At 35.0% G+C, this 133,915-nt stretch overlaps 1 protein-coding gene across 5 annotated transcripts; it reads left to right on the top strand.

The window, feature by feature from the left end:
* Window positions 1-12,739: 12,739 nt before the first annotated feature.
* Window positions 12,740-108,905, top strand: Schip1 (Schwannomin interacting protein 1). Of its 5 annotated transcripts, none has more exons than XM_089103901.1 (7): window positions 12,740-12,917; window positions 30,271-30,385; window positions 50,362-50,467; window positions 89,113-89,231; window positions 90,728-90,967; window positions 96,751-96,962; window positions 108,625-108,905. In XM_089103901.1, exons 1-7 carry the CDS (start codon window positions 12,886-12,888, stop codon window positions 108,749-108,751), a joined length of 951 nt encoding a protein of 316 aa, XP_088960027.1. In that variant the 5' UTR covers window positions 12,740-12,885; the 3' UTR covers window positions 108,752-108,905. The 5 variants fall into 5 exon arrangements, with proteins under 5 accessions (XP_088960027.1, XP_088960026.1, XP_088960028.1 ...); XM_089103900.1 differs by having other exon boundaries at window positions 108,622-108,905; XM_089103902.1 differs by having other exon boundaries at window positions 12,754-12,968; window positions 108,622-108,904.
* Window positions 108,906-133,915: the final 25,010 nt, after the last annotated feature.

The following is a 133,915-nucleotide window of genomic DNA, read 5'->3' as shown; positions in this document are numbered from 1 at the left end:
GAAAGACTAAGAAATCCGGTTATGAATAGCCTTAAATATCAAATTACACATCACAAACTATTGGTTTCATAAAACATTCACCTACTAAATACTAGAAAAACTTAGCTCAGAAAAGCCTGAAATAGAAAACTACACATCCCAAATCATAATGTTCTGACAACACATACCTATGAAAGGCTAAGAAACCTAGCTCAGAAAAGTCGAAAATAGCAAACTACACATCCCAAATCATAGGTTTCAGACACTACACACCTATGAAAGACTAAGAAATCCAACTCAGAAAAGCCTGATCATTAATAACATTTGGTTAATTCAACTGAAAGTTCCAACTTAAGATATGACATAGAAGGTGACAATTTGATCGTTTATTTTCAGTGTTAAAAATTTTTTTTTTTCGGCGCTCCCCCCAGTGCCCCCCCTAACCTTGCCCCACAGCGCTTCCCGGCCCACCCGGGGCGCTTTTCGGCGCCCTGGCGCAGCCCTGTGGAGCTTCTCGGGCCCCGCCTCGCTTCCCGCGATGGTTCTCGGGCCCGTGGTGCATCCCTGTGGCACTTCCCTGACCCGTGCCGCATCCCCTGGCACTTCCCTAACCTTGCCCCCACAGCACTCCCCGGACCCATCGGCGTATTCTGGGCTCCACGACTCCCAGGCGTTTACCTAATGCCCCAAAAAACCGTAGTGTTAGGCGGTATAAGTCGTTTCGCCTACTCCCCGTATAGGTTGTCTATGACTCCAAATGAGCCTAGATTATTTTTAATCGCGTGTCTGTTCTGTTTCCAAGCGTATTCTTTGGGAAACAGTACAATTAAATTCGAGAACCGTTAACTCAGTATATCGTCAACAATGTTTCCACATCACTAAAATATTGGCATGGCTTTGTAAGATTGAAAGTTATTTTAAAATATCCTTGCGCAAATTACGGGGTCCATATGTGACAAATAGATAAATGTGAATAATCTCACTCAGTTCCTTCTCTTGAAACTTTGTGGTAATCAATTGTGAAAAATAGGGGATTTGAGTTTCAAATGGTGAGCATTAATTGAAATTACCCTTGAAAAATATTCGCTTATGAGATAACAGCGAAGAGATAGGGGGGAATGCATAGAAAATAGCAAAGATTAGAAAAAATAGCATTTTGAGTTTAAAAGGCAGTGATTATTAAGAGAAATTACCTAAAAATATTCGCTTATGAGATAACGAAGCGATAGCAAAGATTAGAAAAGAGCGGTTTCTTTGCAAAAAATTACATTTAGATATCTCCGAGGGAGGGGGGAGCAGAGAAAAGAGGGGTTTCATTGCAAAAAATTACATTTGGGTATCACCGAGGGAGGGGGGGCAGAGAAAAGAGTGGTTTCATTGTAAAAAATTACATTTAGGTATCTCCAAGGGAGGGGGGAGCAGAGAAATGAGTGGTTTCATTGTAAAAAATTACATTTGGATATCTCCGAGGGAGATAAATTTAGAACAATGGTTGGGGGGGGGGGTTGTGAGGGGTTAATATCTCACAGAGATAAGTTTATATTGGGATTGAAATGGACTGAAAAATGAATAAATAGAAAGGTAGGAAAAAAACGCTTACATTTGCATATCCCGGCTACACTTGGTGTGTGTGTGTTATCCCAGCGGCGCGTCTCTGGTCCGGGGGACCTTTGGGGGCCAGGGGAGGGCCTTTGGGGCACAGGGAGGGCCTTTGGGCCCAGGGTGGGCCTTTGGGGGCCTGGGGGACTTTTGGGGACCGGTGGCGGGCCTTGGGGCCCCCTTGGGGCGTTGGGGAGCGCGACGGGCCTTGGGGGGGGCCCGGGGAGGGCCATTGGGGGTCTGGGTGGGCCTTTGGGGCATAGGGAGGGCCTTTGGGTGCCTGGGGGGCATTTGGGGACCGGTGGAGGGCCTTTGGGACCCCGTTGGGCCTTTGGGAGCCCGGGGGACCTTTGAGGACCAGGGGAGGGCCTTTGGGGGTCCGGCGGGGCTGTTGGGGGCCGGTGGAGGGCCTTTGGGACCCCGTTGGTCCTTTGGGGGCTCGATGGGCCTTTGGGGGGCCCGGGGATGGCCTTTGGGGGTCTGGGTGGGCCTTTGGGGGCGCTGGTGGCCGTTTGGGAGCTGGGGGGGGGGTGCCTTTGAGGGTCCGGGGGGCAGTTGGTGGCCTGGGGGACATTTGGGGACCGGTGGAGGGTCTTTGGGAGCTTGGGGGGCTTTTGAGGACCGGGGGCTTCCTTCGGGGTTGGGGTAGGAGGATTGGAACCCTTTGGGGTTGGGTTAGAGGACCTCACAACACTGTTCAAATGAAACTTGTGTATTATAACGACCACACTCAAAACCTCCTCCAAAATCTCTTCAAAATCTTCTTTTAAAATGTCTCTATCTGTTTCGCCGAAATAGTTCCATAACCTGTCTAAAACGGTTTCGCCCAAATAATCCCTAAACGTAAATTCAGCGTGTTCCTTTGTTATTGGCATCTCTGCGCTAACGCATTTCAAATTAATATGAAACCTTTTCGCGCGCTAAAACAATTCATAGCTAAGATGTTTCTTGCCTAATTGTTTCCATGGCCTTTGGTTATTAATATCCTTTGGAGTTCGACCAGTAGAACTGTTCCCGAGGCAAAGACATTAATGATATGGATCTATTCCTGGAGAAATGTTTCTAGGCGGAAATTTTGAAAGTCTGACAGATGATGTCATTGATTGATTGATCTGTCAAGAAAGGAGAAATTAATTTGTTGTTTCTAAGGGGAATTATTGATTCACGATAGGTGGATTGAGGTCGACAGCACAGGTGTTCTGACTCGTGACAGCACCACGTGGTTTATTGTTTTGTAAGTGAGAAAGTTCCTGTTTTTCATATTCTCACTGACAAAATCCATAAAAACATACAAAAATTTGACACAGTTCCTGTTTTTTCAAATTCTCATTAACAAAATCCATAAAAACAGACAAAAATATGAGAAAATTTCTGTTTTTTCAAATTCCCACTGACAAAATCCATGAAAAATCCATAATTTGATGTTGACATCCGAGAAAAACATCAAATAAATCGAACAACACACATAACCATCCATTAAAACAACCATAAATGTGACAAAATTCATGGTTTTTGAGAGTGAGAAAATTCCTGTTTTTTCATTCTCACTGAGAAAACCATAAACCACGTGGTACTCGTCGCGCTGGTACCCCCTCCTCTACTTTTATGCTCACCAACTTGAAGCTCCTGACATGAAATTTTTTTAGTAGCACGTTTTGAATGACCAAAAATCATAAATTCTGTCTTCTTAAAATTCGGTACTAAATAATTAGAAACAAACCATCGATTAACTGAACTAACAGTGTTAAACAAATTTTGAATCAATGTAGATGAATCCTTCGCTTTAACAGAAACAGCTGTGTCATCTGAAAATAAAATTGCAAGACCATTATTTCCCTGCAAACATCGTGGAAGATCATTAATATACATCAAAATAAAAGCGGACCTAATACCGATCCTTGTGGGACACCAATATCTTCAAGATCATTTAAACTAGACAAATGTCCATCAACATCTACCACGATTTTACGTATTTACTTCCACGAATTTACTTCGGGCATTTCCAGCCCGTGACGAACTACCTCTGTGAATAGAACTTGAGCGTGGTTATGATCCCTACAAGCTGCGTTCCATATGATGACATTATTTTCTAGCTTTGCAGCTTCCATTCTCACAATCCGAAACATATAATCTTCATTTTTCCTTCTTAATTCCATTATTTCATCCGTGCAAGTTTTTATTTGCATTTTGAGGCTAGAGGTTTCATTCTCAATCTTTCCAATTTTCGATTCAGTATTGTTTATCTTATTCGTTTGTAGCGATTGTTCTTTTTCCAATTTATCCACCCTTGCGGTAAGAGTTCCTAATTGATTGTTGATATTGTCCAACTTATTTCCATTTTCTTTCACAACATCAAGAATTTGCTTAAAATCCGCAGCTAGTATCGATATTTCCGGTTTTGAGCTAGAACTGAGTCCTGAGGTGTCAAATGAACTGTCCATGCCTTCTTGCTTAGCATTTTTCCTTTTACGTCCAATCTAATCACAAATATATCAATAATCCTTGATATAATATTGTCACATAAATTCACGCCACACAGAGGTCTTAACTACATCTTATTCTGACGAGAGCATTGAATGATGATATTCCATTTTCTAATCCTCTTAAAGTTAACTCAGGTCAACAACTCACTTGGAAAAAATTATGACCTCACCAAAATAAATCCAGACAGGAATAATATCCAATTCAATTTTGGTGTTACCTCACTGAACTCTAAAACGAACTGTTCGTTTTAAGTTTTAATGTCGCTCCTTACTTTCAGTTTAAAAAACTTGTTTTTTTTATTTAATTTCTGATCGTTTTCAGTTAATGCAGCTTTTATTTGCACAAAAATTTTACTTTTCTTTTGCTAAATGGATGTCTTTACAAATTAACTTACGTAACTAACTTCTATATTCGTATATTTTTCTTCTGGCAAAAAATACAAAGTTGCAGATTTTTGAAGATATGAAGTTGAAACCTATGTAATAGGGTTTTATGATACGCTGAATCTGACGGTGTGATTTTCATTAAAATTCTTTCACTTGTAGGGGATGTTTCCCCCTCTTTAAAAAATCAAGTAAATTTTCTCAGGCTCGTAGCCTTTGATGAGTAATACTAAACTTAATAAAATTTATATATTTAGGTTAAGAATTATGAGTCAATTATTTCGATATATGTATTGACATCAAAACTTCGTCATTAAAAGTTTCGATTGCTATTGATCCGTATCGCTTGTTTTTTTTATTGTTTTTTTTTTATTACGTATACGTTATTAAGCGTATGAGGGGGTTTTCCCCTTAGTCAATACCACGCTCTTTACGTTAAAAGTTAAAAATATTTTTTATTCACAAACCCCTGAATCACAAAGGCCGTTTAATTAGAATAGATAGCTCTTTTGAAAGCACTGAAAAAACTGTAGCGTAAAGAGCGAGGTTATGACTTGGGGGAGAACCCCCTCACATACGTTATAATTTCTGTTCGTTTTAAGTTCTAATATTCCTTCTTACATTTCAGTTGAAAAAACTTTTTTTTTTATTTAATTTCTGATCGTTTTTTAAATAATGCTTGGAAATCCGGTGCCCCCTTCATAGAACTTTCCCTTACCCCAAAGAAACATCCTCCACGGAAATATTCTCCAGAGTAACCCCCTCCTCTAGCCCCCCCCTCCAGAAAAAATCCTTCCTGAAAATGGTTGTATACTTCCCAATAACCAATAAATAATGCTGGCAAGTCCGGCACCCCCTTCATGGCAATTTCCCTGCCCCCATGAACCCTTCCGTCCTGACCAGATCCTCCAACATAACCCCCGACCCACCCATCCCACCCCCAACCCGAAAAAAAACCTCATGAAAACTTCTGTATACTTCCCAATAACCAATAATATATGTTAACATTGGGTAAAGTTCATAACTTTTAGCCCTCCCACGGGGAACTTCGGGGAATTAATTCATCCTAAAAGACATATTTATCATATTTTCGACCATGCTGAACAAAATGGCTATCTCAAAATTTTGATCGGGTGACTTTGGGAAAAAAATAAGCGTGGGAGGGGGCCTAGTTGCCCTCCATTTTTTTTGGTCACTTAAAAAGGGCAATAGAAATTTTGACTTCGGTTCCATTTAGCCCACCCAAGATGTTCTAGGACCCCTGGGTCGATGCGATAACCCCTGGGAAAAAAAAACAAACAAATAAACACGCATCCGTGATCTTTCTTCTGACAAAAAATGCAAAATTCCACATTTTTATAGATAAGAGCTTGAAACCTCTACAGTAGGGTTCTTTGATACTCTGAACATGATGGTGTGATTTTCATTAAGGTTCTATAACATTTAGGGGGTCTTTCCCCCTTTTTTTGAAAATCAGCCAAATTTTCTCAGGCGCGTAACTTTTGATGAGTAGCACTAAACTTGATGAAAGTTATATATTTGAAATTAGCATTGAAATCTGATTCTTTTGATACATCTATTGGTATCAAAAACCCGTTTTCTAGAGTTTCAGTTACCATTGAGCCGGGTCACTCCTTACTTACAGTTCGTTACCACGAACTGTTTGATCACTTAATAGTTTCGTTCCTCGCAGCAGCATTTCGCTGCTGTGAGGAAATAGAGAAAAAACTTAAAAAACATGTTTTTCCTGAGCCCAGTTATTTATGTCTATGTTCAGGACAATTGTCTGAAATTATCATACTTAGTTACAAATGGACCTTCAATTCAAAAGTCTGCAAAACAAAGGCAGAAAAGGACATGGCTTGCTCTGAAATTATACAAGAAAACAAGTTTTCAATTGAAAGTAAGGAGCAATGAAACTTAAAAGGACCAGCAATTAGTCCGCATGTAGTGGGGCTCCCCCTTCCTCAACCGTCATTCTTTACGTTTAAATCTTAAGGTTTTTAGAACAATACTTCTTATTAAAATTCAACGGCCCTTGTGTTGTAGCAGTCTTTCATAAAGAATTGTGATAAACAGTCAAACTTGATCGTAAAGAGCGAAGGTTCGTATTTAGTTTAAGAAGGTCTGTTCATTTTAAGTTTAATATTCCGCCTTACATTCAATTGAAAAATTTGTTCTCTCATATAATTTCTGACCGTTTTAAAATCATACCACGACCCCCTCCCCTGTAAAATTCCCCCCACCCAGAAAATTCCCCCGTACACTTTTCCTTCCACGGAAAATCATCCCCGTGGACCCCCCCCCCCCGCCAAAAAAATCCATCTATTTCAACAAAATGGCATCTCAAAATTTTGATTGGATGTGTTTGAGAGAAGGATGGGCGTCAGAGCAGGGTTAGTTACCCTTCAATCACTTTCGACTACTAAAAAGGGCACTAGCACTCTCAATTTCTAATTGAATGAGCCCCTTTTGAAATTTCTACGACAATGCTATCTATACAAACCTTAGATGTCCCAAGGGTATAACTTACAACCTTTGCCCTGGGGGATCTGGGGGGTTTGTCATCCTCAAATACATAATTTACAGAACTTTCAACTACGTTGAACAAAATGGCTATCTCAAAGCTTTGATTGGATGTGTTTGGTGAAATTCTAGGTATGAGAGGGGAATTAGCTTCCCTTCAATCACTTTCGAGTACTAAAAAGGGCACTAGCCTTCTCCATTTCCTATCAAATGAGCCCTTTCTGAAGTTTCTGCAACATCGCTTTCTATAAAAATATTATATCTCCCAGGGCATAACTTATAACCCTTGCCCTAAGGGCTGTGGGGGGGGGGGGGTGAGAGGGAGGTTGTCATCCTCAAAGCCACAATTTCTAGAACTATCAACTTCGTTTAAATAAATGGCTATCTCAAAATTTTGATAGTGTGTATTTGGGGAAATGGTGAGCGTGAGAGGGGGTTAGTTGCCCTCCTATTATTTTCAACTTATAAAAGGGATATTTCACTAGACATTTCAATTTCCAATCGAATGAGCCCTTTTTGAAGTTTCTACGAGAACACTTTCTATGAAACCTTATATGCCCCAAGTGCATAACTTACAACCCTTGCCCGGAGGGCTGTGGGGGGGGGGTTGTCATCCTTACATATATAATTTCCAGATCTTTTACATGCTTTGAACAAGATGGATAACTCAAAATTTTTATAGTATACATTTGGGGAGAATGAAAATATGAGAGGGGCGTTATTTATCCTTACGTTATGTTCGAATGTTCATAACAATTCTATCACTTCCAATTTTCAGTTGAATGAGCCCTTTTTAAAGTTGCTACGAGAAAGCTTTCTATAACAACCTAATATGCCCCCAGAGCATAACTTACAACGCTTGCCTTGAAGACTGTGGGGGGATTGTCCCGCTCAAAGACCTAATTTGCAGGACTTTCAACAACGTTGAACAAAATTGCTATCTCAAAATTTTGATTGGATGTGTTTGGGGAAAAGGTGGGCGTGAGAGGGGGTTAGTGTCCCGCTAATCACTTTTGACTATTAAAAAGGGAGCTAGACCTTTCAATTTTCAATTGAATGAGCCCCTTTTGAAGTTACTACGACTTAGCCTTCTATAAAAACACTATATACCCCAAGGCCATAACTTACAACCTTAGCCCTGAAGACTCTGGGGGTAGTGTCATCGTCAAAGACCAAATTTCCAAAACTTTCAACTACGTTGAACAAAATGGCTATCTAAAAATTTTGATTGGATGTGTTTGAGGAAATGGTGGGCGTGAGAGATGGGTTAGTTACCCTCCAATCACTTTCGACTATTAAAAAGAGCGCTAGCCCTCCCAAAGTCCAATGAAATAGGCCACCTTTCAAGTTTATACGTCAACGCTTTCTATACAAACCTTATTTGCCCCCAGGGAATAACTTACAACCTTTGCCCTGGGGGCTCTGGGGGGTTTTTCATCCTCAAATACATATTTTTGAGAACTTTCAACTACGTTGAACAAAATGGCTATCTCGAATCTTTTATTGAAAGTGTTTGGGGAAATGGTGGGCGTGAGAAGGGGGATAGTTGCTCCCCATTCACTTTCGACTATTAAAGAGGGCGCTAGCCCTTTCAATTTCCAATCAAATGAGCCCTTTTTGAAGTTTCTACGACAAAACGTTCTATAAGAACCTTATATGCCAAACGAGCATGAAATACAACCCTTGCCCTGAGGGCTGTAAGGGGGTTATCATCTTCAGTGACCTAATTTCCAGAATTTTCAACTACGTTGAAAAAAATGGATATCTCAAAATTTTTGATTGGATATGTTTGGGGAAATGGTGGGTGTGAGAGGAGGGTCAGTTGCCCTTCAATCACTTTCGACTATTAAAAAAGGCACTAGCCCTTTCGATTTCCAATAGAATGAGCCCTTTTTGAAGTTTCTACAACATCATTTTCTATAAAAACTTTATGTACCCCCAGGGCGTAACTGATGACCCTTGCCCTGAGGGATGTGGGGCGTTGTAATCCTCAAAGATATAATTTCCAGAACTTTCAACTACGTTAAAAAAATGGCTATCTCATAATTTTGATCGTTTGTGTTGGGGGAAATGGTTGGTGTGAGAGGGAGTTAGTTGCCCTCCAATCATTTTCAATTATTAAAAAGGGCACTAGCCATTTCAATTTCCAATCAAGTTAGCCCTTTTTGCAGTTTATACGACAACGCTTTCAATACGAACATTATATGCCCCCAGGGCATAACTTACACCGCTTGCCCTGAGGGCTAGGGGGGGGGGGCTCATCCTCAAATACCTAATTTCAAAAACTTTCAATACGTTGAACAAAATGGCTATCTAAAATTTTTGTTTGGATATGTTTGGGGAAAAGGGCGGCGTGAGAGGGGGGTTAGTTGCCCTCTAATCACTTTCGATTATTGAAGACGGCACTAGCCCTTTGAATTTCCAATCGAAAGAGCCCTTTTTCAAGTTTCTACGACAAAGTTTTCAATAAAAACCTTATATGCCCCCAAGGCATAGTCTATAGCCCTTGTCCTGAAGACTGTAGGGGAGTGTCATGCTCAAAGTTATAATTTCCAGAACTTTCAACTGCGTTGAACAAAATGGCTATCTCAAAATTTTTATTGGATGTGTTTGTGGAAATGGCGGGCGTGGAAGGTGTGTTAGTTGCCTTCCAATCACTTTCGACTATTAAAACCTTATTCTAGACTATTCTAGAAAAACCTTATATACCCCCAGGGCATAAGTTACAACCCTTGGCCTGAGGGCTGTGGGGGGTTGTCATCCTCACAGACCTAATTTCCAGAACTTTCAACTATGCTGAACAAAATGGCAATCTCACAATTTTGATTGGATATGCTTGGGGAAAAGGTGGGCGTGAGAGGGGGGTTAGACTTTCGACTATTAAAAAGCGCACTAGCTCTTTGAATTTCCAATCGAATGAGCCTTTTTTGAAGTTTTTACGACGACACCTTCTGCTTGGGGAAAAGGTGGGCTTGATAGGGGAGTTAGACTTTCGACTATTAAAAAGGGCATTAGCCCTTTGAATTTCCTTTTGAATGAGCCCTTTTCGAAGTTTCTACGACAAAGCTTTTTTAAAAAAACCTTATATGCCTCCAGGGCAAAACTTACAACCTTTGCCCTGAGGGCTTTGGGGGGAGAGTCCTCCTCAAAAACATAATTCCTATATGAAAATTAACTATGTTGAACAAAATGGCTATCTCAAAATTTTCATTGGATATGTTTGGGGAAATGGTGGGCGTGGGAGGGGTGTCAGTTGCCTTCCAATGACTTTCGACTATTAAAAATGGCACTAGCCATTCCAGTTTCAAATCGAATGAGTCCTTTACGAAGTTTCTGCGACAACTCCTTCGATACGAAGTGCCCTGGCCAAAACCCAAAAAAAAACAAAAAACATTGTGCCAACACCGTTATTTACTTAGGCAGCGCTATTGCGCTGCCTATGATTCAGCATCTCAGTGTAGGCCAACTTTTGCCTGGCGATTATCAGGCAAACATAATAAATAATTTATAATAATAATCTATTTTTAATCCATTTTTAGGCAAAACAAGAGGAATAACTTACACAAAAAAGAAAAAAAAACGCAAAAACACATACACAGCTAAACCTTTATCTCAGACAAAAACACACGGATACTACTATGGTTTTGACCTAAGGACTCAAAAAATGGCCTAGTGTGTCTCACCACTACCGGGGTGCACCGAAGCGTTTGTGGCGGCAGGTCTATTTACTTATACTAGTTTCTATTTACTTATATATTTTTTTTGCTGAGGGATATTACAATCATCTTTTTTCTTTGTGAGTCGTTTTTGATCGACTTGTTTCTCTCCTTTACAGACCAAGCTACCTTTGTGGGGATTAGCGCCATATATTTATTAGATTCTGAGTAAATCTTATCTTAATAAATATTTTATTTACAGTCACTTACAGTTTTAATTTAAGATAACGTAGTTTTGGTAATACAATGTTTTTTTAGATTGATTAAATTATTGTCTCCTTCTCCCTCCTTTAAAGATTCTTTAAATGATTTTCTTAAAGCTTTCCCATTTTAATAAATTTCTTTTTACTTCAATAAAATCTATCATCGACGAAAAATTTACATGCCCCTTACATTTGTTAGTGTCTTTTCCGCCCCTTGCATTATTTAGGTTAAGAGCTTTGCTCAGAATATTCTATGCTGGTATTTTCTCTTTTTATTCATAGCAAGCCATATCCCATGCATAAAGTGCTTACCATCAGAATTAAGTTATGTATTCCCAATCTTCCTAGTTTCTCTATCAGACTTTCCGGGAATATTTTACTTTTCATTTCCTGAATTTCTCACTTCATACGAAAATCTTTCTATTAAGTTTCCATGTAAATTCAACATCTGCCATGGACACAAACCGATCTCCAATAAGAGCTAATTTACCGTTTTAAGTGCTTGTTTAATATTACACAAACCGAAAGGTTGACAACAATGACACCATTCTCGGTTGTGCGAAAGTAAAAAAAGTAAAGAAAATTGCTACTGAAGAAGTGATAGATTATAAAGAAAAATAACGATTTATTCACGAAAATATTTTGGAGTGAGCTTAAGCTCATAGCTTGGCATTTAATGTGGTTCCAATACACATAAAATATATATTAGTAATTCCTGTAAAGCCCCTTTAACTTGCTTTTTTCGGGGGGGGGGGACAAAGACCTCCAAAATAGAATTTATTGGTAGAATACTTCAAAGCCGTACCCAGGATTTTTTTTCGGAGTGGGTTTTCACAAAAAAGCCTCAAAAAACGCATAAAAAATTTGTCAATGTCCTTTTTTGTTACGTTTTTACGAACCAGACAAACATTTCAGGGGGTCAAACCCCCTAACCCCACCCCTGGATTTGGTCTTGGAATACTTAGATCCTTAAGTTTATGTCTTAAGTCATTGAAGTGACTTTCGGGATTGAGTTAAAACTTTCATAGAGTTTTGGCTAGGGGAGGTGGAGGACATCTCAAATTTTGACATGGGGAAGAAGGAGAGGAAGATCGAAAAATACTATGTTTATTCAGGTCTTCTAAAGAGATATGAAATATCTTGAGAACGGCATCTGAGATGAAGTTGTAACTTTCAGGTATTATGAGGGAAAGGAAAGGGGGAATAGGACAAGAGAACTTCAATGTTTGCATTGGGGGAGGAGAAGGAGCTAACAGTTTGGTCTCTGGTTCACCAAAACGTATTTGCACCATGGGACTCATATTCACAATCTACGCACAGTAAAGTAGCAAGGTAAATAAAAAAACTCTGTGTGTTGCTAGGCTATTGAAATGGAGCATCTGAAATGGCTTGGAGTATTATGCTAAAGCTTTCCAGGAGTGTTTGGGAGGGGAAGCGGACAAAGAACTGCAATATGAGGGGAAGGGGCAGAACTAAATCAAAAGACTTTATGAAGATCCAGGTTATCAAAATACCGTCTCTGCTATTATAAATGGTTATGGAGAGCTATCATTTTGTGTATGTACTCATGTAGATTCTGTTGAACCAGTTTCTGTCATCTAAGTTTGTAATCCTCGCCTTTCATGTGTGGCGTACATTACCCTTGCTTTCTTTTAAATCAAGTTTCTGTTCTACTTTTGGTGCGAATAATGAAACAGTAGTGAGCGCATGTTTCATTATGTTGTTTCTCCATGACTGGTCAATAAGAAAATTACGCCAAGGCCAATGTTCTAACCAGCAAAGCGGAAACTGTTCAGCCGCAAAGTTACGGACTCCAAATAGTCTTTAACTACTATTAGCCATATTAATAGTTACTATACCCTACTAAAGTTGATATTTTTCTGTGTAAAATAGTCAAATTGAGATTTTGTGCATTAGTAAATTTTATGGAAACGTTAGTGCTATTCATTTGAGTTCTCTAACATTGGATATATTGGATTGGAATTTCGAAATAGGATGGCAAAGAGTGCAGTTGGAAATTCGGGAAGGTTTTCAATCGCCCAGAAGAAATTTTAAATGCTGCTGTGGAGTGATTCTTAGTATAAAAAAGACCATTATTTCCAGTCAAGATTGCCTAATACTTTTTCCAAGCATAATAGTAATGCGGTTCAAAATATTATAACGGACTTTGTACTGAATTACAAGATACTAAAAAAAAGAGCGGAAAAATACTAAGAAAAAAAAAGAACAAAAGAAGATAATTTTACGCCAGTGAATAAAACACTAAATAAACAGAAAATAAAACAGAAAATGTTACTTAATAGAAGATAATTTTAAGCCAGTCAATAAAACAGAAAATAAACAGAAAATAAAACAGAAAATGTGACTTAAAAGAAGATAATTTTGAGCCAGTGAATAAAAAAAACATACCTTTTAAGTAACAGAAGCAAAAAAGTAGTTGAAGAGAAGAAACACAAATGAAAGACAATTTAACTATTCGATTGGGAATGATAATTTTTCCTGGCGATTGATTTAGTATTTTCATTTATTCGATTTGTATTAAGAAAAATAATTGACCTTTTTTTTAAAATAAGAAACAATGCGTGCTGATAGGGCTTAGAGAAAAGTTAGAGAAATAGGAAATTTGTTTTAGTGTACTAAGTCACCTCGGTTTTACAGTTATACATAAATCAGAATTTTAGCCCCAAAAGTGCTCTACAAATTCTGCATAAGCATAAAATTTTGAGACCTTTGTAAGACGTCAAAAAAAGCTTTTGAGTAATATTATAATAATATATAATAATATTATAAATATTATAATAATAATGGATTATTATTCAAATCAAGACGTCTTCTCAAAAAATAGTGTCATTGTTACTTATAAATGCATCAAAAAACTTGTTTAGATCTTTAAACAAAAATGAAAAATTATGTACCCGTATAGTATCGTAGTCAAGGGCCTATCCAGGAACTTGTTTGGGAGGGAGTATTTTTTGGGGGGGATTTATAAAGAAAACACGCTTCAAAATTTTGTTTATAAGCATTTTCGTTACGTTTTTACGATTCTGACAGAAGTTTTGGGGGGGGGGGTTGAGGGGGTCAATACCGATAACTCACCCCTCTGGATATGGGCTTGATAATAGTATGCGATAAATATAATAAACAGTATGTAAAAATATGTAATAAACAATCGGTAGGCTATAATAATTACTATGTATCGAAATTGCCGTTAAGAAAAAACAACACTAAAAAAAACTCTCTGGTACCGATTTTTGCTTTTTGGTACTCGTTGAATGACAGTAGTAATGGTCACACGCAAAATGAAGCTTGTGGAATACGTTGATCATTGAAACTCTAAATTTAGCGTATGTACATTCAAAACTGTGCAGTTATACATGGCGTATCCACGAACTTATTCGGGGAGGGAGTATTTTTTCGGGGGAGGGGGGGGGTATAAAGAAAAAACGCTTCAAAATTTTTTTATAAGCATTTTCGTTACGTTTTTACGATTCTGACAGACGTTTCGGGGGGGGGGAGGGATTGAGGGGGTCAATACCGATAACTCACCCTTCTGGATATGGGCTTGATAATAGTATGCGATAAATATAATAAACGGTATGGAAAAATATGTAATTAACAATCGGTGGCTATAATAGTTGTAACTATGTATCGAAATTGCCGTTAAGAAAAACACAACATTAAAAAAAAAAACTCTCTGGTACCAATTTTTGCATTTTGGTGCGCGTTGAATTGCGGCAGCAATGGTCACACGCAAAGTGAAGCTTGTGGAATACGTTGATCATTGAAACTCTGAATTTAGCGTATGTACATTCAGAACTGTGCAATGTTGAATTGAAGATCCTTATCAAGTTCCATAGCTTATATATCTCAAATTTTACCTTAATGCTCCGTTATTTAATTTTGCATGCTATATATTTAGAGAATTAAACTAATAATTATCAAACAATTTGCTTTATAAAATAGTTCGTGGGAACGAACTGTAAGCAAGGATCGACGCGGCTAAATAGTAACCGAAACTCTAAAAAATTGCGTTTTCATGCCAATAAATGTATCAAAAGAATCAGCTTATTACGCTGATTCCAAATATATAAGATTCATTGTGTTTAATGTTACCCATCAAACGTTACGAGCCTGATTTTGAAAGAGTGGGAAACACCCCCTAAAAATTGAAGTATCTTAATGAAAACCACACCATCAGATTCAGCGTTTTCAAGAACCCTACTGCAGAGGTTTCAAACTCCTATCTGTGAAAATGTGGAATTTTGTATTTTTTTTTGCCAGAAAACAGATCACGGATGCGTTTTTGTTTTTTGTTGTTTTTTTTTCTCAGGGGTAACCATATCGATCCAATGGTCCTATAATATTGTAATAGGGCTCATTTAAATAGAAATTAAGAGTTCTAGTGTCATTTTTATCTGAAGCAAAAATTTGGAGGGCAACTAGGCCCCCTTTCACGCCCCTGTTTTCCCAAAATTGCCCCATAAAAATTTTGAGATATCCATTTCGTTCAGCATAGTTGAAAGGCCCAATAAATATGCTTTTGGAGAGAACATGACCCCTGCAGCCTCTGGGGAAAGGTCTTTAAGTTATAAAATTTGCCCATTGCTTACATATCTTATTTGTTATTGGGAAGTATGCATACATTTTTAGGGTGGAGGGATTTTTCGCCGGGGGAATTTCCCACCAAGAGAATTTTCCATGGGAGGGAAGTTCCCGGGGGAGGGGTGAACTTTTCAGGGGAATTTTATGCTGGTGGAATTTATATAGTTACAACACTCTATAGTTACAACACTCACTCTTATTATTTTCCATATAGGCATACAGGGGTTTAATGAGGGTTTAATAAGGAATTTCATGCTGGTGGAATTTGACAGAATTTCTGTACGATTTTTTTTTTATTTGTCTTACTTTCTTTTTACCGACTCGTTTTTTGCGCGTGGAGATGTTAAGGGTAATTGTCCGGTGTGAATTTTCACCAGGATTGAATTGTCTAGAGATTGTTTTTGGGGGGAGGGGGATTTTTACGTGGAGGTGAGGCCAGATTTCCTGGCATCATTGGAAAAATGATCAGAAACTAAATAAAAAAAGTATTTCCGACTGAAAGTAAGGAGCAACATTAAAACTTAAAACGAACAGAAATTATTACGTGCGTGAGGGGTATTACCCCCTCTTCAACACCTCACTCTTTGCTCCAAAGTTTAAATTTGTTCCAATTCTTTAAAAACGACTCCTGAAACGCAAGGGTCGTTTAATTAGAACAATAAGAAGCTTTTTTAAAAGTACTGAAAAGCTTTAGCTCGAAAAGCGAGGTGTTGAGAAGGAGGCAACCCCAGACCTCCCACTGGGTTCATAATTATGAAAAAAGTTCATATTGTTAATCTAGATTCATAAATGATTCATGATTTAGAAAAAAGGTTCATATAGTTCATATTTTTCTTGCCATCAGCTGGAAAGCACTTGCGGTTACCGTCTTTTTCCTTATAAAAGACAAGCGAAGCAAATGTGCAAGAATTTTATTTAAAACGATTCAAACTGTAGCACTGCATGTTTTGTGAAGATGTGGAGCTTCCTCCACGTCGTTTTCTGATTCATGTGCCAAGTCGATGGCTTATCCTCGTTGTTTCAGCTGAGAGACTTGATGAACAATGTTATGCTCTCGATGAGTATCTCCTGAGATTCATCCCTAAGAAAAGACCAGAATTGATGAAGTCCAACGGATACAGAGAGATATCAGTCTCGAGTGTACCACAACCAAAATATTAGTCCTCTTTGTCACATCTTTCGGAAAGCTATTTGCTCAGTTCACAGAGTTGTTTCAACGTAAAGAACCACCTATCCACATTCTGTATGACGAAACGCGTCGACATGTAATGATGACTACCAGCCGTTTTGTAAAGCAAAGTGCTTTGACTGATATTCAGAAGGAAAAAAAAAAAAAACACTTTTCTGAGCTCTCCCATTCAAGCGGGGATTTTCTTCCATCCGATAAAATAGCATGCGGTGACGTCGTGGAAAAATACCTGCTGAAGGTACAAAAAGTTGATGCTCTGAACTTCAGGAGTAGTGCCAGAACTGCTTACCTGGCCGCTTGCCGCCATATTGAAGAGAAATCACTAGGTCAAAGTGCCCTTCAGCATTTCCGGCGCCTGCGGCTGGATGATTCAAATCCGGAGACAAGAAAAAGCAACTTTGTGAAAATCGTTGGATTTTTGCCTTTCCGTGTGAATACTGAAGCTGTCAGTGACGAATGGAACTTTCTCCAGCTGGAACCGAGTTTGCCTAAAAACATGACTTCATCGACGATTGATATTTTATGGAACTTGGTTTCTAGTCTGAAAAACTATCAAGGACATACAAAATATCCCCTTGTTTCAAAGATAATAAAATCAGCTCTCTGCATGTCGCGTGGGAACGCTGACGTCGAACGTGATTTTTCCCGGTCAGGACAGATCTTGACCGAGGAAAAATCATGGATGAAAGTGAAAATGCTCAATGCTAGACTAATAGTCTCTGACGCTCTAAAGAAGTTTGAGAACAGGTCCGGGTTAGTCCCTATTACCAGAGAGCTGTTGAATTTGAGGCGAAATGCGTGCCAGAGCTATAAACTGTACCTGGAAACTGAGCGATCTAAACAGGCTAAGGAGGAGTCCAAAAGGAAAGAAGAAGAAGAGAAGAAGGCAAGAGAAGAAGAGGAACAAAAGAGGATGTTATCTGGGAAGAAGATTATTGAACACCTGGAAAAAGATTTGACTGAGAAGAAGTCAGTTGAAAAGGAGAAGAGACAAGTAGTAGAAAGGCTTCTTCAAGAAGCTAATGTGAAGCTGGAAAAAGCCATAGATACCAAACAAATTGTAGAAATAAGCCTTGCACAAAGTATGATCGGAATGAAAACTCATGATAAAACGAAACCAAAAAACAAAAAGAATATCTGCACTAGTTATGAAAACACCAAGTGCCGTTTTTTTGTATCCACGGACAGCATCTGAGGTGGACATATCATAAATTTAGGTTCATAATTGGTTCATAAAAAAGCGCAATCAAAACTTCATAAAGTTCATATTTTTGTGGTCAAAAGTTCATAAAGTTCATATTCTTCACTAAAAATCTAGTGGGAGGCCTGCCAACCCCCCTCATATACGCAATCATTCCTATTCGCTTTAAGTTTTAATCTTGCTTCTTACTTTCAGTTGAAAAAACTTATTTTTTTATTTAACAATTTGAAAGAACAATGTGTTTTTAAGAAATGGAGCAAATATAATATGCTCTTCAATTACGGGCGAACGTCTTCTGATGATTTTTCTGATCTTTGGCTTGTTTGAAGTACTCCATTTTTTGCTTGCCCCCATGGGTGATTAAAAATATTCTGGATATTTTCCAGAATATTTAATCTCAGTATGTAAAATGTATGTAACATCAGAAAAATTCTTTCTGGACTGAAAATTTGATGCGACCAGTTCTTGAACGGATATACAATATTGTTACTTAAAATCAGGGCCATATCTAATATTTTTAAGAGAGTGGGAAGTCCAAAAGATATTTGAGGGGGGGGGGGGGTAAGGGTGTTTGAAGTTGCATCTTTAAGACCAATTTACGAGTCAGATAATTTTTTTAGGGATGGGGATCCAGTACCTACCTTAATATGCCCTTGCTACAATATTCAGGTACGGCTCAGCCAAATTTGCTTAAATAATGTTTAAAAATGGGAAATCGCGTTTCTTCCTTAATTCCCGAAAATAATGGACGAAAAAATTTGTATAAAGCGCGATGTCTATAAATTGGTTTATTTTAAAATCATAATTTTCTCTTTATTTTGATTCAGACCCTTGTTAGAATTCAGAACACACTCAGAATCTCTCTTGAGATATTTGTTTGAGCCTAAAAGAAAGTTAAAAATAAAATTTCGAGAAGAAGTAAAAGATCAATACTAAGCATAAAACTGCTTAACGACTATTTGAAACTGCACACTCTTCTCATTAAGGAGAGCCATTATAACTTTGTTTTTAATTTTTGTCATCCTATCTCTAGTTTTCAAATAAGTTTTCATAGAATATTTTCAAAGAAATTTATACAAGTGGAGAAAATCTTCACTGAAAAAAATCTCTCCTTTTCATGCTCTTGGCAGTGAAGACTCGTTTAGAATCTAAAACTAGCTGGGGAGAATTATTCTGTGAAAAACATTGTATGTTCACGTTGGTAGCAAATATATGGTAGAGTTTTACTTAATGGTACACACCGCTATAGACTCTATAGCAATTTAGTATGGAGACCCGTAAAGCGGGTAATTGCTATCTAAATTGATCGCAAAGCGTGGTTTCTCATTGAATTTACGATATTTAAACTGTTGTTTTTTTGGGGTTTAGGGGGAGGTACCTAGGTTAGGTTATGTATTTAATATATGCTATGCTTTACCCCTCACCCCTTCCCCCCTAATTTGCAAATATATAGCCCAAATTTGTTTCACAAACCATTATAACCGGGTATCTGTCTCTCCTGTTTGACTAGTTTCCTTGATAGAGTCTATAGCGGTGTGTACCATTAAGTAAAACAGTACCAAATATATTACTTGAAACATTACGATTTCCAATTACAGATTATTTTCTGAATTTGAGTTTAAGAAATGTGCAAAATACTAGGAATTAAGTAAAAGTGCTCTATTCCTAAATCTTACACAAATGTTATGCATTTACGACCAGAGAAAAAAATGTTCTGAAGCCGAATTTTTCTTTGACTTTTCGTTTATTCTCATTAACTGAAGCTCAATTTAGTCTTTTTCCCTCGAAAGCTTCTTAAATCATAGAATACTACCTCTTCAGTGTGGGGGGGGCTGCAACAGGTACTTTAAATTGTGAAGTCAGTAATATTACCAAGTAGCTGTATATTTATCAACTAGAAAACCAACTTAAATGTTCAATGGCACCAATTCACATGAATTGTTTTTTTTTTTGGGGGGGGGGGGTTTCTTAAAATGAGTATACAAAACGTATTTTTCAAATTTAGACAGGCATGTTTTTAAATATAAATACCTAAAAGTATTTTTTACAAAATCCGGGTGGAAATCCCCCCCCCCCTTATAGGAGCCCATGTAGGAATACCATAATCATAAGAGTACCAATCAGTATTTCAATTTCAAGTATCGCTTCAAGTCCAGGTTGTTTACAAATGCCTCAATTCAAGAAAATGTAGGACCTTTATCTTAAGGCTTCTACAGACTATGTTGCCCCGGAAACACATTTTTGGACCTTTAGAATGTTTTTATTAAAATACTTATCTTGAAATCCCAATCTATTCAAAGCCTCCCTCTTTACTAACTCCCAAGAAGTTTCAGTTCTCTTAGATCTTTCTTTACGACATCCTCCCACCCTACTCGGGGACGACCAGCTTTTCGTTTGGTCCTAGAGGATTGCCGGACAAGGATGAGACTGCACTTTGAAACTGAACTAGAAGTTGTAATTTTCAATCCAATAAACACTCCCTCAGGGTCTGTTTTAGAAAAGAAAAAAAGAAATAAAAACAGATTGTTGTTTACTTAGTGAAAGCTATTACGTTGACTAGGGTTTGGTGTTCTGTGTGTTTCCTGATTTAGTTGGAGGAGCAAGAATTGAAGTCTATGATCTGCCAGCAAGAAAAGCAGATCTTTTCAGTAGCTATTTTATATGTAGGCTACCAGTTAAGACAAATAATTGGCTAGAAAAGTTTTAACTCTTAAAGAAGTGTAAACCCAGAGTTTAGAGCTTTGAATCTCACCCCAAAATAAATCAAGCTAGAAAAATCCCCATGTATTTCCATTATATTTTCGTTCAATATCCTAATAACCAAGGCTGCATTACATAATTGGTATAGGTTGCAGCCTAGGGGCCGCATTACTTGAGAGACCTAATTATTAGTTTTAAACATAGGTTATACACAATATTTCAAAAATCAGAAAAATATAAAAAAAATTATGCACTGCTATTCATTCACTTTGCTTACATTAATTCTTTAATTACGTAGCACAGAATTGAAAAAAAATCCAATAAAAAGAAATGGTTCTGATTTTGGTCCTCTTTGTTGAATTGAGACCCATACTAGAGGGAGCGGGAACGGGAAGGGAACAGGACCCATACTAGAGGGAACGGACATAAATTTGCATTCAATCTTTTAGGTGTAATTATTAGAGTTTTTTTCCATTATAATGCTTGCTTCAATTTCACAAAACCTGCTATTATCTAAGGGGGTTCAATATTTCATTAATCAAGGGTCTTAACCACACCCTGGCAGTATCTAAAAGATTGAAAAGCATTGGTTCATTTAATCGTTGAAAATTGATTCAGACTTGCAGGAGAATATTGGTGGTGCGTTTCATAAAATTCATGCTACGGTTCATAAATGAAGAGATATGTATATGATGTATTTGGATCTTGAAGAACTCTAGAAAATGACCTTTGGATGTTCCTAAAGTTCAGCCAACTTTGCTATTCCCTGTACCTCTGACCATGCCTCCTTTCAGGGGAGTCCATCGGGATGGGAAGAAGATTTGGGAGTGTTTGACACCCTAGAATCCTTAATACAGATTTTAAGGAACACCTTTTTGGGGGATTTTCATTGATAAATGCCCCTTTTTTGGTATTTTCATGGAAAAACTTTAATAACAACAAAATTATCCCTCTCCCCTGATTTTAAAAAGCTCGTTTGCCCCCTCTACTTTTCCTTGAATATATGACACTGCCTCCTTTTTTCGAAGACTGGGTGTAATTTTTGCCTCCTGACTCTACGCACTGATTATTCTTAAAGGACACCTGTGCAAAATGTGAGCGTTAGTAAAGTTTGAAAGAAAATAAATGGTAATAGCAGGATTAGTTAAGAAATTAACTAGAAATCAGTGACAAAAATTACTTGGTTGCAATTGGGCGTCTGCCGCATTTCATTGACTGTTATCAAAAAACTTTGGGCTTCAACATTCAGAGGTTTTGAAAGGTTCGGGCCTTAACAAAGAGACTGGCCTTTGGGCTATCCAGAAAAGTTGGATTACCAAGCTTTTATGAATTGTTTATAGGACAATGATGAAAGTTACCGTGAAATTGCCTGTGAATTAAATGCAATTAGTTACAGCCTCCCGAGAAGACAATGATGAAGCAAACCGAAAAAGAAATTGATGCAGGCAAAGTACTGACGATAATATATACCAAAGCATGGATAAATTTAGTTAAACTACAACAATGGGTTTTTTAGTTGTGTTGAAAGATGGCAGAGTCGATGGGCATGGATTTGTTTAAGTAGATATCCCTGACATTTTCAATACCTGTTGAATACTTGCAAGTTTTAGCTTTGTAAGTGTCTATACATAATTTAAAAATTTAAGTAATGATGCAAATGACAAATTAACCACGGTCTTACCAAGATTAATTTAAAAAATGGCGAATTTTGATATGGCGAGTTTTATCGCAACGTAAGAAGAAGTTGCCATAACACCATATAAGGCCATATTGTTTCTAACAACAATGATAGCACAGTTGAATCCGTCTAAGTGGAAATAAAAATGTTTTTCCCAGGATGAGTAAATATTATTGCTCGGAGAAATCGAGATAGTTATGGACGATTCGAATTTATGTCAAGCAGGACAATAATTTTCCAGTTAAATAAAAAGGAGTGAAAGTGAACCGGTATGCAATTCAAAAATATACCCATCAACCTTTCAGATATCCTAAGCCTAGTAAATCTGCTGGAAATATTACTAAATCTTTCTGTATTGAACACATGCCTATGATAGAAATAACTGCTTGATAGAAATTAGCATGCACCTTTAGAGGATCGAAAAATACCGTCTGAAATTATTTATACTTAATCTATTATTCGAACAAATTTTCAAAAAAAAGTTCAACCTTTACGCATCCTGTGGAAACTAAGTTGTCTTATAAATACTTTATTAAAAAGGGGAATCCCCATTCTGAAGTACTGTTTAAAAGTTTTAAAACGAAACATGTTTCTCACAAGTCTAAGTTTGGTCTTATTACCATCATAAATGAACCATGATAAAAGGAGTTTAAGAAGCAGCCGGGGTTCTAGAAAATTTTGTCCAAATGCATTCCTTTGGAAACAAACCAAGTCTATATACAGAGCCTCTGTATACAGCCTGAATCTAGACAGAGATTCATTGCTTAATTTGACACTCACCAAATATAGAATCTGGAAATGGTTGCCACCTAGTGAAAAATTACTAGATTTTAGTAAATTTTTGGTTGTTCTAGTGATATTCTTCAATATTCTTGTGATTTATGTGCTGATTTAGTAAGTTTTTTTTTTGAAAATATAAAAAAAAATCAACAGAAATAGTTATAAGCCACCGGGGGGGGGGGGTGTGCGGGGGCAACCCTTAATCTTGGTCGAGCTTCTGCTGGCATACTTGCTGCTAATGCTACGTAAGGCTATTTATGCAGCAGAATAGGACTATTATTATAATGCATGGAATCAAAAAATGAGTCGCGACTTGGCCGTGGTTCCATCTATAAAATAGGATAAAGAATTAAAACTTTTTGCCCGAAATCTGTAAAAAAAAAACAGAGCACTTTTTTTTATATTGCCATTTGTTAGGTGCACATAGTTAATTCCCTACTTTGTCACTCAAGAATCATAGTCAACAATTATCTGCAAAAACTGAGTAAATTATGCTGCTGAGTAAAGTGCTACTATGTACAGCTTGGAAAGCATTTCAATAGATTAATGCCTGAATATGAAATAAATGAACACCACTCTACAGATATTTTGGTAATCTGATTCTTGCAAATAAGCTTTCCAATTGAATTTCCTTATAAAAGATAAATACTCCAAATTTCGTTTACAATATGAAGGGATTTTTAAATTTCCTTAGTAGAAACAGGTTTTAAAGTTGAATTGTTTCCTTGGGGAATTACAAATTAAGTGTCAAGTTTGTGGAATAGCTAACAAAAAATCTTGACTAATTTGATATTAGTAGATAAATGTAACTAACTGTAAAACTGAAATTAGGATATTTAATCTAGCGGCATAGCTGAACTTATCAGAGGCAACGCTATAGCGTTGCGGCCGTTGCCTATAGTAAAAGCCATACGGCTCCAGTGTTTTATTATTTATTTTTTTTCCGAGAGGCACATCATATGGAAGGGGTCGTCGTAGAAACTTCAAAGGGGGATCATTCGATTGGAAATCGAGAGTTCTAGTGCCCTTTTTAATAGTCGAAAGGGATTGGAGGGCAACTAGCCCTCCCCCCCCACGCCAACCATTCTCCCAAACACATCCAATCAAAATTTTGAGATAGCCATTTTATTCAGCGTAGTCGATTTCCTGATAGAAAATATGTTTTTGAGGAGGACACTCCCCCACACCCCTCAGGGCAAGGGTTTTAAGTTATGCCCTGGGGGCATATAAGGTTGTTATAGAAGGAGTTGTCGTAGAAACTTCAAAAAGGACTCATTCGGTTGGAAATTCAAAGGGCTACTGCCCTTTTTAATAGCCGAAAGTGACTGGAGGGCAACTAGCCCCCCACGCCCATCATTTCCCCAAACATATCCAATCAAAATTTTTACATAGGCATTTTGTTCAGCGTAGTTGATTTCCAGATAGAATTTATGATTTTGAGGAGGACACCCCCCCACAACCCTCAGGGCTAGGGTTTTAAGTTATGCCCTGGGGGCATATAAGGTTTTTATAGAAGGCGTTGTCGTAGAAACTTCCAAAAAGGCTCATTCGATTGGAAAATCAAAGGGCTAGTCCTCTTTTTAATAGTCAAAAGTGATTTGAGGGCAACCCCCCTGTCACGCCCACCTTTTCCCAAAACACATCCAATCAAAATTTTGAGATAGCCATTTTATTATACGTAGTTTTAAATTCAGGAAATTAGGTCTTTGAGAATTAAAACTCCCCCACAGCCCTCAGGGCAAGGGTTGTAAGATATACCCTGGGGGCATATAGGGTTTTGTATAGCCACCGTTGTTGTAGAAACTTCAGAAGGGGCTCATTCGATTGGAAATTTAAATGGCTAGTTCGCTTTTTAATAGTCGAAAGTGATTTTAAGGCAACTGACACCCCTTCCACGCCCACCATTTCTCCAAACATATCCAATTAAAATTTTGATATAGCCATATTGTTCAACGAAGTTGAAAGTACTGGAAATTATATGTTTGAACAGGACACTCCTCCCACAGTCTTCAGGGGCAAGGGTTATAAGTTATACCCTGGTGGCATATCTTGCTCTTATGGAAGGAATGCTTGTATAAACTTCAGAGACGGCTCATTTGATTAGAAATTGAAAGCTCTAGTTCACTTTTTAAGCGTCAAAAAATATTGGAGGGTAACGAGCTCCCCCTAAACCATTTTTTCCGAGATGCAACCAATAAAAGTTTTGAGATAGCTATTTTGTTAAAAATAGTTCAAAGATCATATTACAAAAATACCAGTGTCGACACAACCCCTCAGGACCCGGGGGCAGGCGTTGTAACTTATGCCCTGGGGGCATATATGGGTCTTATGGAAGGGATGCTCGTATTAGCTTCAAAGAGGGCTCATTTGATTGGAGATTGAAAGTATTAGTTCACTTTTTAAGAGTCAAAAGAGGTTAGAGGGCACCTAGCTCCCCCCCCTCTCAACGGGCTTTTTACCTCAAACCAATCCGATAAGAAATTTTTTTTTCAAAATGGTTCTATAACCATGTCACGGAAACTCTGGGGTATTAACCGCCCCCCAAGATCCGAGGCCGGTGGGGATCAGTCCTGCCCTGGGGGAATATATGGTTATTATGGAAGGGAGTCTCGTAAAAAATTCAGAAATGGCTCAATTAGATTTTAAATCTAAACTTCTAGTTAAGTTTTTTAGAGTCAAAAGAGATTGGAGGACAACTAGCCCCCACGCTCCTTTTTCCTCAAATGCAGCCAATAAAAATTTTGGGATAGCCATTAGTTAAAGATTGCTCAAAAGACAGATAACAAAAACTCAGATGTCGTCAATACCCCCCAGGACCCAGGGGCAGGCGCTGTAAGATATGCCCTGTGGAATATATTGTTCGTATGAAAGGAATGCTCGTATAAACTTCAGAGAGGGCTCATTTGATTAGATATCGAAATTTCGAGCTCACTTTTTAATAGTCAAAAGGGATCCGAGGGCAGCTAGCCCCCCTCCACGCTTTCTTTTTCAAAACCCATCTGATGAAAATTTTGAGATAGAAATTTTGTTAAAAATAGTTCAAAGGTCGGATAAGAAAAAATCTGGTGTCAATAGAACCCCCCAGGGCACAGGGGAAGGCGTTCTAAGCTATGCCCTAAGGACATATATGGTCTTTATGAAAGGGTTTTGCGTATAAACTTCACAGAGGGCTTATTTGATTGGAAATTGAAAGTGCTAGTTCAATTTTTAAGAGTCAAGATAGTTAAACTAGCCCCCTCCCCAGGCTCTTTTCCCCCAAACCCGTCCGCTACAAATTTTGAGATAACGAGTGTTTTGGAAATTGTTCAAAATTAGATAACGAAAACTCACCCCAGAGCCCGGGGGATAGGTGTGGTAAGTGTTTTCCATGGGGCGTAAATGGTTGTTAGGAAAGATATACTCAAAAACACTTCAGAGGGGCTCATTTAATTGCAAAGTTACAGTTCTAGTTCAATTTTTAAAAGTCAAAACATATCCGAGGGAACTAGCCCCCCCCCCCCCACCACACCCTTTTTTCCCCAAGACCATCCGATAAATTTTTTTTTAATAGCCATTTCATTAAAAATAGTTCAAAGGTCAGATAAGAAAAAATTCTATGTTGACGGAACCCGCCAGGGCCCGGAGGCAGGCGTTATGAGTAATGCTCTAGGGGCATATGTAGTTCTTATGGAAGGGATGCTCGTATAAACTTCGGAGAGGGCTCATTTGATTGGAAATTGAAAGTCCTTGTTCACTATTTTAGAGTCAAAAGAGATCGGAGGGCAACTAGCCCCCCTCCTCCGCGCCTTAAATGCATCAGATAAAAATTTTGAGATAGATATTTGGTTAAAATTGTTCAAAGTTCTGATAACAAAACTCCAGTGTCGACACAGCCCCCCAGGCCCCGGGGGTAGGCGTTGTAAGTTATGCCCTGGGGGCATATATGGTTGTTGTGGAAGGAATGCTCGTATAATCTTCTAGAGGGCTCGTTTGATTGGAAATTGAAAGCTGTAATTCACTTTTTAAGAGTCAAAAGTGATTGGAGGGCAGCTAGCCTACCCCCACACTCCATTTATTTTTTCCCAGAGGCACTTCATATAGAACGGATCGTCGTTTAAACTTCAAAGGGGGCTCATTCGATTGAAAATCGGAAGTTCTAGTGCCCTTTTTAAGAGTTAAAAGTTATCAGATGGCCACTGCCTCCCCAAGCCCCTTTTCCCCAAATACATTTGATAAAAAAATTGGGGTAGCCATTTTAAAAAAAATAGTTAATCATATAACAAAAACTCCTTTACCTATGGTCATTTCGTTAAAAATAGTTCTAAGGTCAGATAATAAAAACGTCTCTATCAACACCCCCCCCCAGGGCCAGGGCAGGTGTTGCAAATATATATCTGGGGGCATGTATGGTTCTTATAGAAGGTGTGCTCGTATAAACTTCAGAGAGGGTTCATTTGAATGGAAATTAAAAGTTGTAGTTCATGTTCTCAGAGTGAAAAAAATCGGAAGGCAAGTAGCCCCTCCCGCCCTCCACGCCTTTGGGTGTATCGGGTGGATAAATCCATCCGATAAAAGGTGGCCATCTTGTTAAAAATAGGTGGCCATTTTGTTAAAAATAGTTCAACCATCAGATATTCAACCATCAAATAGTTCAACCATCAGGGCCCAGGGACAGGTGTTGTAAGTTATACTCTGGGGATTTATATGGTTTGCATAGAAGGCATACTCGTATAAACTTCAGAGAGGGCTCATTTGATTGAAAATAGATAGTTCTAGTTCACTTTTAAAGAGTCAAAAGAGACCGAAGCTTAATCTAGTCCCCCCACGCCCTTTTTCCTCAAAATCATCCAATAAAAATTTTGAGATAGCAATTTTGTTAAAAATAGCTCAAACATTAGAGAATAAAAACTACTAGGTTGACACAAACCCATTTTTTCACTTTGATATTGTTACTTTGATATCAGTTTTGATACTTTGATGAACATTTGATTTTTTTTTAAAAGTTTGATTTTGAAATAAGGAATTTTTAAAAACTTAAATTTTTTTGCAATCAAAAACGAACAAAAACCTACTGCGTCATTGGCGCTTTACTGAAAACTATATGCGTCTTGAACAGTCTTGGAAAGTATAAACATCAAATTGAATATTTGATGTATAATGATATTAATTGTTGAAAGATCCGTCAGTTCAAGATTTTATTTCACTGTAATTGTATTTTTATTTTCAATGCTGTAAGAACTGGAAAAGAAAACATTTGTAATATAATCCGTTTTCAGTTAAGCGCCAATGACGCAGTAGGCTTTTGGTTTTTATTTACAGTTAGGAAAGGAAGCAGTATACAAACACTTGTTTGTAGTGAAACTACATTCGTCTTTAACAAGTTTAAAAAGAGCTAATAAATTAAACTGAATATTTGACGTGTAATGATATTAATTGCTGAAATGTCATCAGTTCAAAATGTTACTATAATTTTAATGTTTATATTGAATATTAAGTAAAAAAGAAAATATTTGTCATAAAATTGGTTTTCAGTAAAGCGCCAATGTCGCAGTAGGGTTTAGACTTTTACAGTGAGAGAAGGAGGTCATACCCAAACTCTTGTTTGTGGTGTTTTTTTTTTTTTCGTTTTAAGCTTGATTTGCATATTCAATTTAAGTTTCACTCGTTTTAAGATTTATTTATTAATTTAAATTAATATCTACTGTATGTTTGTTTGCATTGATTGTTTATTTAATTTCTGTTCGTTTCATTTGTACTTCAAAAGGAAAATATTTTTTTCGTCTTAAGTTTGATTTTCATATTCAATCTAAGCATTACTCGCTTTAAGATCTATTTATTTATTTATATTATTACTTGTTGTGTGTTTTTGCTATGATTGCTTATTTAATTTCTGTTCGTTTTGCGTTTCATTTGTTCTTTAATAGTAATTTCTGGTCGTTTTGAGTTTGAATTTTAAAAGGTATTTTTATCTTCTGAGCTTAAGTTTAAAATGGCCTTTAGTTTTCTATGGAAAACTTATTTTTAGGAAAGTTTTTTTTTCCATTAATGATTTGAAAAGATGAAATTATATAGTGGTTAGTAATGAAAGAAAAAAAAAGAAAAAAAAAATAGTAGAGGAATTATGAAATGGTAGTACTATGGATGCAAGGTTAAACAGATCTTACTATGCACATAGATGCACTCATATCCTACGATAAGGCTTGATTAGGAGAGGGACAAAAAATTTTGAAGATAAGGGATTGGGATGCAGGCAGAAATTTTTTTAGGCTCCAATTATTTTAGGCTCAAATTATTTGACCCAGACGGTCGAAATTCTTTTGCCTGAGCTGAAGGTGGTGGTGGGGGCTATCCTCCCATATGCTTTGGTGTATTTGAATAAAGAAAAATAAAAATTTTCGAAGGAATCTCGAAAATCCCTAGAATAGTTGTTCTGAATATTCTAAAAGGAAGAAGAAAAAAGCAGGGCCAACTTGATTAAACTAAAATATATTCCTTGGATGTAAGATTTTATTATATATATATATATATATATATATATATATATATATATATATATATATATATATATATATATATATATATATATATATATATATATATATATATATATATATATATATATATATATATATATATATATATATATATATATATATATATATATAATAAATATATATATAAATATATATATATATATATATATATATATATATATATATATATATATATATATATATATATATATATATATATATATATATATATATATATATATATATATATATATATATATATATATATATATATATATATATATATATATATATATATATATATATATTGTTTTTGCTGTATCTAGCACTCACTCAAAATATTCCTAGTCAATTGTGTCAAAAGACTATTGAAGAGCAAATACTCTTCCTACTCCCCTACGGTTCAACCCTACCAATGGAGCTATATTTTTGGCTAGTGAGTCTATCTTTGTTGTCGCTCTGTTTGTCCCGGCATGAAAATATGACACTTGCAAACTCTGTTTACTCTGCAAACGCTGTCTTTATTTCTTTCTATTTTCCCAACCAGTAAATTCTATTAATCTCAAGATTCAATTGCTACAATATTATCTAAAGGAGAATGATACACATTTTTCCTAGAAAAAAAAAAAGAAAAAAATCAGTCGAGCAACGCATCTTTGTTTCTTCTTTCTTAGTTAGTAGATGACACATTTTAAAACGCTATATCTTTTGTCAAAAGTATGACAAGGCACTCTCGACTGGCAAAGAAGAGACATTATAAGAAAGATACAAGATATCTGAATGACCTGTATACATTGACTTATGATGAGGATGAAACCCTGGAAGACGAAGAGGTTTGTTAAAGCTTTTCTTTGTTTCTCTGAAGAGCTGTGATTAAAAAGTCTTTTCAAATTATGTTTCACAAGTTTTCAAGTCTTAATTTGAAAGCGCTGTTGAAGGAAACTCAAGGAATCGACCTAAAAAATAAGAATATTCAAGAATAGAAGGAGAACGAGACAGAGTAATTCAATTGAAAAAGAAAATCAAAGCAGTATATAAAATACCAAACTAATTTAAAAGACAATCGTTAACTGAAATATCTTCTAAAAAACTCAAGCTTTGCAGTCCAAAGAGCTGTATGTTGCAAGACTGGCCAATGATTGGCCATTAGCTTTTAAGGGAATAGCTAAATAATGAGCATAAAGGTGCTATAATAAAGTATTATCTTGCTTCTCTAACGCTACTCATTTAAAATAACCATAGAATTACGTTTTTGTCTTGGCCACTTAATTCTAATTTTGGAATGTCTAACACCCTCCTAGGCACTCAATATGTTGAAGGCTAGGGCCTAATATTTTTTTCCTACATGAATTCAGACGGTTAAGGTGGATATAAGAGAGCGGAAGCCATAACTTAAAGAAGAATACTTATCCATATCTCCGATATAGAAGCCATGGTATTTTTGCTTAAGAAGAATACCAAACCCAAGGGGCCTATCTCTCTTAGTATAAAACAACCGCAACCTTAGAGTGTATGCTCCCTAGACGCTTGAGAAACAATACTCAGACGCATTAATGGATATAATTGCATTTAACTTGGGACCACGCTGCATAGCAGTAGTGAAAGAACTGACTTAGGAATGAGCTGAATATACATAAGTAAAATAGAGAATTCTGCAAATGCTTTGTACAGCTACCCTATTAGCTACTTTAAGTGTGACTCGTGTAGTGGTGAGATTTGTTGATATAGCTTTGTCAGTGGCGCTTTAACATGTTACAAAATCTGACAAACCCTCAAGTCAGGATTCTGATGAAAATTACCAGTCGGATTTTGGGACAATAAACTTGAACCTTAGTTTAAAAACTAATTACAAGGTACATTGTACAAGGATTATAAATAATTAAAATCAGAAACTTGCTTTATTTTTTTTCAAACAGAATTGGTCCGATGTTAAAAAAAAGTTTCACTTTAGATATTTTAGAAAGATTCATTTTACTGTACTATTTTCTGCTAATGATAGATCAGCTCCTTATTAATGATAGTTCAGCTCCTACATTTCACCCTACGGTAGAGAAATATTCTAAAAAGCACGTGCTTTAAGGTTAAAGTTCTCTGTGGAACTTACAACTTTCCGACAGACACACAGCTACAATTTGTGCTGAAAGGACGATACACTGATAAAGTTGAATTCAAAAGATTTAGATCTGTCCATTCACCAAGCACGAATTATGAGATTACATATTATTTTTGCTGGAGAATGATCTGCACTTGCTTAAACAAGATCTAAACGCGGCTCTTATTTTCCCATTTTTTTTTTAATTATTTTCAAAGTATTATTTTAAACTGAAAAAAATATACAAGACAAATATCAAAATTTGGGTTAGGTAGACGGGTAAGGCGGAATTTTAGCTACTTAACAATATAAAAATTATTGTCTTATGTTGAAACATTAGAACCTTAGGACTGCAGAAAAAGAACTTGCCAAAAACTTGCCCAAGAAAAAAACTCGAGTAAACTTTGCTGTTAGAAACGAGATTTCCCAAGCTACATAGACTCCCTCTCCCCCCCCCCTTCATGGTCAAACTACCTTTTGGAGCTAAACTAATAAGAGAAAGGGAAATTTTGACTGAAAATTGTTAAGCGTCTATTTTCTACTTGAAAATTTGAATATAGCTGGGTACCTTTACTACAGTTTCAAAATTAATGTTTACACCTTCATTGCACTAAATCGAAAGGTTAAAGCGGGTAACCAGAATAAATATCAAAACAAATCTGTCTAGTACCATTTAGTGCATAAGATATGCCGGAAATGTATCAATAGTTAAGGTTGGTAGTAGAAGTGACCCTATTGACCCCATTGCTCACCCCTGCTGCCACCTATAACTTTTTTGCACCCCAAATAAGGGCATAGCCTCCCTAGGGAGAAAGATTGCGTAATCGGTCAATGACCTCTTTTTCCAAGGTCGATTTATTTGTTGTTCCTATGTGTAATAACTCCGAGACGAAGGTTGCACATGCGCATTGAATTCTAACGGGAACAATTTTATTGATCTAGGACTCGAGGGGGAAGTGAATTTCCGAGAACTTGATTGCGTAATCGATCGTGAATGTTATGATCCAGAAATAGTATTTGTTGTTGTAATTGCACGCTCTCAGCGAATGTCAAGGTCGATGTTGTTGTTGTTGTTGTTGTAAGTGCACGCTCTCAGCGGATGTTATGATCCAGAAATAGTATTTGTTGTTGTTGCTCGAGCCAAATGTTATGAGTTTCCCGGAAACAGTTAGATCACGTGTTTCCTTCTCAGCCAATCAGAGGGCTGGTTACGTATGGTTTTCCCCGTTACATAACAATTCGCCCTTAAAAGAACGTATCTTGTGACAGTACACCTAATATGGTCATAGAGTCTATAGGGAGAAAGATTACGTAATCGCTCAATGACCTCTTTTTCCAAGATCGATGTTGTTGCTGTTGTAAATGTAATAACTCCAGAACGAAGGCTGCACATGCACATTGAATTCTAACGGGAACAATTTTATTGATCTAGGACTCAAGGTGGAAGGGAATTTCCGAGAACTTGATTGCGTAATCGATCGAGAATTTTATTGATCCGGTAACGGGAAACACTTAGATCACATGTTTCCTTCTCAGCCAATCAGCGAATCGATTAAATATACTTTATCAGCCAATCAGAGGGCTTGGTTACATATTAGCGGCGGAGGGAATATGAGGAAAGGATTTTTGATACAGTTTTATTAGTCTGTGAATAGAATTCAATGGAGTGAGAAGAAGAACAGTTTGACTTTACTCATTTGGATATATATTAATGTTGATGACGATAAGTGGAATGTTTACCCTATTAGAAGTTGATAGTGGAGTTGATGATAATAATACAAGAGCACCAAACATTGCAGTGGAAATCACGAAAGGATCACGGCTTTGTCTGGAATGGGATGCAGTATATGCAAGATATGTGATATCCATGAGCAAATTTAAAATGGAGTATCAATTATGTGTCGCCGCAAAAGTTGATATAGCACATGTGAATAGACTTCAATGTGCTTTAAGTGCATTAGTGAAACATATCGAAGACAATAAACTCTATCGCTAATTGTATATGCATAGTATTATTGATGTTGTTGTTGTAATTATTCAATAAAATTGTTTCGAAATCGAAAATGTTCCCTTTCTTTTCTGGTCAGGTTAGGTTAACGAATCAGGGCCAGTCTAGAGTGAATCCAAATGATTTACCAACACTAGTGGTTCACGTCAGATGCCTATACACCGAAGAAGAAGAAATCTAAAGTGTAGAATAAAGACACTGTTGTATACATTTTTTTTATTAATAGACAAATTCACATACATTTTTTTAAAGCACTTTACTCATAGGACACTAAAATCATTTTGATTTATTTTCAAAGACAGCACTTATCACAACGGTTCATTATTCATGTCAACTATGATAGGGGTTTTACATCTTCTACACTTAAAACGGAATACATTCGCACATGTGCTTATGGTCAACAATTCGAACATTGTAGACCTGCATTTACGACAAAATGGGCTATTCCAAGCCTGAGGGGTATATTCAATAGGAAATTTCAAAGATTTATCCTGAAAGAAGATAAAACATAATTAAAAACTATAGGTTCACGCAAAGGGTGAAATAGTTTGAGACATTTTAGAGGATGATTTGGGGTGAAACTCTGTGGTCGTTATAATTGATTTTGAAATAAGAAATTTTTAAAAACATGAAATTTTTTGCAATTAAAAACGAACAAAAATTAATTAAAAAACTTTCCGAAAAATATTTTTTCAATGAAAATTAAAGGTAATTTTAAACTTAAGCTCAGAATATAAAAATACATTTTAAAATTTAAACTCGAAACGACCAGAAATTACTATTAGAGAATAAATGAAACCAAAACGAACAGAAATTAAATAAGCAATCATAGCAAAAAACAAACAACAAATAATAATATAAATGAATAAATAGATCTCAAAGCGAGTAATGCTTAGATTTAATATGAATATAAAGCTTAAAATGAAAAAAAATATTTTCCTATTGAACTATAAATGAAACTTAAAACGAACAGAAATAAAATAAAAAATAAATGCAAACAAACATACTATGGATATTAATGTAAATTAATAAATAAATCTTAAAACGAGTGAAACTTAAATTGAATATACAAATCAAGCTTGAAATGAACAAAAACCCTCAAACAAGTAAACTTGAACATCCCCCTCCCGTGGCCATAGAAGATAGAAAAGTTCAAGTTCTATTCTGAATTTTACCAAAGAAAATAGTTCAATTCTAATTTCTCCAGAGAAAATAAAAAGCTTCCACTTCAGGTTACAGATACCTATTTACAGATCTGGATATCTCGTAATGTCTAAGGACTGCTAAAAATATTTATTTTTCTAGCAAAAAATATAGTTTATTCTAAACAAATGATACCCACAAATGGATGCGGGCTCGGGGGGTATGGGTCCCACATCTCTGATCGACCTAGACTTACGGTGTAATTAGAGAGAGAGAGAGAGAGAGAAAGAGAGCGAGAGAGAGAGAGAGAGAGAGAGAGAGAGAGAGAGAGAGAGAGAGAGAGAAGGGAACCACAATTAAGATAGAGTGATGAAGAGGGGGGTGGGGGGGTGATTTTTGAAATTAAATAAATGTAATTTTAATTCTAACATAATGTTACGAGAAATTGTAAATTTTGCTCGAGTGTTACAAGTGTGTTTAAATTTTAGTTCCATGAAGCTAAATCCATTTAACACTTTCTTGGATTTGAAATAGAAAGCTAGAAACGTAAAGTGGAATTTTTGAAAATGCACAAATGTAATTTTTATTTTCTACGACAAATTAGGAATTCTGATTGAATCTTATGTTTATGCCTATACTTTAGTTCCATGAAGATAAAGCAAGTTGACAATTCCTTAGAGATGACATGTAAACCTAGACATAAAGTAGGATTTTCAAAAAATTACAAAATATAATTTTTATTTTTGACTTAATTTTTTAAGAAAAGTCCTAAATTTTCATCGAAAGCTACGACTGAGTTTATATTTTAGTTTCAAGAAGCTAAGGCAGGTGACACTTCCCTAGATTTGACTTATAAAGCTCGAAACGTAAAGTAGGATTTTTGAAAATGCACAAATATAATTTTTATTTTCTACGACAAATTAGGAATTCTGATTGAATCTTACGAAAATGAAGAATTCATACACATTTTCAACTAGCTAAGGGTGAGTGTTTTAAATATGAGCCATTCTGTTTCGAAAACACACAATTTTAATTCTAACATAATTTTACGAGAAATTGTAAATTTTGCTCGAGTGTTACAAGTGTGTTTAAATTTTAGTTCCATGAAGCTAAATCCATTTAACACTTCCTTGGATTTGAAATAGAAAGCTAGAAACGTAAAGTGGGATTTTTGAAAATGCACAAATGTAATTTTTATTTTCTACGAAAAATTAGGAATTCTGATTGAATCTTATGTTTATGCTTATACTTTAGTTCTATGAAGATAAAGCAAGTTGACAATTCTTTAGAGATGACATGTAAACCTAGACATAAAGTAGGATTTTCAAAAAATTACAAAATATAATTTTTATTTTTGACTTAATTTTTAAAGAAAAGTCCTAAATTTTCATCGAAAGCTACGACTGAGTTTATATTTTAGTTTCAAGAAGCTAAGGCAGGTGACACTTCCCTGGATTTGACTTATAAAGCTCGAAACGTAAAGTAGGATTTTTGAAAATGCACAAATGTAATTTTTATTTTCTACGACAAATTAGGAGTTCTGATTGAATCTTACGAAAATGAAGAATTCATACACATTTTCAACTAGCTAAGGGTGAGTGTTTTAAATATGAGCCATTCTGTTTCGAAAACACACAATTTTAATTCTAACATAATTTTACGAGAAATTGTAAATTTTGCTCGAGTGTTACAAGTGTGTTTAAATTTTAGTTCCATGAAGCTAAATCCATTTAACACTTCCTTGGATTTGAAATAGAAAGCTAGAAACGTAAAGTGGGATTTTTGAAAATGCACAAATGTAATTTTTATTTTCTACGAAAAATTAGGAATTCTGATTGAATCTTATGTTTATGCTTATACTTTAGTTCCATGAAGATAAAGCAAGTTGACAATTCCTTAGAGATGACATGTAAACCTAGACATAAAGTAGGATTTTCAAAAAATTACAAAATAGAATTTTTATTTTTGACTTAATTTTTTAAGAAAAGTCCTAAATTTTCATCGAAAGCTACGACTGAGTTTATATTTTAGTTTCAAGAAGCTAAGGCAGGTGACACTTCCCTGGATTTGACTTATAAAGCTCGAAACGTAAAGTGGGATTTTTGAAAATGCACAAATGTAATTTTTATTTTCTACGACAAATTAGGAATTCTGATTGAATCTTACGAAAATGAAGAATTCATACACATTTTCAACTAGCTAAGGGTGAGTGTTTTAAATATATGCCATTCTGTTGCGAAAACACACAATTTTAATTCTAACATAATTTTACGAGAAATTGTAAATTTTGCTCGAGTGTTACAAGTGTGTTTAAATTTTAGTTCCATGAAGCTAAATCCATTTAACACTTCCTTGGATTTGAAATAGAAAGCTAGAAACGTAAAGTGGGATTTTAGAAAATGCACAAATGTAATTTTTATTTTCTACTACAAATTAAGAATTCTGATTGAATCTTATGTTTATGCTTATACTTTAGTTCTATGAAGATAAAGCAAGTTGACAATTCCTTAGAGATGACATGTAAACCTAGACATAAAGTAGGATTTTCAAAAAATTACAAAATATAATTTTTATTTTTGACTTAATTTTTTAAGAAAAGTCCTAAATTTTCATCGAAAGCTACGACTGAGTTTATATTTTAGTTTCAAGAAGCTAAGGCAGGTGACACTTCCCTGGATTTGACTTATAAAGCTCGAAACGTAAAGTAGGATTTTTGAAAATGCAAAAATGTAATTTTTATTTTCTACGACAAATTAGGAATTCTGATTGAATCTTACGAAAATGAAGAATTCATACACATTTTCTACTAGCTAAGGGTGAGTGTTTTAAATATGAGCCATTTTGTTTCGAAAACACACAAAAGTTAGAAAAAATACAAAATATTCCTTTATTACCTATGAAATACGGGTAAAAATGAAGAATTCATACACATTTTCAACTAGCTAAGGGTAAGTGTTTTAAATATGAGCCATTCTGTTGCGAAAACACACAAAAGTTAGATAAAACCGGCTTGTTTTCGAGTTTACACAGCGTAAACTTGAGTTTTTTCTGTGCTGTAGTACAAAAGTATCAATAAACTGATAAATAAAGACAAACGGCTATCCCATGAAAGCTAGCAGCAATGTTAAGCATAAATAACTCCAGGGTGATAAAAGGGTAGGCCTACTTCCTTGTTAGCTAGGACACACTAGAGAATTTGTATAGCGAAGATCAGACAATAACCGGTTTTTACGGTCTGTATACCAGACAGTTAGCTTCGGCTCAGTTGAATCTACGTTGTAACTACGTTTTTATTAAATATTTGATATATAAAGAAGGTTTTTTGATGAATTAGGTTAGGTGTTTAATATAATGCGTTCTGGGTGGCTTCCCCCATGAAAACTTCCTTCATGGAAAGATCCTGCCATATAACCCCTGAAGTTAGGTTAGATTAGGTTAAGTTACCTAACATTTCTAGGTTAACTTACATCAGGTTAAGTGGCGCGCCACTTAACCTGATGTAAGTTAACCTAGAAATGTTCGGTAACTTAACATAATCTAACCTAACCTGACCTTGGTGGTGAGGGTCCTACCCGTGTCAGGCTTTCGGCCCCGTGGCCCCGGGGTTGGGGGGGGGCTGGTGGTCACCTTGAAATTTTAGGTAACCTAACCTGGGTGGTGGGGGTCCCACCCGTGGTAGGCTTTCAGTCCCCGTGGCCCCCGGGGGTGGGGGAGCTATTCTAACATAAATTAACCAAACCTAACATAATATAACCTAACCAAACCATACACCTAAATTTTTGTTGAGGGGGGCGGGAGCCCCCCCCCCTCCCAAAAAAAAAACCTTAAAAAAACAGGCTGCCGTTAATTAACCGAACATAATCTAACCTAACCTAACCATACACCTAACTTTTTGTCTGTCTCTAACCTAATTCAAGGGATTTCAAGAGCGATGGTTGAGGCGGTGGGGGGGGGCTACGTAGGCTAAGCTAGTCTAAACTAAATTAACCTAACCTAACATAAACTAACCTAACCTAATCATACACCTAACTTTTTGTCTGTCTCTAACCTAATTCAAGGGATTTCAAGAGCGATGGTTGAGGCGGTGGGGGAGCTCCACACCTAAGAACTTTTCTTTCTCGTACGTAGGCTAAGCTAGTAACCATATACCTAATCAATCTTTGATAGTTTTACAGAAATTAACACTTCCCATTGATGTTCTCCTATGTCCAAAACAAAATCGAACGTAACAATTAATTAATCTGGATTGAAGATGTCTCGTTTGGCATAATTAGTCTATGCAATGTAAGAAGTATTGTTTTGAAACCATTCTACGCGAGTGACAAGTAGCAATTCTAGTGAGTGTTAATTTATATATAGAAAGGTAATTATGGTTCTAATTCAACAGTTTGCACAATTTCGTAAATAAATAACCGTTAGGTTAGTATATTTAAGAGTGTTGAAAAGCTTTAAAAGTCAGTATATGCTGAAATAGAGGACAAGATAGAAAATAATGGAAGGTTCTTCAAATGCAAGCCCGGCAATGTTTGATGTGAGTTCAATAATATGTCTTTTCAGTGTGTTTTCCAACGAAAATAAGCAAAATATGATGAAATAAGCCTTCAGCTGCAATTTACACCAATAGGACAAGATACTTATCTAAAGCATGAAAATTAAAAATGTAAAATGTATATTTCAATGAAATAATAGCCTTCTTAATAATTTAAAATCAATAAACCGTGGGAAGTGGTTTTCTTTAGTATTGTTTGTGAATGATTAAAAGAAGATAAGTGACAGAAAACATTTTGAAACTAAACAAAACTTTAAATTTGGTAAATTGTCAAATGTTGTCAAAATGTAATTTTTTCCTGAAATTGAAACCTCTTAGTTTAACTCAGGTATTGAACCTTTGGTAGATATAATGGTTCGAAAATAAACTATTCCCGTAATACAGAAAATTTAAGTTTGAACAATTATTCGTTATTATTTCATCATATCTTTGGTTTAGTCTGGTAGCTCTACTTTTACTCGAAAAGTGTCCTCTTGTGGGAAATGCAAAATATGATGAAATTACGTTCCCATGGTTCTAATTCATATCCTTCAATGAGGGGGTCAGGTTGTATTTTTTCTATCTTTTGTGTGTTTTCGCAACAGAATGGCTCATATTTAAAACACTTACCCTTAGCTAGTTGAAAATATGTATGAATTCTTCATTTTTAGCCGTTTTGCAGAGGTAATAAAGGAACATTTTGTATTTTTTCTAAGTTTTGTGTGTTTTCGCAACAGAATGGCTCATATTTAAAACACTTACCCTTAGCTAGTTGAAAATATGTATGAATTCTTCATTTTTAGCCGTATTGTAGAGGTAATAAAGGAATGTTTTTTATTTTTTTTCTAACTTTTGTGTGTTTTCGCAACAGAATGGCTCATATTTAAAACACTTAACCCTTAGCTAGTTGAAAATGTGTATGAATTCTTCATTTTTAGCCGTATTGCAGAGATAATAAAGGAATATTTTGTATTTTTTCTAAGTTTTGTGTGTTTTCGCAACAGAATGGCTCATTGCCAGAAGAAAGATCACGGATGCGAGTCTATTTATTTTCTTTTTTTTCCCCGGGGTGATCGTATCAACCCAGTGGTTCTAGAATATCGTGGGAGGGCTCATTGGAACGGAAATTAAAAGTTCTAGTCCCTTTTTAAGTGACCAAAAAATGACGGGCAACAAGGACCCCTCCCACGCTCTATTTTTTCCAAAGTCACCCGATCAAAATTTTCAGATAGCTATTTTGTTCAGCATGGTCGAAAATATGATAATTATGTCTTTTTCGATGACCTAATCCCCCGAAGTCCCCGGGGGGAGGGCTGAAAGTTATTAACTTTACCCAATGTTAACATATAGTATCGGCTATTGGGAAGTATACAGACGTTTTCAGGGGGGATTTTTTCTGGTAGGTGGGGGGGGGGGAGGGTCAGGGGTTATATGGCAGGATCTTTCCATGAAGGAAGTTTTAATGGGGGAAGCCGCCCAGAACGCATTATATTAAACACCTAACCTAATTCATCAAAATACCTTCTTTATATATCAAATATTTAATAAAAACGTAGTTACAACGTAGATTCAACTGAGCCGAAGCTAACTGTCTGGTATACAGACCGTAAAAACCGCTTATTGTCTGATCTTCGCGATACAAATTCTCTAGTGTGTCCTAGCTAACAAGGAAGTAGGCCTACCGTTTTATCACCCTGGAGTTATTTATGCTTAACATTGCTGCTAGCTTTCATGGGATAGCCGTTTGTCTTTATTTATCAGTTTATTGATACTTTTGTACTACAGCACAGAAAAAACTCAAGTTTACGCTGTGTAAACTCGAAAACAAGCCGGTTTTATCTAACTTTTGTGTGTTTTCGCAACAGAATGGCTCATATTTAACACACTGACCATTAGCTAGTTGTAAATGTGTATGAATTCTTCATTTTTACCCGTATTGCAGAGGTAATAAAGGAATATTTTTGTATTTTTTCTAACTTTTGTGTGTTTTCGAAACAGAATGGCTCATATTTAAAACACTCACCCTTAGCTAGTTGAAAATGTGTATAAATTCTTCATTTTCGTAAGATTCAATCAGAATTCCTAATTTGTCGTAGAAAATAAAAATTACATTTGTGCATTTTCAAAAATCCTACTTTACGTTTCGAGCTTTATAATTCAAATCCAGGGAAGTGTCACCTGCCTTAGCTTCTTGAAACTAAAATATAAACTCAGTCGTAGCTTTCGATGAAAATTTAGGACTTTTCTTAAAAAATTAAGTCAAAAATAAAAATTATATTTTGGAATTTTTTGAAAATCCTACTTTATGTCTAGGTTTACATGTCATCTCTAAAGAATTGTCAACTTGCTTTATCTTCATAGAACTAAAGTATAAGCATAAACATAAGATTCAATCAGAATTCCTAATTTTTCGTAGAAAATAAAAATTACATTTGTGCATTTTCAAAAATCCCACTTTACGTTTCTAGCTTTCTATTTCAAATCCAAGGAAGTGTTAAATGGATTTAGCTTCATGGAACTAAAATTTAAACACACTTGTAACACTCGAGCAAAATTTACAATTTCTCGTAAAATTATGCTAGAATTAAAATTGTGTGTTTTCGCAACAGAATGGCTCATATTTAAAACACTCACCCTTAGCTATTTGAAAATGTGTATGAATTCTTCATTTTCGTAAGATTCAATCAGAATTCCTAATTTGTCGTAGAAAATAAAAATTACATTTGTGCATTTTCAAAAATTCTACTTTACGTTTCGAGCTTTATAAGTCAAATCCAGGGAAGTGTCACCTGCCTTAGCTTCTTGAAACTAAAATATAAACTCAGTCGTAGCTTTCGATGAAAATTTAGGACTTTTCTTAAAAAATTAAGTCAAAAATAAAAATTATATTTTGTAATTTTTTGAAAATCCTAGTTTATGTCTAGGTTTACATGTCATCTCTAAGGAATTGTCAACTTGCTTTATCTTCATGGAACTAAAGTATAAGCATAAACATAAGATTCAATCAGAATTCCTAATTTGTCGTAGAAAATAAAAATTACATTTGTGCATTTTCAAAAATCCCACTTTACGTTTCTAGCTTTCTATTTCAAATCCAAGGAAGTGTTAAATGGATTTAGCTTCATGGAACTAAAATTTAAACACACTTGTAACACTCGAGCAAAATTTACAATTTCTCGTAAAATTCTGTTAGAATTAAAATTACATTTATTTACTTTACAAAATCATCACCCCCCCCACCCCCTCTTCATCGCTCTATCTTAATTGTGGTTCCCTTGTCTCTCTCTCTCTCTCTCTCTCTCTCTCTCTCTCTCTAATTACACCGTAAGTCTAGGTCAATCAGAGATGTGGGACCCATACCCCCCGAGCCCGCATCCATTTGTGGGTATCATTTGTTTAGAATAAACTATATTTTTTGCTAGAAAAATAAATATTTTTAGCAGTCCTTAGACATTACGAGATATCCAGATCTGTAAATAGATATCTGTAACCTGAAGTGGAAGCTTTTTATTTTCTCTGGAGAAATTAGAATTGAATTATGTTCTTTGGTAAAATTCAGAATAGAACTTGAACTTTCCTATCTTCTATGGCCACGGGAGGGGGATGTTCAAGTTTACTTGTTTGAGGGGATTTTTGTTCATTTCAAGCTTGATTTGTATATTCAATTTAAGTTTCACTCGTTTTAAGATTTATTTATTAATTTACATTAATATACATAGTATGTTTGTTTTCATTTATTTTTTATTTTATTTCTGTTCGTTTTAGGTTTCATTTATAGTTCAGTAGGAAAATATTTTTTTCATTTTAAGCTTGATATTCATATTCAATCTAAGCATTACTGGCTTTGAGATTTATTTATTCATTTATATTATTATTTGTTGTTTGTTTTTTGCTATGATTGTTTATTTAATTTCTGTTCGTTTTGGTTTCATTTATTCTCTAATAGTAATTTCTGGTCGTTTCGACTTTAAATTTTAAAAGTTATTTGTATCTGATGAGCTTAATTTTAAAATTAACTTTACTTTTATTTTAAAAAATATTTTTCGGAAAGTTTTTTAATTAATTTTTTTTCGTTTTTAATTTCAAAAAATTTCATCTTTTTAAAAATTTCTTATTTAAAAATCAATTATAACGACCACAGAGTTTCACCCCAAATCATCCTCTAAAATGTCTCAAACTATTTCACCCTTTGTGTGAACCTATAGTTTTTAATTATGTTTTATCTTCTTTCAGGATAAATCTTTGAAATTTCCTATTGAATATACCCCTCAGGCTTGGAATAGCCCATTTTGTCGTAAATGCAGGTCTACAATGTTCGAATTGTTGACCATAAGCACATGTGCGAATGTATTCCGTCTTAAGTGTAGAAGATGTAAAACCCCCATCATAGTTGACATGAATAATGAACCGTTGTGATAAGTGCTGTCTTTGAAAATAAATCAAAATGATTTTAGTGTCCTATGAGTAAAATGCTTTAAAAAAATGTATGTGAATTTTTCGATTAATAAAAAAAATGTATACAACAATGTCTTTATTCTACACTTTAGATTTCTTCTTCTTCGGTGTATAGGCATCTGACGTGAACCACTAGTGCTGGTAAATCATTTGGATTCACTCTAGACTGACCCTGATTCGTTAGCCTAACCTGACCAGAAAAGAAAGGGAACATTTTCGATTTCGAAACAATTTTATTGAATAATTACAACAACAACATCAATAATACTATGCATATACAATTAGCGATAGAGTTTATTGTCTTCGATATGTTTCACTAATGCACTTAAAGCACATTGAAGTCTATTCACATGTGCTATATCAACTTTTGCGGCGAAACATAATTGATACTCCATTTTAAATTTGCTCAAGGATATCACATATCTTGCATATACTGCATCCCATTCCAGACAAAGCCGTGATCCTTTCGTGATTTCCACTGCAATGTTTGGTGCTCTTGTATTATTATCATCAACTCCACTATCAACTTCTAATAGGGTAAACATTCCACTTATCGTCATCAACATTAATATATATCCAAATGAGTAAAGTCAAACTGTTCTTCTTCTCACTCCTTTGAATTCTATTCACAGACTAATAAAACTATAGCAAAAAACCTTTCCTCATATTCCCTCCGCCGCTAATATGTAACCAAGCCCTCTGATTGGCTGAGAATGTATATGTAACCGATTCGCTGATTGGCTGAGAAGGAAACATGTGATATAACTGTTTCCCGTTATCGGATCAATAAAATTCTCAATCGATTACGCAATCAAGTTCTCGGAAATTCACTTCCCCCTCGAGTCCTAGATCAATAACATTGTTCCCGTTAGTATTCAATGCGCATGTGCAACCTTTGTCCCGGAGTTATTACACTTACAACAACAACAACATCATCGACCTTGGAAAAAGAGGTCATTGACCGATTACACAATCATTCTCCCTATGGACTCTATGACCATATTAGGTGTACTGTCACGAGATACGTTCTTTTAAGGGCGAATTGTTATGTAACGGGGAAAACCATACGTAACCAGCTCTCTGATTGGCTGAGAAGGAAACACGTGATCTAACTGTTTCCGGGAAACTCATAACATTTGCCTCGAGCGACAACAACAAATACTATTTCTGGATCATAACATCCGCTGAGAGCGTGCACTTACAACAACAACAACAACAACATCGACCTTGACATTCGCTGAGACCGTGCACTTACAACAACAAATACTATTTCTGGATCATAACATTCACGATCGATTACGCAATCAAGTTCTCGGAAATTCACTTCCCCCTCGAGTCCTAGATCAATAACATTGTTCCCGTTAGAATTCAATGCGCATGTGCAACCTTCGTTCCGGAGTTATTACACATAGAAACAACAAATAAATCGACCTTGGAAAAAGAGGTCATTGACTGATTACGCAATCATTCTCCCTAGGGAGGCTATGCCCTTATTTGGGGTGCAAAAAAGTTATAGGTGGCAGCAGGGGTGAGCAATGGGGTCAATAGGGTCACTTCTACTGTTGGTACACCCCTCCCCCTAGAAATCTGGTTTACTCTTGAAAATAGTTGTTTTCTGTTTTTGTCACATTTTCCTCAAAAAGATGGTCGGCTGCAAGGGAGGAAAAATCAAAATGTGTTTTCATGGTGGAGTTCGACACAGAATGAAAAATAACCACTCCCAGAAATTTTTATTTTTTGGATATTATTACGAGAATTTTAGTTTTGAGTCACGAGAAAATCTGGTTTATTAAAGAAGTTTTTTTGTTTAATTTGGTTCTTTTGAAGCAAGAAAAAGACTATACTTTGTGGATATGTATTCGATCGGGTCTTCTGTCAGGAACACGAAGCTGGCAATGTCATCAAACTGAATGCAGATTTTTATCAGAAATTACTGCTAAATTTGCAACCAAGCATTCAATAAACGGCATTACTTTTTGTCGTTTTCTCTTCAACGCATAGTAAAAGACAATATGATGAAGAATAGACCAAGTGGAAAGTTTAATGCCCTTTTCTTGATATTTGCCTCAAAATCAACCTCAAATAGCTTTGTTGCAAAAATCACTACGATGCATCGAATTGTGCCTTAGCTGCCACCTTCTGAGAAGTCAACGATTTTGTCCTTAGAATAGTTTTTTCAATGTATTTGCTTGAACAATTCCAGGTTGAGTTAAAAAAAAGTCTTAGCAGTTAAGTTAACGATATTTTTCAGTAGCTAAGTTCTCAGCAGGAGGCTGAAGAATTCAACAGAAGCCTTGGGCTAGCTATTCTGGCCCAATAAGTGTACTTGTCCGCTATTTATTCCTCCCTAAAATTCTTGACGTTTGTGAAACACGACGGGGATTTCAAAGAGCTAATGGAAAAGATGTTTTTAGTACAAAAAAGACAAACAAGTTAGGATGAGAGAGCAAGAGTAGTTTTTTTGTATGGTCGCTCACTTTGATTGGTGATTAAAGTACGCTTACAAGTTTTTTTTTATCAAACCGGATGTTGAGAAACGGGAGCAAGATTGGATTGTGAAACTCAAAATTCAAAATTCCTGAAATTGAAAGAGGGAGCTCGCAAACTAGTTTTCAATCTAGGAATTGCAATTTGGGATTCACAGTTTTCAGGCGTATTTGCAATTTTTGATTCACATGGGACACGGACAGTTTAACCCGTTGTTTTCTGTGTGAGTATCAGTATCAGTAACAGTATTCTCTCATATTTGTTTGATGATCAGTCCGAACAAAATACTTCCCTAGTACACAAAACAAGAGAAGATGACGAGGAAATTTGTGAAAACAGTGAATAGCACACAGTAAATACAAGACTAAGCGGATATTACAGCTATATATGCAACAGCCGTCACAAGCGAAATACAATATATGACAAATAAAAAGAAAACAAACATACTCAAGTCTCATTGATTTTTTTTTAAAACAAAACTCATAAAAGAAACTTTAAAGAGTTTTAGCTTGTCTTAGCACCTTCCATAGGTTCAGCCAAGCCCTATCTAATGTGAGAAAGATAAGACTCTTTTAAGGTTTCTTTTAAAGATTTTGTGATTTTAGTTCAATTTTTTTAATTGATGAGATATAAATAATTTTTTTTTTTCATCCGTTTATTTTGTATTTTGCTGATGACTTCCGTTGCATATATAGCTGAAATATCAGCTTAGCTTGTATTTACTGTGCTATTCACTGTCTTTACAAATTTCCTCTTTATCTTCTCTTGTTTTATATCACAGTTTATATAATATACCAGTCAGTTTACCGCAGACGATTTCTGGCTCTTCATTCTCGGTGCGAACAAAAAGCTCCTCCCACTTATATCTGCACTTATTGTCCACTTATTGGTTGAACCGGCCAAGTGGTTTTGTCTGTAGTTGTTCCGTAGGTGATTATTCTTTGTCTACCCGTGAAAAGATCTAATGCCGCTTATGTTTATATCTGCAAAAACATTCTCTGGAGCACTCGCACATCGGTCCGGGTTTTTATAATGGGTAAGATAGGGAAAGGTCATACTGGATAATTCTATAAACTGTGTTTTATATGATGAAAAGGCAGCGTGGTCATCGTCAGTATTTCCCTTTTACAGCAATCAGTATGAGGTATTTATGTGTACAATGAACTTTCACGACCAAAGACCATCACTGCGTAATTTTGTGTAAAAATAGAAGAAAGCTTAGTTGAGCCTTCCTCTGAGGTGAATAACAAAAAGCTCCTGGAACATTTCAAGCATTAGATAGTTCTTCCCAGTATAAACGGGAAGGCAGAGTTAGTTATTTTTGTTGGAAAGTCATCTGTGATATTGCAAGACTTTAATGGTGGTAGAGACACATCCGTTTGCGACGAGTGTAAACTCACTTTGTAGGGAGCTCCAGCATACATTCTGCAAAAGTATAACGCGAATGGAAACGCCTGAATAGCACTCTTGTAAATAAGAAGAATTGCAGTCGATAATGCTCCTCCTAGTCTCTTTCCTGTAAGCCTTCAATTTTGATTATCGGAGCTCTTCGGAAAAGACCTTAGGGAGAAAAAAATTTGGATATAAGACGTGTCGTAGAGTGATGGTTATTATAATATTTGTTCCTGCTGCTATGAATTCTGTCAATCTTTTACAGAAGTACACAAATCAAAATATCTGCATCTGCATCTGACTCTGGACTCTAAATTTCATGCTGCCAGCTTAGAAAGTTCTTTTTTTCTATAACTACTGTTGTGTATTTTGTTGACGGTACTCGATATAGGTTGGGCCACAAGCTTGCTACTTTTCCCTGTAAAAAAGACACAGCAACTGAGACGTCGACTCGACGCCCTATGCACCAGCAATGGCTCAGGAGGATCTTTATCTTTATCAATCACTCAATATGACGTATACATTGGACAATAGAGGGATATTTCACTGTATGACAATTAATATTGCCAATTCAATTCTTTTGCTGTGGTGCTGGAACAGAAGGGGTCCGAAGACAGCTTATAACCAAAGCTGACGCTAATTGAGCTAAAACTTCAGAATCCAACCGCTGGTGGGCATTTCCAATCAACAAGACCAAGCTGGAACCCTATAATGCAGTCACATATGTTCATTTGATGTTAATTTTTCTATACGGGGAATCCGATTTAGAATTCCTGTATCCTTAAAACTTGACTTCTCTTTGACTGCTCCATGAGGAACTACAGGACAAACTTAAGTGACTGACAAAGGTACTCGACTGGAAAGCAATGCAGCAAAAAATCATAGAACTGCATTGTTATGGTTAAAATGTTTTGGAAATGGCTCTTTCTCACATTGATTCGCCATGGCTTCAGTAGTGTCTCACTCACTTGTGCAATGAATGGCTCTGGATGGGAAACGTGTTTCAGTGCCTACCCGTGCTCTGGTAGGCACAGGACTGGTGTATGTGCTTATATGGTGATTGAATGACTACAGATACACGGTTTATTAAACATACTGGAGTTTTAAGAAGTTTTAACGATCTGATTGGCATCATGTTTGAAGGGTTATATTTTTTTTTTCTGGACCAACAGTTTCATTTGTGTGGCTATAATGCATTTACAAACTTTTAAAGAATTTATAAAAAGCACGCAGATATGAGCAATAGCTTTTAAATTAGCCATTATACATCTCTCTATGACGGTGTGGTAGCCTGCTAGCCTTAATAATGTTGCAGTAGAACACGTAGATATGAGCAATAGCCTTTAAATGAGCTATTAAACATCTATCAACAATGTTCTTGTAGCCCACTAGCCCCAGCTTTTCTTGGGGCTAAGTTTTAATTACCGATGATTTAATTGAGACATGACACAAAAAGTGCCATTATAGTGCCATTCGGCACTTGCAGGCGGTGGAAATCATAAAAAGCACATAAATATGAGTAATGGGTTTAAAATGATCCATTAAACATCTTTCTACGATGGTGTGGTAGCCTGCTAGCCCTACTAATGTTGCAGTGGCCTGCTGGTGAGCAGACGATTTATGAAACTTACTAAGGAGGCGGGGAGTGGGAGTACATGGGGAGAGTAATTGTAAACCTCCAGAAAAGGGTTTTGGACCATAGATATTACAATGGTACCCGTTTTATACATTCAAGCTCTTCTGCTTAAAAAATGACACCAAAAGTGCCGTTATCAGTACCATATGACAGTTACAGATAGTAGAATTGATAAAAATCCCGTTGACACGAGCAATAGATTTTAAATGAGCTATTAAATATCTCTCTACGATGTTCTGGTAGTCCACTAGCCCCAGCTTTTCCAATTAAGGCATGGCACCAAAAGTGCCCTTTTAGGGCCATGTAGTAATTGAAAATGGTGGAATGCATAGATAGCACGTATATATGAACAGTAAATTTTATATGAGCTATTAAACATATTTCTACAATGTTCTGGTAGCCCGCTAGCCCCACCACTTGAGAAATGGCACCAAAAGTGCCATCTTAGGGCCAGATGGCACTTGTAGATTGCAGAATTTATAAAATTTAAATTTATATGAGAATGACTTTTAAATGAGCCGATAAGCATATCTCCATGATTATCTGGTAACCCGCTAGCCCTGGTAGAAAAAAAAGAAAGAAAAAGAGACATATGCTACCAATACAAAAAATTGATTTTCCTTGTTATTCAAGGTGGATGAATCTCTTTCAAATGGGAATTTTTTCTCATTAGGTAGTTTTTTTTCAAGACACATTTTTCAAATTTTACTTACAAGTTGCAGACATCATTTTTATTTCATTTCACTTCCAAACTCAATTTTTTTTTTTGAATACCTAAGGACAAGAAGGTTATGTACCAGAGAAGACTTTCCAAATAAAGCATTAAATATGTAAGGAAAGGGACTCCGCACTTAACTGGTATTAAATAAAAACAACAAGGTTATTCAACTGAAAGTAAGGAGCAACGTTAAAAGTCAAAACTAACAGAAACCATTCCAAATAACAGAAACCATTCCAAGTTCAATTTATTTACGCATAAGTATCACTTGTCTTTCAATCTGCATTATCAATTTTTTTTTTTAACCTTTTTGCAACCTACTCCTTATTTTTTTCTCTTTTGCCTTGCAGCGCATGACAGACAGGGATGAAATTCGACGCCGTCTTGCGTTTTCAAGTGAGCCAGATGATGCAGAAACTGGAAAAAAGCCAAGTTTGCAGTCAAGACTCCAGAATGGTAAGACGATGTAGCAGGGTCTTTAGCATTTGCAAGTTTTGTTTTTCCTGAAACTATCCAAAACTAGTTTAAAAAAGGTTAATATGTTTTTCTGGTCTTTAAAGCGAAACTTTGCTTTCTCCAGATACTGTGAGTTGTTTATGTACATTATTTATCCATCAGATTTATATTGATGAGATTTTCTTTCAGCCTACCTCATACTTGGCCTGTAATCATGTATTTGAAATATCCAGACCCGAAATTATAAGTTTAAAAAAGTATGTTGGTTTTGACAACAATAGGCCTATTGACCAGGTGGTAACCCTTGAGATGTCCTAAATTCTGTCTCTTCCCCCTTTCAAAATTGAAAATAATGGTCACTTCAAAGATATTAGTGAAGTATGAACTTGGAAGCTCTGGGTCGTTTTTAAGTTTTATATTTTTAAGATATTTGCCGAGAAAACATCAGATTAAATAGGGTATGTCATTACAGCTGTGTTTCATTGCTGTATGTATAAATTTATTGCCCATCTTAAATGTAAAAATTCAACACTGATGGACTAATAAAGAAATAAAAGAAAAAACACACGAATAACTTCTAACAAATACAAACAAAACCAAAACAAAGAAGATCTGACAAGAGAAAATACAAACATGGGCAATCTTACACTGGGTTAAACACATGTTCATCGAGAGACAATTTAGGATACTTTCACCAATAATATTCTTCCAATATCTCTCACTTCTTTTCTGCACTGCGGTCGCTGGACCAGTAACTCCATACCACGAGCATAGGGAGCATTAATGGAGCTTTGCTGTATGAAAACCACTTCTATTGGTGCATAAATTTCCGGCGAATGAAATTCAGATATAATGAAATACTAACTGCTTTAATGAACAAAACTACTGTAATGAATCTCGAATGGTGATCCAGTAACATTCTTCATTAGCATTGGATAACAGGTCATTAAGTGCATGGATTGTTAAAAAAAAAAAAAAAAAACATTTCAAGACATTTGAAAGGCACCTGAAATCCCAAGATTTTTAGTATTCTCTAAAGTTTATTTTTCTTACGAATCAGTTTTATTTTATTTTATGAGTTTAAACACCTCCTTCCCCTCAAATCTCCGCTCACTCCCTGAAGTTGATTTCTGAAGGTGCGTCCTTTTGCTTTGTCAAAACTATAATGAGTAAAAGTATTTCTAAACATCTTCTTTAAGAGATGGATGGTTAATCTCCTTGATTACGTGGTATCATGCAGTGGATTCTAGACCCTATTTCTTATCAAACAACACACTAAACAACTACACGACATGTATCATTTAAATAAATCTGTCCAATTTTACCTTGGATAAACCTCAGACACGTTGTAAAGAAGACATTAATGCATTTCTTGGAATCATATTTTTGACTAACATGTAGTATTATTTCAACTAGAGGCTGGGATATATATTACTAAAGAAGAAATAAAGACGCCCGTTCTAGAAAAAAAATCTATATATTTTATAACGTGATAACTAATAGCAAAAAATAATAATCTGGGGAAAGATTTTACAGCTGTAAGGTAGCGACAAGGACTAAAACTTTACATACTAGGACTAAAACTTTTTAGCACTGCAGGGAATGTCAAGTCTATAAGTTCCAGGAAAATTATCAGTTTAGAAGTCAACAGTCCTTAGTGTAGTGAACTTTCAGCATTTGAATTGATCTGGTAATTATGTCCTTGACATTTTCAAGCAATATACTGAAATTACTGTCACACTAGCTCCTTGGCCTAGCTCAGTAATCAAGCATTGCATTCCGACTCCAAGAGGATCCATTCTCTCAGTCAAGTAAATTAATTAGATACATATCGAAATTACTCTTACACTTGCGTCGTTGCCATACAAGGATGATACTGCTACAAAATACGGATCTTTAAGGAGGTCGCGAGACCTCTAGGGACTATACTTTGGACAGCCTTTCGAATGAGGGCCATGAGAAAGAGGGCCATGAGAAGGAGGGCCATGAGAAGAGAATTTTTAATAGGGCAATGGGGTTACTTGTCCCAGGCAGTTCGGAAACACTGTCTACGGGGTAATTATCCGTTTTTCAAAAAGTTAATTTTGCAATGAATTTATCTGATTTATGAATGGAATCGACAGTAATTTAATATTCACTAGGTCTTATAAGTAAGAGTTTTAACCCCGATTTGGACCATTTTTACAACAAAAGATTTTGAGAGCCAAATCTTGAAGCCTTCAAGTTTACCAGAACCTTGAGATCCTTAAAAAAAACAAAACAAAAAAACTCCACTTCCTGTATTAAGAGTTGTATTGACTAACATTGTTTTTCAACTCGGAGGTTAAGAACAAAATATTATGAAAAAAGAACTAAATAGGGATAGTAATTTTCTAGAATATACATATCTAACGATGCCTACTATTCCAAGGTCCTGTGAAGTGCTTCAAGAACTAGGACACAAGGGTCCCAATTTCAAAATAACAAAGGTAAACTAAAGGCGCAATAAACAAAGGCTCTGACTACAGAATCTACTAGGTAGATGCCTAGCTACTAGATCCCACAAAATTGAACTGAGAGAGCAAAACCCATTGCGCTATCTTGTCAATTAATAAGTCTCATAAAATAAATTTGATAACTCCCCCAACCATCCGACAGGGGTCAGGAGATGAATCAATGGTCTGCTTCATTTGGGGTTGACCAATTTATGCATGCCCCAATAGCACTGGACGAAGCATTGTACTTGTATTCTACGTTGTCTTTTTATGGTTCCCTTCGTTGCATTTTTCTTTTTCTTCAACGGAAGTCTGCAATTTATCCATGACAATTTTGGTCTAATATCTCTCTGTGGAGCACCTTTTATAATTCATAGGCGTCAAGCTTGACACAAGAAAGGTCTAGATTTCCCTTGTGTGATGGGTGGGGATTTAAAAATGAAAGGAATAACCATATATGACCTAGTGGAAGATGTTTTTGGAGCTTTCCACTACGACAGGCATCGTGAAGTGAAATCTTTCAACGAGTCCTGCAGGGATCTAGTTTAGAGAAGTCTTTAGAGGATGTAAAAAGGGAAGTTGGAAGTTTGAAGTCAAGGAAAATTGCATTTTAGCATGGGTAATGTGAATGTTTTTGCCCAGTCATTAATTTTTAGTTTTTGCAGTGTATTTCTTTCAATTTCTCTCTGTCTTTCTCCAGCTTCTTTGCGGGTCACAAATAAATATATATTGCATATTTAATAATATAATATGTAATACTTAATATAATATATAATTTTATATGTAATAATAATAAATATATATTGCAGGTGTCTAGGGTTAACAAATTGCTTTATGGAGAGTTTTTTTTTTTAATATTTTAAATAAATTTGTTCAAATAGAAGAATAAAACTTCAAATGATTTTCAGGAATTGACATTAGAGCTAATTTCAGAAACTTTTGTTCCCGGGACTTTACTACTTTCTTTATAATGCAGAAGAAAGTTTGTATGAAAGCCATTGTTTAAAAAATGGACTGATTTTGTACTTCCAGGGACCGACTTTTTTTCTCTTTCACTGTCTTCATAAACTATTCCTGTTTTTACCACAGTAGAGATGCCATAATATCTCCCACGAGTACACCTTATATAGGCATAGACCCACGTGGCTTATGGTTTTTGTCAGTGAAAATTTGAAAAACAGGAATTTTGTCACATTTATGGATGGTTATGTGTTGGTCGATTTATTTGATGTTTTTCATGGATTGTTATGTGTGTTGGTAGATTTATTTGATGTGCTTATTGTTTTTGTCAGTGAGAATTTTAAAAACAGGAATTTTTTAAAATTTATGGATGGTTTTATGGATTATGTCAGTGAGAATGAAAAAACAGGAACTTTGTCACATTTATGTCTGTTTTCATGGATGGTTATGTGTGTTGGTCAATTTATTTGATGTTTTTCATGGTCTTTGTCAGTGAGAATGGAAAAACAGGAACTTTGTCACATTTATGTCTGTTTTCATGGATGGTTATGCGTGTTGGTCAATTTATTTGATGTTTTTATGGTCTTTGTCAGTGAGAATGCAAAAACAGGAACTTTGTCACCCCCTTCTTGTTGTTGTTCGATGCAGATGTTATGAGTTCCCGGGAGATCGCGTGTTTCCAATATTTGTTGTTCAATGCAAATGTTATGAGTTTCCGGGGAACACCTGTGCTATCAGTCATTAATCAAATTGTTTCAAGGGAATGTCTGGCAGATGACGTCAAGTTAATTAATGTCTTTGATGCATTTCCAAAGAGAATTGTCTCCGGTACAAAGTTTAGATCACACGTGACAGATGATGTCATGATTGATTGATTGACACGAAAGGGGAATTAATTTGTTGTTCTAAAGAGAATTGATTCACGAAAGGGAAATTAATTTGGAGTTCTAACAAGAGAATCGTTTCCGAGGCAAAGTTTAGATCTTAGCGATGAATTGTTTTAGCGCGGGAATCAGGTTTCCAAATAATTGAAATGCGCCAGCGCAGGGATGCTAAACAAAAGGAACATGCTGAATTACGTTTAGGGATTATTTAGCCGATACCGTTTTAACCATTTTAGGGAATTATTTCGGCGAAACAGTTAGAGACTTTATAAAATATGATTTTTGAAGAGATTTTAGAAGAGAATTTAATGGTGAAACTCTGTGTTCGTTATAATACACAAGTTCCATTTGAACAGTGTTGTGAGGTCCTCTACCCCAACACCAAAGGGTTTCAATCCCCCCACCCCAACCCTGAAGGAAGCCCCCGGTCCTCAAAGGTTATCTGGGCTTCCAAAGGGACCCCGGCACCGCCAAAGACCCTCCCCGGACCGCTAAAGGCCCCCCCCGGGCTCGCAAAAGCCCAACGAGCTCCCAAAAGACCACCGGGGTCCCAAAGGCCATCACCCGGCCCCCAAATGTCCCCCAGGCTCCCAACTGGCCCCCCCGGACCCCCCAAGACCCTCCCCTGGTCCCCAAAGGTCCACCAGGCTCCCAAAGGACCAATCGGTCCTCAAGGGCCTCTAGACCCACAAAGGCTCTCCCCGGGCTCCCAAAGGACCACCCAGCCCGTGGTTTAGTTTTAGTTAAAAGTATAGAGTGTTTTAGCTTAGAGTCATAACTTAGAGTTTTTCTTGAAGTTCTAGTTTAGTTTAATTTTAGTTAAGAGTTTGATCTTTTACCTTTGAGTTTCAGTTAGAGTTTTAGTTTGGTTTAGTTTTAGTTAAGAGTTTGTAGTTTTATCTTAGAGTCTTAGCTTAGAGTTTAAGTTAGAGTTGTTGTGTAGTTTAGTTTTATTTAATAGTTTATAGTTTTAACTTAGAGTCTTAGCTTAGAGTTTTAGTTAGAGTGGAAGTTCAGTTTAGTTATAGTTAAGTATTTAGAGTTTTAGCTTAGAGTCATAGACCAAATTTTTACCTATAGTTATTATTTGGCTTAGTTTTAGTTAAGAGTTTAGAGCTTTAGTTTAGAGTCTTTGCAAAGAGTTTCTTTGTTAGTTTTCTAGTCTAGTTTTATCTTATTTTATAGTTTGTTTTTTTAAAGGTCATTATATGTTATATTTTTAGTTTTGTTTATTCTTATTTAATAGTTTAGATTTTTTAGATTAGAGTTTTTGTTTAATTTCTAGTTTAGTTTAGTTTTAGTTAATAGTTTAGAGTTTTAGCTTAGAGTCTTAGCTTAGAGTTTTTGTTAGAGTTCTTGTTTAGTTTAATTTTAGTTAAGAGTTTGATTTTTTACCTTTGAGTTTCAGTTAGAGTTCTAGTTTAGTTTATTTTTAGTTAAGAATTTAGAGTTTTTATCTTAGAGTCGTAGCTTATAGTTTTTGTTGAAGTTCTAGTTTAGTTTAGTTTTAGTTAATAGTTTAGAGCTATAGCTTAGAGTCTTAGCTTAGAGTTTTTGTTAGAGTTCTAGTTTAGTTTAATTTTATTTTAGAGTTTAGAGTTTTAGCTTAGGCTTAGCTTAGAGTTTTTTGTTAGAGTTCTAGTTTAGTTTAATTTTAGTTAAGAGTTTAATTTTTTTACCTTTGAGTTTCAGTTAGAGTTTTAGTTTAGTTTTAGTTAAGAGTTTGGTGTTTTACCTTAGAGTCTTAGCTTAGAGTTTTAATTTGAGTTCTAGTTTAGTTTAGTTTTAGTTAATATTTTAGAATTTTAGCTTAGAGTTTTTTTTGTTAGAGTTCTATTTTAGTTTAATTTTAGCTAATAGTCTGATTTTTAACTCTGAGTTTCAGTTAGAGTTCTAGTTTAGTTTTAGTTACGAGTTTGGTGTTTTACCTTATGTCTTAGCTTAGAGTTTTTAGTTAGAGTTCTAGTTTAGTTTAGTTTTGGTTAAGAGTTTATAATTTTAGCTTACAGTCTTAGCTTAGAGTTTTTTTAGAGTTATAGTTTATCTTAGTTTTAGTTAAAAGTTTAGAGTTTTTGTTGAATTTGTAGTTTATCTTAGTTGTAGTTACTAGTTTAGAGTTTTTAGCTTAGAGTCTTAGCTTCGAGTTTTTGTTAGAGTTGAAGTTCAGTTTATTAATAGTTAATAGTTTAGAGTTTTAGCATAAAGTGTTAGTTTAGAGTTTTAGTTAGACTTCTAGTTTAGTTTACATGTAGTTAAGAGTTTATAGTTTTATTTTAGACACATAGCTTAGAGTTTTAGTTTATTTGAGTTTTAGTTAAGACTTCAGAGTTTTAGATTAGAGTCTTAGCAGAGAGTTTTTGTTAGAGTTCTAGTTTAGTTTAGTTTTAGTTAAGAGTTTAGAGTTTTAGCCTAGAGTCTTATCTCAGAGTTTTTGTAGAAGTTCTAGTTTAGTTTTAGTTAAGAGTTTAGAATTCTAGCTTAGAGTCTTAGCTTAGAGTTTTATGTTAGAGTTCTATTTTATTTTAGTTTTAGTTAATAGCTTAAAGATTTTAGATGAGAGTCATAACTTAGAGTTTTTTTTAGAGTTATAGTTTAGTTTAGTTTTAGTTAATAGTTTAGAGTTTTAGCTTAGAGTCTTAGCTTAGAGTTTTTGTTAGAGATGAAGTTTAGTTTAGTAATAGTTAAGAGTTTAGAGTTTTAGCATAGAGTCTTAGCTTAGAGTTTTTGTTAGAGTTCTAGTTTAGTTTACATATATTTAAGAGTTTGGAGTTTTACCTTAGAGACCTAGCTTAGAGTTTTAGTTTAGTTTAGTTTTAGTTAAGAGTTTAGAGTTTTTTTAGCTTAGAGTCTTAGTTTAGAGTTTTTTGTTAGATCTCTAGTTTAGTTTAGTTTTAGTTAGCAGTTTGATGTTTTACCTTAGAGTTTTTGTTGAAGTTCTAGTCTAGTTTATTTTTAGATTAGAGTTGATAGTTTTAGCCTAGAGTCTGATCCTAGATTTTTTTGTTAAAGTTATAGTAGATTTTATTTTTATTTAAGAGTTTAGATTTTTTATATGAGAGTCATATACTAGAGTTATTGTCGTAGTTATAGTTTAGTTTAGTTTTATTTTAGAGTTTTAGCTTAGAGTCTTAGCTTAGATTTTTTGTTAGAGTTGAAGTTTATTTTAGTATTAGTTAAGAGCTTAGAGTTTCTAGCTTAGAGTCTTAGCTTAGAGTTTTTGTTAGAGTTCTAGTTTACTTTAGATATAGTTAAGACTTTGGAGTTTTATCCTAGGGACTTAGCCTAGAGTTTTTGTTAGAGTCGAAGTTTAGTTCAGTCATAGTTAAGAGTTTAGAGTTTTAGCATAGAGTCTTAGCTTAGAGTTTTTGTTAGAGTTCTTGTTTAGTTTACATATAGTTAAAAGTTTGGAGTTTTACCTTACAAACATAGCTTAGAAATTTAGTTTAGCTTAGTAATAGTTTAGAGTTTAGAATTTTAGCTTGGAGTCTTAGCTTAGAGTTTTTGTTAGAGTTCTTGTTTAGTTTACATATAGTTAAGAGTTTGGAGTTTTACCTTAGAGACCTAGCTTAGAGTTCTAGTTTAGTTTAGTAATAGTTAAAAGTTTATAATTTTAGCTTGGAGTCTTAGCTTAGAGTTTTTGTTAGAGTTCTAGTTTAGTTTAGTTATAGTTAAGAGTTTGGTGTTTTACCATAGAGACTTAGCTTAGAGTTTTAGTTCAGTTTAGTTTTAGTTAAGATTTTATAGTTTTAGCTTAGAGTCTTGGCAGAGAGTTTTTGTTAGAGTTCTAGTTTAGTTTAGTTTTAGTTAAGAGTTTAGAGTTTTAGCCTAGAGTCTTATCTCAGAGTTTTTGTTAGAGTTCTAGTTTAGTTTAGTTTTAGTTAAGAGTTTAGTATTTTAAGCTTAGAGCCTTAGTTTAATGTTTTCTGTTGTATTTCCAGTTTAGTTTAGAGTTTTAGCTTAGACTTAGAATTTTAATTAAAGTTCTAGTTTAGTTAAGTTTTAGTTAAGAGTTTAGAGATTTAGCTTATAGTCTTACCTTAGTGTTTTTGTTATAGTTCTAGTTTAGTTTAGTTTTAGTTAAGAGTTTAGAGTTTTAGCTTAGAGTCATAGCTTAGAGTTTTTGTTATAGTTCTAGTTTAGTTTAGTTATAGTTAAGAGTTTGGTGTTTTACCCTAGAGACTTAGCTTAGAGTTTTAGTCTAGTTTAGTTTTACTTAAGAGTTTAGAGTTTTAGCTTAGGGTCTCAGCTTAGAGTTTTTGCTAGAGTTCTAGTTTAGTTTAGTTTTAGTTAAGAGTTTAGTGTTTTTAGCTTAGAGTCTTAGTTTAGAGTTTTTGTTAAAGTTTAATTTAGTTTTGGTTTTGAGTTTTATCTTAGACTTAGAGTTTTAATTAGAGTTCTAGTTTAGTTTAGTTAGCTAAGATAATAGTTTTAGCTCAGATTATTATATTATATTTTTTTTTATAATTCTAGTTTAGATTAGTTTTAGTTAAGAGTTTAGAGTTTTACCATAGAGTCTTATCTTAGAGTTTTAGTTATAGTTGAAGTTTAGTTTAGTTAATTTTATGAATTTAGAGTTTTAGCTTATATTAATAGCTTAGAGTTTTACTTTAAGTTATAGTTTGGTTAAGTTTTGGTTAAAAGTTTGGAGTTTTAGATTAGTCTTAGCTAAGAGTTTTTGCTAGAGTTCTAGTTTAGTTTAATTTTAGTTCAGAGTTTAGAGTTTTAGAATAGAGCTATAGCTTAGAGTTTTTGTTAGAGTTCTAGTTTAGTTTAATTATAGTTAAGAATTTAGTGTTTTAACTTTGAGTCTTAGCTTATAGTTTTTGTTAGAGTTCTAGTTTAGTTTAGTTTTAGTTAAGAGTTTAGAGTTTTACCATATAGTTTTAGCTTAGAGTTTTAGTTAGAGTTGAAGTTTAGTTTAGTTACTTTTATGAATTTAGAGTTTTAGCTTAGAGTCATAGCTTAGAGTTTTACTTTAAGTTATAGTTTGGTTAAGTTTTAGTTAAGAGTTTCGTGTTTTAGATTAGTCTTAGCTTAGAGTTTTTGCTAGAGTTCTAGTTTAGTTTAGTTTTAGTTAAGAGTTTAGAGTTTTACCTTAGAGTCCTAGCTTAGAGTTTTCGTTACAGTTCTAGTTTAGTTTAATTATAGTAAAAAATTTAATATTTTACATTTGAGTTTCAGTTAGAGTTCTAGTTTTACTTTTAGTTAAGAGATTAGCGTTTTACCTTGGAGTCTTAGCCTAGAGTTTTAGTTAGAGTTCTAGTTTTGTTTAGTTTTAGTTAAGAGTTTAGAATTTTAGCTTAGAGTCTTAGCTCAGAGTTTTTGTTAGAGTCCAAGTTTATTTTAGTTTTAGTGAATAATTTAGAGTTTTACATTTGAGTTTCAGTCAGGGTACTAGTTTAGTTTAGTTTTAGTTATGAATTGGGAGTTTTTAGCTTAGAGTCTTATCTTAGAGTTTTTGTTGAAGTTCTAGTTTAGTTTAGTTTTAGTTAATATCCTAGAGTGTTTTTTAGAGTTCTTGTTTAGTTTAATTTTGTGTAAGAGTTTATAGTTTTAGTTTAGAGTTTTTTTTTTGTTAGAGTTCTAGTTTATTATGATTTTATTCAAGAATTTTATTTTTAACTTTGAGATTAAATTAGAGTTCTAGTTTAGTTTTAGTTAAGAGTTTGGTGTTTTACCTTAGAGTTTCAGTTAGGGTTCTAGTTTAGTTTTAGTTAAGAGTTTGGTGTTTTACCTTAGAGTTTTAGCTTAGAGTTTTTTGTTGGGGTTCTAGTTTAGTTTAATTTTAGTTAAGAGTTTGGTTTTGTACCTCTGAGTTTCAGTTAGAGTTCTAGTTTAGTTTTAGTCAAGAGTTTGATGTTTTACATTAGGGTCTTAGCTTAGAGTTTTTAGTTAGAGTTATATTTTAGTTTAGTTTTGGTTAAGAATTTAGAATTTCAGCTTAGAGTCTTATATTAGGGTTTTTTTTAGAGTTCTAGTTTATTTTAGTTTTAGTTAAGAGTTTAGTTTTTACCATAGAGTCTTAGCTTATCATGAGCGCTCATGATAAGCTATCCTAATCTAACCTAACTTAAACGTGGAGAAACCAGACTTCTAACCTGACCTAACCTAACCTATGGTTTTGGTATTTCTATGCAATATTGTGTAATTTTGTGGTTATGCTAGTTTGGACTAAACTTCAACTCTAACTAAATCTCTAAGCTAAGATTCTATGCTAAAGATTTAACTCTTAACTAAAACTAAACTAAACAATAACTCTAACTAAAACTCTAAGATAAGACTCTAAGCTAAAACTATAAACTCTTAACTATAACTAAACTAAACGAAACTTCAACCCTAACTAAAACTATAATCTAAGACTTTAAGGTAAAACTCAAAACTCTTAACTAAAACTAAACTAAACTAGAACTCTAAATAAAACAATAAGCTAAGACTTTAAGGTAAAACTCTAAACTCTTAACTAAAACTAAACTAAGATACAACTCTAACTAAAACTCTAAGTTAAGACTCTAAGGTAAAACTCTAAACCCTTAACTATAATTAAACTAAACTTCAACTCTTAGTAAAACTCTAAGCTAAGACTCTAAGGTGGAACTCTAAACTCTTAACTAAACTAAACTATAAGTTCAAAAACTCTAAGCTATGCCTCTAAGATAAAAACTCTAAACTCTAAACTAAGACTAAACTAAACTTCAAGTTCAACAAAAACTCTAACCTATGACTCTATGATAAAACTCTAAACTCTTAAATAAAATAAACTAGAACTATAACAAAAACTCTAAAATACGACTCTAAGCGAAAAACTCTAAATTCTTAACTATAACTAAACTAAACTTCAACTCTAACTATAACTCTAAGCTAATACTCTAAGCTAAAACTCTAAACTCTTAACTAAAACTAAACTAAACTAGAAATCTAACAAAAACTATAAGATAAGAGTCTAAGCTAAAATTCTAAAATCTCAAATTAAACTAAACTAGAACTCTAACTAAAACTCTAAGATATGACTATACGGTAAAACACCAAACTCTTAACTATTACTAAACTAAACTTCAACTCTATCAAAAACTCTAAGCTAAGACTCTAAGATAAAACTCTAAACTATTAACTAAAACTAAAATAAACTAAAACTTCAACAAAAACTCTAAGCTAAGACTCTATGGTAAAAACTAAACTCTTAACTAAAACTAAAATAAACTAGAACTCTAAAAAAACTCTAAGCTAAGACTCTAAGCTGAAATTCTAAATTCTTAACCAAAACTAAACTAGAACTCTAACTAAAAACTCTAAGCTAAGACCCTAAGGTAAAACATCAAACTCTTAACTAAAACTAAACTAGAACTCTAACTGAAACTCAGAGGTACAAAATCAAACTCTTAACTAAAACTAAACTAGAACCCTAACTGAAACTCTAAGGTAAAACACCAAACTCTTAACTAAAACTAAACTAGAACTCTAATTGAAGCTCAAAGGTAAAAATAAAACTCTTGACTAAAAGTAAACTAGAACTCTAACAAAAAAAACTCTAAGCTAAAACTCTAAACTCTTACACAAAATTAAACTAAACTAGAACTTTAACAAAAACTCTAAGCTATTAACTAAAACTAAACTAAACTAGAACTTCAACAAAAACTCTAAGCTAAGACTCTAAGCTAAAAACTCTAAACTCTTAACTAAAACTAAACTAAACTAGAACTCTAACTGAAACTCAAATGTAAAACTCTGACCTATTAACTAAAACTACAATAAACTTGGACTCTAACAAAAACACTGAGCTAAGACTCTAAGCTAAAATTCTAAACTCTTAACTAGAACTAAACAAAACTAGAACTCTAACTAAAACTCTAAGCTAAGACTCCAAGGTAAAAATCTAATCTATTAAATATAAGTAAAACTAGAACTCTAACTGAAACTCAAATGTAAAATATTAAATTATTTAATATAATTAAACTAAACTATAACTGTAACGAAAACTCTAAGCTAGAACTCTAAGTTAAAACTCTAAACTCTGAGCTAAAACTAAACTAAACTAGAACTCTATCAAAAACTCTAAGCTAAGACTAAGCTAAAACTCGAAACTCTTAACTAAAACTTAACCAAACTATAACTTAAAGTAAAACTCTAAGCTATGACTCTAAGCTAAAACTCTAAATTCATAAAAGTAACTAAACTAAACTTCAACTCTAACTAAAACTCTAAGCTAAGACTCTATGGTAAAACTCTAAACTCTTAACTAAAACTAAACAAAACTACAACTTTCACTAAAACTATAATCTAAAACTCCAATTTAAAAAACTAAACTCTTAACTAAAAGTAAAACTAGAACTCTAACTGAAACTTAATGGTAAAATATTAAATTTTTAACTAAAATTAAACTAAACTAGAACTGTAACAAAAACTCTAAGCTAGGACTCTAAGGTAAAACTCTAAAGTCTTAACTATATTTAAAGTAAACTAGAACTCTAACAAAAACTCTAAGCTAATACTCATCTAAAACACGAAACTCTTAACTAAAACTTAACCAAACTATAACTTAAAGTAAAACTCTAAGCTATGACTCTAAGCTAAAACTCTAAATTTATAAAAGTAACTAAACTAAACTTCAACTCTAACTAAAACTCTAAGCTAAGACTCTATGGTAAAACTCTAAACTCTTAACTAAAACTAAACTAAACTATAACTCTAACAAAAACTCTAAGCTATGACTCTAATGTAAAACTCTAATCATAGCTAACTAAACTAAACTAGAACTCTATTTAAAACTCTAAGTCTAAGCTAAAACTCTAAACCAAAACTAAACTAAACTTCAACAAAAAATCTAAACTAATACTATAAGCTAAAAACACTAAACTCTTAAGTAAAACTAAACTAAACTAGAACTCTAGCAAAAACTCTAAGGTTAGACCATAATCTAAAACTCTAAACTCTTAAGTAAAACTAAACTAGACTAAAACTCTAAGATAAGTCTCTAGGGTAAAACACCAAACTATTAACTATAAATAAACTAAAATAGAACTCTAAGAAAAACTCTAAGCTAAGACTCTAAGCTAAAACTATAAACTCTTAACTAAAACTAAACTAAACTAGAACTATAACAAAAAGACTAAGCTAAGACTCCAAGATAAAACTCTAAACTCTTAACTAAAACTAAACTAAACTAGAACTTCAATTAAAACTCTAAGTCTAAGCTCTAACAAAAACTCTAAACTAAACTATAACTTAAAAAAAAAAATTTAAAATAATACTATAATATTAAAACTCTAAAATATTAAATAAAAATAGAATAAAATATAAATATAAAAAAAACTCCTAGATAAGACTCTATGATAAAACTCTAAGCTCCCAACTAAAACTAAACTAAACTAGAACTCTAACAAAAACTCTCTACTAAGACTCTAAGCTAAAACTATAAAATATTAACTAAAACTAAACTAAACTAAAACTCTAAGCTAAGTCTCTATGGTAAAACACAAAACTCTTAACTACAACTAAACTAAACTGTAACTCTAACAAAAACTCTAAGCTAAGACTCCAAGCTAAAATTCTAAAATTATAACTATAACTAAACTAAACTAGAACTCTAAGCTATGTCTCTAAGGTAAAACTCTAAACTCTTAACTATATGGAAACTAAACAAGAACTCTAACAAAAACTCTAAGCTAAGACTCAAAGCTAAAATTCTAAACTCTTAACTATTAATAAACTAAACTAAAATTCTAAGCTAAGTCTGTAAGGTAAAACTCAAAACTCTTAACTCTATATAAACTAAACAAGAACTCTAACAAAAACTCTAAGCTAAGACTCTATGCTAAAACTGTAAACTCTTAACTTTGACTGAACTAAACTTCAACTCTAACAAAAACTCTAAGCTAAGTCCCTAGTGTAAAACTCCAAAGTCTTAACTATGTCTAAAGTTAACTAGAACTCTAACAAAAACTCTAGGCTAAGACTCTAAGCCAAAAAATCTAAGCTATTAACTAATACTAAAATAAACTTCAACTCTAACAAAAAATCTAAGCTAAGACTCTAAGCTAAAACTCTAAACTCTTAACTAAAACTAAACTAAACTAGAACTTCGACAAAAACTCTATGATATGACTCTCAGCTAAAAACTCTAAACTATTAAATAAAACTAAAATAAACTAGAACTCTAACAAAAAACTCTAAGCTAAGACTCTAAGCTAAAATTCTAAACTCTTATCTAAAACTAAACTAAACTAGAACTTCAACAAAAACTCTAAGGTAAAACACCAAACTCTTAACTCAAACTTAACTAAACTATAACTCTAACAAAAATTCTAAACTAATACTCTAAGATAAAAAACTCTAGACTCTTAACTAAAACTAAACTAAACTGAAATTCTAAGCTAGGTCTCTAATGTAAAACTTAAAACTATTAACTATATGTAAACTAAACTAGAACTCTAACAAAAACTCTAAGCTAAGAATCTAATCTAAAACTCTAAAATCTTAACTATTACTAAACTAAACTTCAACTCTAACAAAAACTCTAAGCTAAGACTCTAAGCTAAAACTCTAAACTCTTAACTAAAACTAAACTAAACTAGAACTCTAACAAAAACTCTAAGTTATGACTCTCAGCTAAAATCTCTAAGCTCTTAACTAAAACTAAAATAAACTAGAACTCTAACATAAAACTCTAAGCTAAGACTCTAAGCTAGAATTCTAAACTCTTAACTAAAACTAAACTAGAACTTCGACAAAAACTCTGAGATAATACTCTAGGCTAAAACTCTAAACTCTTAACTAAAACTAAACTAAACTAGAACTCTAACAAAAACTCTCTGCTAAGACTCTAAGCTAAAACTCTAAAATCTTAACTAAAACTAAACTAAACTAAAACACTAAGCTAGGTGTCTAAAATAAAACTCTAAACTCTTAACTAAATTTAAACTAAACTAGAACTCTAACTAAAACTTTAAGCTAACACTTTATGCTAAAATTCTAAACTATTAACTATTAATAAACTAAACTTCAACTCTAACAAAAACTCTAAGCTAAGACTCTAAGCTAAAAACTCTAAACTATTAACTAAAACTAAAAGAAACTAAAACTTCAACAAAAACTCTAAACTCGATAAACTAGAACTCTAAAAAAAAACTCTAAGCTAAGACTCTAAGCTAAAATTCTAAACTCTTAACCAAAACTAAACTAAACTAGAACTCTAACTAAAAACTCTAAGCTAAGACATTAAGGTAAAACACCAAACTCTTAACTATAACTAAACTAGAACTCTAACTGAAACTCAGAGTAAAAAATCAGACTATTATATAAAATTAAACTAAAATAGAACTCTAACAAAAACAACTCTAAGCTAAAATAATAAAATCTTAACTAAAACTAAACTAAACTAGAACTCAAATTAAAACTCTAAGCTAAGACTCTAAGGTTAAACACCAAACTATTAACTAAAAATTAACTAAAACTCTAACTGAAACTCAAAGTTAAAAAAATTAAACTCTTAACTAAAATTAAACTAAACTAGAACTCTAACAAAAAAACTCTAAGCTAAGACTAAGCTAAAACTCTGAACTCTAAAATAAAATTAAACTAAACTAGAACTCTAACAAAAACTCTAAGCTAAGACTCTAAGCTATAACTCTAAACTATTAACTAAAACTAAACTAAACTAGAACTTCAACAAAAACTCTAAGCTACGACTCTAAGCTAAAAACTCTAAATTCTTAACTAAAACTAAACTAAACTAGAACTCTAACTGAAACTCAAAGGTAAAACATCAAACTCTTAACTAAAATTAAACTAAACTAGAACCCTAACAAAAACTCTAAGCTAAGACTAAAATATAAAACTCCAAACTATTAACTAAAACTAAAATAAACTATAACTTAAACAAAAACTCTAAGCTAAAAACTCTAAACTCTTAACTAAAACTAAACTAAACTAAAACTCTAACTGAAACTCTAAGGTAAAACATCCAACTCTTAACTAAAACTAAACTAAACTAGAACTCTAACAAAGAAACTCTTAGCTAAGACTCTAAGCTAAAACTCAAAACTCTTAACTAAAACTTAGTCAAACTATAATTTTAATTAAAACTCTAGGCTATGACTATAAGCTAAGACTATAAATTCTTAACTGTAACTAAACTAAACTTCCACTCTAACTAAAACTCTAAGCTAAGACTCTAAGGTAAAACTCTAAACTATTAACTAAAACTAAACTACACAACAACTCTAACTTAAACTCTAAGCTAAAACTACAAACTCTTAACTAAAACTAAACCAAACTAAAACTCTAACTGAAACTCAAAGGTAAAACATCAAACTCTGAACTAAAATTAAACTAAACTAGAACTTCAAGAAAAACTCTAAGTTATGACTCTAAGCTAAAACACTCTTTACTTTTAACTAAAACTAAACCAAGGGCTGGGTGGTCCTTTGGGAGCCCGGAGAGTGCCTTTGTGGGTTTGGAGGCCCTTGAGGACCGTTTGGTCGTTTGGGTGCCTGGTGGACGTTTGGGGCCCAGGGGTGGGTCGTTTGGGGGCCGGGGGGGCCAGTTGGGAGCCTGGGGGACATTTGGGGGCCGGGTGATGGCCTTTGGGACCCCGTTGGTCTTTGGGGAGCTCGGTGGGCCTTGGGGGGCCCTGGGCGGGCGTTTGGGGGTCTGGGGAGGGCCTTGGGGGGCGCCGGGGGCCCTTTGGAAGCCCAGAGAACCTTTGAGGACCGGGGGGCTTCCTTCGGGGTTGGGGTAGGAGGATTGGAACCCTTTGGTGTTGGGGTAGAGGACCTCACAACACTGTTCAAATGGAACTTGTGTATTATAACGAACACAGAGTTTCACCATTAAATTCTCTTCTAAAATCTCTTCAAAAATCATATTTTATAAAGTCTCTAACTGTTTCGCCGAAATAATTCCCTAAAATGGTTAAAACGGTATCGCCTAAATAATCCCTAAACGTAATTCAACATGTTCCTTTTGTTTAGCATCCCTGCGCTGGCGCATTTCAATTATTTGGAAACCTGATTCCCGCGCTAAAACAATTCATCGCTAAGATCTAAACTTTGCCTCGGAAACGATTCTCTTGTTAGAACTCCAAATTAATTTCCCTTTCGTGAATCAATTCTCTTTAGAACAACAAATTAATTCCCCTTTCGTGTCAATCAATCAATCATGACATCATCTGTCACGTGTGATCTAAACTTTGTACCGGAGACAATTCTCTTTGGAAATGCATCAAAGACATTAATTATCTTGACGTCATCTGTCAGACAGTCCCTGGAAACAATTTGATTAATGACTTATAGCACAGGTGTTCCACAGAAACTCATAACATTTGCATTGAACAACAAATATTGGAAACACGCGATCCCCCGGGAACTCATAACATCTGCATTGAACAACAACAAGAAGGGGGTGACAAAGTTCCTGTTTTTCCATTCTCACTGACAAAGACCATAAAAACATCAAATAAATTGACCAACACGCATAACCATCCATGAAAACAGACATAAATGTGACAAAGTTCCTGTTTTTCCATTCTCACTGACAAAGTCCACAAAAACATCAAATAAATCGACCAACACACATATCCATCAATGAAAACAGACATAAATGTGACAAAGTTCCTGTTTTTTTATTCTCACTGACATAAACCATAAAACCATCCATAAATGTGACAAAATGCCTGTTTTTAAGATTCTCACTGACAAAATCAATAAAAACATCAAATAAATTGACCAACACATAACCATCCATAAAAACATCAAATAAATCGTTCAACACACATAACCATCCATAAAACCATCCATAAATGTGACAAAATTCCTGTTTTTCAAATTCTCACTGACAAAAACCATAAACCACGTGGTTCTATGCCTATATAAGGTGTACTCGTGGGAGATATTATGGCATCTCTACTTACCACTTTGATCCCCTAGGTAGATGCCATCTACTAGGTAGATGCCTAGCTACTAGATCCCACAAAATTGAACTGAGAGAGCAAAACCCATTGCGCTATCTTGTCAATTAATTAGTCTCATAAAACAAATTTGATAACTCCCCCAACCATCCGACAGGGGTCAGGAGATGAATCAATAGTCTGATTCATTTGGGGTTGACCAATTTATGCATGCCCCAATAGCACTGGACGAAGCATTGTACTTGTATTCTACGTTGTCTTTTTATGGTTCCCTTCGTTGCATTTTTCTTTTTCTTCAACGAAAGTCTGCAATTTATCCATGACAATTTTGGTCTAATATCTCTCTGTGGAGCACCTTTTATAATTCATAGGCGTCAAGCTTGACACAAGAAAGGTCTAGATTTCCCTTGTGTGATGGGTGGGGATTTAAAAATGAAAGGAATAACCATATATGACCTAGTGGAAGAGGTTTTTGGAGCTTTCCACTACGACAGGCATCGTGAAGTGAAATCTTTCAACGAGTCCTGCAGGGATCTAGTTTAGAGAAGTCTTTAGAGGATGTAAAAAGGGAAGTTGGAAGTTTGAAGTCAAGGAAAATTGCATTTTAGCATGGGTAATGTGAATGTTTTTGCCCAGTCATTAATTTTTAGTTTTTGCAGTGTATTTCTTTCAATTTCTCTCTGTCTTTCTCCAGCTTCTTTGCGGGTCACAAATAAATATATATTGCATATTTAATAATATAATATGTAATACTTAATATAATATATAATTTTATATGTAATAATAATAAATATATATTGCAGGTGTCTAGGGTTAACAAATTGCTTTATGGAGAGTTTTTTTTTATATTTTAAATAAATTTGTTCAAATAGAAGAATAAAACTTTAAATGATTTTCAGGAATTGACATTAGAGCTAATTCCAGAAACTTTTGTTCCCGGGACTTTACTACTTTCTTTATAATGCAGAAGAAAGTTTGTATGAAAGCCATTGTTTAAAAAATGGACTGATGTTGTACTTCCAGGGACTTAGTTTTCTTCTCTTTCACTGTCTTCATAAACTATTCCTGTTTTTACCACTTTGATCCCCCCCCCCATTTGTATAGGTCTGTTAAAGGATTTATCTAAAAGCCCTAATAGCAAATAATACTTTTTTTTTTGGAATAACTGAATTAAGGAAGGCAAACATAAGAATAAGCGGTACTTTTTGCGTAAGTTTCCCTGATCAGGAATGCCACCCGGTGAAAAAAAATCACTTAGTTCTTGAGAAAAATCACTAATTCAGGACATAAATCACTAGATTATTGACTAGAAATCACTAGAATTATAATACGCTTTATCAATTAATAATTGTTTTTATTTCTTTACCATGTTCTATACAGGCAACTCACAGGAAGGGGGTAAAATTACCCCCCTAGACGTGGAAAAATATCTTAAGATTGACATTTTGTTTTTCTCAAGCGAAAATTACCCTTGAAATATTGAAAAATGCCTTTTTGCATCTTTATGCAGAGAATATAACAAAATCCTTGCTTCCTCCCTGTATTTTCCGCAACTTGTACCATTGGTTTATACCCCGACCACTGAAAATTGGTTATGGGTGATCAAATCGAAATATTTGCTTTTTAAATTCATTTTTTCCCTTTTCGATTCAAAACCCCATTTTCCGCCAAAAATTAGAAACTACTATCTTTTTACTCTAGTTGAGCTAGTATAATTACTTGGACACGAGTGACGATTTAGAAAATGGCCTTTTTATAGTTTCATGGAAAACATTTGTCCCACCCTTCAAAAATTTCGATAAGCATCGGTATTATTGCTTCTTTAATAATAAATAAAGAGGTAGGCTACTTGTTAATTACACGGAACACACCCACGAAGTAAATTTATGTTAATCCTAACGAAATATGCCAAAATATGATGAAAATATAATACTTTAGTTTATATCATACTGTAATTTGGGCTATATATTTGCACATTAAGGGGTGTAGGGGTAAAGTAACCTAACCTTACACCCACCCCCTTAATGCGTAAATATATAGCCAATGTAGTACAAGTCCAATGCATTCTGTCACCCGTTATTTGTCTTTGTTGCTATGAAGCTTGTTTTCATAGATCGCACATTATCCTTAGCAAATTATCCTTAGCATACTTTCATCCCCAGACCTGTCCTTAGGGGCTGCGCGGGTCATGTTAAATCTGAAGGTATAGTTTTGGAACCTTTCAACTATGCTAAACAAAATGGCTATCTCAAACTTTTGATCGAAGAATTTTAGGGAAATGAGAGACATGGAAGAGGGGGTGGTAATCGTCCGATCTTTGTGCTAAGAAAAATATACGCCAGAAATTTTTATTTCCGTTCAAATGGGCCCTCTCCCGATGTTTTAGGACCGTTGGTTCGATACGATCGCCCTTTGGGAAACAAAACCAAATTAACACGCATCCGTGATTTTTCTTCTGGCAAATAATACAAAATTGAACACTTTTGCAGATAGGGGCTTGAAACCTGTACAGTAGGGTTCTCTGATATGCCGAATATAATGGTTTGATTTTAATTAAAATTCTTTGACTTTTAGAGGATGTTTCATCCTCTTTTGCAAATCAGGCCCATTTTCGTAGTTTCTTAGCCTTTTATGGGTGAAACTAAGCATAATGAATCTTGTATATTTGGAATTAACATACTAAGCAGATGATAAACCAATTGATATCAAAATTCTGTTTCTAAACTTTCGGTTACTATTGTCGCTCCATTCTTACAGTTCGTTACAACAAACTGTTTGATATGTTAGAACATAAATCCAAAAACTTAAAGAATAGGACGTTAACTGCGCTTATTAGATATTTCATCTACAAATAAGAGAATTCGGAGAAATATTGGAGTTTCGATTAGATATTAGAAGTAAAGATTAAAACCAGTAGACAATTCCCAAAGTAGATATCCCCTCCCCTTACTTCCAACCGATTTCAATCATCAAACTACAATCGATTTAATGCATTTAGTTATATTACAAATCTTATTATAAAAGGACCAAGTCCTATTTTCTTTGTCAATGATTTCTTTTTTTCATTTAGAAAATTCTATTTAAGGTATACCTACCTTCTTATTTTTCAATGACTCACATTTCTGTTCTATTCGTAGATGTAGAGGGTGTATTCATATACACCATTCACTCCACTTTCAAACGTTTTGACAGAAGAAAAATTTAATTTAGAACTGATAGATTATAGAGAAAAAAAAACCCAAAAAAGGAAGAAAAAATTTGACCTGAGGAAATGTTGTGAAACAGGAAGCATAGGAAATTTTATGACATTTTTCGATTAACTAGGTTCACCTATTATCTTGAAGATAACGCTGTGTGGTCTATATCTTATATGGACATATGGTGGGAATCGGAAGTTTTAAAGGCAGTATATTTGCATAAATGCTAATTTGGCACATATTAGGAACTGTAGTGAATCACTATTTTGCATTTTTTTTTATTAATTGGCTTCTTGTTTTATTTATTCGATCGAATCGTGAATCTTCGCGCTATACTGTGAAAAAACCCTAGATCTAAGAAAAAATCACTAGTTTTAGAATAAAAAACACTGTGAATCACTAACTAGAAGAAAATCCCTAGGCAACTTAAAAAATCACTATGAATAGTGGTAAATCACTAGAGGTGGAATCCCTGTCCCTGATACTACACGGTAAGTGAATTAACCTTATATGTTGGATACAAAATATAATGTTACTCAAGGACAATATTTGTTGGCAAATTCTCTAAAGAGGCTTAAGCTCAGTCTTCAGTAAAGCAATACTTTTTCAGAATTCTATGAATACATGAGATTCCCTGCAGGACTTATTGAGAGATTTTACTTCACGATGCCAGTTGGAACGGAAAGCTCCAAAAATGTCTTTCATTAGGTTATATATCGTTTTACTTTCATTTGTAAATCCTTACAAGGAAAATCAAGACATTTCTTTTGTCAAGCTAGAAGTCTTGGAATTATAAAAAGTGCTCCATAGAGAGAAATTAGACCAGAATCTTCATGGATAAATTACAGACGTCCGTTAAAGAAAATAAAAAAGATGCTACGATTGGTACTTTTAAGAGAGGTTTGGCTTACTTTGCCGCTGACAAATTGTGAAGATCCGAGAAAAATTTCATTTCTAAGTTTTCTGGGTAATAGGGACAAGAGAGAAACATTTTTCCAGGTTTGGTTGTAAGAATACCCCTTTCCATTCAACTTTTCGAACTTTGGCCATGCACCTTTGTGACTGAAACTGGATAGTTTTTCTTACGTTTCATTTTTAATAATGAGTTAGAAAGTCAATAAATCCCCTCATATGTCTATTTGTTTCATATAAGGTTGGGGAGACTGTTACGATTTGGTTGGAATCATAATTTCATTTATCATTTTCCTTATGGGCATGCTATAAAGCTACAAATTTATCTTATAGACTTTTTTCTTATTTAAATTCTTAAAAAAAACTGTTAGAGCAAAAAGCCAAAAAGTACCTTTTGCTCTCTTATGAAATGTCTCTATATTAGATACACCCTATCTTGTTAGGGACGACGATATATTGCAAGTGGTTGAGCTCCAGGGATTTGTCGCTCACTGGTTTTCTTGAGAATTCTCTTATATGCTTTCAGTTTGTTATAACTTTCATTGATTAAATGTTTGATTAAGAAGCTCTATTATTATATATAATTTGTAAAATATATTAGAACTAAAAACCCTAAACTGTCTAGTAATGGTTTGGATGTTCTGTGACGGGACTGTGCCGCTTGTATTTTTTTACTTCCCATAATTTTATTTATAAAATTATGAATCTATTTTGAGGGGACATCTTTATCTAATTTTAAGGAACAATTAGTCCATACTCCTCTTTTAGCTTTTAGCACTGTCTTTTTGACCAGAGATTCGGCTCTCTTCATTGAATTCAGTGCTTCTTGGCTAGGATGCTTTTGAAACCTATTTCTCGCCTTTTTCTTATCCTTGACTGCCTTTCTGCAATCATTGTTCCACCAAATTTTAGGATGTTTCTTGATTGTTGGAAAATTAATTTGATCAGAAATAGGCCCCATAGCCTTTTCAGCTGCTCTTTCTAAATTATGTAAAATGAGTATTGCTTGACATTATAGGTCATCTTCCTCTGTCAATGGCGAATAGTCCGCTTCATTTAAATATTGTTTGAAAATATTCCAATTAGATTTCCTTATGTTGAATTTATATCTTCGTGGGTTTGGGGTCAAGGATTCATTTGTTATTGACAAAGCAGACCAGTATGGTCAGTCGAAACATTGTAGTGAGTTAGAAGCCCCTAAGGAGTGAAAATAGAAATCGGCTTAGGACCAAGTATTAGGGGTTCAATAGAACTTCCTGCTTTGTTTGCGAAGTGCATTTTGAAGCAAAATTAACTTTTCATCGTCGGCAATTGTCTCATTGTTAATGAATTTATTCTGATTGTTCTCGAAATATTCCTTTGGCAATAGGGCGAGTTCAATTAAAGTCAATTTGTAGGGTTTGGCCATCTATAGAAAACTGTCCTGGTCCAAGTCCTTGCCATTGCAGGTACCTATAATCAGGCTACCAATAAATTCTTTGGTTATATTCCACTGGACTTGAATCAGAAAACAGTCGCTTTTTCAAGCATTATTTTTGTTTTGACCTGTTTTTGTATTGACTTGTGTGTATGTTAATAAAAATTTTGAAAAAAAAAGTTACCTGTCAACGGATCTTTCATAAGGTGACTGAAAATATTAAATTTAAGGATAGAAAGTTTCTTAAGATGTACTTTGAGTAATACTGAAAGGGTAAAAATAAATAACTTGCCATTTGGCCATCTATAGAAAACTGTCCTGGTCCAAGTCCAAGCCATTGCAGGTACAAGTCCTGCAATGATCGAAAGCAAAATTGTAAAGAAGCTACCATCCGCTTGAAGAAGTCGTATTCTTCTAAAATCGTTTCCTTTATTTTTGCTTGCTGCTGCTAGGGCACGTACAATTGAAGGATGTTACTTTGTCTCTTGCTTAACACCTTCTGGCAGTTGAACATTGCCTTCAGTTAAATATAAACAAAGCTCTGATATGAGATTAATGAACACTGTCGACACCATGTTTGAGTATGGAATTCCTAAGCCGTAGTTTTGAATTAACTAGGACGGTGAATAAATGCCGATGTTCATGTAATTTCTTCAGTTTCATGATTGCGACTAACGTCCTTTTTTACTGTTCACCGGCAGATATACAGTAATTTCATTGTCAAAAATGTCGGTGACTACACGTAAATCCTCCGGTGTTTTCTGATTCAAGTCCAGTGGAATATAACCAATGAATTTATTAGTAGCCTGATTATAGGCCGAGAGTAGAAATTTAGGTTCACCCGGATATACTGGTCTGTTTTAAGTTATGAGGGAAGTGGAACCAGGGACAACCTGTAGATGACATAGTAGGTACAATTCAAAGCTAGTGTTCTCATACAGTTGCTCTGGTGAAAGAGATTGTGTAGAAATAGGGTGATGGAAATCTGTTGATGATGAGATCAGACAGTAAACAATTGTAACATCTCCTGACACCATTCTTCAATGGATTCAGCTAAATCATAACAATGCTATTAAAAATATCACGTCCCTGCATAAATTTATTGCCTGGGGCAATAGTTTTTATTTTATTACAGGATTTTTGCCAAACACCGTAACAATAGTAAATATTTTTTGGACTTTCTAAAAAAAATTTATCACGATTTTCAGTTATTTTTGTTAAAAGTGTTGTTCTGCCAGACATTGATGGTTCACAAAGAAACGATCTAAATGGAGTTTTAAATTGATACATAGTATATCAATGTCAAAATACAGCTGACTTTAGAATGCATCTGCCCCTTAAATAAATAATAGTAATTCCCTAAGATGGTTCGAGAACAATAAATTTTTAAATTATAATACTTATTTTTTATTTACAAAGAAAAGGCATTACAAAAATAAATTAAAAACAATAAATCATGTTTTAAAATCATAAGGAACTACAAAAAACCACTTAGCACAATTAGAGTGGCACTCCCCCAGAAGGACGTGGCAGCCACTGGTGGCGGCCGACCAAAGGCTTGATCCCCCGCCCCGGGGCGGCCGCGGGCGTGGGGCCAAAATAATAATTTTTCAAACAATTTTTATTTACAAACAAAAACTAACATAGGAATCCACCTTGATAAAGAATATAAAAAAACACTTCTGAGTTGGGGAAAAAGCCTCCCATCTAAATAAAAAAGGATCCGACCCACCACCGTTTACTATTGAAATTTTCTTCCCGACCGAGGTGACGTCTATAGTCTCGACATACACCTCGGTCAGAAGTTGGATAATGTCCGTGGAGTAGCACCGTCACACCATCCGCACACACATAGACTTTATCCGATACATGGAAGTTTTGCCCACTAAAACTGTTTAGTTTTTTCTAAAGAGTGAATCACCATGACTTTTGCTCTTGGAACTATACTACTTTACACAGTTTCTATAAACAATAATGGTGAAATTCTGATTCACTTAGTGTCTAGGCACCCTCTTGCAGACTCTTTTCATTACCTCATTGTGTGTTTGCATACAATACACTTTCGGACCTGCAAGCATACCATTTGAAATCAAGTCGCTCTCTGTCTCGGATTTTAACTTTAATAATTGATTTGGGGCCTGGTGCTTCACAAGCTCCGAGTAAATGGACTCGTCCCAATTGGTAAGGTCCATTCGAGAGCTAATATGCTTACCTTTTTCCAAATATTCTAATAAGTTCGCGGCTTTAACTTTTAGCAAAAGCGAATTGGTATCCCCATAATATACTTGAACTTGTCCCTCAACCAGACATTGGCGCCTACAAACATCGTAAAAGAATGACGACATGAGCTTTTTTGAATTTTCTGTTATTGTGCTGCCACCAGCAATATTTTTATTTGAAATAACGTTTCTTTTTTTCCTATGCAAGAGGACCATATTGGAGTCTATGGTGCTGAATGATGTGAAGTCTGGATCGGCAACGATTCGAGCACATTCCTTTAGGCCGGTCACAACGACCTCGATTGCGCACATTCTCGCATATTTTACCGAGGACTGAATTCAAAATGAGTTTAAAGATTTCTTTTTAAACCTTCGTTTTTGCTTCTGAACGTTTACTGATAAAAGTCTCAATAAATGTTTTCAAATAGGAATTTTGGTCAAATTGAAGGGCTCTATGTATCTTTGTGACCTTTAAAAAGTTGGCTACTATTCACCGCAAAAGAACGTGATGTACAATCATATTCTCTTTTGGAAGAAGGTCGGCAATAATTTTTTGTTTTGAAGGTGCCCAGTGCACATCCCCATTCTCTACTAAACAATTATTGTATGGATTCAAAGAGTCCCTAGTCACCAGTCTGGCCGGAAAAACAAAATCCTTCACCGAGTCATGACGCTCCACCAGTATTTCAGTATTGATTTCAAAAAACCAACCTTGCGGTCCATTCTCCTCAACACTGGCAATGTTGGGGAAATTTGAAGCACAAGGATCGTTAAGCCATTTCGAATTACCAGATGGCAAAGAGTAAAGAGAAATTGCCGACGGATAAAGGGAGTTCATATCCAAAGAACTGCATCCAACTTTACACTGGTGTCCTGTCCAGTCAGTTCAGTCTTATGGATACGATCTCCGTGGAAAACATACCCTCTCCTCATTGATCTCTCTACAAACTGATGCTGATCCACGTCGGTGATCAAGTCTATATTCTTTTTGCTGAATTTAATAATTAAATCCATCACCAGATGAGGAGTGGAAAAATAATAACCCGAATCCAACCCAAACTCCCCATAGATTTTATCCGTGTTCTTACATACAATATCCAGCAGCGTTAATACATCACTTGCCAGGTACAATCTACAATAATCGTCCCCATTTTACACCCTCTCTTAGCCCAAACCCTCTTGGCAAATTCATAGTCGGTAGTGGTGCATTGAAGATCGTGAAGTGAATCATAAAACGATTCGATGGACGGTAATTTATCCTCATGTAGCTTCGAGGTGGAATTGTAATGCTCATAAGGGTATATACACTTACACATTAATAAATTATACATTTCATCGTCTAGAAAGTGCTGTTTGAGGAGAAAACTATTAAAATTGTCACTTTTCTGTACTTGAATTAATTGACTTAGGGATTTGGGGAAGAAGCTATAGGAGTCTAAGAAATAGATTTTATTCAAGAACATTTTACCGTTATTTATTGTTTGGCGTTTAAATTCTAAGAGCAGCAGCTTTCCATATAATATGGGTATGATTATATATGAAAAAGAACCATCTACCCTTGTGCCATCTACAAATTCACCTTGTTGTAAACGTGCCAACGTCAGTAATATGAATTTCAAATCATAGCTGGATTTGTGCATATAAACAGGTAGAAAATATTGTTGACTAACGTTTAAATTATATGACTGATGGGCCACTCCACGAAACTCACTCAATCCCGATTCAATCGAGTTGCCCAAATGATAGTGGTTTTGTACTATCCCTTTACCCTCGACAAATTCCTCCTTTCAAACTCAACGCATTTATTTATTTAAATGGCTCACTCATCCGCTGGTTATAGGTTCAATGAATAGGATGTATTTTGCAGCCGTGAGATTGAATTATTCGACGTTTTTATAAGTGCTGTGATGGCTGAAACTATAAAATCTTCCTCACCTAATCTCTCACCTACGTCTGCTAATTGCCTGGTATTACACGAGTCTCTTCGTGTGTGGGCATTAGAGACTGCAATGGCTTCAAGTTTTTATAATGATTTAAATTTGATAATCATACATATCTTTGAGTTTGGATTCGCAGTCAAAGGCCATCTTGTCACTCTGTAGGAGTGAATTCTGAAAGTTCTTAAATTGCAAGATGGCCCTGTCACCGCTTACAGTTTGCACAGATTGGCATCCATGACGCTTGCAGTGCCTCAAATGATGTTTTAACTTTCATTCTCTGCGGAATCTAGAAACAGATGTTGGACAATAGTAGCATTCGCCCCCATGCTTTTTACCCTCACTTAAAACCAGACTAATATTTCGTATTGGAAAAATTTCCAATTGAATCGGGTTCACTGGCTGGCTTGTAAAGAAGATATACCCAAATTTTGACGGATTCAATGGACGGAGCCCTCACTGGATATATTACCCCCTTTTATTACTGCGCTTGTCCTCCTTAAAATCTGTATTGTATTTTAAAACAGTAGCACTAATCTTTAAATGTTCTTTAGCCCGCTCAGAAACATTTATCTCATTAAGTGTTACTGGATATTGACCATTTGAACAATAAAAATCTGCCTTAGGGAATTTTGGACTGCCATTAACTGTAAACTCGGCCATTTTTGTCTTACTAGTTTTCTTTTGCAGGGGTTCGTGAGCTGCCATGAGAAATGTATATTTAAAGAACTGAAGGCCTGTGTCGAAATGAAATCGTTGTACACCTCTACACTGCGTTAAATCTACATTATAATTTACTAGCTCCCCTCTTCCACCTCTTAAAAAAATTCTTTTTAAATTTACCCAGATTAACATCTAAACTCTCAATAAATAAAACCACCGACCCACAACCCATCTGACTATAATTATCCAGTTTTGTTATTGCAATATCAACCCAATCCATAAAAACACCCTCAAAATTATGCAAGTCCGGATAAAGTGGTAGCATTTTAGTTTGCAAATAGCGTGAATGCACATCATCCGCCTTTTCGTTTAAATAGACAATTTTTTGTGCAATGGATGCCATAATTGGAGGCCGTACCCAGAATTTTTTCTAAGGGGTTTCTAACCAAAAAATTTCGGGAGGAGTTTTAAATAAAAACCTCAAAAAACGCATTCAAAATTTTGTTTATATCCCTTTTTGTTGCGTCTTTACGAATCAGAAAAATATTTCGTGGGGGGGGGTCAAACTGGGTATACCCTCCCCCTGGATACGGCCCTGCCATAATCCCATCACTCTCAACCCCCTCCAAAATCACTCTTTCAAGAACGGCTCAAATCTTAAACACTTAGGAGTGCACTGAGGCGATCGGGACTGAGACGATCAGTCCGGGAGCAATCATTCTCTAATACACTTTAAGGTTCGACGGTAATTGATTGACCAAACCCCCTGTTGATATACTTCCTATTGCAACATTATCAAAATAATCATCTATATTTGGGTGTCTCATACTAATCCCCACCCCAAAACAGTCTGCAAAAAACTTTTCGATTCATTCTCGACTCGGATCTGGCACTGCAACATTATCGGGATCATCCGCCATATCGGGGAGGGATAGACTTCTCCCCTTACCGAAACATTTTGTAAGAAACTTATTTATCCATTCTGGGCTTAGATCTGACTCGACAGGTTCTGATTGTGTTTGTGTGTGTTTTTGTCTGTGTATGTGTGTGTGTGTGTTTGTGTTTGTGTGTTAGTACGTGTGTGTGTGTGTGTGTGTGTGTGTGTGTGTGTGTGTGTGTGTATGTGTGTGTGTTTATGTTTGTTTGTTTGTGTATGTTTAATATGATGCTTCAAGTGCAACCTGGAAAATGAACGAGAAATTATTTTTTAGTTTTTTTATTATTTTTTATGGAAATGAGACAGTTTTATTAAGCTGTAAAATGATGTTACCACTATTTAATAACCTAAATTTTTAGGTAGGAAAGCCTATTATTACTTTTTCCACTTCTTAACTTGCGTTAGATGCTAACATTGAGACGTTAAGTATTTTGCCATTACAACATTATTCACACACACTTAATAACTCATTGTTTTTTTCTTTGTTTAAATAATACACACATTGACACACACACATATATTAGAGAGAAGATTCAATTTTTTTTACATAATCATAGAGAGAATTGGAAAATTCCAGGGGACCATCGTATTGTCGGGTGGCAGCTTGCATGCGGGGTGGGGAATGGTCCACAGCATGATGAGGGCCAGATTGCATGGGCAGTGAAGTAGCTTGACAGGGGGAAGTGGAATAGTGTATGGCGGACCTGGAAGAGCCGGAATACGCAATAACTGAAGACCTTGCGGGCCTGGAAGAGCCGGCATACGCAATAACTGAAGGCTTCATTACCAATACAGGGTTTGCATCGTTGACTCTTGCTTTCTTTGTGGTCGGGGGAGCTCTGGTAAATCCTTGAAAAAGAAATAGAATTTTAGTTTTTTCATAATAAACATTGAAATGAAAACCTATAATTCTCATCAATGGGGGTGGGGTAAGAACAAGAGTGTGATTAAAAATTTAATTCGAATATGTCTCTTTTTTTCTATTTCTATATTTAATATGATTTTAACGTATGAAAAAAAAAAGTTCAGTTGAATAATAAAAAACTAAATAAAAAAACGTCACTACTAACCTTATTTTTCTAAAAGAAATACTCACGATTGACATATTTTTATCATCCTCATTTTGTACTTTTAGAATATCACAGGTGTTTTTTTTTAGATAAAAGTAAATGTAATGTGATTTTAAGACATGGAAAAAAGTTGAAAAAAGTACCCCCCCCCCCTTAAAAAGTTACCCTACCAGCCACTAAGCATAAAATGAAAAATATATCACAGACCTTATGTTTATAGCAATTCATAATCACAATTCCTTTTGTGAGATTCCATCTTGTTAGATTAAATTCAATTCATCTACTGAATAAAAGCGATGGCTTCCACTCTCTTATAACGAAACATTCGCTTGAGGTAACGGGAGGCACTCGGAAATTTTGGCAGGGCTAGTGAAAAATTCCTAGAATCATTATAGCAGAACTTGAGATAAGAATGTGTGCTTAGAACGATGTCCTATAGGCCCTGTTAAAGTAGTGGCATTGTTTCATCGAGAAGAATTGTTTCCGAAAAAACGATAGATCTCTTAGAGGGACTAGTAACTCCAATAGCGCATTTGGATATATTTGCGCTTGTAATGAAAGGATGTATATGCGCTTGTAATAAAAGGATATGTGTGCGCAGCGCTTGTAATGATAGGGTACCTGTGCCCTTAAAGTGCATACAATAGTTAAGATGGTCTCTCTCTTATAGGACCTGCTGGCCTCTTGGAATGTTATGATAAGTGTACGATCAGAATGATAGGGTATTGTGCGCTCAGAATGATAGGGTACCTGTGGGTACCTGTGTGCTCATTGTGCATACACTTATACTACTAGTATACTTAATGCTTTTAACATTAGGGAAATGGACAGTAGCCAAACTCTTGTTTGTAGTGAGGACTATAGGTGCCTTGAACAGTTTTGGAAAGAGCTAATAAAATTAAAATGAATTCCCTTTATTTTTCGAAAAAAATATCGTTAATAAATTTTTTGAGTTGGATTGGAAGGGAAGGGGGTCATAGAGGAAGATCCAGGGGTAAGCTCCCATGATTTTTGGAATAAAATATTGTTAATTAGTTTGTTTTTTGGGGAGATCGGGCCATGGACAGAGAGCTGGAGGGTCAGCTCCCTATGATTTTTAAAATAAAACATCATAAGTAAGTTGTTTTCTTCTTTTTTTTTGGGGGGGGGGGAAGGGAGGGGTCGGACCATGGAGGGAGAAACAGGGATCAGCTCCTTTTTTTTGGAATAAAATATCGGGTACTTGTCTATTATAGTGCCCATGTTGTGGCGCCTGTGTATATAGATGTTAAGTAAAACTGGGTTCTTCGTTAGTTTCTTGCAGCTTAGCGTGAGACAATACAAAAACAAGTGAAAGAATGAATTGGAAATATATAATTTGGATTATATATTTGCACGTTAGGGGGGTGGGTAAAGTATTTGGACAGTGTGAAGTTAGAAGACAATTATTCTTCATAATATTCAGAATCATTGTGCCTAACATATTTTGTATGCAACCTGCTATACTTTACTTCCCCCCCCCCCTAATGTGCAAATATATAGCCCGAGTTTGTTTCTAAAGTATTATCCCAGTTTTTATTTTAACCATCTTGATCAGACACTACTCCCTTTCAATAGAGATCGCAAATTAAATGAACTCCATTCAATACACATCGCAAACTAAATGAAAACCGGTTGTACTTAGCTTCTTTATACATAGGCACTATAATATAGGCGCTATAACAGACAAGTACCAAATATCCTTAATAAGTTTTTTTTCGGGGGGGGGGGGGGTTGGGCCTTGGAGGGAGGGCTAGGGGTCAGTTCCAATGATATTTGGAATAAAATATCTTTAATAATTTTTTTGGGGGTGGGAGGTTGGGACCTGAAGGGAGGGCCAGGGAACAGCTCCCATGATTTATGGAAGGAATGAAATATTATATGCCACCGGAGCATAATTTACAACACTTGAGCCCCCTGAGCCCCCTGGCTCTGCGGGGTTGTGTAAATCATGGGGTTTTTATTATATGACCTTCGGTCTATTTTGCATAAAATTATTATCTCAAATTTGATCGGACGCATTTGGGGAAAAGAAGGTTGGTGGGGTCGAAGGTTGGTCGATGGCTAATTGCCATCGCATCACTTTTGACTCTTTAAAAGGGTACTAGAACTTTTCATTTCTAGTCATTTGAGTCCCATCCAAATTTTACCTCTTCCATAAAAACCTTGTATGGCCGGGGCATAAGTTATAACCCTTTCCCCGGGCTCTGGGGGGGGGGTATGTTACTGCCGAAGTTTTTGTTATCTGATCGTTGGACTATTTAAAAAAAAACTGGCCATCTCAAAATTTTGAGTCGATGCATTTGGGGAATGATTGCGTGGGGGGAGGGGGAAGTAGATTCCCTCCGATCACTTTTGAATCTCGAAAAGGTAACTAGAACTTTCGATTTCCAATCAAATAGCCATATCTGAAGCTTATACGACCACCCCTTATATGAAAACCTTACATGCCCCTGGGCCATAACTTAAAACGTTCGCCTCCGGGCTCTTGGGGTTGTGTAAACCTCGGAGTTTTTGTTATCTGATGTTTAAACTATGTTTAACAAAATGGCTATCTCAGAATTTTATCAGATGGATTTGGGGAAAAAGAGTGTGGCGGGGGGGGGGGCTAGTTACCCTCCGATCATTTTTGACTCTTAAAAAAGTAACTATAACTTTCAATTTCTAATCAAATGAGCCACCTCTGAAGCTTATACAACAACCCCTTAGATAAAAACCTTACATGCCCCCGGTGCATAACTTAAAATACTTGCCCCGGGGCTCTGAGGGGTTGTGTCGACCCCGGAGTTTTTGTTATCTGACGTTCAAACTATTTTGAATAAAATGACTATCTCAAAATTTTTATCAGATGCGTTTTGTGAAAATGGGCGTGGAGGGGGAGGGGGGTTTAGTTGCCCTTTGGTTACTTTTGACTCTTAAAAATAACAGTAGCATTTCCGATTTTCAATAGAATGAGCCCCCTTCGAAGTTTATACGACCACCTCTTCAATATGAAGTGCATCCGGACAAAATAAATAAATAAATAACTAAATAAATAATAAAGCATTGAAGCTTCAAAAAAAAAAAGAAGCTTCATGGCCTTTACTATTGACAACGCTATAGCGTTGTCTCTGATTGGTGTATGTCCGTAACTTCCAGCAAATCGCTAATCTGAAAACGATCATGTGATGCTATATGGTACGTAGCTGAAGAGTATATTTCTCCCTGAAGAACTTTCACGGTCAAAGTCAGTAGGTTTTCAGATGTTAAAGGAAGATTTTACGTAATTTTTTTTTGTTTTCATACCTGAAGCCGGAGGGCAAGTGAGTAATTCTCATTGTAGAGGCTTCATACTGTCATTATGTTTCATTACAAGGTTAAAAATTGTATCTGTAGCTTGGTAAGTATTCTGTTTCGTCCCACGGCTGAGGCGATCGAGTTGAAACGTTCAGAAAAAGTTTTTTTTTTTGGGGGGGGGAGGCGGAAGGGAATTACAATTTTATATTAGGGGAAGGGATCAAAAGATTATCCTCTACAGTTTTCAATTTGTTATGCCCGTCGTCCTACAGGCTGTTTGACTAGTCTTCTAAATAATTCCCAAATGATTATGAGTTGAAAGATGTATAGCTCGCCTATGCTTGCGAAGCTAGGTGAAGGGGAAATCCTGAAGGACTACGGGCCAAATGCCAAAAATCATTTTTAACGAGCCAGCTAAATGCATAATTTAGGCTCTTGTCCCTAGGGCTACTCTTATCATGTTGTCCTTTTTAGGCACAATTTTGGACATTTCGTCCGATTTGATTAAATGGCTGTCTTGAAATTTGACTTTAATGCCGAGTCGGGCTGCAGGGACGTCTTGCGGTACATGGAATATGAAATGACTATATCACATTTTGTTCTAAAGCACAGCACGATTACCGTTTTTGATTTCACGACAAAGCAAATTTTATTTAAATTTTATTTTCATAATAACTCTATGTTTCCGGTGCTTTTTCGGATTTCAACCATTCTATTTTAAATGAAAAAGTGTTTTCCTCGGTTATCACTTAGCTCTTTGTTAAAATCTTACTTAAGGAGCTCTTTAATTAATTTATTGTTTCTGAGTGTCTCTGTTGACTAAATTAGCAAACGAAAAGCTTGCGTTTTAAAATCCTCGTAGCTGTTCCTTCACAGCCATTTCTTTAAAAAAGAATTGATAACGACTGGAAAAGGTTCTAGTCGTCAGCAATATTTTTTTTTTTAGAAAATGGTTCAGCCGTTAGCTTCCGATCTTGTTTTTTTTATGCAAAGCACGTTTTCTTCTTCTTTTTCTGAGAAAGCTACTCTTAGTCAAAGCAATAATGTTGACTTAGTAACGAACGATGTCATGCATTATTTATCGTTACATTTTGTACTTGGCTTAATCACAAAATGCTGGTCGTGCAAAGCTGTGGGAGGGTTTTCGATCGCAAATTAAAGTTTTTGTGCCATATGAAGGGCCAAACTGACGAAAGGGCTTACAGCCGTCCTACCATCGTCTTTTGTTTCTCCATGCGTCCATATGGGAGTCATGCAAGAACTTTCAAAATTGATGCTTGGAGACTTCATAGTGGGCAAGAATCTTGACTCTGTGAGATTGAAGATCCAAAATTGGGTGTTTGGACCAAAAAACTTGCCGAATTTCCACATTTCCTTCACATTTCGCATATACAGGCAAGTTGAAATAAGAAAAGCTAACATTTATCTAAAAAGTCTATCACGAGCTCCAATAGAGCCGACTTTTTTGTAAAAATTTTTTTTTTTTCTGCAGAAACAACGGAGAAAAAGAAACCTCAAAAACTCATTAACAACGAAACACTTTATACACAAAATGATCCGTAATTTCTTCAATAATGATTGATTTCTAGTACGAAAGACCTAGGTACTGCTTCCAAGATTGTGGTGCAGAAGAAGAAGAAATACCATCAGCGGTTTTTTTTTCCACCTCCTCAAAAAACTTTTTAACTGATGCCGTACTTAGCCTTCTTCTGTGATCAGTTGGTCGTTTACCATAAGAAAGCTAGGGTTGTGGTCTGTTGTCTACCTTGTGGTTTCCTGGTTTCAGTAACTTTCTTAATCGCATCCAAGGTCTTCTTTATATTTTTGCCGCAATCATCGAATATCCACTTTATTCCATTTTAGCTTTTCGGATAAACTATTTCGACGTATTACGGCACAATTTAACTGATTCTAGCTTTACATCATTTGGTCGATTCTTATACACTCAACTTTAGTTGACAACATTTTTTCATCAATGTTTTCCATTAAGAATGAAGAGTTGCTTTCTGATACTTCTAACTACTTACCAGTTGGGATTCTGTTTCGGATTCTCCGACTTCCACAACGGCCAATCCTCCATGATAAAGCGAGATTTTTCTATTCGCCAGCGGTGCTTGAGAGACTGAAAGACGATTCGAGCACAACATCATGGGATTTGGCATCGCCAGATAATGTTAATTCAGGTAGTTATAGCACGATTTGTGACCAGTTTATGATACTGTTAAGGGAAAATTTACGGCTCATTGTGAAAAACATCCTTTAATTCGTTCAAAAAGATCAACACCTATAGCTCCCTGGACAACATCGGGAGTCATTTTTTTTTTCAAAAATAGACTATAATATTGAAAAGATACAAAATTATTTTCTAATGCATATTTTACATTCTTCTTCTTTTCTTTATTTTATCCAGCGGTATTTGGTCCTCCTTTCTGCGCTTCCTCTTCTTTTTCGTTTTCTTAATAATAATTGGTGATACATCACGTAATGGATAGAATCGAACCGGTTATTGTTTCCTTTTCGAACTCCTGAAAGAAAAAAAAAATCAATCTTGTTTCTTTCTTTTTTTTTTATCTAAAACTCTTTGCTTATTTGTAATCTAATTTTTCCCTATTTCTCTATTATTCCTTCACTTTACTACCTATCTATCTTACCTCTTACTCGACGTTCCATAGCTTTCCACTTTTATAATTCCTCACGTACATAGTGTTTTCTCTTCTAGTACATTTTATCTACCTTTTTCCTACAAACTTTTTTTTTCATTTATACGATGCTCCATCCATTAACTTACCATACAACAATTTCAAAATTCTCATTCTAGCTACCCACGGCGGCAAGGGGCTGCTCCCTTTCATTAGGCCTATAACATATAACATTAAAATACAAATTTACAATGCATATACGTTTTTGTACTTTAAAATATATTCAACTTTCTTATAACACTTTAAAACACTTTTCACTATATTTGAATAAATAAAAGAAAAAAATAAATATATAACACAATTTTTTTTTAATACATCATATTTCAACACACTCTACTGTCGCTGGGCCTTGCGTTGTTAGGTAGCTACAATAATCGGGAATCCTTAAGCCAATAGAAAGAAAGCAGAACCTCTGGATCTCAAATTCGTGCTCATTATTTGTACTTAAATCATCTTTTAGGACAGTTTGAAAATAATTTTGAACATAAAATCCTAGTCCGCCTTTTTAGGCTATATACCGACTTACATCCAAGAATATCCAAAAGTACCAGATTCTTTTCACTCAAAATCGTTTCGCAACGCCGGTAATTGTAGGACACGAATTCCTGCATAATAATTGAATATCCTCAAACGAAGAAATCAGTCCCTGAATTCAAGATGCACAACCGGAAGGACATAATATTGTCAAGCTTCAGAATCCCGAAATATCAGAAAATCCTGAAAATTTTATAAAAATCCATATTAAGGGCTCTAAATAAGGTTTATCACATTATTTAGAATCCCTAATAATAACCGTTCATTTTGCATGGACGGTGTTCAGGGACAATACACCAGCGCTTAATAATGTGGCTCCCGAGATTGCAAATAAGACGCATAGCTTTTTGATCGTTTTAAACTAATAAGCTATCTCAGCATTTGCTCGGTAGCCTTTTAGCCCTTGTTCGGATAAAACTTTTTTTGTTGCAATGACAGAAATTGATACTTTAGTTACATCTCTTTTCTTGCTTAAAACAGGCGCTAGAATTTCCTATTTCAAGCAGAATGAGATCCCTCCGGAGATTTTAAGATAACTGGTTCAATAGGATCACGCTTGGGAAAAGAAAAAACATACCAATAAATAATGACACAGCTGTGACCATCTTTCTCCGAAAATATGTAAAATCTCATGGTTTTCCATGCAAAATCGAGTTTCTAGACAAAATAGTTTTGACTCTTGTCATTTTCATCAAGATCATCTGTATTTTGTGATGTGTTTCCTCTCCCTTTTAAAACTCTGCAAACTTTCTATACGAATAAATTTAGATGAGTAATTTAAACAGAATATAATACATGTATTTAAAATGATCATGAAAAGCTGATTCTTTTGATGCAAACATTGTTGTCAAATTCCTTTTTTAGAGTTTTGATAGGACGATTGCTTTTAACTTATGGTCTGAGCAAAGAACGAAGTGTTCAATACAAACGACAATAAAGTAAAATTTAAAGTAATCAGAAGATACCGCAAATAAGAGAAAGATTTGCCACAACCTCAAACCCCTTTAAATGAATAAATGTATAAAAGACAAAACAAATGAAAACCAGTCTGCGGCATGAAAAGATTGGGGACTTCCTGTTAATTCTACTATTTTAAAAGACTACCGTTTAATTATTGTTTTCCTCCGTTTTAAGCCATTCCACATGTTCAAAAAGAAAATGGCTATAGAAAACTACCAATTAAGAGCAATTCTATTTAGTTTTCAGTAAAGCACAAATAACATCGTATTTTTAGGTGTTCAAGAGGGACGACAACACCACCAATTTGCTTGTGGTAATTTGTATTCCCTTCAAGCTTAGTTTCTGTTCATCTGCTAATTATGCTCGCTTTAAGTTCTAATTATTTTCATAATCAATTTTTACCGTTAATATTTTTTTTCAAAAAGCGTTTAAAAATTTTTGGTTACTATGAACTGAACTTTGTTCTTTACTAGGTTGCAGGCAATTGCTGCAACGATGATTAGCTCTTTACTTTTCGTTCAAAACTTTTTTTTTATATTACTTTTTTGAATCTTAACAATTACCTTCTTTTAATTTTTTTTTTGTCAGGAATGAACCTTCAAATCTGCTTTGTTAACGACACAGCCATTGAGAGTGATTCGGACAGCTCTGAGGATACATTTGGTTGTCATGACTCTTTGCCCGACCACAGCTCAGGATGGAATGAGGTGAGGACAATAATTTCCTGTGTTTTTCTAAATCTGAAATATTCAAGAAAACACAACCCATGTTAAAAGGATTGAAAAATGCCCCGATATCTACGAAAGTTAGTTCTGCCTGTAAATAACTATAGAGAATTGCATATTTTGCGTGTCTTTCTTATTAAAAGGTAATGGACTAACATTTTCCTTTTCATATACTGCTGATATGTTGCCTAAATTTCCTCGGACATATTATCTAGTATTATAAGGGTAATTACAAAGCTATAGATAAGCAATAAACCAATTGTATCTGTATGCGAAATTATTGCTTGTAATGTCCATCGGTAATAATTTATCCGGATTATTTATCTGATCCTTGAAATAATGTTTATTTTTAAACTTTTGGGAAACCTGTGGGAAAAATTGATTTTTTCCCATAAATATTTCTTTAAATTAAAATAACTCTTTAATCTGACAGACGTTTCCTTAACTATCTCCTTTTTTACTTAAAAACCGTCTAGTTAAAGGTTTTCGGATATGGAAACCTTTCTCTCTCCTTCTTTCTATCTCCCAATTTATTTCTCACTATCTCCTTATCACTACCTCACCCTCTCACTCACTCTCTCTCCTTCCATCTCTCTCTCTTCCATGCTCATTTCATTATCTCTATCTCCCTCCCCTCCCTCCCTCTCTCTCTCTCTCTATCTCTGTCATAAACACTCATGCACGTTCTTTTTCACAGATCCCCCCCCCCCCGAAAAGATATTCTATTGTGCATTTTGAATGAGCCTAAAAGCATGTAAGCAGTGCATAGTGGGTAAAGTATGTTGTACATTAAGGAACTATGACATGACACCAGGTGTCAGTTTTCAAGATGAGAAAAGTAAATTGTGTTATTTCGGTAAATTATTAAGCAAGGGCCTCTTATAGGAACACATTGTTAATATCAGTGGTGTTATTAAAGTTGGAGCCAATTTTCTCAAGTCAAGTTAAAATAACATTGAAAACTGAAAAATGAGCCATATAGTACCATAAAAGCAAAGATATGCTAAAGAAAACTGAACCGTCTCTGTGGGGGCTTGAATTATGATGGCTTACCTTGGTTCTGACATGATTTTTGAAGAAACTAATTTCAACTGGAGGGGTAGGGGCAAACTGGAGTCTGGGCATGGGCGTATGCAGCATTAGGCAGCATATTGTCTAGGGGGGGGGGCCAGTCGATAGTCTGATGGAGTTTTATCAACTGCTTTTCCCAAACCATCTGCTTTTTCAGCCGTATCTAATGTAAATTTGAAGGTCTAGGGGGTCGGCTGCTCCCCCTGCCCCCCTCCCTACGCCCATGAGTCTGGGTACAAACTCCGGCCTGGGGGGGAGTTGCCCCCCTGTTCCATAGAAAATTACACTTCTGGTTAATATGCGTGTATTATTTTGTAGCTAGAAGCCAAGAAACTGGTCATACCTTACAATGAGTAGAAGACGCATGAAGAAGACACTTTAAATTAAACCTTTTAATCTTTTTGCAGGAATTCCATTTTACCGCCATCACTAGCCCTATAAGCCTTCCAAATGTCAAAAGTGAACGCCCACCCCTGCCTTCGATGTACGATGATCTTGAATTCTTTCAAAAGCAAGCCAGGTTACAACACAACGCGCAAGCAGCACTTTCTAAAGTAAAAGAGATGTCACGGCTGCAAGTGGAAATAGATCGACAAAGACGCAGATATTCTTCCGTCGTCGAAATGCTGAAAGGAAACCTTGAGAAGGTGCTTTTAGTATTATATATATATACTACTAAGTGTTTTGCTATTTCGGTTCTTCTCCGATAGGCTTCGGTTAACATCAGAGGGGTTAGAAACTGTTCCTACAGGGTTTGAGAGCATCCAGAGGTGCGAAACCTATGGTTGAAGTTCAATGCGTCAGAAACTGGTTGTTTACTCCAAGCTACGTGCCAATTAGTATCGGGTAAGGATAGGGAACAGTGCAGTTTCCCAATGATCAGAGTAAGAACTGCTTATGTACTAACGATGTTGGGAGTTTTGTGATCAAACAGTTCGTGATGACGAACTGTAAGTAAGAAGCGACCCGGCTCAATGGTAACCGAAACTCTAAAATACGGAATTTTGATACCAATAGATACATAAAAAGAATAATCTTTTTATGCTTATTTTCAAATATAAATATTTCATCAAGTTTAGTGCTACTCATCAAACGTTATGCACCTGAGAATATTTGCCTGTTTTCTGAAAAAAGGGAGAAACATCCCCTAAAAGTCATGGAAGCCTTAAGAAAATCACACCATCAGATTCAGCGTATCAGAGAACCCTACTGTAGTGGTTTCAATCTCTTATTTGCAAAAATTTGGAATTTTGTATTTTTTGCCGGAAGAAAGATCACAGACCCGTGTGTGTTTTATTTTTCAGGGGTGATCGTATTGACCCAGTGGTCCTAGAATACCATGGGAGGGCTCATTCGAACGGAAATTAAAAGTTCTAGTTCCCTTTTTAATTGACCAAAAATGGAGGGCCACTAGGCCCCCTCCCACTCTCATTTTTTCAAAGTCACCCGATCAAAATTTTGAGATAGCCATTTTGTTCAACATGGTCGAAAAATATAATAATTATGTCTTTGAGGATGACCTAATACCCCAAAGTCCCCGGGGGGAGGGTTGCGAGTTATGAACCTTTTCCAATGTTTACATATAGTATCGGTTATTTGGAAGTATACAGACGTTTTCAGGGGGATTCTTTCTGGTAGTGGGGGGGGTGGATCGGGGTTATGTGAGAGGATCTTTCCATGGAGGAAGTTTTCATGGGGGAAGGGACATTGCTATGAAGGGGGTGCCGGATTTCCCAGCATTATTTAAAAAATGATCAGAAATTAAATAAAAACAAAAAACAAGTTTTTCAACTGAAAGTAAGGAGCAACATCAAAAATTAAAACGAACAGAAATTATTACGTATATGATTTGGTTCGCCCCCTAGACAATACCTGGCTCTTTACGCTAAAGGTTTTTTTAGTACTTTCATAAGAGCTATTTATTTTAATTAACGGCCTTTGTGATTAAGGGGCCATTTTTAAAGGGCTGGGACAAAATTCGAACTTTAGCGTAAAGTAGCGAGGTATTGACTAGGGGGTGAACCCCTTAATATACATATTAAATATATATGAATATAGGAGTTCGTTACGTAAGTTAATTCGTAAGTTACGTATATTAATTACTAATAAAAGCTTTCGTAAATAAAATTAATCAACTTTCGAGAAAGCCATTTAACGAAAAAATAAGTGAAATTAGTATGCAAATTTCGTTTTAACTACTCATGTACGGTGAGCCAAAATCAAAACCTGCATTAATTCAAAAAAGTTCAGAAATTAAATAAAAACGAACAAGGTTTTTTAACCTTGAAAGTAAGGCCTGAAAGTAAGGCTTTCAGACCTTAAGTAGCCTTAAGAGCCTGAAAGTAAGACTCAAAACCTCTCTGTCCCCTCCTAAACACCTCACTCTTTACGCTAAAGTTTGACTTTTTCTCACAATTCTGTTTTTTAAAACAATAAAACACCTTAGAGTAAAGAGGGAGGCGTTGAGGAGTGGACAGCCCCTTTCATATACGGAATAATTTCTGTTCATTTTATATTTTAATGTCGCTCCTTACTTTCAGGTAAAAAACCTTGTTGTTTTATTTAATTCATTCAGGAAATGAGATTTCAGATGGGAACTTTTGGTTCTGTGAGAACTTTGGCTCTGTGATAAACTCTACGAAATCCAGCCGTTAAGACATTTTGATTGGGTGATATGATTGTGTACCGATATCTGTAAAAATCAGAAATTCAGCCAAAAAACCCATGTCTAAAGTGAATTTCAGACTTGATGAGAGCCAAACTTAAAGTAACAAGGACAGTGAAAATGAATTTTTAACGTTTGCATCGGTTAGGTGGAAACGTACACAACTATGTATTCTAAAAATTAGAACATAAAATCGGAAATTAAATTTTTAGTGAAAACTGCTCCATACACAGTGTTGTCGTTTTGATAGTAGTGGGTACAAAATAAAAAAAAAAAAAAAAACGCTGGTAAGAATCAGAAAAAAGCTAACAATATATGGCTCCAAGCGGCTTAAGGAGGTGTAGCTTTCCTTTGAAGGTGTAGTTTGTAACTAGATCGTTTTGCCTATTTGTTTCACGGTTTGACGTGGCAACACTGACAAAGATATGATACCACACTGAAAACCTCATAGTTATGGAACAACTAATAGAGTAATCTTAAAAATTGTGCTCTTTATGCAGGTAGTTGGGTCCTTCACATTTCTAGCTGTTCTTTTCTTGACCATCAACTGATTATCCATAAGCCACATTAGCGGTTGTTCTAATAAATCGGAAAAGTATGTCTGTTGCATATTTTTTCACCCAACACTTAGGTAAGACAAAGCGTACTGTAAACTAAAAAAACTTGTTTTCTTTTACCTAATTTTTTCGATTAAGATGAAAGTAATGTTCTTCGCATTTTTGCTTCTATGGAAATAAATTCCGGTATTCAAACCCCAAGAAATTTCTCTTCCCCCTAGATTTTGAATAATACTTTTATGGTTATTTTTATTGGAATAAACCCTCTGACGTTGAATTAAAATTAATTGACGTAAATTTTAAACAAAAATATTGGAATTGTTTTTATTTCTTTTTTCAGTTCTACTGGATAACCTCGAAATAGCCACGGCGCTTGTAGTTTTTAATTCCCATTACAATTATCAAACAAGAAATATTTGTTTTTAGTCAGTTCCCTATTTTCTTTACTTATGATGAAAGACCACATATTTGCCTTGAGGTGTGAGCCAAGAATGTGAGTCTGGCTGTGGGGTGCAAGGGAGCAATAGCCCTCCATACTATGGAAAATACCTTCCATTGTGTTTTTATTTTGAAAAAATCGAAAAAAGTTAAATTAAAATTAATAATTTGAATTAAAATCAACTTGGTAGAATTGATGAAAGACTCGAGAGCCATGGCTAACTGAAGTAAAGCCGAGACAGATAATCTCAGTGAGAGGCAAAGCTGATAAAAACCCTTTTTTCAGAAATGTATAGAACTGATGTCAAGCGCAACTCGAATATTTTGAAAAATGATTTTTGAAACATACCTTTTCTTGCATCTTTATTAAATAAAACATCGAAAAAAAAATCCGACCCCTACATTTTCGGGAATTAGCACCGCTGATGCCGGCAAAAGGTTACATTCCACATTTTGAAAGTCCGAAAAATATTTGAAATGCCGAAAAATAAAAAAATAAAATGTTCCGTTTATTTGTTTTACACTCCAAGACGGCGAAGTGATTAGTTATCTTTCGTTCTAATCCAGGTTTGAATAAGAAGTAGTAACAATTACTAACTAGAATAACAGCTGATCCTTCATTTATAATTTTGCAAGCTACTACATGTAGGCATTGTTTCTTTCTTCTGTAAGTGATGACACTAGAGTTTAGCCATCATCAAAGATTATAGATCTCCATACACGAAATTATTTTGTAAGAGTGCTATTCTTGGTTTTTGCATTATATTATTCTCATTCATGATAGATTAGGATATGATCATGTGAAATGTGAGACGTGTGAGATTATGTGATATTATGATAGATTATGATTTATGCCTGTATGCATGATTTATGCATAAGACATATCATGTTAGATTCGTTGCTTTAAGTATTTTTAATTACAAAAACGAATAGGGATTGCAACTTCCTTACGGAAGATTCCTTAAACAGCTCTCTATGTTATTTGAGTGCCCTGCTAGCGGCGAATAAAAAAAAAGAAAAAAAAAAAAAGGAAGGGAACATCGGTGCAAACCGTGCAAAAAAGTGATTTTCCTTGTTTGTCGAGGCGGTAGCTGCAAGTTTACTGTATTGGGTGTTTTAATGGTGTAATTTTCGTATCAATTTGATGTCATTTTCCTGGGGTTCAGGCGAGTTTTAGAAATTCTCATAAATAGGTTTTGAAAATAGCATTTAACAGACGAAAAAACACGGATGCGTGTTTTTTTTTTCCAGGGTGAAGGTTTCGGACCAATTGTCTTAGAAGATCAGGAGAAGGCTCATTCGAGTGGAAATCAAAAGTTCTAGTATCCTCTTTCAATGACCAAAAACACTGAAGGGCATCTAGCCTCCCCCCCTACGTCTATTTTTACCCAATGGCACCCGATCAAAATTTTGACATAGCCATTTAGTTCAGCATTGTTGAAAGGTCCAATAGCTATGCCTCTGAGGATGATATGACCCCCCACAGCCATTGAGGAAAGGTCTGTTACTTATACAACTTGTCCATTGCCTACATATATGATCCGTAATTGGGAAATATATGAAAATTTTTCAGGGTTGATTTTCTTCAGGGGCAACTTTCCACGGGGAAAGTTTTTCGCGAACAGTAAAATTTCTGTGGAGCATTCCAGGAAAAAAATTATATAATGGGGGGGGGGGGAGAAAGGCTCTAAGCTAGGTAATTTACGCCTTATTTACATATATTATATTGCTATAAGAAAAATGCGGAACTTTTTCAGGGAGAACTAACTTTAACGGGGAGAATGTTCAGAGGAAAAATTTTCCACGGAGGGTGGGGGAATTTCTGGCATGATTTAGAAAATGATCAGATATTACATAATATTTTTTTTCATATAAAATTAAGGAGAATTTTCTAAGGGGCATTGTCCCGGGGAAGTTTTTCCGGGGGGAATTTTCAGCGAGGAGGGAAGTGTCTTGGGGGTGTTTTTTCTTATGAAGGTGGGGACTTTACGCGAGGGAAATTTTTCATGGAGGAATTTCACGCAGGAGAATTTTTTTGGGGAACGGACTTGCCGGGTAAACTTGTCCACGGAGGGCGGGAAGCGGATTTCCCGGTATGATTTTGAAAATGATCAGAAGTTAATTAAAAAGTAAATCTTTTTAACTAAAAGTAAGGAGCAACGTTAAAACTTAAAATGAACAAAAACTATTGTGTATATGAGGTGGCTTCCCTTTCCTCGACCCTCAATCGTTACGTTAAATTTTTTTAAACGCTTTAAAAAACCGGTTTTTTTCTAATTAAACGGCCCTTGTGTTTCAGTAGTTGTTTTAAGCAATTTGAAAAAAGTAAAAATTAACCGTAAAGAGCAAGGGCTGAGGAAGGGGCAGACCCCGTCATATACGCAATAATGCCTCTTCATTTTGAGTTTTAATGTTTCTCCTTACTTTCAGTTGAAAAAACTAGTTTTTGTTTAATTGAATGAGAAACAAAATGTCCGGGAAGGAGACTGAACTGTTTCTTAGGTCGTACTATAAATGAAAGTTTTATTTTTGTAATATCAACAGACATTACTATGTTGAACTAGCCTTTAGCTTAAAAAATTATTTTGTTTTGGGTCAGTATTATAAATTTTGGTAAATTTTCAGGTTTAATAAGTGTTTTAGAAAACAATATATAGTCATTCTTCCATATTTTTGATTATCCCACCTGGACAATCAACCTATAGCTTCCACGATTAAATTGAGGCTTGCTATAATCAGATCCTAGATGTAATAGTAATTTATATTTCAGGCTGGAATATACATTCCAGGAGATAGACGGCGCTTCCATCGTCAAATCCTGACTGAAATGAATATTCCACAGCTGCAAATTATTGTTAATGAGCTGCACACAAAAATTGAAACTTTAAATGAAAGTTTAGTCAGAATGTTAATGGAAAGAGATGAGCTCCACATGGAGCAAGATGCAATGCTGGTTGACATAGAGGACTTAACTAAGTACTTGTAAGTTGCTCAAATTTAAAGTTTTCTAATATTTCCTACATCTTAAATCTTTCCTGCTAAACTTTTAAATGTTCTTAAAAGTACATTTATTATATCTATGGTAACTAAAACATGAATTTTTTTTTAAACGTATAAAAACCTTCTTTAAGATGAGTAGAGAGCGATATCAAGTAAAAACAGAAATTAATAATCAAGCCAAATATGAATAGAACAGAAATATAAATATGAACAAGGAATAGAGTACAGAAATATAAAAGAATAGAATACAGATATACAAAATATAAATAAAACAGATAAGAGATGGGCTGCCCCTTAAACTGTCTTAAAGACCCTAGCGTCATTTGCACTCTGCTGGCAGAATAATACTAAACAGACTTTTAGTTTCAAGAGCTTTGTTTAGGAGTTAATTTTTACTACTTTTAAATGAAATAGAATTCAATAAAACAATAGTGTCCTTTTCCTGCAATAACTTAAGAAGAACTTACAATACTATTGACGGGATTATGTGTATGATCCCGATTTCACCAATGTTTGACAAGCCTACCTTTCTTCAAAGATTTATTTATGGATTCTTATGTATAAAATGAGAATATGAGTAAATTAAATAAATATGTATAAATGTATATTTATACATATATAAATATCAGTGGCGTCGTCTGAGGGAGGCAAGGGGACAGTTACCCTCCCCCCCCCCCAATTCGAGATAAACCTATTATATAGCCAATGCCCCTTGACTCTCTGGATGTAAACCCTTCTCGCCCCCTCCCTCCAATAAAAATGCTATGTCCCTGATAAATATATAAGTATATACATACCTATATGAATAAATACGTATAAATTGAGAAAGTTCATAACTTTCGGCTCTTTCCTCGCAAGTGGCATGAGTTGTGTTACCTTGGTGGTCATATTTTTATACTTTGAATATTGACTAAAAGGCTACCTTTAAACTTAAACAGGGCGACATACTTGGCTGCGATGGGCCCTAGGGAAAGAATTGTCACTAGATGGTGCCTAGCTGTCTTCCGATTGATTCCTGCTCTTAAAAGAGGTTTCATGAGTTCTTTCTAAAAGTTCGTGGTAACGAACTGTAATTAAGGAGCGACCCGGCTCAAAAGTAACCAAAACTCTAAAAAACAAAATTTTGATACAAATAAATACATCAAAAGATTTGAAATTTTGTGCTGATTTTAAATATATACGTTTTATCAAGTTTAGTCCAACTCATTAAAAGTTACGAGCCGGAGAAAATTTGCCCTATTTTTGAAAAAAGGGGGAAATACCCCCTAAAAGTCATAGAATCTGAATAGAAATCGTATCATCAAATTCAGCGTACTTGAGAACCCTACTTTAGATGTTTCAATCTCCTATCTACAAAATTATGGAATTTTGTATTTTTTTGCCAGAAGAAAAATCACGGATGCGTGTTTATTTGTTTTTTTGTTTTTTGTTTTTTTTTTCCCAGGGGTCATCGTATTGAACTGGTGGTCCTAGAATTACGTGAAAGAGCTAATTCCAACGGAAATTAAGAGTTCTAGTGCCTTTTTTAAGTGACAAAAAAATTGGAGCGCAACTAGGCCCCCTCCGACGCTCATTTCTTCCCAAAGTCACCGGATCAAAATTTTGAGATAACAATTTGTTTAGCATAGTTGAAACATATAATAACTATGTCGTTGAGGACGACTTAATCCCTACAGTCCCCAGGGGTAGGGCTGCAAGTTATGAACTTTGCCCATTGTTTATATATAGTATTGTTGGTAAGTATACAGACGTTTTCAGGGGAGGATTTTTTTTGGTGGGGGGGGGCGGTCGGGAGGATTGGGTTACGTGAGACGATTTTTCTATGGAAAAATCTTCCATGGGGGAAGAGAATTGCCATGAAGGGGTGCTGGATTTCCCAGCATTATCTAAAAAATAATCAGAAATTAAATTAAAAAAAAGTTTTTTCAACTGAAAGTAAGGAGTAACATTAAAACTTAAAACGAACAGAAATTAATACGTATTCACCCCCTCCTCAATAACTCGCTCTTTACGCTAAAGTATTTTTAGTAATTTCAAAAGAGCTATATTCTAATTAAACGGCTTTTGTGATTCAGGGGTCATTCTTAAAGAATTGGAACAAAATTTTAACTTAAGCATAAAGAGCGAGTTATTGATGAGGGGAAGAACTTCCTCTTTACGCTAAAGTTCGAAATTTGTTAAATAATGGCCGATATAAGTAATAATTTGTTTGTGTTATTTTCCGGCCAATCTTAGCATTTAATTATACCTTAGGAAGCTTCATAACTATGATTTTTATGCGATAATAAACAATTATATTGGATGTCTTTTGCTTGTTGTTGTTATAAATTAAAATAAAAAGTCTTTTCTAACTGATCGTAAGGAATAACATTAAAACTTAAAACGAGCATAAAATATTAAGTATATTTTTCAAAGTTCTTTCTTTCATTCACTTCAGTAATTTGCGAATTGCTCAACTTGTGACTTTCATTTTCATAAAAATAGTTTCGACCTCTTTGGCCGTTTTGTTACTATGCCTTACAAAATTAGTTCCGCAAATATCGCTAATTAAAGTTACGTGGGAGAATCTTTCCATGGAGATAATTTCTCGTGGGGGAAAAGGAATATTTTATGGAGGAGGAGCTGGATTTCCGTACATTATTTAAAAAACGATCAATAATTAAATAAAAAATAAGTTTTTTCAACTGAAAGTTGGAAATAACATTAAAACTTAACAGGAACAGAAAATATTACGTATACGAGATGGGTTGCCTCTCCTAAATATCTTGCTCTTACGCTAAAGTTTCTTTTTTAACTTTTAAAAGAGGTTATTATTCTAATTAAACAGCCTTTGTGATTCAGGAGTCTTTCTTAAACAACTGTAACAAAAATCAAACTTAAGTTATTATAGGGTTATTATTAGTTAAAAAAAAGTAAAATTAATATGCAAGTTTCGTTTTGATTATTCATGTACGATGAGCCAAACTCAAAACCTGCATTAATTCAAAAACGTTCAGAAATAAAAAAAAAAAGTTTTTTTTAACTGAAAGTAAGGAGCGGCATTAAAACTTAAAAGGAACAGAAATTATTCCGTAGGCTATATGAAAAGGAATGTCCCCTGCTCAACGCCCCGCTCTTTACGTTAAATTTGTTTTATTGTTTTATAAAGTAGAGTTGGAAGAAAGAGTCAAACTTTAGCGTAAAGAGCGGGGCGTTGAGCAGGGGACAGCCCCTTTCATATACGAAAAAATTTCTGTTCATTTTAAGTTTTAGTGTCACTCCTTACTTTCAGTCAAATTTTTTTTTATTTAATTCAGATAAGAATGCTTCCAAAAATTTGGGCCGTCACGGGTCAAATACAATCACTCTGGGTGAAAAAAAAGCACAGAAAAGCAAATAAACACGCACCTTTATCACGATATTTCACGTTTTCGTAAGTTATTCGAGGCTTGAACCCCCTCCCCCCCGCAATGGTTTTGGGCATTCAGAGTTTGATGGCGCAGTTTCATCAAGATCGGTTTATTTTTGGGGGTATTAGCCTCGCATCTTGTTCTGAAATTATTTAAGTGTCCTTTATTGTAATGAACATTGATGAGTACTTTATACTTAAGTAAATTACTTATTCAGGATCATCTTGAGGGTAAATGCTTCGATGTAGATATTGTTTCAAACTTTTTTAGAATTCTGGTTATGATTGGTACGGGCCACTCTTTACTTTCATTTTCCTAACGCGAAACGTTTGATAAGGTCAGACTTTTAAAGTTGAGCCACAAGGCTCAGATCTAAGCTTTATGCAACCTATTGGTAAAAAAGCCAAGATTGTGTGTGATGCGTTTTTTTCTTTGATTTTAGCGTTACGCTTGTACTATAGAAATAAAGCAATAAAGGCAATAAAGACCATTTGCGAATTCAACCTCTTCAGTCTTCATGGGTATGTTAGTCGTCAGTTACGTTTCAACGTAACTGACGGAACTGTACGGAACTTTAACCGAACTGAACCGACTTGGCGTCAGAAACAAGCGAAAATAAAACAACTTGTATATTCCTAAGCAAGTTTAAATCCTTCTAAAAAAATTAAAGCAATAGCATAACTATGTTTTGATAAATGGATATATTCTAAACTATGTATCAAATGGTACTAGTATCTTAATTTTTCGGTGGAAGTTACAACTGTATGTTTGTCGTAAAAAAGTAAGTTTTCAGAGGGGATACAAACCTTGCTATTAGATATTTTTTTTCTTTTAGACAACCGCTCTGAGAATTGTTTTCTATTTTTTTTTTTTTTTTTGAGTCGCGCGTGAACTAATCCCGTGCAGTTGAGGATTTTAATGCGCGATATTCATAGCCGAGTTCTGTCTTATCTTTCCTTTTCGTACTTTGAGTTTCAGAGCCAACCTTCAGTGGAGGGACAACCCAACTAACAAACTGATTTTATATTTCAAAACGGTTGTTTGTTATGTCGATATCCTATCTATTTATGATATTAGGCAACATACTGTATCAACAGTGCGTATTATTGTTTTAGCTTAAGATTAAAAAGTTACCTCGGGTTTCTTTTTTAGTAAACAGCTTTGAAAACATTTCACTAGCCTTGTTTCTCATTAAGCTAGGATATTGATGTTACAAACAATAAATTAAAAACAAATGAATAAGCGATCTTTGTTTGTGCTTATACCTATAGATTGTTATTTTATATAACGGCCAAGTAAAGAGTTTGCGCAACTTCTATTGCTCTAACGCTCAGACTCTTAAATCATATTACTGAGCGTGCCTCGGTAAAAAACATACCCACATTATCTCCTTGATCAATTAATGTTGTCGACAGGGTTTTGGAGGACAAAAATAATTAAAAAACGAATAACAACAGCAATGAAGCGAATGTTGGCTATGAAACAATTCGGAAATAACTATGGATTTGCATGGTAAACTGCTCATATTATGTGCAATTGAAATTCCGTAATTTTAAAGTACATAATTTTCATAGTTTTTCATTTTTTTTCTCCCCATAAATGTTCCCTACTTTTTAGCGTTCAAAACGTTTCTATAATTCCATCAGGAGCCTCATCAAGTCAATATTTATCAGTCTTTATATTTTCTGAAAAAGTACTTTCTTAGGTTTGCTTCAAATAGGTGTCCTTAACATCTAGTGGGCAATTTTATCTTTCTTTCGGTTAGGAAAAATTCCTAACCCAATTTTGGTTATTTTTCGGTTAGAAATTCCGGACAGGAAGCATTATTTTGGTTAGGAATATTATCATCAAGTTAGTATTTGTTATTCTTTATTTTTTTTGAAGAAAGTAAATTCTTAGGTTCGCTTCGTGTAGGTTAGGTGTCCTGCATATCTAGTGGACAATTTCATCATTCTTTCGGTTAGGAATTATTCCTAACTCAATTTCGGTTATTTTTTGGTTAGAAATTTGGTTAGGAAACATGATTTCGGTTAGGAATCTCACCAAGTCAATATTTATCAGTCTTTATTTTTTTTAAAGAAAGTAAATTCTTAGGTTTGCATCAAATATGTTAGGTGTCATTTACATCGAGTTGATAATGTTATCATTCTTTTTTTTTAATTCGAGTATCCTGGCTTTTTGAGACAAGTTAAAAAAATATGGCCAAAGAGAAATTCTGAAACATATAGTTGGCGAGCAGTGTCCCTTAAACATTGTGAACCTCTGTTTTTATTTTAAAAAAAGGACTCGCTTTTCATAATATTTTGCCAAAGAAATTAACCAAATCGAGTGATCTCTTCAAACGAAATACAAGCAAAAATATAAGAGGAGGTTCAAAATCAGTAAGGGGAAATCTATAGTTCTGGAACATCCCTCTTTGGAGAGAGTAGCCCAATAGTGATTGAACATAGTTCAAACCGAAGATTATAAGACTAAATGAACGAATATTCCATGGGAATCAAACCTATTCCACTTATATATATATATATATATATATATATATATATATATATATATATATATATATATATATATATATATATATATATATATATATATATATATATTTATATATATATATATATATATATATATATATATATATATATATATATATATATATATATATATATATATATATATATATATATATATATATTAATTACTTGGCTAAAAAAAAAACGGTAATTACTTGGCTAAAAAAAAAAGAAAAAAAAAAGAAGAAAACTGTCTTCCTACCTTCAGTAACTGAAATAAATGAGCATTTCAACAAGGTCTAGACCTTACTCATCCATCCAGTCCCCTAGGATAACAGTAATCAATCCGTAAACAGTATAACCAAAACAGTATAATCAATCCGATAATCCGAAAATTAAGTCCAAAATAGAGAAATATCAACACCAATAAGTATAAGTCATTGTCCCAAAACCAAGCTATAGCACCTTAAATCTACAACAATTTAATATTCCCCAGGTGATCACCACATATCAGGGCTCATCAGATGAAAACTCATTGCCTAAATGGGTTTCGGCGCTTAAATTTCATTACCCAGGCAAAATGAGCGCGCCATGCCATAACATGGCATACTCCTATGTAGTGACACCTATGGAATAACTATAAACAAAATCCAAAATACCCAAAAATATAAAAATATACCCCAAAAAAATTTTATCCGGGCTTCCTTAACCAACCTTCATTTAACACTGAAAGCCAAACCTTCAGTAAATTTAACTCCAAATATTTACATAACATTAACCACCCCCCGGAACCTTTTCACTTTCACTCAAGTTCTAATAATTAAATTGCAAATATCGTACGTTATTCTTTACCTGCATGTGTCGCAACCAACCCTAATTTCCAAAAATATACCGGGAAGAGAAAACATATTCCTCCGACAGGTTACCGCAAAATATCATTCAAAATATCTTGATAACTTTTATTATACTTATGTAAAAGTTGATTATACTGAAAACAAAGATTTTTAAATTACCAAACAAGTTTATTGGCGAAAAGACCTCTTACGATTAGCTTATTGCTAAGTACTTTTCATCTATTTTTAAAATCGATGTAATTAGTACAAATCCTTGCATATCTAAATCGTTGGGAAAAATACGATGAATATGTTATATTCGAATGTATATTACTTTTAGGAAATCGAAAATTAACTATTTCAAAATTAAAATCGTCTGTTTTGTTATATATTTTAGAAATTAGTGTATTATTAGGTGCAACATTAATATCTAAATCTAGAAAATGGTCATAATTGCCACTCCCATTACTGGATTCCAGCTTTAGCTCTGGTGGATATATTTTATTTGAAATCTCTAAAAAATCTGAACAATTTATCACCAGGAGATCATCTAAATATATTTTATTATTTAAGAGCAAATATTTTATGTTACTTGGATTCTTTTTATCCATCATATAATCATATTCTAAATAGCTTAAAAACAGGTCCGCTATAAATGGACTGGGGTTACCCCCCATAGGAATTCCAATACTTTGATTATATAGATTACCGTTAAATTTTATAAAAGTATTAAATAGAACAAATTCTAGTAGATCATATATCATATCTAAGCTATAACATCTTGAACTAGTGGTAATGTTAAAGTAATTAGTCCATCTCGCCTTCTTATTTTACGTATCAATTTTTAAAAAAGCCAAATCAGACAAAACAAAAGCCTTCTTAATAATCTTTTTTAAATTTACAAAAACTAAATTAATTGGTAAATTTGTATATAATGTAGTGAAATCAAACGAGTCCATTGTTTTGGCTGAAACTAAAGCCAGAGAATCTATTACTTGCAGCGAATTATTAACGCTCCAATGTGGATTAAACTTAGAAAAAATTTTAATTCCCGAGCAATATCCTTAAATTTATTTTTAATTTCTCCTAAAATACACGACAGGTCCGTAGCCGCAATTCTGGTAGGGCATCTTGCTGCACCTACAATAAGCGTGGTTTCGGGGGATTTTTATGAAATTTTGCCGTCCAATATAAAAAAGGAAAATTTTTATCATTATCATTAACATTAATATTAAATTGTTAAAAAAGTGTATCCTCTATTCCATTCAATAGATTATCATTAACATCTTGAACCTTTTTATATGTATTTGTTGTACTAAACTCCTTTGTTAACACATCACAATATAGCATCTGACAAATTATTGCAAAATTATTATTCGCTTTATCAATGGGTACAATTACAAAATCCCTCTTTATATTAGCAATCGCTTGTTTTATCTTAGAATTATAAGAAAATACCTTATTATTATGTTTATTTGTCATGTTATATATCTTATTTCTAACCTTATTAATAATTAAATTTTTCCAATTCTGAAAACTATTTTAATTAATTTTCTCTTTTTTGCACCAATTACCGATAAATATTTCTAGATTATTATTTAACCCACTAAGCAGAATCGAGGGTTTTAGATGATTTGAAAGACGGCATTTAGCCCCCATTTTCATTATATTCTGCAAATCCATTTGTTTTATTATTGCTAAATCACCTGTAATAATATGTTCGTAAGCAGGATTAACAAATGATAAAAATTGCTCACATTTACAAATAGATTTCCAATTACTATCCGTGTCAAAATTCTTAAGTATTAAATTATAATTAAAATTGATTTGCCCTATCGTTTTTGAAAACTTATATGTTATGATCGGATTATTCCTATAATTTAAATTACTAGGAAGGGCCTGTTTCACATCGACCTGGTTAAAATTCCAGGTAGATTTATATCCTCTATTTGTTTACTTCTAAAATTTATAGATAAATATAATGTCTTCTCCTTATTAACAGTCTTATCAGACTTTTTATCATTTGAAATACATTTAGTTTTAGCTAAAATACATACTGTATCATAAATTAGTTTAATATTTGAATTGCATGGTGTATTATTATTTATATTCCAAAATAATTTTATTAAATTATTTTTTGATAACTTATTTGAACCTTTCATTATACTCGCCATACCATTAGACTCAAATAGCTGACAAAACTCCCTCAAATAAATATTAAAATCTATATTATTTTTTCTGTTATTTTTCCTATGCCCCCTTAATCGATTTTTACGTTTAACGGGATGATTAAAAGAAGGATAATCCATTAAACCATTTATACAATTAACAACAACTTTAGACATGTTTCCATATTTAGCCACTCGATCATTCAACCCGAAAGGATAAGCAGTACCGAGGGTATGGATCCAATAATCTTCACGTTTACGTAATTTTATATTTTTCTTTTCTTTAGTTAGATTATTTAAATCCAAATTTTCTAAAATCATAATAGTTAAATTAGTTCAAGAACAGGTACAATTATTACAATGTTGTATTAGATAGCTATTCGTTTTTTCCCTTTAATTCTGCTTTTGTGTCCCGAAAATCTCTCATATATGTTATCAATATTTTCCTCCACATATTGTAAGCCACAAATTTTACACTCCAACAGGTAAATGATATTGGTTGTTTTGCAATATACCATACCCCGAAATAAACATTAAAACTTTTTATCATATAAAGTGCTTTGTACAATAGCCCTAGGGGTGAAATAGTCTCGACAAAGAAAACAACGATACACCTACTAATATCCGGTAGATCGCTTTGAATCATACTATTATTCGAATTTATCATTAAAAAACAAGGTAAAAAACCATAACGACATACAAAACAAAATCCAAATCATATCCAAAAATCAAGCCCATTTCTATTAACCATAAGACCAAACAACAACCCGAAACAAAAATAAAATGACCTCCCCATATAATTATCCGTCTCAGGTTAAAATCTGGATCAGTGTTAAGGTCTGTTGGGGAAATATTTCGACATCCCCTTTCCAGTCACTCGACCATTGCAAAAATTCTTCGATCTTCTTTTTATTATATTTGCACTCATTGGTCAATATTCAAAGTATAACATCGAGTTTTGTATTTTCATTATTGCAAGTATTTATGGTTTTCGTCTTGGTTGTATAAAAGCTGAAGGATTGTTCATAGGTTTGGTACAACGGATATTTCTATATCTTAGGAAAATTGTCACTCAAAGTTAAAAAGAGATGTTTTTTTATTATTTAAGACTAGGCCTATCATCCTTTTGTTCGATTTATTTAATGCATTTAATTTTGCAGTTTTGTCATAGAGAATGTCTATTTGTATTTTATGTTTTTCTTCTATATGTATTATGCTACTTCTCTTATTTGTATGTTTGGTTATCTTTAAGTTATTGTTATTATCCTAAACATTAAATATATGTGTTTACATGATATATGCGCATATAAAATATCCTTTGTACAAAGGATTTGCGCATAATGTTCAGTATAAGTAGGGCCTACCCGATAATGATTATATTTTGTCCATCCTCCTGCAAATTTTATGCTATACAATATACCAAATTTTGAATTTTGCTACAGAATTTGTACGACTTTAATATGGTTTAGTATTAGCTTACCTCCTTTTAGACCGAAAAAAAGTTAGTTGAGGAAGCAAAAGGAGCAAAAACTTACAAAAAAGCTTAGACAGTTAATTTTTTGATAATAAAGTAGTTATCAAAGGTTTGGAAGGTCAGACCCACAACACCTGAAACGAATTTCTTTTTTAAGTCTATGACGCAGCAAATCACTTCAAGGTTGTCAATCAGTTATTTGCTCGTCTTAAAGTTTTAAAATCACCTTGTGACATGCCACAGCTATCGCCTTGTGACATACCACAGCTAGATTGGCGAAAAAATTAACTCAGCTCTTGTTAAAAGCAACCTTTTACTACAATTTACATTATATAAGAGATTGAAATGCCGTCTGTATTGATCTCTACTCGATCTACCAAATTCCGTAGTGGTCTGACAGTTTTCTAAAATGAAAGAGACAGTGTTGCAATAAGGCTAGGAATACAGTCTTACGGGGCTTAGGATTTTTTCTCTGACCTGTACATCTTTGCAGCTTTTTTTATGTTAGGAATCCTGCCAAACTTCTACAAATTCAATAAACATGCTCCGAAATTCAGCGATTGATTTTATAGCGGGGATTTGTACATTCAGCGTTCATTGTTGTATAAATATTGACCGCTCGTGACTTTTTACTCTGTTCTTGTTACTTTAGACTGTTGGGTTCAGTAGGAACTTTCCTTTTTCACTGCATGGATATTCAAAAAGTTCCCGCCAAATTTCAAAATTAAAAAATTCAGTTCGTTTAATTCCATGGTTAAAGTAGGCTTGCTGAAGTATACTTGAGAAAGAAAAAGGAAGGGAGAAAAGAAAAGAGATAATACATTTAGAGAGTACATTTTGTAGAAGATAATATATTTTGTGAAGAGTATTGTTCGGAGGGAGATGTGTATATTGTGCTTTGCACAATATGCACAAAAATTTTTACTGTTTTGTAAATTTTTTCCCAGGAAGGAAATTTTTAAAGCTTTTTTGGTACAAATAGAAAATTTCAACATTGCAACACTATAAACAGGCGGTACTTATGTTTATCTGAAAAAATTGTCAGTTCTTCAATACTCACGTTGCTACTATGGTGGCAAACGAATTACTAGTCACTTAGGAGTAGCTACAAAAGTAATAACGGTCTTTAATCGTTCTTTAATGTTGAAACTATGAATCCCTTTAAAAAGTATTTTGCTTTGACATTGTTTGTATTTAAGATACTAAGAAGTTGGCATTTTTTTTTTACCTCGTCTCTAAACATATGTTGTCTTTATTTCAGTAGATATGCAAAGCAGACACGACACCAAGAAAAGTTGGATTTCGGGAATGGTCCAAAAAGTCTGCAACAGTCGTCTTTCTCAAGGTTCTCCGATACGACACGGAGTCTTCGATCCATTGTGACGAAATAGTTTTATTATTATTTTTTTCAGTGACTTGGTTGTGATTTCCTCTTACCTTTTTATGCAGTCGTGTGCACATTTTCTTTCTAGCTAAATGCTTAGATGTATTTATGTCGGCAATATACATACCAATTTTATTTGAAGAAAAAATCTAAGTGATCTTTTTATATGACTACGTAAGGATCTGACATTTAATATATTTTCAAGGTAACCTAAAAGTGACTTTTTAAAATATGAACTATTTAAGTACCCACAATAGGAATCAGACCTTTTCCAGAGGAAGCATTTGCCCCCTCCCGTTGAATACCAAAATAAATATCTGACTCTTCAACAGGCCAAGAAAAATTTATTGGGACTAATGAATGGTGTTGTAATTTTGTAACTTACAAAAATCTTATGAATACAAATTGCCTTATCTGTAAATAGAGCAAGATTCTGCGAAATTTTGAAAAAAAAATAAATTGAAGGTGAATTCCTTTGTTTTGTGCCCCTGATCTCTGAAAAATATACAATAAATCCGCCTTCAATCGAAATAAAAAAAAAACTGTCTCAGCTAAATTTTAATTAAAAACACACAAAAAAAAACAAACAACAAGCGACTATTTTGACACTAGAACTAATGAATGATGAGAGAACGACAAATTTTGAAAATCGCAAAAAGTTTGCTAATTGTGTGAAAAACCAATTAAAATCAATTCACAAGTATTTAGAGGGACACAAAATGTATTTTTCGAAATCTAAGAAGGAGGGGGACAAACTTGTCCCATTTTTCGATTTCTTCATTGAAGAATAACCCAAAAAAGGTATTTTCAAAATATAAATTGGAGGGGAGCTAAGGAGTGCATATCCTCCCTACCCCCCTCAATTGACACTAATGTGAGAAAAATAGAAAAACATTGTTGAACCACTAAGATTTGTGAATTTTGGGAATACAGCACGAGCCTAAACACCCGTCGCTTTAATACTCAAATGAGTGAACAACTACTTTCGTCCTTACTGAGTTTTTCTTCAGCTGTTAAATTCCAATAATTAGAAACTTTCTGGATGTTACGACACAATAATTTTGTTATTATAGTGTTCAGAAGAGGTTTAAACTGCTACCTAAAGTTGAAACATTTGTTTTAAGTGCCTTTTAATAGGTGGATAGAAATTATATTTCCATATAGACGTTCGGGGAATAATCGTTGGTTCACATTACTGCTAACTTGCTATAGTTAGCCTACATGTAATTATGGAATTCAAAATCATCGTCACAATATTGTAAAACTTTAACAATATACAGGCTATATTACAAACAGAAACAAGCCACTGGCTTTATTTATGTTTTGTTTTTAGCTAGAAACTAAGTAATGAGTAAGCCGTGACGAGCAATTTCAGTGTTCGCGATTATCCGAAGAATACTAGTACTACTACTACTAACAACCCACTGCGCACCCCAGCCACCTGAGGCCAACAAAGATGCGCAAACCCCTCCTCTATTCCAATTTACTCGAAGCCTCCCTCTTTCCAACCACCCAACAAGTCCAATTTTCCTTAAATCCTTCCTTGCGACATCCTCTCAACCCATTTGGGAACGTCTGTTGTTCTTCATCTACAGAGCGTGTCCTGGGCATCTCAATATTTCTCTCACTATAGCTCTAGAAAAGAGGATTGAATCACATTTTTCGAACAACTTGCTGTTCGAAATACGGTCAGTCCAACAGTTACCCAAAAAACCCATGGACAGTTTCTCTGGAAAATATATAACCTTCATCTGTCGGAATGCCCACGCTTCAGAGCCATACTTGACCACTATCATCACTGTAGCTGCCAATATTGTAATCTTGGTTCTCAGACTTATCTTTCTATTCTTCCAAAAAATTTTCGACTGTGAAAAGACACCCTTGACCTTGAAACCCAAATGACATTTTTTGGGTGCTATATAGCACTTTATATGGCATTATCAAGCTGAACCTAAAAAAGATAATTAGATGTAAAATAACTTTTTAATGAGCGCTTAAATGGCTCTCTATGATGTTCCAGTGCCCTACTAGATCTTTTCAAACTTAGGCAAAGGAACTAAAGAAGTTAGTATAACTGTTTGCTTAAAATGGCATTAAATGCAGGTTCGACTATTAAAATTTGCCTTAAAAAAAAATCTGGGATTTGTCACAAAAAGAGTCCATGGGGCTTTTATCCTTGGCATCTTTGAGGTATTGTAAAAAAATTAAATTGTCTATGAAATTATTAAAAGAATTTAGGATGTGCAGTTAATAGACTTTACGAAACTTGGTGTTTTCATCATTATTTTTGTTTCTTTGAGTTTAACATTTAGGCGAACTGATCATTGAAAACGAAAACAAATGTTTTTCCGGTGAAAATAAGGAGCGAAGTTAAAACTTTAAATGAGCAAAAATTACTGCTTCACGGTATATAAGAGTCCATAAGAGTCTTCATTGTAATATTTTCTGCTTCAAATCACCAATTTACTACATGCTAGAAATTTAAAACAATAAAGTGACCTAAACATCAAAGCTCTATCACCGTTCGATGCAGCTTCCTAATGCTCTTTTCAACTAAAAATATACAAAAAGCCCTCTGAAATTATCAATAATTTTGATCTGAGCCATTAGACATCTTTCTAAGACGTTGCCTGGGTGTTGATTCTATTGGTGGCTCAATTTCGCTTTAAGTATTAGTGCCACTTTTGTTTAAAAAAATAATACCTTCATTTTGTATGATGACCGTGACGATTGACAACATTTTTCCTTGTAGGGATCACATCTCAGTTAAATTAGGAATAGCCTATTGAGAAACATTTTTCAAAGCTACTATGAAAAAGAATCTACGGTAAATAGGCGTGCCTTTCAACCCTAGAGAAAAAGGTCAAAATAATAAGAAAGCTTCAACATCTTCGTTTAGATTCTTAAGCACAGGATTTTGAATTGATTTTGAATTGAAGTTATCAAGTATTTTACAATAGGTTGTATAGGTTGCATCAAGACGCTGGGTAACTGTAGGACAGAGAAAAGTCAAGAAAGATAGTCCAAGTAATTGAGAGGCAAATGTTTAAATGGCTGGGGCACGGGTAAATGGCAGGAGTATGCATGGACTCTCTTATTGGACACATACTTGTCAGGTTAGTTTTTGGAAAGGCGTGCCTGCCTAGAGTCTTCGGCATGCTGATCAAGAATTCAAAAAGAGGCAAACAAGGCACACCCGCCTATGGTCTTAAGAAGGTTGACCAAGAATTTAAAATTGACATAGGACCATAAATTTGCTTGAAATAACAGGCAAAAAATCGTTTAAAGCCATCTTTATCTTTCAAATAGTACCTATTCGTTGCCTAAGCTTAGCCCCACATTCTGAAAAAATTTGAATCTTTTCAAAATTCCCAGTTTTCAATATGTTTTCCCCTCGTTTTAGTATACATCTTTACAATAAGGATATTTTCGGGAAGAGCAATATTCTCATTAATACTAAATGTGCAAAGTTGCAGCCCCAGTTTTCAATATTTTTTCCCCTTGTTTTAGTATACATCTTTACAATAAGGATATTTTCGGGGAGAGCAATATTGTCATTAGTACTAAATGTGCAAAGTTGCAGTCCCAGTTTTCAATATGTTTTCCCCTCGTTTTAGTATACATGTTTACAGTAAGGATATTTTCGGGAAAAGCAATATTTTCATTAGTACTAAATGTGCAAAGTTGCAGCCCCAGTTTTCAATATGTTTTCCCCTCGTTTTGGTATACATCTTTACAATGAGGATATTTTCAGGAAGAGCAATATTGTCATTAGTACTAAATGTGCAAAGTTGCAGCCCCAGTTTTCAATATGTTTTCCCCTCGTTTTAGTATACATCTTTACAATGAGGATATTTTCAGGAAGAGCAATATTCTCATTAGTACTAAATGTGCAAAGTTGCAGTACCAGTTTTCAATATGTTTTCCCCTCGTTTTAGTATACATCTTTACAATAAGGATATTTTAGGGAAGAGCAATATTTTCATTAGTACTAAATGTGCAAAGTTGCAGCCCCAGTTTTCAATATCTTTTCCCCTCGTTTTAGTATACATCTTTACAATGAGGATATTTTCAGGAAGAGCAATATTCTCATTAGTACTAAATGTGCAAAGTTGCAGTCCCAGTTTTCAATATGTTTTCCCCTCGTTTTAGTATACATCTTTACATAAAGGATATTTTAGGTAAGAGAAATATTTTCATTAGTACTAAATGTGCAAAGTTGCAGCCCCAGTTTTCAATATGTTTTCCCCTCGTTTTAGTATACATCTTTACAATAAGGATATTTTCGGGAAGAGCAATATTCTCATTAGTACTAAATGTGCAAAGTTGCAGCCCCAGTTTTCAATATATTTTCCCCTCGTTTTAGTATACATCTTTACAATAAGGATATTTTCGGAAAGAGCAATATTCTCATTAGTACTAAATGTGCAAAGTTGCAGCCCCAGTTTTCAATATGTTTTCCCCTCGTTTTAGTATACATCTTTACAATAAGGATATTTTCGGGAAGAGCAATATTCTCATTAGTACTAAATGTGCAAAGTTGCAGCCCCGATTTTCAGCATGTTTTCCCCTCGTTTTAGTATACATCTTTACAATAAGGATATTTTCGGGAAGAGCAATATTCTCATTAGTACTAAATGTGCAAAGTTGCAGTCCCAGTTTTCAATATGTTTTCCCCTCGTTTTAGTATACATGTTTACAGTAAGGATATTTTCGGGAAGAGCAATATTCTCATTAGTACTAAATGTGCAAAGTTGCAGCCCCAGTTTTCAATATGTTTTCCCCTCGTTTTGGTATACATCTTTACAATAAGGATATTTTCGGGAAGAGCAATATTCTCATTAGTACTAAATGTGCAAAGTTGCAGCCCCAGTTTTCAATATGTTTTCCCCTCGTTTTATTATACATCTTTACAATAAGGATATTTTCGAGAAGAGCAATATTCTCATTAGTACTAAATGTGCAAAGTTGCAGTCCCAGTTTTCAATATATTTTACCCTCGTTTTAGTATACATCTTTACAGTAAGGATATTTTCGGGAAGAGCAATATTCTCATTAGTAGTAAATGTGCAAAGTTGCAGGTTCAGTTTTCAATATGTTTTCCCCTCGTTTTAGTATACATCTTTACAATAAGTATATTTTCGGGAAGAGCAATATTCTCATTAGTACTAAATGTGCAAAGTTGCAGACCCAGTTTTCAATATGTTTTACCCTCGTTTTACTATACATCTTTACAATAAGGATATTTTCGGGAAGAGCAATATTCTCATTATTACTAAATGTGCAAAGTTGCAGTCCCAGTTTTCAATATGTTTTCCCCTCCTTTTAATATACATCTTTACAATAAGAATATTTTTGGGAAGAGCAATATTCTCATTAGTACTAAATGTGCAAAGTTGCAGCCCCAGTTTTCAATATGTTTTACCCTCGTTTTACTATACATCTTTACAATAAACTTTCTTAAAAATATCTGCACATTGTCTACTATTTTCCACATACATTTATCTGTCTTTTCTGCAATCGTTGTCGCTTGCAACTAATACAAAACTTCAGTGGCATTTTTTTTGTTTTATTCAAAAATAGACTATAATATTGAAAATATACATTTCTAATGAATATTTTAAATTCTCCTTCTTTTCTTTCTTTTACCCAGCGGTATTTTGTCCTCCTTTCTGAATTTCCTTTTCTTTTTCGTTTTCTTAATGATGGGTTGCTGATACTTCATGTAATAGATAGAACCAAACCGGTTATTGTTTCCTTTTCGTAGGCCTACTCCTGAAAAAAAAATCAATCCGGTTTCTTTCTTCTTTTTTTTGATCTAAGATTCCCTGCTTATTTGAAATCTAATTCGTCCTTATTTCTCTATTATTTCTTCACTTTACTACCTATCTATCTTAGCTCCTACTCGACATTCCATATCTTTCCATTTTTATAATACCTCACATACCTAATTTTTTCTCTCCTAGTACATTTTATCTACCTTTTTCCTAAAAACTCTTTTTTTCATTCCTACGATTGCCATCGATTAATTTACCATACAATAATTTAAAAATTCTCATTATAGCTACCCACGGCGGCAAGTGGCTGCTCCCATTCATTAGGCCTATAACATATAACATTAAAATCCAAATTTACAATGCATATACTTCAGTGGCATTGCACGCTTTTTCACGCTCATATGTTCCTCAAATTTCGATTATTTCCAATGATTAATTAAATTATTTCCAATGATTGGATTATTTCCAATGATTAATGTAAATTATTAAATAAATCTTAAAATGAGTAAAACCTAAATTGAATATGCAAATCAAGCTTGAAACGAACAAAAATCACCACAAACAAGAGTTTGGGTATGACCAGCTTCTCTCACTGTAAAAGTCTAAAACCTACTGCGTCATTGGTGCTTTACTGAAAAACAATTTTATTACAAAAATTTTCTTTTGTACTTAGCATTGAAAATAAAAATTAAAATTATAGTAAAATTTTGAACTGATGAGCTTTCAGCAATTACTATCATTATACATAAAATATTCAGTTTCATTTATTAGCTCTTTTTAAAGTTGTTAAAGACAAATATAGTTTCCCTACAAACAAGTGTTTGCATACTGCCTCCTTTCCTAACTGTAAATATAAACCAAAAGCCTACTGCGTCATTGGCGCTTAACTGAAAAAGGATTATGTTACAAATATTTTCTTTTCCAGTTCTTACAGCATTGAAAATAAAAATACAATTACAGTTAAATAAATTCTTGAACTGATGGATCTCTCAACAATTAATATCATTATACATCCATCGATGTTGTTTATACTTTCCGAGACTGTTCAAGACGTATATAGTTCACAGTAAAGCGCCAATGACGCGGTAGGTTTTAGACTTTTACAGTGAGAGAAGGAGGTGTTACCCAAACTCTTGTTTGTGGTGATTTTTGTTCGTTTCAAGCTTGATTTGCATATTCAATTTAAGTTTCACTTGTTTGAAGATTTATTTATTAATTTACATTAATATCTATTGTATGTCTGTTTGCATTAATTGTTTATTTAATTTCTGTTCGTTTTAAGTTTCATTTATACTTCAATAGGAAAATATTTTTTTTCATTTTAAGCTTGATTTTAATATTCAATCTAAGCATTACTCGCTTTAGGATCTATTTATTCATTTATATTTTTACTTGTTTTACGTATTTGCTATGATTGTTTATTTAATTTTCGCTAGTTTTGGGTTTCATTTATATTTATTCTTTAATAGTAATTTCTCCTTTACTTTTCTTTGAAAAACTTATTTTTCAGAAAGTTTTTTTTTAATTAAGTTTTGTTCGTTTTTTACTGCCAAAAAATTCAAGTTTTTAAAAATTCCTTATTTCAAAATCAAACTTAAAAATAAAATAATCAAATATTCATCAAAGTAGTAGAATGGCCCCTATTGACCCCATTGCCCACCCTTGCTGCCACCTACAACTTTTTTTTACATAATTTATTCAAGGATTATCGATCTGTTGTTGTTTGGCCACGTGTAATGACATGAGGGGTTATTTACAAAATCGATGGGGGAATTATTGATTTATGACACTGTGAGGTGATTTGCATAATCGCTAGGGGCAATGTATTGATCTAGGATTCGAGGGGGAAGTGAATTTCCGAGCAATTTATTGTGTAATCGAAGGGGAAGTGGATTTCCGAGAAATTGATTGCGTAATCGATTGGGAATTTTATTGATCCGATAACGGGAAACAGGATCACGTGTCTCCTTCTAAGCCAATCAGAGGGCGGGTTACATATTAGCGGCGGAGGGAATATAAGGAATGGGATTTTTGCTAGAGTTTTATTAGTCTGTGAATAGAATTCAAAGGAGTGAGAAGAACAGTTTGACTTTACTCATTTGGATATATATTTGTGTGTTGATGACGACGAGTGGAATGTTTACCCTATTAGAAGTTGATAGTGGAGTTGATGATAATAGTACAAGAGCACCAAGCATTGCGGTGGAAATTACGAAAGGTTCACGGCTTTGTCTGGAGCGGGATGCAGTATATGCAAGATATGCGATATCCTTGAGCAAATTTAAAATGGAGGATCAATTATGTTTTGCTGCAAAAGTTGATTTAGCACATGTGAATAGACTTCAATGTGCTTTAAGTGCATTGGTGAAACATATTGAAGACAATAAACAGTATCGCTAATTGTACATGCTCTGTATTATTGATGTTGTTGTTGTAATTATTCACTAAAATTGTTTCGAAATCGAAAATGTTTTCTTTCTTTTCTGGATAGGCTATGGGGCTAACGAATCAGGGTCAGTCTAGAGTCAGCAGTCGGAGTGAAAGGATTGAAAAATGAATAAATTTGAGAAAGAGAGAATTAGATCAAATCTAGTGTTTATGGAAAAACATTTGATTTTGGATGATGATTTTATCGGGTTATCTCTTAAACGCAGGATATTCTCTTGTCAGGGAACACTTGACAATATAATGAGGAGTGATTCTCCCCCATTGGACTATTGTATGAAACTTTTAATATATGATTCAAATACATATACTCAATTTATTGATATATTAATTGGAACAAAACAGAATCATACTGTGGGTATACTCTTGAATACATCGCCAATGGATTCAATGTAGTTGGCTCCCCCCATGATTCGATAGAGCTAACGTCAGAGAGCTACCCATCTCCCCCATTTCCTCCACCTTTAATTTATCGTGCGAGGACGATCAGTTTCGTTTTAGCTGTGAGTGAGTTGACATCAGAAACCGAAAAATGCTGTATATATGTCCATTGTACATGTACACTCCTGGCAGTTGGAATCAATGTGAGAATTGTACAGTTATAGAAGACTATAGTGAAAAGTGTAAATTATGTAATCCTTGTAAATTACATAGAGGCTATGCAGTACAAATTAAAGGATGTAATTCATGTCTTGAGGAGGTGTGTGACTCTCATCCTAGAGGGCACATGTGCAATTGTCACTATGATAAATGTGATCAGTGGGAGAATACTTACCCCGCTATGATTGGAAAGAATCCCAAACGTGATTTTAGTTTAATTCTACGAGATTGGTATCGTCGTGGATTTAAATTATTCTGGGAAGAGGAATCGGGCCTACGATTCAACTGTTGGAGTAGCAAGGCAATTTGGTTTCTACGTCATCGTTGTGATGACACTACCTACTATGACTATAAACCAAGTGATTTTTATTTGGCTGTGACGGAATGTGATTCACCATTTGAAAACATTGTATGTGATATTGCATCAAATAGACAGATTGAAACTCGTGAATTTCATAATATGAATGCAAATAGTATCATTGACTATACAAAGAGATATGACAAGAGTGAAGTTACATTGTATTGTAGAAAATGTGACCCTGACTTTGCAGTCAATCAAGATCAATATACAGTGAATCCTAATGATTTACCTGCATTAGTGGTTCACGACAGTCGCCTATACATTGAAGATGTAGAAATCTAAAGTGTAGATTGAAAGACTTTGTTTTATATATATATGCATTTTATTAATAAACAAATTCACAAACATTTTTTAAGCACTTTACTCTTAGGGCACTGAAATCAATACTATATAGGTCTGAGAGGATATTTTCCACTAGAAAGTCATTCAGACGGGGATTGTCAACATAAATGTGGAGAAACTGCTTGTAAGTATAGCCGCGACATCGGAACACAAAATATAGTAGTGCAGGGAAGCCGCAGCTTTTAGTCGTTAGATCCTGCACCCTCTTTCGATTTTGAATAATAGTTTTCCCACTGCTCTCAATATAGTTGCTGATGTGAGGCGTGTAGAATGTATAGGGTAGACCAAGAGGATCAAAAAATTCAATATTCTTCACTGTTTGATAGATGCATAGCCAATGACCCGTCAGCACAGTCGAGGGACTGCTATTAACAATAATTAAGGTATTGTTGACACTTTGAATTTTTCCAAGAAAGTCCGAGGGCAGACAATAGGATTTGTACTGGGACATGTAGGGGTCAATATTAAATACATTGATTATTTGACTGGTGTTCATGGCGCTAAGTCTAGTAGAACACTGCCTTCGGGAGTGATTTCCCAATAGGTTTTATATTGATTTAGTGAGATTAGTGCAATACTCTCAGCCAATGGGTTGGCAAATGTACACTCTAAGCGCACACTCCCCGCACGTACTATACTCATATCCTCTGTACCTGACAAATACAAAACAATGATACCATGTGTTTTAGCAAACATATCTTCGGTTATACCATTTTCAAATAGTTGAGCGTCATGATCTAGGGTTTGCATGGTCAACTCGTGCAATGTTCTATAGGATTTATCAAAAGATAGATTGGAGAGTGGGATGCCGTTTACTTTGCACACAAGAGATGAAAGTCCAAAGATCTCGAATTTATATAGACATTCAGTCCATGATCCTATTGAACTGGCGCTTTTTACAAATGCCAAAGTCAATTTTCACGGGATTTCGCCATTGATAAAGGATGAATCGGTGAAGGTGCGTGAGCCCATTGCAATATGATGCTGATTGGTGATTGTTTGAGGAACAAGTAGTTTAATATTATTGCCATTGGCTTTCAGTTTTTCTACTGCCAAAGCAACAGAACTCATAATCTGCTGTTTGCGTACGTGAAGTGTTGCAGAAGTGAGGGAGAGACTTACATCGGGATTGGCAGCAAGTTCCTTTCTCAATATGAAATTGGAGGGTGCAAGAGTTAGTTTTATATCCACTTTAACATTGGGCGGCATCCATTGGGGTATATTAAATATTTCATGATATATTTTTCCGACTAGATGTAATTCACTAGTTGTAGCATTTGTAAGTGCATCTGTACTATCAGTATTAGTGATATGTACATATCAATTGGAGGCGCCTCTCAATTCCTCGTATGACTTGGGCATCATGAGCATGAATTGCATATAGCTCGTATAGTTTGAAACATTAGTGATTGTGCTCAACAGTATGCCATTAATATAGATAATGATTTGACAAAATGAATTATATAATATACAATTTTCATGGGACATCCCATCGGCCCAACACGGCATTGAATTATCGGATTTCCGGACTTTGATTTGGAAATCTATAAATGTTGAACATATGTCCATAAAGTAGTCTTCATTGGAATAAATTTGAAAGTGGATATTATCGGAGAGGGGTTGTAGTGGATAAAATTGTTCATAGTATCCATGCTTGACACTCACATCAACATTTTCGGCATTGAATAGATTCAATGAGGCGGTGATTGAAGGTTGAGAATCCTTAGGCGGTAGGTAGGACATTTCAGGAGAAGAAATCTAGTTTCGATCTAACAATTTTCGTCCTGGGGCTTCTGTTTACAGTAAGTGTCCGCTTTTTCCTTCCTGTCTTTGAAAAAAGGGGGAATGTATTACGTGTTCGACCTGAGTGGAGACTGACGGGGGATGTATTGTTTCGCGACCTGTTTAAGTATCGTCTAGTTTGTTTTAGTCTCTCTATAAGGGTTTGTGTACTAGACGTATGATTTTCCGTCCCACGTTTTTTTAATTCATTGCCAGAGACCCAATCGTATAGTGTAGAGGATGCAAAATCTGTCTCAGCCGGTACAAGATATTTTCTTGCCAGTGGTAGTGAAAAGCAAAACAGCTTAGCAAACCAACTGCCAAGACCATAGCCAGACAATGACGAGCAACCTTTGTAATAGTCCATTCCATTGCCCAGTTGTCTTGGGCCAAGAGTATTAACATAGCAGTCAATATCAGGACATGTGAATACCACTTTTTTATTAGACATCTTGCTTTTGAATGATGGGACGAAAATGGCATGTAATCACAGCCAAACCTTTTGAAATTGCTATGGGATCACCCAATTTGATTCTTAGTGTTAACTGACAGAGTTCCAAATAGGAAGTGATTACGGGAATATACTGAAGGTGCTTTATATTGTAGTGGTGAATATGTTCTCGATTGGTTTTTCGTTCAAGAACACGTAGGAGGGGAACATTTGAATTACCAACACGAGATGTTTCCACAAACGAAGCGTAGAGAAATATACAGGTGTCTGTGGAGAAGGCAGGCGGGTAGTCAGCAAAAATGAAATTAGTGTTTCCGGCACTTTGAGCTTAAAGCCAAGAACATCCTTTAGATTATCGTTGAGAATAACCTTTTCGCTGGCAATTGGTGAACTAATGTAGATCTTACCCTCCTCCTTTGAATAGTTGAAATGAAAAGCTCCCTTTTTATGGGTGGAAATTCTTTTATTAATAGAAAGACATAAATCATTCATACAGGTGAGTTCCTCGTAGGGTAATACAATGTATGGATAATTCATCCAATTGATTTTTTTAATTTGTTTTTGATCACTTGAGGATGGTGGAGGCGGCCAATCATAGGGTCTAATTTTTATTTCATATTTACGATCTTTTCTCAGGATGTTGTAGGTATTTTTAAGAATACATTCGCCAAGAGCCACTTCATACTTTCCATTGTCGTCGAATTTGATGGTGGGGGAGAGTTTCGTCCAAAAATCACTTGTTCTATTCAAGTCATTGTAGACAGGATCGGAAAAATTGGACATGAACGTCATATAGAAATCATTGGGCATTGTCATTGCCTTCAACACTGACCCAAGAATCAAAATCTGAGTTGTATCCTAGGCAGCGAACAAGCAACTGTCTCTTGCCATGGCGAGTACGACTCTTTAATATCTTTTCAATTTGATACATTTCGCTAGCGTTCCTAACCTTTTGCAGTTCATATTCATAAAAACCACCGAGAATCTCGTCATCCTTGGTGTCTCGCAGTCGATATGTCGTGGGCTCGGTTGACACTTTAAAAAGTTCGGTGCTCCATAAATAATTCCCCCTTTCAAAAATATTGGTGGTTCTATTAATTCGAACAGTATCATCAACATTGAATTTCTTCTTCACATTTTTTTTCTCTTTTTCACCCTTGAAGTATTGCTTTAGAAAAGCATTAAATGTATTTTCACTGTAGTGAACATCTTGAGGGCTTGAGTTGGACAGAGATCAATGGGATCGATGGTTGTATATCTGCATGATTTTATCTAAATCATACATAAAAGTCGGTGTATTTTTCAGGCTACAATATCTTGAAATTAATAGACAAATCGTTCTTATCAATCTTTCGGCCAGTGCAGCTGATATAGGACTGTGAATATGATAATGTGTTGTGTTATATTTCAAAAGAACCTTTTGCACATGAGGGTTAACAAGTGCACTACCATGATCTGGTTGAATTTTTATATATGAATCCTGTTCTAGAATACTTTCAATGGCCCGAGCAACTTCAACACCTCTCTTTGATCGCAGTGGAATGGCATAGGCATAGCGACTAAAAACACTGATTGCCACCAGAATATATTAGTAGGGCGCATTGTGACGCCGTTGAAGTGCGTCTAAAGTTAAAAGATCCATTTGCATTATATGCAGAGGGAAATAGGCTTTAGTTTGTCGATATTGTTTGCTGCTAAGCCTGTGATTTCGATGCAGTGTGTAACTCGGTTCATTCTCTAGATACTCTTTTGCTTTTTTAAATGTGGTGCCGGAGACAGCTTTAGAAAGTGTTTTGGGGGAACTTAAACTCCCCGCCTCACCAATATTTTCATAGACACCTTTCAGAACTTCATCCATTTTGAGCGTAAACAGGTAGTGTAATGACCACTCCCCATTTGCACACTGGATGGTGAATCAAGTCTTCTTCGCTTTTGACTAGCAGCCACAGGTGTTGTAAAATCATTGCTGCTGCTGCTGATAGTATTTTCAAATATCGATTCTTCTTCTTTTTTAAATGATGTTGTTGGTGGCGTTGATGGAGGACTATATTCTCTTAGTTTCTTTAGAATTTGCCTATTGCCAATAAAACTTTCGGGAAAGTTTGATACACACAGAAAGGTGTATAGATTATTGTCAATGGATAAGAGTACTTGAAGATTCCTTAACATATTACAATTTAAATAAACTAGATTATAAAGCTCCCCTTTAAGTACAGCTTGTTCCCCTGTGCTATCGAATTGAACCTGATCATCAGTTTCCAGCATTAGATACGACAATGCTCTTTTACTGTGTTCACGATTGGTCAGTGGCAATGGGTTTCCAATTTTTGATACAATTGAATTCAATTCCTTCTCCTTTGATTGCAGTGCTGCTGCAGAATCTTGAGGAGATGTTTCCTGTTTGGAGGGATCAGTGGCGGCGGTGGCGACGGTGGGTCTCTCACGATAAGGTTTATGTTTGTCCACACGTCGCAATGCATCTTGAAGTAAAAGCAGTTTTTTGTCATCGGCAATATTCTCATCGTTAATGAATTTGCTTAGATTGTCTTCAGAATGTTCTACGGGCGAGAGGAAAAGTTCAAATGGTGTCAATTTATATAGTTTAGCCATTTTCTCTAGAGAAAACCGTTTACAAGTCCTGCAATTATTGGCAGTAAAAGTGTGAAAAAGCTACCGCCTGCTTGAAGGAGTCGTGTTGTTTTAAATTTTTTACCCTTGTTTTTAAAATCCAAGACGCGTACAGTGGAACGATGTTGCTTTGTCTGTTGTCTAACACCTTCTGGCAGTTGAAAATTGCCCTCAGTTAAATTTAAAGTTCACATATTAGATTAATGAAATCATTGTCAACACCATGTTTGAGTATGGCCTTCCTCAGCAAGGGTTTTGAAGTGCTTAAAATGGAAAATAAATGCCGTTGTTCGTGTAGTTTCTTCAGTGTCATAATGACAACTAATAGTCTTTTCTACTGTTCACCGGAATATATACTGTAATTTCATTGTTGAAAATGTCGGTGACTACATGTAGATCCTCGGGCGTGCTCTGATTAAGATCCAGCAAAATGTAACTGTAGGGCTTGCTAGTCGCCTGAGTGTACGGTGACAACAGAAATTTAGGGGTGCCGGGGTATATCTGCTTATTGAGAGTTATGAGTGAGCTAGAATCACGAACAACTCGATAGATAATATAGATAGTGCAATTCAATGCAAGGGTTCGCAAACATTTGCTCTGATGAAACAGATTGTGTAGAACTAGAGTTATGGAAATGTGTTCATGGTAGGAGCGGACGGTAAACAGTTTTAGTATTTCCTTTGAAAAGTGTCCAATTGATTGAGCCACATCGTCAATACTTGGCAGCGAGTTTGGATCAATGCTATGGAAAATATCAATTCTCCTTGTAAAATTCAGTAATAGGGATGTGGTACTCGCTTTTATTAGATCATAGGACTCTTGTCAAATACTCAAGCACTAGTAGATTTTTTTTGGTTTCTCCACAAACATTTTATCACAATTTTGAATTATTTTAGCTAAAAGTGTTGTTTTCCCCGACATTGAGGGACCACACAGAAACGATCTGAAGGGTGTTTTAAATTGATACATGCTGCTGTTTGTGACAACAGTTAGACTACAACTAAGTTTAAATCATACGTGTCCAATGAATAAGTAGTAATTTTTCCCCATAGATCTATGTATTCAAGAACAACAAAAAAAACAATATTTCATGACACCTTTTATTTCGGCACTTTATAACAACAAATATTTGCAGTCAATGTTAACTGCAGTGATAAAAATAACACTTGTTCAACAAGAGCAGTGGACAAAATTTCTATTGGTCAACATGAAAACTCTATTTGTAAAACATGAACTGCTCGGCAATGATTTAGACACTCTATGTACAATAAAAAAAAAACACTTTTGTCCATCATCAGCACTTATTGTCTTTTTTAAAAACACTTTTTGTCCATCATCAACACTTTTCTGTACAACAACATCTTTTAAAGCACTTATTGTCAACTTAAACATATTTCTGTACAAAAAAAAAACAAAAAAAAACACTTTTCTATATAACAACAACAACAACAACTGAAAAACACAGAAAACACTTGAAAACAGACACTCACGGAAACGCTAGCACAGTTGAACACATTACGGTGAATTTAAAGGTGGGATCCCCCCACCCCCCGGGGGCCGCGGGGCCGAAGGCCGGCCCGCCGCGGGTGGGGCCCCTCCCCCCCCCCCTGGGCGGCCGCGGGAAGGGCCCTCCCCCCCCTCCACCCCAGGAGCCGCGGTGGAAAAAAAAACACTACAATAGTTGTCCGACCACTGCGACTGCTACAGGTTAGATGAGGTTGAGTTAAGGTGGTTAGATTGTCAGGTTAGATGAACAGTTGAGTTAAGGTGGTTAGATTAGGTTAGGTTAGATGAACAGTTGAGTTAAGGTGGTTAGTTGGAGCATTTAATTTATGAACCGATTGGTGGTGGTTAGTTGGTTAGTGGTTAGTTAGTTGGGACTAGATTAGATTAGGTTAATTTATCCAGACCAAGTTGAGTACGATAGTCTATGCATTCAACTCGGTCTGAAATACTGTAGTGACCGTGGGGTAGGACACTCACACCATTCTCGAGCACATAGACTTTGTCGGATATAAACGACATTGCATTTTTTCCACTCTCACAGCATAATTTCAATACTGTAGAGAGCGAATTGCAAGCACTTGTGCTCTCTGCACTAGGCTACTTTCTATACAGTCTTTTTACACATTCATTTAAATATCGCTCTGCAAGCAGTATTGAGTCATTCCGTTACCCACCTTCGTGACTTACTCCCTCTCAGGTTAAAGGAAAACGAATCCGCGGATTAGAACAACTCCATGGGACATTAAATAACATATCGACTCTAATTTTAAAATCAATAGTTGGTAGGGGGCTGATGTGTTCCCCCTTTTCGAAATCACCCAATAAATCTTCAGTCCCATTTACCTTTAACAGCAGAGAATCTGTATCACCATAGTAAACTTGAACCTCCCCCTCCCGTGGCCATTGCACCTTGCACACATTGTAAAAGAACGACAAAATGAGCTTTTTTGAAATTTCCAGTACTGAACTGCCGCCTGCTATATTCTTGTTCAGTACCACATTTCGCTTTCGCCTGTGTAGAAGAACCATGCCAGTCTCTATGCTCGTGAACGATGTGAAATTGGGGTCGGCAATAATTCGTGCACACTCTAGAGGGTCAGTCACGACGTCGCAGCGAGATCTATTACGAACGCTTTCACACATTTTGCCAAACGCTGAATTTAGAATGAGCTTATACATTTCCTTATACCTGATTTGCCCTAGAGCGTTTATCGACAAAGGTGTCGATAAACGTTTTTAAATAGTGTCGCTGATTGAACTGCAGGACCCTATGTATTTTGCTGATCTTGAAACCATTGCTCACCATCCAATGCAAAAGCATATGGTGAACAACGATATTCTCTTGAGGGTCCAAATCAGCAATCAGTTTCTGTTTGGAGGGGGTCCAGTATATTCTCATATCCTCAACCAATGATCGATTGTTGGGGCTCAGAGAGTCCCTGCTCACGGGCAAATTGATACAGGGAAAGACAAAATCTTTGACTGAGTCGTGAAGCGCCAGCGGAATGTGACCGTCAATTTCAAAGAACCATCCTTGTGGCCCATTGTCCTCGACGGTGGTAATGTTGGGGAACTCACAAGTATTCTCAAGCTATTGATAGTTCCCACATGGCAAAGAGTAGTGTGACATTGCCGAGGGATACAATGAGTTCATGTCCAAGAACACTGCAGTTGACTGTGCACCGGTGCTTTGTCCGCTCGGATCGGTTGATAAGACGCGGTCCCCATGAAAAACATACCCCCCCCACATTGAACGCTCAACAAAAAGGTGCTGATCTACATCGGTGATTAGGCCTATTTCCTCCCTGCTAATTTTTAAAATTAAATCCATAACTAAATGGGGTGTGGAGAAATAATAGCCTATATCTAACCCGAACTCTGAATAGATTTGGTCTGTGTTCTTGCAGACTATATCCAACAGAGTTAGAACGTCACTCGCCAAGTACAGTCTACAATAATCTCACCCATTTTTACAATCCCCCTGGGACCACACCTTCTTGGCAAACTCATACTCCTCGGCTGTGCATTCACTGTTGGTCAGTGAATTGTAAAAAGCTTCAATTGGAGTTAGTTTCACCTCACTTAAGAGAGCGTCAGAACAGTAATAGTCGTATGCATATATACCTTTGCAGGTCAACCGGTCATACATTTCACTGTCTGGAATGTGCTGTTTAAGCAAGGGAAAGCTATCAAAATTGTCGCTCTTTTTCACTTGAATCAATTGACTCAATTCCTTGGGAAAAAAACTAAAGGAATCAACAAACCTGATTTTATTCCAGCACGTATGCCCATTATCCACTGCCTGCCATTTCAGCTCAAGAAGCAACAACTTCTCAGCCGATTTGGGAATAATGTTATAGGTAAATGAACTATTTACCCATGGACAATCTACTCCCCCTCCCTCCCTATGCATACATGCCAGTGCCGGTAAAATAACTTTTAAGTCGGATTGTGAGTTCTTAATGAAAACAGGTATAAAAAACTGCTTTATAACATTGACAGTACACGATGGATGCTCAACACCTCGAAAAGTACGACCCCCCGAGGATAGTATCTACCTCAAATGATCATAGTCTCTGAATGTCCCCCTCCCCCCTCTTTTCCCTTTAGTCCCCTTATCCTCCTCTACAAACTGTCCTTTAAAAAGCCAACATATTTTTTGATTTTTAATCGCGAGACGATCCTCTGCGGACACCACCATTGGATAATAGGTATTTCTCAAACGAGAAATAGCACCATTAGCCTTGCCAATTAGTTTAGTCAGTGCCTTGACCATGCACTCCCTCTCATCCAATGTTTCTACTATTTCTAACAACCGCATGGTGTTAGAACTGTCTCTTTGCGCGTGAGCATAGGAAACTGCAATAGCCTGATGTTCTTTGACTCGGTTTGGAAATTGAAGATCGTTCACCTCCACCAGCTTAGCTTCACAGTCCAAAGATATTTTGTCGCACTGGAGAAGGGTGTTCTGGAAATTTTTGAAGCGTAGAATAGCCCTATCCCCTGAAACCGTTTCCACTGTCTGGTAGCCGTGGCGGCTACAATGCCTCATATGATTTTACAGCTTTAATTCAGTCCAAAATCTAGAGAGGCATGTTGGACAGTAGAAACGTGAACTCTGTTTCTTACCCTCCCCCAGAACTCTACTAATGTCTGTGATTGGATTAAAATGGCCAATTGAATTGACAGGGTCACTAGGTGGTGTGTATAACAACCAAACCCAGTGTCTGACCAAATCAATTGACGGGCCCCTTACGGGAAAGACCACCCCCTTCTTTTTAGAGCGAACCCCATCTTCAAATTCAGTTTCATACTGAACCACAGTAACGCCGATATTTAAGTGGGCATTAGCCCTTTCAAAAATATCAATGGATCGAAGCGTTACTGGGTATTTCCCCTCTCAACACGAAAAATATACAGTAGGGAAATCAGACCCGTCCTTTCCAAGTATAGCCCAGTTGTCTAAATTCTTTTTAGTAGCGTCACGTGCTAGAGGCTCGAATGCTGATAGGAGGAAAGCGTATCTTAAACACTTTTGACCTGTTTCAAAACGGATCCGCTGGACACCTCTACATCCTTCTAGATCTGGATTATAATTTAAAATTGTATCCCTCTCAGACCTAGCCCCCCCCTCTTAAAATAAAATCTTTATTAAATTTAAAAATATTTACGCTTAAATTTTCAACAAAAATAGCTAGAGACCCACTACCGTTTTCATTAAAGTTCTCAAGATGATTTATAATTTTATCGAACCGATCTATGAAAACTCCCCCAAAATTTTACAAATTCAAATAAATCAAACGCATCTCGGACTTTACATAATGATAATAAACTTCACTTTTCCCCTAATTAAAATAAAACACCTTTAGAACAATAGAAACCTTAATTTAATCCCTCCCCCACAACTGAATTTGGATCTACAGAAGTGCATAAATTTTGTACACATAGTTGTGCACAATTACTATGGGGTCATAAACAAATTTCACCCCCTAAAGTGAATTAAAAGGGTCACCAAACGTCGCAGTGTAAACAACTATTGCATTTAAAATTCTGTTGGTCAATTGAAAATCGGGAAATGTTGTACCCCCCTCCCCCTCTTGTATATTACCCCCATCCCCAAGTTGTTCAACAATATCTGGGGCATGCTCCACTTCAGTTGTTCGAAGTGGACTCGTTAGGGTATCGAAGGCTGGAGGAGGAGGAGGAGAAGGGTTTCCAGTTAATTCGTTTGTAAAATCCTCTAAAATTTGTAAGGTGTTTGGACTCAAGTCCCCCAGCTCAACTGTGCTATTATCTACATTAAAAAGAAAATCATCTAAAAAATCATCAATATTATCAGGTATTTCAATGTCATGTAAAATGCTATCGTCCCATGTTAAATTGTCTTGAAACTCCACTGGCGATGTTAGAATTGGTTCTTCCTCTTCTTCACTGGACGATGATGAATATTGAGCCAATGCTCGTCCAACCTATAAATGAAAAAAAGCTTATTTTCAAAGTGTTCAAATCATCCCTACTGTTTTAAAAATTTGGATTATTATTTAAAGTCATCGCTTAGTAGTAGTATTTGGTTAATTGAACTGAAAGTTCCAAAATATCAAACTTAATATAAGATATTTACAATCTAAAGCATCGCTTTACATAGAAGGCGGCAATTTCATTTTTTTCAATAAAGAGATGGTCAAATATTCAAACTACTAAAACTAAATAATTATGTGTTTTTTTTTTTGTTTTTTTTTTCGGCGCGTTTAGGGCCCGCAACGCTTACCTGTGGCGCGTTTTGGGCCCACCCCGCGTCTCACAACGCTTCCTGTGGTGCCTAACAGGCAAACGGTGCTTCCCACTGCACTTCTTGGGCTACAGCGTTTCCCACTGCGCTTCCCCGGCCCCACACCGTGGCTCCCTGCCCCCTTTACACAATGCCCTCAAAAGTTGAAATATTTGCTTAGACTGCATAAGTCGCTATTTCTCTATCTAAGTACATACAGATTCATTGAACTCATGAGCTTAATTATTATAAGCCGCGCGAGTGTTCCAATTTCCAGGATTGAACTTCAAAATGTCGGAAACCGTTAGCTTGGTTCCCCCTCGCTAAAATCAATGCAATGGTTTGTAAGCTATTTTCAGTGCAAATTAGAACGTCAATATGTGCAATAGATAAAAGGAATAATCTCTCTTAAAACTATGCGAAGAATAGCATTCACGGAGTTTCAAAGGTACCTAAAAATATGTGCTTATGAGATGGCGGCGAATAGATATGGGGAGTGTATTGAAAATAGTAAAGATTAGAAAATAATAGCATTTTGAGTTTCAAAGGCGGTGATTATTAATTGACTAGAAATTACATAAAAATATTCGCTTATGTGATATCGAAGTGATAGCAACAGATAAAATAGCAAAGATTAGAAAAAAAGAGGAGCGGTTTCTTTGCAAAAAAAATTACATTAGATATCTCCGAGGGGGGGTGGGGGAGAGAAAACAATGTTTGGGGGGGGGGGGCGAGGGGTTAATATTTTAATATCTCGCTGAGATAAGTTTATATTGGGTTGAAAAATAGTGAAATTAAAAACATTGGAAAAAATAGATATATATATATTTATATAATATAGGTATCAAAAAAATGCTCACATTTACAAATCCTGGCTGCACTTGGGTGCTGGATGGTCCAGGTAGTGCGCGTTGGAGGGTGGGCGGGGTGGCACCGCTATTTTCTTGCGCAGCTGGGCCTGCGATTTCATAGGGTTGGGGAGTTGGAGCAGCGTGGCTCACCATCATGTGAGCAGTCATCCACTCTCTTTTTAGCTTTCTACATGACTGCATAGGGGCTGGCACGGATGGGGCTGCTTCACCCTCTCTCGCTTTCTTAGCGGGTGACGGTGACGGACATTCTTCACAATTTGCCTTAAAAAGAGAAAAAAGTTAATATTGAAATAATTTCCTTTTTTTTAAAGAAGAAAAATTAGTACCCCCCCCCCTCGCCCCATAACCATAATTTTGTCTAAAAAGCATCTATCGCAAAGAAGCCCTCTCTCCCCATTTTCAGTAAAGCAAAAAGTGAAATTTCGCGAGAAATATAGTTGGCTCAGAAATCAAACGTTTTTATTGCACAACATGTGAAAAAATAAATCTTGACAAACAGTAGTCTGTAGTCTTAGGATAGAAATCAATGTTTATATTTTTACCATTTAAATGTTCCAGTCTATAGGCTTTAAATAAGATAAAAATATTGTTAACACATAGCTTATATGCCTAAAATTTGCGATCATAGGTAAAAATGCTATTCAATTTACGCATAATAAAGCAATGTATCTTTTTCTTAAACCCACTCCCCTTACTTTTCCCGCGAAGAAACAGTTTGTTTTCACCTTACACTGGTGGTTTTCGACTTGAGGCTTTTTCAAACCCCCCCCCCTACCTTTCACCAATGTCCTAAAAATATTGTTAGGCATTAATTTTGGAAATAACTCATTTACATGCTTCCATACCACATAGAATTACGCAAATCCTGTAACCACACAAGGTTAATTAACAATAATATCTCTTTTCACGCGAAACTGTTTTTTAATTCGATGGGAAAAACTATCCTTCTCAGAGAAACCTTTTGGCTACGCCGATATCCAAATTCTTGTATATTTACCAAAGCCAGATGTACTTTAAAGGGTGTCAGTAATTATCAGCTATTTAAATCGTTGCGAGAAATCTGTAAGTCAAGCCATAGCGGTGAAAACAGTATATTAAGGGATTGACAGTTGCTTTTAGATAAGATACGGAATTTATCAAAAACAGAATTATGGTCGTAAACAGAGGGGGAAGGAAGGATGGGGTTTACGTAACGAAAAAAGAGCGTATTTTACGCTTTTTATCGAGTATAAACATCATATAGTGGCGTTTGTATAGGGGGGGGGGGTTTACCCGAATATAGTAGAGGGTAACCACGGAAAACAATTTTATTTTGAAAATAAAAAATGAAAACAGAACTTACATTGCTAATTGTGGCTGCCAAGGCTTCAAGTTCATCAATAATTTCATGTGTTCTATCCATTGTCAGGTTACTTTACTTTCTGATAATTTAATCACATTGCACGCCCGTTATATATGAAATCTCAAGGGCGAAATGTTATGTAACGGGGAAAATCATATGTAAGCAAGTCTCTGATTGGCTGAGAAGGAGGATGTATCCGACTCGCTTATTGGCTGAGATGGATGCATGTACTTCCGGTTTCCTGTTCCAGGACACCTTGACATTCATCCCTAGCATGCACTTGCCCAAAACAATAATAATAAATAAATCCCTGAGGCCTAAAGATTAAAGAAACCATAATGTTTCTTAATTCCCCCTTCGTGAATCAATAATTTCCCCTAGCGATTATGTAAATCAAGTTTACAGGCTAGACTAGCCAAACAACAATGAAGCCATGTTTGTTTCTTAATTCCCCCTTCGTAAATCAATAATTTCCCCTAGCGATTATGTAAATCAATTTCTCAGGTTAGGCTAGCCAAACAACAATGAAGCCATGTTTGTTTCTTAATTCCCCCCTCGTGAATCAATAATTTCCCCTAGCGATTATGTAAATCAAGTTCACAGGCTAGGTTCACCTAAAGATCAAAGAAAACCATAATGTTTCTTAATTCCCCCTTCGTGAATCAATAATTTCCCCTAGCGATTACGCAATCAAGTTCTCGGAAATTCCCTTCCCCCTCGAGTCCTAGATCAATACATTGCCCCTAGCGATTATTTAAATCACCCCACAGTGTCATAAATCAATAATTCCCCGAGCGATTATGTAAATCACCCCTCATGTCATTACACGTGGCCAAACAACAACAGATCGATAATCCTTGAATAAATTATGTAAAAAAAAGTTGTAGGTGGCAGCAAGGGTGGGCAATGGTGTCAATAGGGGCCATTCTACTCAAAGTATCAAAACTGATATCAAAGTAACAATATCAAAGTGAAAAAATGGATTTGTGTCAACCTCGGAGTTTTTATTATCTGATGTTTTAACTATTTTTAACAATATTGCTATCTCAAAATTTTTATCGGATGGGTTTGGGAAAAAACGCCGTGGGGGGGACTAGATTAAGCTTCGGTCTCTTTTGACTCTTTAAAAGTGAACTAGAACTTTACATTTTCAATCAAATGAGCCCTCTCTGAAGTTTATAAGAGTATCCCTTCTATAAGAACCATATATATCCCCAGAGTATAACTTATAACGCCTATCCATGGGACCTGGGGGATTTTGTCGAACCTGGAGTTTTAATATCTGATGGTTGAACTGTTTTTAACCAATTGGTCACCTGAAATTTTTATCGGATGGGTTTATCCATGCGACACACCCAAAGGTGCGGAGGGCGGGAGTGGCTAGTTGCCCTCTGATCTTTATTCACTCTGAAAAAATGAACAACAACTTTTAATTTTCATTCAAATGAACCCTCTCTAAAGTTTATACGAGCATACCTTCCATAAGAACCATATTTGCCCCCAGAGCAAAATTTACATCGCCTGCCCCAGCCCTGGGGGGGTGTGTGTGTGTCGACACAGGAGTTTTTCTTATCTTATCTTTGAACTATTTTAACAAAATGACCATACATAAAGGTGTTTTTGTTATATGATCTTTCAACTATTTTTAACAAAATGGCTACCTCAAATCTTTTATCAGATATATTTGGGGGAAAAGGGCTTGGGGGGCCAGTTGCGCTCTGATCACTTTTGAGTCTTAAAAAGCGCACTAGAACTCTCGATTTACAATCAAATGAGCCACTTTGAAGTTTATACGACGACCCCTTCTATATGAGGTGCCTCTGGGAAAAAATAAATGAAGTGTGGGGGAAGGCTAGCTGCCCTCCAATCACTTTTGACTCTTAAAAAGTGAATTACAACTTTCAATTTCAAATCTAATGAGCCCTCTAGGAATTTTATACGAGCATTCATTCCATATCAACTATATATGCCCCCAGGGCATAACTTACAACGCCTACCCCCAGGCCCTGGGGGGCTGTGTCGACCCCGGTGTTTTTTTTATCAGAACTTTGAACTATATTTAACAAAATGTCCATCTCAAAATTTTTATCTGATGCATTTAGGGCGTGGCGGCCGGGGGGGGGGCTAGTTGCCCTCCGGTCTCTTTTGATTCTTAAAAAGTGGACAAGAACTTCCAATTTCAAATCAAATGAGCCCTCTCCGAAGTTTACACCAGCATCCCTTCCATAAGAAATATATTTGCCCCTAGGGAATTACTCATAACGCCTGCCTCCGGGCCCTGGCGGGCTCCGTGAATA

Source organism: Artemia sp. Qi Xiang Cuo, chromosome 18 (assembly GCF_049724085.1).
Source record: "Artemia sp. Qi Xiang Cuo chromosome 18, ASM4972408v1, whole genome shotgun sequence".
Lineage (NCBI taxonomy): Eukaryota > Metazoa > Arthropoda > Branchiopoda > Anostraca > Artemiidae > Artemia > Artemia sp. Qi Xiang Cuo.
This window is presented reverse-complemented; position numbering and strand designations above follow the sequence as displayed.

Bases quoted from the DNA above. Each gene is read 5' to 3' on its own strand.
- Schip1 (XM_089103900.1), top strand. From the start codon at position 12,886: ATGGCAAAGAGTGCAGTTGGAAATTCGGGAAG. The intron at 30,386-50,361 runs GTTTGTTAAAGC...TTTGCCTTGCAG, and splicing joins AAACCCTGGAAGACGAAGAG to CGCATGACAGACAGGGATGA. The intron at 50,468-89,112 runs GTAAGACGATGT...TTTTTTTGTCAG, and splicing joins GCAGTCAAGACTCCAGAATG to GAATGAACCTTCAAATCTGC.